General features: G+C 39.3%; 17 protein-coding genes and 3 long non-coding RNA genes across 32 annotated transcripts; 12 read left to right on the top strand and 8 right to left on the bottom strand.

Annotated features, from left to right (window-relative positions):
• The first annotated feature begins 31,936 nt into the window (after positions 1–31,936).
• LOC124312690 (ATP synthase subunit e, mitochondrial-like) lies at positions 31,937–32,826 on the top strand. The gene is made up of 2 exons (XM_046777182.1): positions 31,937–32,048; positions 32,515–32,826. Exons 1-2 carry the CDS (start codon positions 32,007–32,009, stop codon positions 32,725–32,727), a joined length of 255 nt encoding a protein of 84 aa, XP_046633138.1. The 5' UTR covers positions 31,937–32,006; the 3' UTR covers positions 32,728–32,826.
• Positions 32,827–32,910: 84 nt separating this feature from the next.
• On the bottom strand, positions 32,911–33,986 carry LOC124312689. The gene is made up of 2 exons (XM_046777181.1): positions 33,535–33,986; positions 32,911–33,122 (listed from the first exon to the last, which is right to left on the bottom strand). Exons 1-2 carry the CDS (start codon positions 33,884–33,886, stop codon positions 33,046–33,048), a joined length of 429 nt encoding a protein of 142 aa, XP_046633137.1. The 5' UTR covers positions 33,887–33,986; the 3' UTR covers positions 32,911–33,045.
• Positions 33,987–34,240: 254 nt separating this feature from the next.
• LOC124312687 (DNA-directed RNA polymerase I subunit RPA49-like) lies at positions 34,241–36,140 on the top strand. The gene is made up of 8 exons (XM_046777178.1): positions 34,241–34,426; positions 34,543–34,748; positions 34,810–34,956; positions 35,021–35,182; positions 35,253–35,602; positions 35,662–35,708; positions 35,792–35,867; positions 35,931–36,140. Exons 1-8 carry the CDS (start codon positions 34,360–34,362, stop codon positions 36,067–36,069), a joined length of 1,194 nt encoding a protein of 397 aa, XP_046633134.1. The 5' UTR covers positions 34,241–34,359; the 3' UTR covers positions 36,070–36,140.
• Positions 36,112–38,018, bottom strand: LOC124312688. Its single transcript, XM_046777180.1, has 7 exons — positions 37,737–38,018; positions 37,273–37,553; positions 37,101–37,213; positions 36,862–37,002; positions 36,630–36,791; positions 36,346–36,572; positions 36,112–36,281 (listed from the first exon to the last, which is right to left on the bottom strand). Exons 2-7 carry the CDS (start codon positions 37,544–37,546, stop codon positions 36,209–36,211), a joined length of 990 nt encoding a protein of 329 aa, XP_046633136.1. The 5' UTR covers positions 37,547–37,553; positions 37,737–38,018; the 3' UTR covers positions 36,112–36,208.
• A 4,462-nt stretch (positions 38,019–42,480) lies between these two features.
• Positions 42,481–45,246, bottom strand: LOC124352548 (protein krasavietz-like). Its single transcript, XM_046802081.1, has 11 exons — positions 45,104–45,246; positions 44,812–44,883; positions 44,575–44,751; positions 44,409–44,509; positions 44,165–44,347; positions 43,819–43,940; positions 43,659–43,761; positions 43,433–43,573; positions 43,144–43,363; positions 42,952–43,074; positions 42,481–42,876 (listed from the first exon to the last, which is right to left on the bottom strand). The coding sequence occupies exons 2-11, from the start codon at positions 44,870–44,872 to the stop codon at positions 42,851–42,853; spliced, it is 1,257 nt and encodes a 418-aa protein (XP_046658037.1). The 5' UTR covers positions 44,873–44,883; positions 45,104–45,246; the 3' UTR covers positions 42,481–42,850.
• An 898-nt stretch (positions 45,247–46,144) lies between these two features.
• LOC124312604 (speckle-type POZ protein-like) lies at positions 46,145–57,087 on the bottom strand. The gene is made up of 9 exons (XM_046777079.1): positions 56,341–57,087; positions 54,283–54,676; positions 50,621–50,742; positions 50,025–50,176; positions 49,794–49,921; positions 49,569–49,724; positions 49,400–49,489; positions 49,059–49,312; positions 46,145–48,937 (listed from the first exon to the last, which is right to left on the bottom strand). The coding sequence occupies exons 1-9, from the start codon at positions 56,352–56,354 to the stop codon at positions 48,793–48,795; spliced, it is 1,455 nt and encodes a 484-aa protein (XP_046633035.1). The 5' UTR covers positions 56,355–57,087; the 3' UTR covers positions 46,145–48,792.
• Positions 56,026–74,335, bottom strand: LOC124312607 (tubulin-specific chaperone D-like). Of its 5 annotated transcripts, none has more exons than XM_046777083.1 (15): positions 73,896–74,331; positions 73,668–73,838; positions 73,467–73,605; positions 73,210–73,404; positions 72,929–73,142; positions 72,798–72,861; positions 72,570–72,654; positions 72,131–72,493; positions 71,965–72,070; positions 71,707–71,896; positions 71,120–71,645; positions 70,923–71,050; positions 70,705–70,846; positions 70,454–70,640; positions 70,303–70,387 (listed from the first exon to the last, which is right to left on the bottom strand). In XM_046777083.1, exons 10-14 carry the CDS (start codon positions 71,713–71,715, stop codon positions 70,534–70,536), a joined length of 912 nt encoding a protein of 303 aa, XP_046633039.1. In that variant the 5' UTR covers positions 71,716–71,896; positions 71,965–72,070; positions 72,131–72,493; positions 72,570–72,654; positions 72,798–72,861; positions 72,929–73,142; positions 73,210–73,404; positions 73,467–73,605; positions 73,668–73,838; positions 73,896–74,331; the 3' UTR covers positions 70,303–70,387; positions 70,454–70,533. The 5 variants fall into 5 exon arrangements, with proteins under 5 accessions (XP_046633038.1, XP_046633039.1, XP_046633041.1 ...); XM_046777085.1 differs by having other exon boundaries at positions 72,570–72,615; XM_046777082.1 differs by lacking the exons at positions 71,965–72,070; positions 72,131–72,493 and adding an exon at positions 56,026–56,036 and having other exon boundaries at positions 70,329–70,387; positions 71,707–71,750; positions 72,583–72,654; positions 73,896–74,335.
• LOC124312611 (YTH domain-containing family protein 2-like) lies at positions 69,160–70,172 on the top strand. Its single transcript, XM_046777091.1, has 4 exons — positions 69,160–69,535; positions 69,620–69,692; positions 69,756–69,956; positions 70,018–70,172. Exons 1-4 carry the CDS (start codon positions 69,411–69,413, stop codon positions 70,069–70,071), a joined length of 453 nt encoding a protein of 150 aa, XP_046633047.1. The 5' UTR covers positions 69,160–69,410; the 3' UTR covers positions 70,072–70,172.
• Positions 72,777–74,296, bottom strand: LOC124311897 (tubulin-specific chaperone D-like). The gene is made up of 7 exons (XM_046776266.1): positions 74,260–74,296; positions 73,891–74,206; positions 73,668–73,838; positions 73,467–73,605; positions 73,236–73,404; positions 72,929–73,142; positions 72,777–72,861 (listed from the first exon to the last, which is right to left on the bottom strand). The coding sequence occupies exons 1-7, from the start codon at positions 74,294–74,296 to the stop codon at positions 72,777–72,779; spliced, it is 1,131 nt and encodes a 376-aa protein (XP_046632222.1).
• Positions 74,336–74,662: 327 nt separating the features above from the next.
• On the top strand, positions 74,663–76,105 carry LOC124312612. 2 transcript variants are annotated; one of them, XR_006910589.1, is made up of 4 exons: positions 74,663–74,865; positions 74,936–75,390; positions 75,461–75,608; positions 75,677–76,105. It is a non-coding gene; the product is annotated as an uncharacterized LOC124312612 (long non-coding RNA). The 2 variants fall into 2 exon arrangements; XR_006910590.1 differs by having other exon boundaries at positions 75,461–75,546; positions 75,677–76,095.
• Positions 76,106–76,181: 76 nt separating this feature from the next.
• On the bottom strand, positions 76,182–78,192 carry LOC124312606 (dnaJ homolog subfamily A member 1-like). Of its 2 annotated transcripts, none has more exons than XM_046777080.1 (8): positions 78,036–78,192; positions 77,810–77,959; positions 77,602–77,740; positions 77,390–77,542; positions 77,143–77,327; positions 76,923–77,077; positions 76,558–76,842; positions 76,182–76,496 (listed from the first exon to the last, which is right to left on the bottom strand). In XM_046777080.1, the coding sequence occupies exons 2-8, from the start codon at positions 77,939–77,941 to the stop codon at positions 76,340–76,342; spliced, it is 1,206 nt and encodes a 401-aa protein (XP_046633036.1). In that variant the 5' UTR covers positions 77,942–77,959; positions 78,036–78,192; the 3' UTR covers positions 76,182–76,339. The 2 variants fall into 2 exon arrangements, with proteins under 2 accessions (XP_046633036.1, XP_046633037.1); XM_046777081.1 differs by having other exon boundaries at positions 77,810–77,949; positions 78,036–78,178.
• A 369-nt stretch (positions 78,193–78,561) lies between these two features.
• On the top strand, positions 78,562–80,356 carry LOC124311896 (regulator of microtubule dynamics protein 2-like). The gene is made up of 9 exons (XM_046776265.1): positions 78,562–78,986; positions 79,053–79,161; positions 79,225–79,327; positions 79,393–79,453; positions 79,522–79,675; positions 79,754–79,783; positions 79,844–79,977; positions 80,157–80,226; positions 80,297–80,356. Exons 1-9 carry the CDS (start codon positions 78,562–78,564, stop codon positions 80,354–80,356), a joined length of 1,146 nt encoding a protein of 381 aa, XP_046632221.1.
• A 1,175-nt stretch (positions 80,357–81,531) lies between these two features.
• On the top strand, positions 81,532–92,200 carry LOC124312602 (polyamine-transporting ATPase 13A3-like). Of its 6 annotated transcripts, XM_046777077.1 has the most exons (26): positions 81,532–81,589; positions 81,664–81,892; positions 82,423–82,511; positions 85,886–86,007; positions 86,391–86,558; positions 86,628–86,698; positions 86,762–86,898; positions 86,983–87,157; positions 87,223–87,391; positions 87,468–87,503; positions 87,569–87,767; positions 87,857–87,990; positions 88,060–88,230; positions 88,298–88,469; positions 88,534–88,647; positions 88,709–88,881; positions 88,952–89,122; positions 89,214–89,361; positions 89,475–89,624; positions 89,718–89,810; positions 89,883–89,918; positions 90,049–90,173; positions 90,262–90,333; positions 90,414–90,588; positions 90,689–91,464; positions 91,641–92,200. In XM_046777077.1, the coding sequence occupies exons 3-26, from the start codon at positions 82,433–82,435 to the stop codon at positions 91,818–91,820; spliced, it is 3,846 nt and encodes a 1,281-aa protein (XP_046633033.1). In that variant the 5' UTR covers positions 81,532–81,589; positions 81,664–81,892; positions 82,423–82,432; the 3' UTR covers positions 91,821–92,200. The 6 variants fall into 6 exon arrangements, with proteins under 6 accessions (XP_046633033.1, XP_046633032.1, XP_046633031.1 ...); XM_046777075.1 differs by lacking the exons at positions 81,532–81,589; positions 81,664–81,892; positions 82,423–82,511 and adding exons at positions 84,325–84,668; positions 84,823–84,932; XM_046777074.1 differs by lacking the exons at positions 81,532–81,589; positions 81,664–81,892; positions 82,423–82,511 and adding exons at positions 84,325–84,668; positions 84,775–84,932.
• On the bottom strand, positions 83,123–84,291 carry LOC124312614. Its single transcript, XR_006910593.1, has 2 exons — positions 84,179–84,291; positions 83,123–83,354 (listed from the first exon to the last, which is right to left on the bottom strand). It is a non-coding gene; the product is annotated as an uncharacterized LOC124312614 (long non-coding RNA).
• A 197-nt stretch (positions 92,201–92,397) lies between the features above and the next one.
• Positions 92,398–94,016, top strand: LOC124312613. 2 transcript variants are annotated; one of them, XR_006910592.1, is made up of 4 exons: positions 92,398–92,730; positions 92,810–92,938; positions 93,003–93,076; positions 93,150–94,016. It is a non-coding gene; the product is annotated as an uncharacterized LOC124312613 (long non-coding RNA). The 2 variants fall into 2 exon arrangements; XR_006910591.1 differs by having other exon boundaries at positions 93,003–94,016.
• Positions 94,017–95,198: 1,182 nt separating this feature from the next.
• Positions 95,199–97,288, top strand: LOC124312609 (collagen alpha-1(I) chain-like). Its single transcript, XM_046777089.1, has 5 exons — positions 95,199–95,325; positions 95,445–95,516; positions 95,592–95,716; positions 95,776–96,575; positions 96,643–97,288. The coding sequence occupies exons 2-5, from the start codon at positions 95,505–95,507 to the stop codon at positions 97,002–97,004; spliced, it is 1,299 nt and encodes a 432-aa protein (XP_046633045.1). The 5' UTR covers positions 95,199–95,325; positions 95,445–95,504; the 3' UTR covers positions 97,005–97,288.
• Positions 97,289–101,219: 3,931 nt separating this feature from the next.
• LOC124312610 (collagen alpha-1(I) chain-like) lies at positions 101,220–103,309 on the top strand. Its single transcript, XM_046777090.1, has 5 exons — positions 101,220–101,346; positions 101,466–101,537; positions 101,613–101,737; positions 101,797–102,596; positions 102,664–103,309. Exons 2-5 carry the CDS (start codon positions 101,526–101,528, stop codon positions 103,023–103,025), a joined length of 1,299 nt encoding a protein of 432 aa, XP_046633046.1. The 5' UTR covers positions 101,220–101,346; positions 101,466–101,525; the 3' UTR covers positions 103,026–103,309.
• Positions 103,310–107,240: 3,931 nt separating this feature from the next.
• LOC124312608 (collagen alpha-1(I) chain-like) lies at positions 107,241–125,520 on the top strand. The gene is made up of 6 exons (XM_046777088.1): positions 107,241–107,367; positions 107,487–107,558; positions 107,634–107,758; positions 107,818–108,359; positions 124,541–124,798; positions 124,866–125,520. The coding sequence occupies exons 2-6, from the start codon at positions 107,547–107,549 to the stop codon at positions 125,234–125,236; spliced, it is 1,308 nt and encodes a 435-aa protein (XP_046633044.1). The 5' UTR covers positions 107,241–107,367; positions 107,487–107,546; the 3' UTR covers positions 125,237–125,520.
• LOC124312603 (collagen alpha-1(I) chain-like) lies at positions 115,319–117,411 on the top strand. Its single transcript, XM_046777078.1, has 4 exons — positions 115,319–115,414; positions 115,540–115,615; positions 115,696–116,689; positions 116,757–117,411. Exons 1-4 carry the CDS (start codon positions 115,332–115,334, stop codon positions 117,125–117,127), a joined length of 1,524 nt encoding a protein of 507 aa, XP_046633034.1. The 5' UTR covers positions 115,319–115,331; the 3' UTR covers positions 117,128–117,411.
• Positions 125,521–133,000: 7,480 nt separating the features above from the next.
• On the top strand, positions 133,001–134,817 carry LOC124311895 (collagen alpha-1(I) chain-like). Its single transcript, XM_046776264.1, has 5 exons — positions 133,001–133,138; positions 133,258–133,329; positions 133,405–133,529; positions 133,589–134,388; positions 134,456–134,817. The coding sequence occupies exons 2-5, from the start codon at positions 133,318–133,320 to the stop codon at positions 134,815–134,817; spliced, it is 1,299 nt and encodes a 432-aa protein (XP_046632220.1). The 5' UTR covers positions 133,001–133,138; positions 133,258–133,317.
• The last annotated feature ends 2,747 nt before the right edge of the window (positions 134,818–137,564 follow it).

Here is a 137,564-nt window from a genome sequence, read left to right as displayed (position 1 = left end):
GCTGTGTGTCTGGCCAGACGTTTCGACTACTTCTTTCTGCTCTGGTATTCTGCTTAACCCGTCGGCATTTTGGTTAGCTATACCAGGCCTAAAAACCGTTTGAAAGTCAAATTCATTGGCGAATAACGCCCATCTGATTACTTTTCTCGACATATTTTCTGTTATCTTTGGGAAACCTTTCAGAGCTTCATGATCTGTTTCTACCGTAAATTTCGTACCATACAGATAATGATAAAATGTTTTTAACGCATGATATATCGCATATGCTTCTTTGTCTGTCGTGTGCCACTTTTCTTGTGTTTCGTCTAATTGCTGCGACGCGTATGCTACGGCATATTCCACTTTTTCTCCGTTCACTATTTTTCGTTGTGCTAGAACTGATCCTACGGCAAATCCCGATGCGTCCGTTTGGACAATGAACTCGAGGTCGAAATCTGGGAAACGTAAAATCGGATTTTCTAACAAACAATTCTTCAAAAATTGAAACGCATTTTTTTTCTTCGGGGCCCCATCTAAATTCTTCTTTCTGTCTCGTCAATATCGTAAGTGCTCTCGCTTTATTCGCGTAATCCCATATAAACTTTCTGTAATATCCTGATAATCCCAAAAAACTTTTCACATGATTTTTATTCTGCGGTGTCGGGTAATTTCTAATCGCTTCCGTTAACTTCGGGTCTGGCCGCAAGCCATCTTCTGATATAATATGTCCCAAATACTTCACTGCCTTTTGTAAAAATAAACATTTCGATAACTTTATTTTCAATCCACCCTCCCTTAACAGATTTAGTACGCATTGAATATGTCTCATGTGATCTTCAATTGTTCTAGAATAAATAATTACGTCGTCCAAGTAAACTAGCGCACATTTATGAATAACTGGTTGTAATAAATTATTCATTAAACGCTGAAACGTTGCTGGTGCATTCGTCAATCCGAATGGCATACGATTAAATTCATAATGACCCTGACTTGTTGTAAATGCTGTTTTCTGCTTGTCGGCTTCCTCAATTTCTATCTGCCAATATCCGCTGATCAGGTCGAGTGTTGAGAAATAACGAGCGCCTAACAAATAATCTTTTGTTTCGTCGACGATTGGTATAGGGTATTTGTCTTTTGTCGTTTCCGTATTCAAATTGCGAAAGTCAATACAAAAGCGTTTAGTGCCATCCTTCTTGTCGGTGAGATGGATGGGTGAGCTATACGGACTTGAGCTAGGCCTAATTATGTTATGCTTCAACATTTCGTCCACTTCTTTTTCTATTAGTGATAAATGAGCCCTGGCTTGCCGTCTAGGTCGCATGTAAATAACTTTTCCTGTCGTGTCTATTTTATGTTTAATGCCTTTGGCTTGGCCCAGTTCACACAATTTATCGGCGATTACATCTTTATTTAATTCTAGCAACTGGTCTATCTTATTTCTATACATTTCACAGTTTACATCTTCAATTACTATTTTAGATTGCGATATTTCAACGTTATCTGACATATTCTTCCTGATTTTCGCACTTGTTGCCACTGAGGCATTTAGCTTCTGAATTAAATTTGAATATTCATTCCCTAAGGTACTTGTGTCCGCGACAAACGAAAAACTGTTGCCCTTAATTTTGTAAGTTACCCGACGGGTTTTTCCATTTAAGGCAATCGCATTTTCAGTTACAAAATCTATTCCTAATATACATGTTTCAGTTAACTTGGGCACTATAAAAAATTTCTGTCTGATACATTCCGCATTATTATCTAAGCTAATATTTAAGTCGTATACTCCCGAGATATCCATACTTTCGCCACAAATACCGCGAAGGTTATCATTACTACTTATTTCATTCAATTTTGCTGCATTACTCAATCTGTTAAAGAAATATTCTGACATTGCACTAACGGAAGCTCCCGTATCTATTAAAGCATACGTAGTAGTATTGTCTATTCTAACTGGTACATGAAAAAGTTGGTACTTTGTATTTACATTATTCGAATTATTCGTCGATTTTACTGTCTCCTGCCGTTCGGCGGGGCGTTTCGATAGTCTTGGCTGTAACGACTGCCGTTCTGTTCCCTGTTCTGATTGAACTGCCTGCCGTATGAATTGTTGTTGCGGTCGTATCGTTCGCTGCTCTGACCCCGATAGTGATTTTGTTGGTCGCCATTCGGCCTCCAATTTCGGCCAGATCTTTCGGAATTTTGCCTTCCGTCTTGCGAGAAACGCTGTCCATCGCGTTGTCGATTTTGCTGTTGTTGACCACGACCGGACCAACATTCTCTACTAATATGCCCTTTCTTTCCGCAGTTATAACAAGTTATTCTAGTATCCTGATTATTATTATTTCGGGTTGGCGTCTGAGCCTTTGCTCCTTCCTCTGGCCTATTAGATCTGTTATAAGTAAATGGACTTACGCTACGACTTCGTTGATTATCCGGAAAACGAACGGTTTTCGGGAAATTTGATTGCGCGTTGTTGTATGTGTTGAAGGCTGCAATAACTGCGGGGTCTCCCAAATCGACTGGTGTTGAAGCCGTCGGTGGTGAGACCGGTTTCGTCGACAGTTTGTTTATCAACCCTTCCAGCTCTTTTATTTTCGCCGCGTTTTTCTCGTTTTCTTGCGATATTACTGAAACTGCAGAAGTTATGTCTTTACTCTGTGCTATCTTTTTCACTTCAGTTACTTTTTCGCATTCGATCGCTGTCTGCACAGTATTAGCGTATGTCGCATCGGCTTGTACTCTATTCCAAACTAGTGTGGCAATTTCTTTACGTAGGCCTGCCAACAGAATTTCTTTCTTCATGTCGTCTCGGACTAATACTACGTTAGCGTCGTTGCTATTTGCTGGCCCTGCACCATAAGCTACCCGATACATGTCGTCTATACGTGTTTGAAAATCCCTGACTCTTTCGCCTGGTTCCTGTTTTAAATCTTTTAATTCTCCCTTTTTAATAGCTTTAGTCGTATTATCATGCAATCCGTTAATCAATAACGCTTTCCACGCATCATAATTCGCACGCTGTGCAGCTGTCAATGAATCGTTAAAATTAGCTGCTGATTTAATTAATTTTTCCTGGAAAAATAATATCTGTTGTTGTTCATTCCATCCTGCCAATCTAGCAGTTCTTTCGGCTATTTTAAACCATTCTTCTATAACTAGGGGGCAATTACTTTCTCCTGAAAAAACCGGAATATTTTCTATCTTTCTTTGAGCTGCTAAGTTACGCATGCCTAATACTAGTGCGTCTGTATTATCGTTAGCCGCGTCTCTCAGTTGATCGATGGCTGCCTGAGTTAAAGCCATCTCTTCGCTTGGGAATATTAAATCGAGATCAAAAGTACTAAGGGTATCGTCGTCGCTATCCCACCCTCTAAAGCCTGTTGCTTCGTTTAATTCCCCGGAATAAGTGTTCCAATCAAACTCTGGTGATAGATCTTCTCTCCACAATCGGTCTAGTAATTTAGCTCTATTTCTTAAGTCCGGGGAGCCGGTTGTCCGTTCTTCTCGCAAACGTTTAATTATATCATCTACCGGTAGTCGAATAAATTCATCGACGTTATCAAAAATGCTAGTATCTGTTTCTGTCTCTACTGTTGGCCTCCACTTAATTTCCTCAATAACTCTCGGGATCGGTGGTATCCCACCTGTTGCCTCTGCAAGTAAATCGGGCTCTACTGGTGTATGAGGGAATGACTTTGTCTTCTGAAGTTTTGTTAAATAGACTGTAACCCCTGCTGGTATGGTAACTCGGCCAATTCGAACCTTACGAGATAATCTACAGATAGGAAAATTTGGGGTCGAAAGTTCGTCGAATTTAGTTTCTAATATTCTTATTTCCCTAGTTAATTTATCTCCTTTCGTTTGCAAGCACCGTCTTGCGTGACCTGTTGTTGCCCTAGCGTCTTGTATTAATGTAATTACCTTATTCCTTGCAAAATTTAACTGTAATAATTTTACTGCTACTTTCTGTTTACAATAATCTAATTGAGCTTTGTTCAAGTATTTAAAATTAGGGCCAATAACTGGTCGTTCACCGTTGTCGTCTAGTGTACTAACATAATACTTGGAGTGATCTAAATTCGGATTCATCCGATCTTACCTTGTTGAGATTCCAGGTGCCGAAAAAGGCAAGGTCGCCAATTGTAACGCCCGGTTGGCAGTTACAGAGAATAAAAGCAGACAAGCGCAAGGATGAAGAGCCGATGTATTCAGGTCTAGTCGATCGGGCGGGAGTACAGAGAGAGAGACACATAGTGGTACATACAGATTATATAGGAGCTGATCGAGGCCGAAAGTGATCCCGCTGAATCATCTTCTTGGTTGAGCTGGACCAGCGCCTTGGTTGAGCTGGACCAGCGGGCTGGTTGAGCTGGGCCGGTATTCTGAGCTGACCGCCGAGTCAGCGTGCAGCGTCGGCGTTTCCGGTGGATGGCATTCCAGTGTGAGTCACGGGCGGTGACATTGGTTGCCGGTGTTGACGTCACGGCTGTGACGTAGGCGGGGGTGGTGGTCATCGCTCTAGGGGCGGGGCTAGTAGCCACCGCGGGGCAAGTCGGCTCCGCGGGGCATTACATGGGTCTACTTTTCTGCAATGCGGGAGCAACTCTGATCTAGTTAAGAGTGTCGTTTGCTTTATTTTTTTCAGTTAATTCGTTAAGCAAACGAAACTCACACACAAAAAAAACTGAAATGGACCTGAGGCCACACCATTACTTAAAAGAAGACAAATGAGACGATTATTATTTATTAAAGATGAGACGCAACTTTCGTTTCACTATTATATTGTTAAGTCTATAAAGATTAACATATCATATTAAAAAGATAAAGAATCTTTGAGTGGCTAGTGAAATTCACCAACCTCACTTCGTACTTCACAGTCTGCCAGATCCAGAATGAATTCGTCCGGCTCAGACTCCGGAACTCCTGGAGGAGTTAGAGGAGAAAGGGATTGTTCCATTGGCCATGGACGGTACGGCGAGAAGAACCGGGGTTTCTTTTACGAAACGGGCAGCACAAAATCATCCAACCATGGACGTTTATGACGGCGCCATTTCGCCGATTCAGTCATAGCGACCCGTATAGCTTCCCGTTGTAGCTTTGGCAAAAGGCCCATTTCCTTCTGATCTGGAGTAGACTCGGAAAAATGCGGAATGTCGCTTACAGGTGAGTGAGAATTAGGAAGTATTACGGGGGGATCGATTCCAGAATGAAAAGATCTAATTAAACAAAGATGAAGGAGGTGGAATAAAGAATTTAAAAAATTAAATACGTGATGCCGATAAAAGAGTAACGGTTGAAATTCCTTTTGCCTTTCTTCGCTGTGCGCTAACCCTAAGCTCCGTTCCCCGTGCCCTATCTTGGTAGGCCCAGAAGTCACAACGTGCTTCCTCATTTTGGGAGCAGCTGCAAATATCCTTTATCGAAAGCTTGTACTTTGGGGAGTTATATTTAGGTGCATGATGAAACTGGTTAAGACGGCGATGTATGTATATATATGTCCATGATTGAAAAAAATTCACAATTTTTGGCAATCGATAGATCATTAGGTATCAAATAAAAAATTTAAAAATGCAACGCTGACGATCCACCATCAGAAGTAATTGTCTTTCTCAAGTCAAACAGACACATAAAAGTTGGTTGCACGATCCTTTTCCCCTTTTCAAGGTCTATAGCCATAATTATTTTTATTCTTTATTCTTTTTCCTACTGTGTATTTTATTTATTTATTTATTCTTAGACAATCACGCCGGCCCTTGATGCCTTTTCTTCCTCTCCCTCTACTTCCTCCCCATTTGTGATCCATTAAGGCAAAAGGACGTTGCTACTCGCCCTTGTCTAACAATATGACAAAGAAGGGTTTAGGGTGTAGAAAGCATCAATAAATCCAAGGAGGGGGAAATTCAGTTTGATATTAAAAGAGGGGAGGAAAACGGACTGAGGTTGAGAGATGGACGGTGAAAATGAGCCATTTCTGGCTTGACATGTGAGCGATAGAGAGCTGGTGGACGGGCAAGACGATTGGCGAAAGAAAATTACGAGGATAGAGATGGGGAGAAAGTTGTTGGGAATTGGGTGCGCCTATAGTGTGAAAGTCAAAGGGGAACAGTTGGAAAACCCAAAAAAAAACACATGGCGAAACAGGATGCTTGGCCAGCAGCAGCGGCACCAATAAGAACAGTAACCCGCTCAAAAAGTAATTAGAAAGAACCTGAAGAAATAAAAGATATCTTTCGACCAGAAAAAGAAAACTTGAAACCGATTGCGGACAAGGCGGGAATATGCGGACAGTAAAAAAATAACTTCTTCTTTTCTGGTCTGTTCCGCTCTTATCATGCCAGGCCCAAAAAGATATGATATGAGTTGATATTACATATATACGGATTTAAGGCAGGTATTCATGAGCGTCCATTTTATTTCCAATATTATCGGTTTAGTATTCTGCCTGTCGCTATAGGTAAGGCTTCTTTTTGTATACCTGAGGCCTCAATGCGTTCTGTTGCCATCTTTTTCATGTTGTCTGGTTTTCAGTGATTCATTCGGCAAGGAGATTCTGTTTGCGGCGATTAAGGATCATCATGGCTTCAATTTGTTCTTCTATTTGTCAACAGTAAATTAAGGCTAGGCTTTGTATTTTAGTTGCTTCAATTTCCGCTGTTTTTTTTTGTTTTCAATTATACCATTTTCTATGCAAAAGATTTTGGCCTTTAGTATGCCTAGATGTTGTACTGTCGGAAAAGAGTTTTCTATTGATAATCTGTAGTTGTATGGCCACTTTTCATATTTTTGGGGTGATGAGAGTTCCCAGTTGAAAATACAGTGTTTTTTTAGCTGGTTTTGTAATTGCGCACGACGAGTGCTTATCGCGTGGACAACTGTGTGGGTTTTGAATTAGAGAACCTGAGCGTCATGGGACGTTCTTTTGGTGGCCTTAAGAAGTGTCCGTGTACAAACCAAACCCACAAATTTTAAAATCGATATCACTTCTGTAATTCACACTTTCAATTTTTCAAAAAAATTTTACTTCATAGTTTTCAAACATTTTTACTTAATATTTTTCAAAAATTCTAAGGGTGGGGGAGAGAACCAATTTATCTTAGGAAGTAAAATATTACCACTACAAAAGCCCATAAGTTATGCACAATTGCATTATTGAATTTATACTCAAAACCAGTAGTATCGTGCTAAAAGGTTTGGTAAACAGTCTTTTCATCGAGATTCTTCTGTCCACGATCCGTGCGAAATTTTATGACTGTTTTAGTTGTCCCCGACGATGTCTATACTAGGGTTATTTTTAAATGGGACTTATGATGTTACCTAGAAAATCATGGAGGCATATGGGTCTGCCATATGGGCAGCAACCTAAGAGGTAAATGTTAAAAGTGTATACCTTGAAAAATCACACAAATAATTTGTCTGATCAGGAATCAAATCAAAATTATTATAAGGTAATCAAAGTCGTGCTTGAGGTCCGTTCTCGCCTTCGCTTCTGTTTCTGCCGACTGTCCAAGAGCTATTTACCAATTGATGGTTTCTTGAATTCTGAAAAGTATTTGAACGCACTGGGCCCTCTTGTTTTTTCGGGAAGCACAGTTATTGCGCCCAATAAAAGCATCCATAAATAAACAACGGTCTTCGTTGCTTTGGCCTTCTGGGTACCGATATTATGACGTAAATTTAGTATCGATTCATCAGGGAACTTAATAACATGGCTTCCAGTATAGTAACGAATTCACAGGCTGTTATGGTAGTCGTAATCGTCTTTCCACCTCCAAAAGACATTAAATTCGACGTTTCTTTGGTGATAAAATTACCGTGGAAGAATACTTAACGTTAACCTTAAAAAAGTAGTGCATTATGAAAAATCTTCACACTTTAACGTACAACCGCTTAGCACCATACTAATACGAAACAAGTTAATTGTATAAAACAGTTGCTTGAGAGGAAATTGTTTGCAGCGAATCTCTACGTTCATAGAAAAATGTTAGAAAATGGAAATAGTTAAAAACCTTTCGGCAGGAGAAATGACACTTGTCATCGTGGGGAGGGCTGGAGGTGGAAGTATTGCAAACAAGTAAGGCAAAGGTTAAAAATTATTTGAAACCTTGAATAGAATTAAACCGCATGAAAATCCCTCCATCAGATCAAAAAAGAGAAGATTGGACCTTTATTTTCAAAGAGAGCACAGAAACCTGAGATTGAAGATAAGAAGAGTGAAATAGAGAAAAGGGTCATGCGTGACGAGGTTAGACTTGCCCATGGAAACTTGCCTAAGGAAATTGTATACCAGCGAAAGGGAGAACCAATTAGCTTCGACCCGAAAAGATTTCCAACAATAATATATGAACAGGACGAGCCACCTCAATCTTTATGAACACAAAAAAAATCAAAACCATTCAATTGAGAATTGAGAACGTGGACAGATTTCAGGTTGGCTTTTAACGCACTAGTCAACGAAATCCTTATGTCTGACTCACTAGAAATGATTAGAGATCATATGGGTCCAGAAATCAGAAAACAGGTTGCAAACCTGTTCTTTGCTTCAGCTGAATTATTCGACTAAGCTAGAGGAACTACAGAAAAAAATAGTACGTCGCAGGTTATCGTCCACGACTATATTCAAGAGCTGTCCACGGATTCTTCATTTTATTTCATCCAGAAACGTGATTTAAAAAGGATTGACCACTTTCGCGTCTTTGGTCCTTGACGCTGTATCTTGTAGTGCTGGCGAAGACACGTGATGTACTTAAACATCGAGCCAGTTGGAAAGCGCTGTTTTTTATGATCTACTCAGAGAATAGGAAAGGCATGCTCAAAATATAAGGCCAAGAATCCTGGTTTAGCTGACTTTGGTTAGTGGATTGACGAAGTCGTAGGCGCAGAAAAGCTTATTTATTCGCAACCTTCCTCTTCTAACCCCTTCTGAAGCTCCCTAAGAAATGACAAAACAAGCAGAAGAACAATGAACGAAGAACAAATGCTGCTTAAAATGCATGAGACAGCTTTTTGGAATCAACCATCATGCAGGAGGTCGATCAGATGCAACGCTATTGGATGTGGAAAGCTACCCCACGGCTCCAAAAGTGTGTTCCCCAACAAACATCAAGGTAAATCATCTGATAATAATTCTTCGGAAAAGTTATTTTTCAGCCGTCTTGGTCACGATGATCTCAATATCTTAAGATCCAAAGAAAAAATGTTGAAAACTGTAAGTGCCTGATGCGCCACTGGGAGCACTTTCCTTGTCTAATTTTCCAGATAGCACGTCAGAAGCTATTTTACATGCTCTGGGGAGTCCTATTGCTATGAACAAAAAATACGGCGTTTAACGAAAAAAAAATCGAGGATATCTAAAAAAAAACTATACGGGATGGCATGGGTAATTTCCTCGAAAAGTTTGTTAGAGTAATCGTCCTTTCAAACTTTATCAGTAATCTTCTACACCCCTATCTTAAAGTGGACGTCGTAGCTCCGAGAAAAATGTTCCTTCTATTTCAGGTTCGATTCCAGTATGTTTCGTTGGAGCAGTTTAGTATCCTCTTTTCAACCTCTTTCCTATTGTCAAATTCAGGTTGAAGATTCGTTGTCAATTCAAACAATTTAGAAGTATGTAACTGAATCTATTAAATATGAAATTGAAGCAATCTCACCACCAAAAGAACTTAGAAAAAGCAACTTTATAGGCACTCACAGTTGTTTTTAATGGATTTATTATGAGAGCTTTTTCAATATCCTATTCCACATTTGATCCCAGCTTTTACTTTCCTGGACAAATTTAGAGTTTTGGTCTGGTTCTGCTGACAGTGAATTCGCAAGTTTCAGGAATGGGAAAATGTATGCCAATTAAGAAAAACAGCTGAAACCGAATCCATAGTCGGTGAAAAAAATGTCATTACAAATGAATCACAAATTATGTTTTCTTTGAATGACTTTCTGAATATTTTGTAAGGATTTGCGCTTTCCGTTGTGGGATGCACACTTTAAACGAGTGTGATCATGAAAAATAAAGATTATATTTACTATGACTACTTGGCGGTGTTGGAAATATCTGAACCGAGGTATCTCATGAAAATATGATACGTCAAAAAAGAATAATTTTTCATGATCCTCATTTTTAGCAGTAATTCAAATATAGCTGCCTACGCACGTAAGCAACTGAAAGCAACAGCTTCAGCAACAGTTTTTACGATTAAATCTGCAACCTCGCGCGATTTTTGCCGTCAGGGAGAAGGTGGGCATAAATCCCTTTTGGTAGAGTACGGACATCAGAATAATCGACAGTAAACTTGGTGATTTTTTTGAATTTTTGAACGAGGTACAATATTGAACACCAATATTGTAGACGATGTTGCCAATCCGTTTCTTGCGTTTCTGGTAGTGTCAATTGCGATGAAAATTTATTTGTATATCAATAAATTTTATATACTTTTTAAACTTTTTTATCCATTTTATAGCCATCATTTAACAATTTTTCACTTTCCATATTACGTCCACACAAAGGTTGCAGTTGCGTAGTATTGTATGAAAAAAGCTGATCATCCGAAAGAGCTAAAATCATCGAAAACCTGTAATCATTCGAAAAAGTTGAAGATGGACCAGCAAGTTGGTTTATCTTTGCGTTATACCATTAGTTCGCGATGGTTAACTCATATAAGACGCAAAAAAAATACCTGATATTTGTATTACATTATCGGCGTTGTTCGTCACAACGCAAAATTGCTTTTTGTGAATGCCTGAACTTTTAACAATTGAAAATGTCTCAATATCTCAAAAATCTCTAGTTTAACAGTTTTTTTAGATTTTTCAACAGGAATCTGAAGTAATTTGGCCAATCATTGAAAACTTTATGTACAATTGAAAGAATAAGAGCTAGATATCATCTTCCGTGAAAAATAAATTTACGGATTCAAAATGGCTCAAGGAAAAAAGGGAAAATGGAAATTAAAACAAACAAAACTTCTAAGCGGCTCAATAAAATTTCCATGAAATCGGTGATTTGTCGTGCAACCGATTTGTTGAGTTGGCACGGTTTCACCATAATCCTCTTGTTCCACCTACCTTCTTACGGTACCTGCTGCTGCTTCTGCAACGGTCAGAACTTCTGCTTCATTGAATAGTGGTGGTATTATGGTTTTATTTCCCGTCAGTGTTTTATTAATCGATTATTCTCTGCCTTTATTATCGGAAGCACTTCCTGAAATCAGCGTCTGGGCTCGGGATGCAGGTATTGACTGTAATGATACTTTCAATGGATTTTTTACTGTGAAACTTTCTGAACCACTCAGTGACTTTCACTATTAATCTTGTCGGAAAGAAAACCCTGCAATTCTATAATATCTCTTAGGAGGTATTCCCCACGGTGAAGCCGTTTGGATGCTCCTTTTCCTTTTATAAGAATCGCTTCCAACGCAACAGGGCTCAATTGCAGTAATGTTACTAATAGTAAGCTTACCTTGATCAGCAATACGATTTGGCCACTACAATTCTTGTCAATGTTTATTCAGCATGTAAAAACAAACAGCAACATTGAGAATTGCACTGAATTATATTAAAATCTTTTCAATATAATTAAATAACGGAATGCAAACAGATGATTTCATCGTTTTTTCCAAATGAAGATTTTGAACCACAATATGTTGCTGAAGAGCCCAACGTATGGGAAAGTCTTTTCAAATTGGTAAAAGCCATTGGAATTTACAGTAATAAAAACTAAACTAAAATAATTTTAATCACTTTTTGAATTACGAATCCAATTTTTAGGTTTGAGCGTAATCTTCCATCACAAATGAGCAGGAAACAATAGAAAAAATACAGGAAAAAAGACTAAAGTTTTTATATCTTAAAATCAAACAATAATTTTCTTTTCAGTACGCTTGGACGCTTCTGCAACCGGGTATTACAGCCTGACTGCCATATTATTGCTGTATGGCATTTACGCTTTGGACACACTGAAATTATCTCATTGTTAAAAATTGTCAAAAAAGATCTGGTATTTCCCATGAAGAACAACGGTGACCACATCCTGACAACACTCTTCTCCTGATGTATCATTCGATTGTGTCTAGGACCGATCTCAATAAAATCTTTCAAGTTGCATACTACTACGTGCCAATTAATGAAGACTATTAATTGTGTTCCACTAGTGGAATAACACATTAAAATAAAAATAAATACTCGCGAAAAGCAACGCTAAGTTGTGGTTGTCCGACCAAATTCTTCCAAGCCAATTCAAGAAAAATTTTATACCATAATTTCAATTTTCCTTCTCTTCTTTTTTTTAATTGATTCGCCTTTTTATCTGGTGTTCAAACACAAACAAATTTCCTTTAAAACAACGGATAACTTAATACAATGGACAACTACATACTGTTGGACTTGGGACGTATACGCCAAATAAGTGTTGCTTTTATAGGCTTATTTGTTTGTTCTGTGTTTTAGTTGCTATTTTAAATATTGTTTTCTTTTCATTTAACAGAACTGATGTAATATTTTAATACGTGTAGGAGATTTGGTAGAAACTTGAAAAGTCACTGGACAAGGAAACAGTAAAAAAACGTTCGCCACTTCTTAACAAATATGACCCGCTTTCTAAGCTATGTAAAATAATCCAGTTCCTATAGGGAGATACAAACAAGTCTGAAGTGTTTTATTCTAGTTGTAGTACCTGGTTTCGAGTATAAATTGAATAAAGCAGTTACATAACTCATGGGCTTTTGCAATAGTAATATTTTTACTTGCTTTAATAAAATTGATCAGATATATTATTTTTCTCTCCTCCCACCATCAGAATTTTACTAATAATATTTCAGGCATTAATTACAGAAGTAATAGCGATTTTAAATATTTGTGTTAATTTTATGTACATGCACCACTTCAGGAGAAGAAAAAAGGTCCATCGACCCTCTGAATACAAAACTGACACTGCTGTCTACACAGTAAGTGCTCGTGAGGATCGTTTTGCACAATTACAAAACCAGCTAAATGAGTTACAGGGTGAACCTCTCAGCACCCAATGATTATTATTATGAAAAGCGAATCATGCATCCATAGATTATCAATAGAAAAGTCTTCTCAGACCGTGCAACAACCAGGCATACTAAACGCCCAAATCTTAGATATAGAAAATGCCATTATTGGAAACAACAATAACACACAGTGCGACCATCCCTCACTGAACAGCCACTAAAATTCAATGCCCTGACCCAAATTTACTCTTACTTAATAGAATTACAACTTCAGGCTATGACGATCTTTACCCGCCACAAACAGAATCTTCTTGCCGAATACAGAATCTTCTTGCCTTGGGAACAAGAAAATGTAATAAAACAAAAAACAGAACGCATTGGGCCTCACCAAGAAGAAGCCAAACCAACAGTGGTAGGCAGAAAACATACAAATTAAGTGGGCACCAAAATGGACGCGTATTAATGCTATCCTTAAATCCCTATTCAGAACTTTATAAAATTATTATTATTATTAATTGTGGTCTTATGAAATGATTAGACAGTGGAAACTCCAAAAGGTTTAATTAAAGTCCAGTTTTAAAAATATTAGAAAGTAACATTTCTAGCTAATACTCGGACTAGTTTGAACAAAGGCTTTTCATTGCATAAAATAAAAGAAAAAAAGGTTGAGGACTATTTCATTGAAGGTGGCAGGAAGTGACCGTCGAAAATTATAACTTAAGTTGCCAACGGCCAAATGAATCATTAACCCGGGTATGGCAGGAGGTTATTTATCCACAGATATGTCTTCTGTTGTTTCTAAATTCCTATTATTTTTATTGGATTGAATACTGGCAGTCTTCCCACCTAATGGAACTTCCTCTATCCTCTGATGAAATTCATGAAATTGACCAGATCCTAGTAATGACATTACTGGCTATTATAACCGCTTTGCCTTAAGAGCATGCACAGATGAAAAAGCCAATATGTGTACATTTTGGCCTGCAACCCCCTTGAACTCAACGTTGGAATGTAAAGAAGCTTACTATCGATAGAGATTCCAATCCAAACGTTTGATACCCTAAGAAGACTGATAACTGATTTACTGAATCAGCTATAAGATCAGCTAGCAGACTAGAAAAAATATCTTGCAGAATCTGGAAGCTACTGTATGAAGAAGATCTAAAACGTTGGGGCTGGTCTTGATTCAGCGTAGTCTGGCTCTGTTCTCAAGCAGCTTCTAACATAGCAAGTACTTACATCCTTTCTGTGGGAGACATGCAGATAAACTATCAAACTTTAAGCTTGTTTCAGACCTTTCTTAACTTTCCAAACTCATGAAGTGGGGTGCTGTTGAATAACTGTATGATTGCTTGGGAATTTTCATTGGCATTTCAGGCTGCCAACAGACCAGATTACTCAACTGAAACTCCTTTTCCCCTATCCTTTATAAGGTAGTCAACGTCTCTCCTAATGAAAGGGATGAAACTGTTATCCTCGCTCTTCTGGACCAGAGTGCTTCCTTTGATACTGCCGATCATTCTGTTCTGAAAGAGCAATTTTGCGTTCGCTCCCGATTCAATGTTGATGACTAACATTATTTCAGTTTTAATTACAACTTCAAGCCATACCGGAAACAGAGTAATTGAAACAGAAAATCGTATCGTAAAACACAATCCAATTTTAACGGCAAGCAAATATCAACTGCAGCAATAGTTCGTGAACTGACTCGTCCTACAAATCAGTTACTTGTGTCTTTAGACCAGACGTTGGAAGCAGACATAAGATGGTGTCTCAAAACCATAGGCAAAAGTCCCTAGCTCTGGAGAGCTATGAAACACGCGTTTTAAAGCTAATTTGACAAGGATTATCATTGAAATGTCTAGGAAATACGATGTGACAACTCTGATATGTGTGCTTTGATTGTTTGTGTTTAGTGATGCGTGTATATTTCTGATAAAGGGCCACCAAAGGCAAACCAGGAATTTTTCATTCCAGATAGCACCGTCATCTTGAGAGGTTCTCTTTTAATTCCATGAATGTGTCATATCTGATAGATTTAACCAAATATCATACCTCTCTGTCCCTTACCACCCCCTCCCCCTTCCCAAGTCTGACTTGCCACAATTTTCGCTGAAGACGAAGTCGTTGCCGTCTATTCACTCTATCTTGGGACACCGGGCTACCACGGGACTCACCTCGGATGACCAGCTCTCGGTTGCGATCGATCTCCTCTCATATTGCCATTAATAAGGCGCCCTCCCTATCCAGGCCCAACGATGGGCATTTCCCATGAAGATAATTTCCAATAATTATTTATTACTTTAAAAGTTAACTTTAAGTAATTTCCAGAATCAAGAACCAGGGCTAATGAGTGACAATGTAGTTCATCCTATACTCCAAGCCGGTACTATATTAGGGAAAGGTTTTTCCGGAGGCAAACTTGTATCTTTTGTGAAACAGGCTCTGTATTATGAGGCTGTTTTGGACGGGGGCTCATGGAAGGATACGCAGAATCCTCGAAATCTGGTTTCTTCTACATTCCTCCCATCGTCATCGGAGATGGCCTGGGCAGCCCTGCATTCGTCGATCGTGTATATTATCTAGATAGTATATTATCTAGATATTATCCAGTTTAGATTTGCATAGTTAGAAAGGGAATTAGATAGATAGAAATTAGAATATAAATAAGAATATAAAGGGTTTGAATCTTTAACTGCAAGTAACGAGGTGGGGATTTCCCTTCTTTTTCTGTCTTCTCAAGTGTCTTCGGAGATTGTTATGTAGTCTTTTTGCTTTACTTGTCTTTCTTTGAATCGTTGTCTTCTTGCCCTTACCCTTGGTCATATGGGCATCATATCCAAAATTGCTTCAAATTATTTCCGACCCCATCCAGGAACAGGCAATGGTGTTTCCTAATTAGGTAGGTAAATGGTAACTAATTAAGGTAAGGTAAGTTATTGAGCTCCTGGTCATTAAAAAACAAATTGTAAAGTAGATGAAATTCTTTGAGACCTCATTATTAATGCGGTATTCAACTCCAGTACGCAACGTGGGATAAATAGTCTTCAAAGATCGTTGAATTTCTCTATTTAAGTTGCATTCTTCAATAAAACGGGAAATTAAAGGCCAGTAGGCCAGGAAAGATCGAATTTTTCTCGCGTGGTAAGAATCGCCAACAACGGTCATTGCAGGGTTAAGCTCAACGTCGGGAATAACCATTTTTTAACTAATAAAATTTCACATATTACACATTAAAACTATTTCTAAGAATAAAATAAAATTGTACCCTACACAATCGGATGTGACACTTCCATCAAGGGATGTGAAAGGTTTAATTGAATAAAAATGTAACCGGAAATAGTGTTGTGTGCTACTCGCGTTTCTCGCTTGTTCTGAAGACCATTTGCACGAGCCAAAGGAAGGGGTTCAAAAGTTTCCATTTATTATAAATTTTTATTTGGAATATTTTAATATATTTAAAATGAGAATATTTATTAGAATATTGAAATATTTTAGTTTAGAACTCCATAAGTTATTTCCTGTGTTACTCACTTAAGTGGAAGAAAAGAAAAGTGGAGGAAGAGAAAGTTTGTATTCCTTGGCAGGTCACAGGTAGTCGACTCGAGACAGAGCCATAAATTTAAGCTCTTCTCGAGAGTTTTTGGTTGAATCGTTCATCGAGAATTTCTCGCCATGGCTAGCTGATTCGTCATCAGCGACTAGGCGTATCGAGCTTTGTAATTTCACCGCAGCATACGAGACATATTTGGTTTGACAAGGTGACGATGGTGAACTGCATTGTTGAGTAACTTGTTGTGATTGAATGAGGAAGGTTGTTTTGTCATCCCACCAAAAAAAAAACGCCTCCAGATTGTGTCCCTTAACTCTCACCCGGACTGGATCAGTTTTAAGGCTTTTATATTTATATTTTAAGACATTTAAGGCTTTCTGATATTTTGGTATGCAGCAGCAGAATATTTCTAAACCTGCTGTATCTCAGGCTGCAGTTTAGGTAACCCCAGTACAAAACTCTGATTTTGTTTGGTTTGTTTAACCGCCCTCTCGTCAATCTTAAATTTCAACTGTAGCAATTGGCATAGTATAGCTCTGAATTCCCATCCTTGACCCATTCATTTATCAATGGAAAATTTACACCTGGGTGGGATAAATTCCAAGGTCTCATTCATTGATGGCCGTTAGGTTTTGCGATCACATTTCCTTTTGGAAATTGATGGTTACGATGAAAAGGTATCCCCGAATGTTTCATTTGCAATTTTCACCAGCCAACTAGTCCCGTTTGTTTGTTTCATTGCAATAATAAAGAAAATGGCAAAATTTGTGTCATAAAGTTGTAAAAGTGTCTACACTTTCTCTTGATTTAGACTCAGCTATACGACAAGTTGTAATGACTAGACGCTCACCCTGACTACCACAACAACATCATCACTCCTCTCCGTGAACGCGACAACAACCAACGCAACGACGACGCCGCCCATCGACGCCAATACTGGCCGCTGGTACTTTAGCTCCCGACCGCGTTATTAACCATTATTTTTTGTTGCAATTCACCGTTTGTCACGGTACTTTATCCCTACTCTTTTACTGACTATGCCCAATACAAATATGGCTTACTCCATTGTACTCTTTGTTTATCGTACCTTGTGAGCAAAAAACAAACATATTTTTGCTTGTCGAAAAAGTAATGTGATTACGTGTGTGATGATCCCACTTCTGGCACTATCTGGATGTGCCCAAAAAAGAGGCTCTTGCCTCCTTAGTCTCTGTTTTCCCCTCTTTTAGTGCTGGTGATGTCTTCTCTCTCCGACCCGATTACAGATTTCACTCAGCTCAGTATCTGCTTACCAGTGCAGCCAGTTGCAACCAGCCCATCGTCAACTCCCGACAAGTGATTTTCTTTTCTGCTTGGTCCTTAAATCAGTCTTTCGTGTTCTTAAGGGACGCTTCTGTTCTGCCCCGCCAAGTGAAGAGAGTGGTTAAGTTTTTAGCCACAGAGAGCGCTACCACTCCGGATTCGTCGGAGGCGCCCGTTTATCAAGACCAAGAAAGCCGTTAACATCGCTACGTGTGCATTCATTAACTCGTTGCATTCCTGTTATCTTGTGTATCTTATGACTCTCTCAGCTTCAAATAAAAAATCCGTTCAATTCGCATCAAGACGTATCAAGTCTTCTGGCCTGCATTTTTTTTCAGCGTCCCAACGGTAAAGGACATCACGGCCACCCCCGACAACATGGATGCCACTCAGCTTCTAGTCATTGAAGAATAAACTCTTAGTGGGTCGGAACCTGAGCAGCCGACATTCGCGGTGTCTAAGAGTGTGGAGAAAAGGAAGCTCGTTCGACAGAAAGGAACAGACAAGGCTTAGTCCAGGAGAGGAGTTTTAGGCTGAGGAGCGGGATTACTTATCTTCTTTTGTGTGAGAGTTTGAGAACGTTGAGCTGTGTCACAATGAAGTTCTGGCAGCGTGTGCGACGAAAGAAGAATTCGACAACGATTTTCATCGCAAGATGCTCGTGGCCAAGCCAAGCAAGTCGGGTTCAAGAAGTTCCAAACGGTCGGTGGAAAGTAAAATTCATTAGAAGGTGCGGAAAGTGGCTGAGACAGAGCTCCGGTTTGTGGATGAAGCAGCCCTAGGAAGAAGTGCGGTTGAGAGAAATCGAAGAGGAAAGAATCAGGCGCTTAAACGAAGAAAAGCTGAAAGAAGAGTTAAAGGTTGAGGTGGAACGCGTCCAGCTTCGGTTAATGAATGAACTCGAAGGTCATCAGCTAGGAAGCCAGATTCTTGTACAGAAGTTGGATGGAGATAGGCGAAGTACAATATCAATAACACCCGTGGAATCGGCAGTATTTTCTGCTGCACAAATTGCCACTCCAGCGTTTACGACTCGACAGTTTTTCCTAGGCAGTTTTTCCTAGGCAGCCGTAAGTGGACGCCAGACCCGCTTCGGGAAAAGGTCCGTTGGCAGGTTATAAAGATTTTATCACGAACCTTACACCCGGTAGTGCGGAATCATCCAACGGGCCGGTGCGTTCTGGGATTTTAAGCTCGAAGGCCACCAGAAGTAGTTTAGACGCCAGTTTGAATGTAAACAATGCAGCACCTCATTCAGCGGCGGCACAAGCAGGATTTGAATCTTCACAGCAGCAACAGCAAGTTACCGCTCCTGCCTTCATCTCGAAAAGCCTAAAGTGCCACCTCCGCCTCAGTCGTATGTGTCAACGGCAATCACGTCTGAGAAAAATTCCAGCGCATTTCCGTCCGTCCCAAGCTAAAGTTATTCAACCGGTTGGAGATATCCGGTAACCTTGTTGCTTTCAGCTAACAGTTCGCAGCCACTGACGTGATAAGTAACGGCAAATACGTTTTAAAGTGCGCCACTTCATGGCCGACCGCACAGTTTAAATCCGATTCCGCCTTAATTTGGTTCAAAATGGGCCGACAGCCACCCACCGCATCATGCGAGCTCCACGTTGGCCTCGTCATATGTGGATTCTCACTTAGGCGGAGTTGGCGGGCCAGCGCCTCAACCGAGCGGAAAAGCAAGAGGTGGTGTAGGATCGAGTAACAACTTAAATAGCCTAGACGGATGGATTTTTAACATCGAAAGACATGGAAATACGGTCATCCCGAGTTTTAGGTCAAAATCACAGCTGCTGAAGATCGAGCTAAAAAAATTCAACAAAATTCTCCTAAAATGGCCGATATTTATCTAGACGTTTGTGGCACAAGTCGATGGTTGCTGCCAGGATGACTGGGAGAGACAGGCGTTCCTACATAGATGTCTGTCTACGGATTTTCAGATGCAGCTGGGCGAGTGTTTGTTGCGCCCAAGGCTGTATGAGAGCTGCCTGAAAGATATCCAGAGAAAATTCGGAAAACCCCGTGTCATTGACACGCCATGTAGCAGCTAGAGCGCTTTAGGATTTGATACCGTTCCAAAAAAGAGATTTCAAAGCGTTGCAGGGAGCTGTGGTAAATAGCGCAATAAGCTTAACATTTGCAGTTATGAATTATAAATGAAGAACCAAAATAAACTATGAAATAAACAAATTACACCCTGAAATCGGTATTGATGATTTGTTATTGCAATTTAAAAATTAACTGAATACAAGGGTTCGCCATTTTGGTTCATCAGCTGAGTTAAATTGACAACAGCGTGGAAAAATCGAGGATGTAAATGTAAATAATGGCGAAATCTGAAATTCAGGCAGCAAAACTGTTTGATTCGTTTGTTAACAGTTTCATGTCTCGCCAATATTTGTTTTTTTTGCAAATCTGCATTTCCATTAGGAACGTCAAAAAAATTTTGGTCATTGTAACCACGATCGGCTATAATTTTTTCTCCTGGTTGAAGGGCTGCAATAATTGCATTTCGAGCAAGCCGAAGATCCGGCCATTCGCCGCACGGAAGTCCTCCGTGAGCCCAAACAATATCCCCGGTGCGTATGCAAATGCCAACCTCATATCGCAAACCGGGGCCATTGAATTTGTGGGACCACCATTTTGGATCAAAGTCTGATGGTTCCATGATTTTAAAATCGGTTCCATCAAGAGAAATAAAAGTAGATGCGTCTCTTGGAGCGCTTCGGAAACGATCTTCCCAGCAAAGCTGTTAATTGAAAAGAATTGAAGAAAATGTATAAACTGATAAAAAATTTGAATATGACATGTTTCACCTACAACGGGCATGTCTGCAAGAAGGTTGATGAATATGTGAGACCACTTTCGAAAGGTTTTCTCACTAACGCCGGTTAAAGCCGCATTAACATCCTCAACACTATATCGTTTTAACAGCAGCAAAGCCCATAACAGATGCTCTGGTCTTGAGGTTCTTGGACGAGCTATAGACATGATGTCCCAAGCAACAACACACACTAAGGGCGACGTTCCAAAAAACGCTCGAAATCGACGATAACCTAGACTTAGGCTTCCGTCAACGTCATGTCCAGTTATCTTGTGCCCAGCTTCCCAGAATGTTTCAACTGATGCCATGGATGAAAAATACACCAAAATAATCGAAAAAATACAAAAACAACAATTTCCGTCGTCTGAACTCCCAACCTTGTTGCCAATTTTATAATTATTGGGATTATTTGATGATTAAGTGAAATAAAATTCGGTTATAGCTAATTAAAGCATTATACAATGGAGAAGTATTTGTTATTCCCATTGCAATGTTATGAACCATTTAAACAGTTAAGACTGCTGTGGGGATCGACCCACATATCTATTGATATCCACCCCGGTACTCTACCATTGAGCTACGGAGTTATACACTTATTGTTTATTTATCTATTATATTAAATGCGCCCTATTGTTCCGTTGCAACTGTCACCACAAGTTGCGCTTTCTGTGAAACCTTAGCTATCCTTTTTCACAAACGCAACCTGCGCAAACTTTCTTAATCGAACATCTTTCGCCTCGATTTTTGCGAATGTATGATCGCCATACAAACTTTCACCAATATGCGCAATAAAACCAGTGAAAGTAGTTAAATAAAAAAACTTACGCACCTACAAGAACGTAAGTTTTGTTCTATCAGAAGCCTAGTTTTTAAACTGTTTTGAATAAATCGTGATTGATATATGTCGTGGTAGCTCAGTGGTAGAGCTCTTGCACAGTGACCAAAAGATCGTATGTTCGCTTCCAAGAAATATCAAAAGTAAATGTTGAAATTATTTTTGACCTTAGCTTTCGCCGTAAGTTACGTATAAGCGCATCTGCGCATCTGCGCAACTTGCGCAGATGCGCGAAACCCCAAAAATTTTAAAAACGCAACCCGCGCAAACTATCTTACCCGAAGAGCTTTCGCCTTTATTTTTGCGAATAAAAACCATATAAATCTTCGCTAATTTGAGCAATAAAACTGACGAACGTAGTTGAATATAAAAAACTTGCGCTATCGCAAGATCGAAACTTGCGCCTTTTTAGCGAAACTTACGTTCTTGCGATAGCGCAAGTTTTTTATCGAGAAAATCGAGATGTTGATCGATATTCTATCGATCGATTATTAAAGTAACAGCTAAAACTTACTCAACAGCTGTTCGTCTGCATTGTTTGGGGCCTTAATTAGGCTCCTCCCACCAAAGATGGCTGAACAGCCAAATTTGGAAAGGAGAAGCCTAATACAACTTTGCACTTAAATATCTCGCGAAATAAATTTTTTCGAGGTAAAAAACCTCTCGAAAAAATGACCATCGTGAAAAATTACTCTAGGCTAGGTAAAAACCAAAAATTTTTATTTTACGTGCGTGTACCCTCATCTTGATGTCAGCTTTGTCTATCCTCGGATGTCCGCTTTACTTGAATCAAGAATCAGATGAACTTTTCGACATCATGGATGGAGTCTAAAGACATCAGATTCAGCTACAATGGTGTTTCTATCAATCTAGTCTCTACCTATCACTGGCAGAACATGTCTGATGCAAGGATGAAAATCTTTAGTTATACTGCAACCATCAATGACATGAATTCATATTTATCCAGCCTAGATCCACCTCCAGGATAAATAATCCTGAAACAATTTCCTCTGCTAAGGTCATCAACAAGTCTGCAGACCCTAAGCTAATCAAATCAGTGTTGAAATCGACAAGGAATGAAAAAACCATCGATGGATGGGACATGTCTTTAAGTCAAACATGGATCAGAAAACTTGCTCTATCGTCCTTCGATTTCATGGACGAGATCACATCCATTTAAGTCCCTGTGGAAGAGATAATTGAAGAACTGGATAGTGCTCCAGAAATGTTCGAAGAGAATTCAGTCTGGTTTTCAGATGAGCCATCCACTCAAGTTGAGGATTCGGAGTTTGAGTACGATTGGAAACCGTTTCTACGAATAATTTGTTTTTTACATGAGAAAATATTAATTTTTACAAATAAATTAATGTCAGTACGCTGAGGACGCATATTCAAAGACACGTAATCACAGTGTGTTCATGAAGAATATTCCTGGACATAAAGGAATGACATCAACCTTTTATGAAAAGCATGGCATTCTGTGCCACAGAAAAGAATAAATTTTACATAATAACTACTTTGTTCTTACTTGCTTACTTTGTGGCTAATAAAATATTTTTCTTGTGTATCTCGTAAGCGTAGCAACAAAAGAGGTCTAAGATCAGGCAGGATCAATCTGGGGGTGTTTTTTTACGCTATACCAACATATCCAACAAAAAACTAATGAAACCACAGCAAACCTCCCTGATATTGAAATTCAACTTCAACTAAACATCACATCTGAGACGGAAGAAGCTTCCGAGCCCCAAACTCCTATCGGATCAAGAGTTTGCCTAGAGTCATAAGTGACCATGCTGAAAGGAATTGTAAATATAGATAGTTTTCGTGTTTTTATTTGTTTTAACGTTTTTGTAGGCACTCCAAAGAAGAAATGCAATCTGCGTGAATGCGAATGTCCCTGTGGGTGTCACCGTGAGTGCAAGAAATGCATCTGTGATTGCCACAGCCCTTGATTAAGGTAAGAATGTTTTTTATTTTTATTTTTTTTATTAAATTCGTTTCCTAAATTCTCTCCTGGGTCGTGTCAAGTGAAGAATCCGTCTCCCACAAGCTAACACGGAAATTTAGTTCGGACGGAATGACGGATTGCCCCCTGCTAGCACGCTTGCATCTCAACAACGTATTCCTGCTATCCATATATGACGATTGGATATACATTTTGGTCATCCATGCTACGTTGAATGTCCGTCCTAATGTCACATCTTTCTACGTAGATTTTTAACGTATATAGGATATCCTGGACGTAATTTAGACGTCCGAAACACATAAAATGTAAGCTAGATTTACAACGAATATAAAAGATTTGACTCTCCCTGGTATCGAATCACCTTGATATTTCCGCATCGCAATCCATCGCTCTATACACTGACCACACACTCATCAATAATAAATAATTTTATGATCCATACTTTATAACTAACAAATTATCAAATACCACAAATTAACACCTTATTAAATTCACGTTAAATAAGGAATAGGATTAAATAAGAAATATAACAAAATATAGAAATAAAATTTTGGTACATTTAAATTTTACTGTGTTATTGTTACTTAGCTTAAAACATAAATTTATGGAAATTTCTAATTTTCACATGGTGAATTACGGCTACTTTTTATGAGTTCTATCAACTTATAGAAAAATTTTAGCTTTAATTCTGGGGTTTCTCCATTAGCCGTCCATTTGTTATACTAAAATGAACTTTAACAAAACTAGACGAATATTTGCATCCAATGGACGTCTAAACTAGGTCCGTCCATTTATCGTTCACTGTGGTCATCTAATGGACGTAATTTGTAACCAGGGAAAGTAGATTCAGTTTATGTGAAATATTACGTCTATTAGACAGTTAAAATTCATACAAAGCATACAAGATCGCAATATCGAAGAAAGACGTGAAAAGTACATAGTATCGTCGTATTTTTTTTACGAAAAATAGATGCGAAGAAGAATGGATAAACATACGTCGAATAGATGGATATTAGATCAGCCGTGCTAGCAGAGCCGGTAGAGGCTTTTTCATGAATCCGACAAATCAGAGAGACATCATGAAAAATCCGAATCCGGATTCTTCACTTGACACGACCCAGGATAATCAGCGTCAGGGCGGTCCGATAGAAGATGCAATTTTTCTTTTTTCCCCTCAATGGTCCTCTGCCCCTTAAAATTCAATTTTTCATTGTCAGTTAAAGTGTCGATTTGGTTTATCACACCAAGATTCTATAAAAGGCATTGCATTCCATGGCATGAAAAACAAGTTAGAATAATAATAATGTGTGCTGCAACATAATGTGTGTAATTGTCTGTTTGTTGGTCTTACAACTCAGAAAAATTAAAATAGAATAATGCAACAATGCTTCATGAGTTTGCATGTAATTTGTGCAAGTGTACTTTTTTAACTTTGCATATTAATAAATCAGAATGTCGCGTTTTTTCATTAAATTCGTTTCGCTTTTGTGTTTTTTTCTTGGTGGTCCTGGTCCCATTCAAGTTATAACACATAAATTTTTTTAAAGCCTTTTTTGTACCTCATAACTTTCGTCTCTGGCTCTCTTATTTAATTCACAATTGTGGTATGTATGTATGCCACAATTGGAGTAAAGTTAGCTTATGCTTCTAGAGCAGTATTTACGCAATGTATTTGCTAGGCCAACGAGTAGAGTCCCACTGACCTCCCCAAGAAATTGTGGGTGGCAACATATCTGGATAGGGCAAACGGGGATAACTTGCAGTCTTCTAGTTCTTTAAAGGTAGCGTAGAAGCACGCTGATAAACGTAAAGTGTACTTTTTTAACTTTGCATATTAATAAATCAGAATGTCGCGTTTTTCATTAAATTCGTTTCGCTTTTGTGTTTTTATCTTGGTGGTCCTGGTCCCATTCAAGTTATAACACATAATTTTTTTTAAAGCCTTTTTTTGTACCTCATAACTTTCGTCTCTGGCTCTCTTATTTAATTCACAATTGTGGTATGTATGTATGCCACGATTGGAGTAAAGTTAGCTTATGCTTCTAGAGCAATATTTACGCAATGTATTTGCTAGGCCAACGAGTAGAGTCCCACTGACCTCCCCAAGAAATTGTGGGTGGCAACATATCTGGATAGGGCAAACGGGGATGGCGTCGACTTACTTAACAGGGGATAGTTTGCAGTCTTCTAGTTCTTTAAAGGTAGCGTAGAAGCACGCTAATAAACGACGTAACTTTAATAACGACGTGAGTTTAGTAATACATTGAGTGTATTGTTTATTGTTTTGGTGAAAAGGGCGTGATACACCTGCTACATCTTTTGAAGAAGAAGACGTCCATGAGGTCAAAGCAATATTGGACAAGTGGTCGGTTTTTTTTTTTTTTGTTAATTCGTCGTTTCCGGGAACACGTTCTTCCATTCGGATGAGTAGAGAAGAAAAAAAACTATTGCCTAACGGACTCACTGCTTTTTTTGTCTCTATAACGAGTTTTTCTAAAAAACTGCTGGCAAAGTCATCCCAGAAATAATTTTGCTTCCTACACTATATTATGCACAAACATGGGTAGATTTAATGTTAACCAGTCAACCACTCCTGAATGTAAAAATGTACATACAGTGGGTACCAAAAACATCCGTACGGCTGAGAGGATCAGTAGGGAAAACGCGTTTTCATAACGTTCCCATTAATAGAATTCTCGGTGGAATTCAATGAATTTTGTTTCTAAGATTATTAATAGAGTGGGGTTTTATGTGATTTTTTTTTTAATTTTTCAACAACGCGATATGTGGTTTTTATCGCGTTGTGAAAGTATCCGTACGGCCGAAAGGCCTAGTAGGGAATGGGCTTACTTTGGAGGCCTGTTATTCGGAAACTACGTAATAATTTTATGGGGTGGGAAAGTTCTTAAAAAAAAACCTGGATTGGCTCTATTTGTGGTCATAAGATCACATTTTTAAAGTTTCATTTACAGTAATGAAATTGAATATGAAAACACGAATCATAAGTTTTCCGTTTTTTTTCCCTCGATTCCCCTCCACCTAGGACTGTGGCCCGGAGCTTATTGGGCGGGTTTTTTTTTAATGGGTTGCCTAGATGGGTTTTTCTTCAAACACGGGTTGGAGCGGGTTGGGCCAACAGAGTAAATGCGTTCGGCCCGGGCCAACCCATGGGTCAAAAAATGTTAACAGGATGGGTCACGGCCCGGGTTTTTAACGGGTCAATCATACTTTTTCATCATCTTTTCAGTCTGTTTATCAATAAATGGCAAAATTTCCTAACGTATAAAAATTGAATTTTTATTCTGTTTTAAATGAACCAAAAAAAAAATTAATACATGAGAATTGATGTAAACAAACATACATCAATGAAACGAAAAGAAACTTGGAAGTAAGTGGTTGGAAGTAAAAATCCGAATTAACTGTAGTTATCGAACAAATACAAAAAATTGTTTTTAAAAATCTTCTTCGTTTTCCAAAAGTTGAAAAGTAAGGTATCAAAGTTTTCTTCCAAGAAATCGTAGAATTCTTTTACCCCCCCCCCCCCCCCTAATCCTGCTTTGTACCATGAACGTAGACAGATTAGGGCTTCAACGGTCTCAGGCTTCAAGCTCATTCTCGAAATGCCAAAAATATCCTTGCCAACAGTAAGGGCCCTCTCGCTAGCTGCGCTTGTCGCTGGAATGCTGAGGAGATCTCTAGCCATTAAACAGCAAATTAAAAGATAGACTAATTGATACCTTTCAATGGAGCTGAACTTGACTGATTGGTTATTTCTGTGCTTGTTGCAGGAAGTGCATCTGCATCATCCATCTCATTCTCATCATCACTTTCAATGCTAATGTTGATTGGTAAACTTCTCTTTTTCCCAGCAGAATTGCTCGATTTAGACAAACTTTGAGGTTTACGCGATAACTGCTCGCCATTATTAGAAGTAGATTTACGTTTAGACATACTGCCTTCACCACTTCATCTGTTCTGCCTTTTGAAGCTCTAGCGCGTGTCAGCGTCTACTTAAAACGTGATGACTGAACATCGAATGTCTGCAACTCTGCATCTGCAATGCATGGATTTAAGCTATCCTATCCCTCCAGATCTTTCTGGCACTTTCTAGCTGTGAGATTCTTTATTTGACCAATAGATGGCGCCACATCTCGGGTTGACCCGCGGACCCGGCGGTTCGACCCATCACCCGCCCCGTTAAAAAAATGCCTCGATGGGTTGAGTCGGGTTGGGTTTTTTTTCCCTTTAGCCCGAACTTTGGCCCGGGCTTTCATGGCCCGGGCCACAGCCCTACCTCCACCAGTGTTGCCATATCCCAAAATCTATACCCTTTCTCCAGATTGATAGAGTGTGGTGAAGCGACGCTGTAGGAATTCTCCATAAGGCTTCGTCCGAGCCATGGTGTATTAGTATGGTGGGGGAACTTATGGTTGGAATCGGCTATCTCGGCTGAAGCCAGTGGTCACCTATGATCAGCGCTGCCTGGTGGACAATTGGGTGAACTATGAGCTATAAATGGTTTGAAATTTTTCTAAGTCCGATTGCACTTTGCTTATGTACTTATAAAGCTATAAAATCGTAAAAAATGAGTCAATAACAGTAATTAAGTATTATTTTTCCAGATTAAATTATTTCAAAATTAAGAGACAACAAATATCCATATATAATAAAAGAACAAGCTTTTGGGGGAGGGGCTTATTCATGTGTCAACAATGTGTCAACACAGGCTCCTCCCCGAAAATGGAACATGCCCAAACATGCCCAACACCAGATGTCGTCGCCGTGATGACGCAACAACCAGCATCACCACCAGATGTCTATAGCATCGCCGTGATGAAAAAACCTTCAAGTAAGGTAGTCACTGGGCAGATTTCTCACGATAAAATTTATTACGGGCAGATGATTAAGCTACAGGAAAGCGAATAGCAAAACAGCTGACTTAACGCTAGACCAAAGTTCCCCGGATTTGAACGGGGCTCAGTCTCTGTGTCTGTGTCAACACAGGCTCCTCCCCCAAAATGGAACATGCCCAAACATGCCCATCACCACCAGATGTCGTCGCCGTGATGACGCAACAACCAGCATCACCACCAGATGTCTATAGCATCTCCGTTATGACGCAATCTTCAAGTAAGGTACTGGGCAGATTTCCCAAGATAAAATCTTTTACGGGCAGATGATTAAGCTACAGGAAAGCGAATAGCAAAACAGTCCGACTTTACGCTAGACCAAAGTTCCCCGGATTTGAACGGGGCTCAGGTTACTCGTGAAGAAAAATAAATGATGTCATTTGGATGGACGTGACGCTAACCACTGCGACAACCGGTTGATGTTCACCTCGAAAATGTTAAATATAAATAGGGGAGACTGGAGTAAAACGGGACACCGGGTCAAAAGGGACAGTGGGGGGAAAAATAGTAGATGTTAATAAAACTTTTAAATTTTTTAGTATGTTATGTAAATCTGTATAATCTACTTTGGCAAGAAGGTTGATTTTTGTCAATAACTGTATGAGTTATTGACAAAACTAAAAAAACAGGTTTTTTTTAGAAATTTTTGTCTCCGCCATTTTATGTTTATAGAAACAAATAAACGATAACGGCATGTAAATGTAGTATGGAAATGAAGCTGAATCATTTCTTGATCGTTAGAAACAAAAATTAGAATTTTAGATCAATTAGTTTAGACAGTATCAACTTTTTAAAAAAAGTGTCTAAACCGGGAAATCGGGACAGCTGTTTTTGGCTAATTTGGGACAGTTACGGACCAATCAGCGTACAGCATTTTTAAGAGGCTCGATTTCCTCACCTAGCAACGCAGGATGTCCTACTGCTTCATAAGGAATTTTGTTTGTATAAGAAAAAAGGTTCATTAATAAAATAATCAAATTAAAACATTTATAAACTCAAAGAGTCTATGCAGTGGAACACTTTTTCAATTTTTTTCAATTTTATTAATAAATTTTAAGGCGAAAACGGAGGACGTCCCTCACCACCCACCCCAGTGTCCTCACTTACCCCAAAAAATAGGCTCCTCCCATAAATCTGAGTAAACTTTAAAGGTCTTTTATGGGGAAATGGTTTATTATAAAATTATACAAAAAATATGGGGGGTACATTACAATAGGGAATACATAAAAAAAAAATTTCAAAGAAATTAAATGATTAGTTGGGGAGATATAGGGGGCAAACAAAAACCGTCCCGTTTTACTCCAGTCTCCCCTACTACTAGAGACTGAGCCCCGGTCAAATCCGGGGAACTTTTGTCTAGCGTAAAGTCGGACTGTTTTGCTATTCGCTTTTCTGTAGCACGATCTGCCCGAAATAGATTTTATCGTAGGAAATCTGCCCAGTACCGTACTTGAAGATTTCGTCATAACGGCGAGACATCTGGTGGTGATGCTGGTTGTTGAAGATTGCGTCATCACGGCGACGACATTTGGTGGTGGGCATGTTTGGGCATGTTCCATTTTGGGGGAGGAGCCTGTGTTGACACATTGTTGACACATGAATAAGCCCCTCCCACAAAAGCTTGTTGTTTTATTATATATGGATTTTACAGACGAATTATTTTACAAAAGATTAGTATTTTGGTTCATAGAGGGCACCAACAATAGGTGACCAGCCCTGCAATTGGCTGTTAAGAATTTTTACTTTTGCACTAAGCTCCGCCTCTTGTCCGGAAACTGGCTTCATTCGAGATAGCCGATTCCAACAAAAGTTCCCCCACCATACTAATACACCATGTCCGAGCTGTTTCACTTATATGCGCTAGTGACGCCTTGCGGATTTTTCCAGAAACATGTTTGAACACGTTTTTTTTTCTAAGTCCTTGCCAAAGAAAACAAATTCAGATTTTGTTTTAAAAAATGTGAAAAAACTCACATTTTTTACAGAATCTAGGCATATCATCTATTGCGCTTTAAAAATATAGAAAAAAAGGAAAAATTCTATATAAAGGATTATGACATGTAGAGATTTAATCCAAAGACAACTACTTTATGAATCAGCCTCTCTAACTACTAGGCTATCAATTGCTTACTTCGATACTAAAAATTGCTTATCATAACCCTTTTTTCGGAGCAAAACAGCAGTTCAGTGAGGCTACACGTGGTGGCAGCACTGCATATTAATGAAAACTATTATGTGGGCGTCCCCAAATAACAAAATCACGTGATCTCGATACTTCGTCACGTGATCTCGAACTTTGAGAAAATGCTGGAAAACATCTGACGAAGCCTTATGGAGAATTCCTACAGCGTCGCTTCACCATACTCTCTATCACTCTGCTTTCTCTTTCTCCCTCTGTGTTCTGTGTCCAAGGTAAAAGCAAGAGATTTTGGGATATGGCAACACTCACGCTCACGCCGCCCTTTTCAAACGTAATAACCACCTAATAATATCGCTGCGCGCTATCCCCGCTTTTCTCTTTCGAACGCGGAGGAAGTAAAAAGGAATGTTAAATTGTTTACTGATTTTACTGAAAGAATCCAACGTAAACCAGGTATTTTACAAAATGTTTCAGTAACACCTTTCACAAAACCTTCGATTCGACAAGCATTTCATAGTCACCTCTGGCCGTGTTTGAATTTTAAACCATATCTGTTTCATGGTATCAACTAGAAAAAGTGATGAACTCGTGGGAGAAGTTACAGAATATTTTGGAATCCTATCCAGGTGATGCAAACCATAAAGCCAATTAGGCGAAAGAAAATAATTTATTCGACGATTCATTAGGCGTTTCAATAAGTACAAGTCAACCGGATTCTTCTTCAAAAGCGTCCGCTACGGAAATACCAAACCAAATTACTGAATTAGCATTGGCCAGTAGACCTAAGACATGTGCAAAACAGAATCCTTGTCCTTTACAAAGACCCTGACGAATTGCAAATAACAAGTATTATACTAATGAAATTCAAGGTAAAAAATACTTTCATAAAATAATTTTCCTTTATCCAATGAGGCAAAAAAAATATTGGAAATGAAATATTGGAATTTCTTAAACTAGTTTCTGGGATCTTACAAAGAAGTAGATGCGTATGACATAATTGTATCCGCCGATAAGGAAAATTTCGGTCAAAGCTTTTCCCAACACCTTCCGTAGCAGGACGCTGGACGCAAGTCCCCAAGGCGATAGCTTAAATGCGTCACTGGTAAATTGTCATAATAGGTCCCATACCAATGACGACTGGTACTTGCGTACCGCACCCGGTTTGAAATTGGAAGTGATATATCAATACAAAATAATAACATTGAACAAATTGAAGTCACAATTATTTTATTAAATACCCGAAAATAATTCCTTGGCCGAAAATAAATTTAAAAACGGAGCCATTGTCTACGTTGTCAGAATGTATTTACGTTTTTGAATATTCAACTGAAGAAACTCCTTGTATTATGCATTAAAATTCATTTTTTGTTGTTGAATTTTTTACAAGTTGAATGTCTAAATGTTTTTCAAGATTTAAATAAACTTCTGGCAACTTGGAAAGTTACAAATGCAACAAACAAATGTGACAACGTTCAGCTCAGTTGGCCGGTAGAAAAGGAAGCTTTACTTGGCAAAATACGATAAATATGGCCGCTCTTGCTCCAGTCCAAGTCTCTCCCCTGATCAAGGTAATTGTCTTTAACAGTTTCAATGTGTAGGAATAAAAATTGTTCGTTAAGATTTGTGTGAATTTTAAGATTGAGCCGTCTCTGTAGATTGTATAATGTAAAATACAGAATTCATGTTAACTTAAGAGAGCCTAATGCTGCATGTCAATTCTTTCACAATATTGAAAATGTCCGGCAAACATGTTTGGCGTAATACCTGAGCCTGAGTTAAGATGAATTCTTGTTGGCTCTGCATGTTAGTAATAACTATATGAGTTCATGTCCCTACATAATTCTCTTTAACGTCAAAATTCTAGTTAAAAGAGTTTCGCTTGGGGACGACAAAACTTGGAGGCTTTGTGTGTTATGAGGCAAAATATTTTCTAGTTTGCCTTATTGCCAAGTTCCAAATAATTATTTGCTTAGTCAAACTATTTTAGTAGATGTTTCAGATTGTATTTTAACTCCTGTTTTATATCTTTTTCAGTTTGGTCGCTGGTCAGCCCTGTTGCTGGGTATCATGTGGGGATCTCATCGTTACAATACTCTGAAGGCTTCTGAAACTGCTTGGAGAGTAGAAGAAGCTGAACGAAAGATTGTCAAGGATGCCCACAAGGCTACAGAGAAGACAAGATTGAACCGTGAAGAACTCTTGTATTTAGCTGATCAGGCTGGTGTCAAAGTACCTCCAAATTTCTAAAGCCCCAAAATTGTCCAATAATGTACACATGTTAGTCTGCTGATGAAATTCCTTGGCAGTGTAAAAGTTTCAAGAATCAATATAGGAGCCACATCTTAACTGGTTGTGTTATTTTTTTTTTTTTTTTCATAAACAAGTTCTCAAACAATATCTAAATAAAAATCTAGAAAGGCCCAGCAAACAGAAGTTTTATTATTGGTTTTGTATTTTAAGCATCGGTATGGTTAAAAAATTTTCCTTAGCAGAGTTAGTGCGTAATTTGCCTACATCTTGGCTGGTCGCGCTCAGCTAGATGATGCTTATCATCTAGCTGCGCCGTCACTTTTTCCCGGGAGTCCTTAAACTGCGAAAGCGAAACGCCCAAAATGCGAAACAGTTGTGCGAAACGGTAGGGCTTGAATGTCCAAAATAATAATAATCCAATTAATGTATTTAATATTTTAATGCGACTTGTTGCTGCGTCTCTGTTGCCTTGGCCAACGCTTATAATTTGTCTTAAGCACATATTAATTTTCCCACTAGAAAGAAGGATATTAACGCAAATATCTTAAATAAATGTGAGTATGTTCTGTTAGTTAAAGGTTAGTGTTTTACCAGTTTTGGTTTCTATTGGAAAGGAAAGATCGGTAAACAGAGTTTCTGCAGGAGGTTCAACAGCCACAACTGTCGTTTCCATAACCGATTCGATAGGTACCGAAGTTAGTTCAGCAGCCGGAATACTCTAATTTGTTTCGGGGCAACAGTTACATACAACAGTTTAATCATTTCCAGAGCGTCCGAGAGCTCCTGAGGAAAGATAAGCATTACTTATTGTAGAAATTGAGGTCAATGTTTCTCCATGTGCTGCTGTTGGTTCTGACGACAGAACAATTTCACCGGCTGTAGTCGCTTCATTAATCGAATTTTTCAGTGTGTCTACAGTCAATTGGTCGGTCAGGATTGACGTTTCCACAGCCAGAGTTGTTGCTTCCGTACTGGGATTCACTGCCCAGACTGTAAAAGTGGGATCACCTGTGGAAACCGATAGCGTGCTGGGCACTTCTGTTGTTGTAGCGATTTCTTCGGAAGTTGTTGTCAATTCAGCAATAGTGTTCATGGGTGCAGATGGAATATCTGCGGCCGGAGTTATTTCATCCGTAGACACATAAGCTGCATGCATAAGCAGTTGGATTCGCTATCTCCGTGATGGTAGAGACAGAATCAATCTAGGGGGGAAAAAGAGATATGCTTTACACTTGCGTGTCTAGTCTGTCTATTATGGTTGAATAAACACTACCAGACACTACCTCAGTACCTCTCGTTATTGGCGGCTCAATCCAATCGACAGTTGCCTTTTAAAAAAATATTCACGAGTATTTCATTTGATTACTGTTTACGTTTCAATTCCAATTTTTTAAAAAATTTACTTAGGAAGCTAGTCAATGATTCAGTTGTTTGGTAAAATGTATTTTTAAACTTGGTCAAAGTTTGTGTTGATCTGACATTTAGGCTTTAGCTCAACATTCAACATGGTAGTAGGAGCAGACGATTTTTCGACTCACATGAGTCACATGTCACATCGCGTTTCTGTGCCTTGTTTCGTTCATCCATATTCCCATATTGCAAAATTGACTGTCAATTCATTGGATCGAAATGTCTTCTGTTGTTATTGATGAAATTAGAGTAGCTGACCGAGGAAAGAAGTTGGAGCCTTTGCAAAGTTAGTAAAAGTCGGATAAGATATTTGTATTTTAATCTCAATGAACTTTCAACTTCCCTCATCTATCCGTTAAATTTAAAAAGAAAAACGATAATTAATTTCCTTTTTTTATATAGTTCAGTTCTCACACTGCCAGTCTCCTTTGAAACCTGAGGGTCTTAAGAATATAAAATCAGGGATTTATTCAGACAGTGAATTCAAAAATGAATATGTTGCCATTTGTCAAGTTGACAATCAGCGATACATGGGTGGCACCAAAGGACAAAACCAGAAAGAAAGTCAAATGTTGTACATTGCATTAAGAAATAGAGTGACAAGCAAGGTATTGATGATGTAATCACAACTTCAATTTAAGAAATTAATATGTTTTACTTATAACACAGGTTAAGCTAGTGGAGATTTCAAAAGTTTCATTATCTCCAGTTGTACAATATCCCCCCACTACTAACCCTGTTTTGATTGATGATGGGAGTTCCAATATGGAAAAACAATTTGTCCATAGGTTTGGTATGCTTAAAGGTCAAAGAATGGTATGATATTTCTCTTTTTGAATATTTAAAAATTTTATTCAAGTGTTATTTATGTTATTTTTAGTATGATCAAGCTGAACGTCTTACAGTGAAAGCTGAAAATGTGAAAGCAAATCTAGAAAATGCTGCTATTGGTACAGCTATACAAGATAGTGAATTGGTTGTTCCCAAAAGTTCAGATTCTTATGAAACAATGTTACCACCAAGAAATACAGATACAAAATTGGTAAGCTTGGATCATTAATTTTCCCAACATTTCCTCTATTTAAAATGTGGATTCTATTAATTCTATACAGCCTAGTCAAGTGTATCAGATTGAAAACATTGTTTCTGAAAATGACATGACAGCTTTGGAAGGAATCACACTAAAGCTGATGGCTGATGAGTCTGATCCTGATACACAGGAAAAATTCAAGGAGTTTTCTGTTTATTTCACTAAAGAGTTCAGCCGCTTAATGAAGTCAAGTCACCTCAACAAAGAAGAAAAATTGCGATGTTTGAAAGCACTTCTATACACTGAGTGTCTCATAAAATGTTCTGCAATTAAGAAGAAATCAATTACCCGTGATCTTTTAGATCAAAGTCTACCAACATCAATCCCGGACAGTGTGAGAAAAAGTATTAAGGACAAATTTGTAGAAGGCTGGTATGTTATTATTACTATTTGCTGTTTGCTTTTCAATTTATGGTGTGTGTTGTTCTTAGGACCTTATCCAAGATGAGTAGAGATAAAATCATTTGCCATGCAATAGGTATGTGGTTGATCATGCAATTTTAGTTTTTAGTAAATTTACAATAACCGTTCATTTTTGTATTGTTATGTAATTATTTTTAGCACTCGCGCTTGCTGTAGGTAGTTGCAGCGTTGATGCTGAAAGCTTCAGTTCCAGTTTGAAACTCGATGTGCAGTCGTAAGTTATCCTGATCTGTTTATTTATTTAGCTACCAAACTAATTTAAAAAACTTTTGTGTAGCCTTGAAAACTTGATTCGGGTGGTTGGCGCTCGAACAGATAAGGATAAATCTAACGGAGCCTCCAAGATTGTTCTCAAAATTCCTCTGACTTTACCTCCTCAGAAGAGGGGTCAGATGAAAAGAAAAGAAAGAAGATAACCACAAAAGGACTGAGTTAAAAATATCACTGAAAATACACTCTTCCCGTTAAAAAAAATTGTATTTACTAGTCATTTCTCTGCTAAAAATCAGCGATAGAGGCAGTGTTAGTTTCTTAGTTACGTATTACGAATTCAGGTTATCCATCAGCTGTATCAAGATAGGCAATGCACATGTCGAGATCGTCGCTATCACCTCGTAAACGCTCGAGTCTGTAAAAATAAAAGTAACGACGAACTAAATAATAAATTAATAGATTTTTATATTTAATCTTACCGTTTTTTTATTTCATGCCTCCATTCTAATTCTCCATCAGCGCTCTTCAGAGCTTTCAAGCAATTGGTACTAAGAGATTTGAAACATTGTTTTCTTACAGAATTATGTTGTGCGTTATCCCATATAGGAGTAGCTTTTACAAGATTCCAAGCATTCAACGTAAACTCAACAACACTTTTCCATTGTCTACTTTCTACTAGCTGCTTACAGTAATCCAAGAGACGTTTCTAAAATCATATTTAAATTAATTATCTGTTTTTGTTTTCTTAAACGCACGCTATCACCTTAAAAGCCGAAAGATGAACTGATGTTTTGTTGTAAGCGGCGGAATCCGTTTTGGACGACAATCGACAATTCGGTAAAGATTTAAAAATATTTTTCTTTAAATATGATAGTTCATCCAACATGGGTTGCAGGTCTGGTTCTGGGAGTAAAGACTCTAGTTTCTGCAATTAAGATTAAATTAGTTGTTCTTTGTGATTGACAGGAAATTTATAAGAAACAAAAATTACTTACTTGTTTGACTTCTTCGTTTATTGTTGCCAGATTCTGAATAACGCTAATGAGCTGAGAACGAGACAATCCATTAAGAACAAGATCTAATGGCACAGGATCGTCTTCTAACTTTATTGGTTTTCTGTTTGATGATGATGAAAGCTAAAAATAAACATATTTTTTTTCAATATTATATTACAAAATCAGTGAATTAAATCAACTGCTTAGCAATCAGGAAAATGAACTGACTAAAATACTACCTTTCTCATTTTTTCAGGTGGAGACATAGATATGGTCTCTCCAGTTTCATTCAATTGGAGCCTTTTCCTGGGACTACATCTTAATCCAAGCATAACACGTGTAGGTGTTGCATCTGTAATTTTTACACAATACAGCTTTGTTCAAATACAAATTGTAATTTTAGTTTGTTACCTTTAGTTGGTGTTACTTCATAGTGGGAAAGTTTTCTAACTTCGTTAAGTGACAATGGGCTCCAAGTGACAGGGTTTTTTTGGCCTCTAAGTTTTATAACCATTTCTTCAGGAGATGAGGTAGGAGTATCCATTGAACTTGGCATCTGGTTATTGGGGGTGGTAAGCAAAGAAACTGCAATCAATTGGCGAGACAAGTCTGCTAGCGCTCCTCTTGTTCGTCTAATGGTAGTTGGAGTTGTTGCTTCAGCATTTAATTGAGTTATGTGGTCCATGTTGTACCTGAAACAACCATAACAAAACATAGTGTCAAATGCAATGTGCAATACACCATGTATCCATAAAACATTTTCCAAGGTTTACTTTTCAATAACTGTTTTAAACTATTGTGACAGCAATATTGGTCAAGTATTGTCACATTGAAATAATGATGATAGAGGTACGATAGATTTGTATAAAGGTTACCTTGGGATGTTATTAAACAACACAAAATTTGACAATAAAGTATTCTATAGCATTTGCGTAAGACGTGATCCTTCGTCAACGCGTCCTGCTTGCTTTCCCGCTTCTTTCTCAGTTGCCGGTTTGTTGTATTAAAAATTTTTAAAGTTTGAAAAATACGTTCAGTAATCAGTAATCATCAGTAAAATAAGTAATTTGTTAATATTATTTAGAATTTAAGTTTTCGTGTTTCAGTTATTATATGCAGAGTTGTATTTGTGTTCATTTGTTCACTGATTTTGTTTTCCACTTTTCACCGAATGAAAAAGAATCCGACCGGGACACAAGAGGGCGGTAGAGACCAAATAGGAAATAGACACGTCATTTTTCCATATTTTTTGAAAATGGTTAATTTTTTTAAACGTCAGAATTCTCAGGCTTTTGACAAGGAACTAGACTAAGACATGTGTTTTACTTTTGTAAGCATTTACTTGTTAGTTTAGGTTGTGCAGAACAATTCTATAGAAATGTCCAAAACAAGAATAAAAAAGAATAGAAGAAAAAAATAATCAATTTTCAAACACACTTAAATCATGTTGTTATTTATGTTGCTGATGCTTATATTCTAAAAAATATCATATATCTGAAATCAAGAACCATCAATCGAGTAAAACTTAATTAAGAAACGAAATTGCAAAGAATTAAATTGATCTCCCGTTTGACTTCCGACAATTCCGGTTTTCCAATCATTTATTCGTGCTTCTGCTACAGCGATTCATGTTTGCTGATTTACTTCACATTACCTGTACAATTGAAGTTATGATTTAATTTTGCAACTACAAACTTGATTTAACTAAAGAAAATTTTGAAAAGAAAAAAAAATTAGAATTTAAATGTTTTTACCATCAACCTTTTAAATTCTATTTGTTCTCACGTATTGTATGATTGCCTAAAGTCCAATACCAAATGGTGATCCTATATCGTTTACAAAGAGTAAATTTGCTTCGAAACAGCGGGAAAGTTTAGACGCAGCAATGATGGGAGTAACGTGCAATGCGTATTGTATATGTTTTGTGTTTTGAGGGAGGATGCAGAGTGAAATTACATCGGGAGGCGGGGATGAGAGGGTGGTTAAAATGAACGTTCATGGGGTGTGAACTTCGAATATTGTGCCTATTTTTAAATAAGAAATGTTGATAGGACTTACCCTAAAACACGAAGGTATATTCAGTAAAAGTTTTCCACTATGTAATGCTAGGTAACGACGTTAACTAAATATCACCTGTAGTATTATGCATAGGGTATTTAGTGAAATTTTTATTAAGTTATATTTTTAGCACGAATAATTGGAAAACCATAAATAAAATAAGTTAATTATTTTCAATGCTTTCAATGCTCTTTTCTTCAAGTTGAGATGATACCACTATGTAAAGCGAAAATGTTAAACTACTTGGTATGAGGTCGCTTCGAAGTCTAAGATTCAGAATTCCTCCAAAAGAAATAGGAATCGTCTAGACCTTATACGGAATAGGTGTGCATTTGTGTACTTTCGACCGCATTTATATGTATTACCGGATGAGTAGATTTCTCCGCTGAAAGCCTGTGCAGAATCATAAGAATTCCAGTGCCTAAGAAATGCGAACAAAAGAGACAAAAGGAAAACGCGGAAGGTCGTCCTTTCAAATACTATTTGCCAATAGAGCGAAGGAGACTGGAGACTAGGGGTCTGAAGGTACTACATTCTGTTTTTGAACCTCGAAAATTTGGAAGGCCTCTATCAATAAAATTGCAACTGAAAAAAAAAAATGTTTTTGTTTTTCTCCAGTACAGCATGGGGGGGGGGGGGGGGGGGGGGGGGGGGGGACAATGCACAAGGAAATAAAGCCACTTGGATTTCTCAGTCCAGGTCCTCTCTGTCAGCTTAGCTGATGCGAATCAAAGGAAATTCCCTTGAATGTATTGTTCAGCCAGGGAAAAAAGGATTAAGAAAATATGTTTGCGCTTCCAAAATGTAAATAATAACGTGCTTTCGCACATGCGCTACTTCAATGCTTCGTTTTAAGTACATTGAGACCCTTTAAATAAACTGACGGATGATATTCAAAGCGGAATTTTGATCTTTTCAGAAACAAACAAAAATTCGAATACAATTTAAGCGAATTACAAGTCTAGTAAAACTTAAATTCTGAAATAATCTTCATTTAAATAGTAGTCACGCATTTAATTCCAAGATTATATGTATTCCTACGGACGGTTCCGTCTTACAAAAGGGTTAGCAGCTGCCATAAAGTTTTTGTTCCTCTCTTCGTGAACGTTATGTAAAAGTAAAAAAATATGGAAAGCGATAAGATTAGCGTTGTCTCATCTCGGCCTTTTCCTACAGAGTGCTCACCATAGGGATATCACAGATTTATAATGCGCTCTGGGGTTTGTACGAAGCAACGAAAAGTTTGTCAACCAACCGAAATATGTGTAACAATCATCCCTTACTTACGTGGTTGAGACGTGACGGCTGTAGAAGGGCAGCAAGTAACGAATCATTTGAGATTTCTCGTCGTCGCTTCTTAGCTGCTGCTGCCGCTGCTGCTGGCCGAGTGACCAGGTGCTCGCGTGCTCCGACAATGAAAGTCTACGTAGACCATCTGCGGCAGCCGCTTTTTTGTCCAAGGCAGGACACCTGGCCTAGGAAACGTTGGAAAGGTTGAAAGCGTTACCTTGTCTTCCTCCTTCTTCAACTTCTTTCTCAGGGACACTATAACACTAAATTCAATTCTATTTCAAAATAACAACTAACTATGATTTTATTTGCTCTCCGTCGAAACCAATTTAAATTTGCATTTAAATTTTTGAAACGTATTCAACCGTTAAATGAGAACGACGATTCTAGACAAATTTCAAGCGATTTTTAAATTTGATAAAAGTGATTCTGCTTGGTATAGATGGATACTCAGATAGGTAATCCAGAATCCTGTCCATCATTTAAATTCAACAAATACCCTTCCGGCTTCCGGATAAAAGCCCACTAATTATTATTAGAAAGATAATGTTACTGGATTTCCGTGGAGATAGTTTTCCCCATTGTTCATGAAGAAGTAAATCATAGCCTTAGGTGCAAAGGAGGAACAGCTGCAAGCGGTGCGGGGACAAACCGATATAAACACGTCAGTTGCTGCAGCTGACGGATAGTACTCTCTCAAATCGGCGTCAAGCCAGATGAAAAGTGGCTCGTCCATCTCCAAAAGTATTTACTCGCAGCAGTTTCCAGAAAAGGTCGTAGTTGAAGGTTTGCCGATGACGAGGAGGAACACTACAAGTTGCTCCGCTCAGACTCTATTTCAAATCGGACGTTTTCTACCACGTGGTGCGCTCTCTAGTGAAATTTATTTCTGTTTTCAACGATGACAGAAAAATGCATTGTTTTATTTTTCTGTACTGCCGTACTGGAACTCTACGCTGATTTCCACGGAAGGTATTTCAATTTATCTCCTTCTTTTTTAAATGTCTTGTCTTTTTACTTTGATTTGGCTAAGTTACACAATGTTATTAAATTTGGTCGTTTATTATCTGAGTTATTTAAATTTGGTCCAATTGAATTGAGATTCGACCCGACAAAAGAAATTGTAGCATAGAATCTGAAATGGGTTTGGGTTGCATTCAAGAAATAAAAGGGGGGCAATGGAAGCATCTTGCATTGACAATAACAAAAGAATAACAAGACAGGGGGGAGACCGGTAAAAGAGACTAACACACACACACAAAAACGGGAGGGAAGGGAATAGAGGGTATAGATCGAAAGACGATGAATGTATAGTGAGGCTGGGACAAAATTAGATGAAGCCAAGCATGGTCTATGAGTATGGGACCGACTGGAATATAAGAAGTTTGTAACGGAAATCTATTCATGCGGAACATGGATTGGAAGCGCACTAGTTCCCCTCCTCCCTTTATTATAATATTTTTTTTCCTCCGAGGGTTTTGTTATTTCTTTGCCGAAGTTTGGGATCGCCGTTGAAAAGAGGCTGCATTGTGCACCACTCATTCAAATCCCCCAACATCCTCCTGAACCTCCTTGTCCTGAAAAGCACTCGGAAGAATACTGGGCCACTGCATCTTTTCTTTTCCATGGGGACGGATAAGTGTTCACAGTCGTCAATGGATTTCCGTAGCCATACACAGCCGATCTATTATTTCCTTTTCAACTTAGTTCTTCCACAAACAAATTTAAACTTTTGGAGAGTTTCACGTGAGAATTACTGGGTCTCTTCCATCACTAATCCACCTTCTGAAAAAAGGGATCAACCATTCGTTTTCCATCAGGATAGGGTGTCTAGTATCCGGTGTCGCTTGTTGTACAACTTAAATCTACAATTGATTGAAATTCAAAGACTGCATGTTATTTGGTACGAAGGGCAGGCTTTGACTGGTGGCAATTTTTCATCTATGCCTCGAAATACGGCAGAAATATTGCACTCGTCCCGGCCTGTCTTTTGTATTCACATTCGACGATATGTAACACATGTTCTACTGTCACCTGATTCGAAATTAAATGTGCTTACCTAAAATTCCGCTAACCAATTCACCTTGATAGTCAACCTTATGAAGGCTTTGACTTGGGCAACTTCGTTTCAATTTGTTTGTCGAATTGCACTCGTCCCGGCCTGCTTAACTGGACTAAAAAAACTTCATATGATTGATCCATAGAACAATGTCGCCTCTTTATGCTTAAAATGTGTTGCTCTAAAGAAAGAAAAATAAACATTAAAAACAATTTTATCGTGAAACTTGTTGTATTGTCTCAAAGAGTATCCCACACACCCAAACTGATAAGTAAAGCATTTAAAGATGGGATCGTGCGTACAGAAGACGTCAGCGAATTCCCAACAAATGTGATAAGGTTAAGGGAATGCAAATTATAATAATAAAAAATTTAAAAAAAATTACTAGATGTTTTTCCTTTGTGAAGCTAATAATTTCATAGATTCCTTTACTTGATCAAACAATGTAAAGAACGGAACGTCCAAAGAAAAGGAAAAAAAAACTCCAAGAGATTGATTAAAAGAAGGAAATGTGAAGTGAGTGTGCCAAGAGCAATTCATCCTAGAAAACAGCAATGCAGCTAACGCTTCAATATTGTTTACTCAGTCATCTCCAGCAGATTCAGATTCTAAAAAAATTGACAAAAATAAAAACATTTTCACAAAAATTTCAATAGCGAATTTTCAATTTTAAACTAAATTACCTTCTTCGGCGTTTTGAAGCCACTCAATGAATTTACTCATTTGCTCCAAGAAGACAGATTTGCCCTTCACTGAATGTGCCTCTTTGTACCACTTAATAATGGTGTCTTCAGACAATACATCGGCTGGAGGTAAAATATTGAAAGTTAATTTTTACCGCAACGGAAGGATGAAAAAGAAAATATATATTTTACTTTTGTAAAAAAGGAGAACAATTTTTTGGAAGACTTTCATGAAATTCATGTTTTCGTAGCAAAATTCCTGGACGCGTACTAGTAGAGCAAGCTCAGAGCGGCTTGTTTGCGTAAATGAGGAAAAGAGTGGAGCATACTGACGTAAATGCTTTAACGCTTGTTCAGCAACCAACTCTTCTTTTTTGTTCCATTCAACTGCTCCCATAACGGTATTCCACAACTAGATGGGTAAAAGTGAAAGATTAAACCTAATAGACTCACAGCACATTACGAAAGAAGTTTGTATTACCGAAGTGATAACTTCATGCTCCTGCAAATGAAATTTGACGACCGCATCCTTGACTGAAGCAATTATGTCCTTCACCGGCTTATTTTCACTAATATCTTCTTCCAATTGGTTTTGCAAATCCTTCTTGTTTCCTTGATTGGCCTGAAATATAGCAGTAGGATTTAGATATTGAATTTATAATTGACAATGATTTGAAAAAAAAAAAAAGAAAGAAAGATCAATTCACCTGAGCTTTTTGAAAGCGAAGAACTTCCATGAGACCATTTTCTTCAAAAACAAGTTTGAAATTCTCTTCCGTTCGTTTGTTTGGTGGGAAAAATTCCGGTAAGCTGGAGAAAGTATAATGTATTTTCTGTAAATAAATTATACTAATTTATAAGGCTCACCTAGAATCGATGCCAGCTTTCCTCAACGCGGTAGTAAGACTGCTAGCTCCTTTCTCTTGCTTCCAAGTAACAAAAACGATTAGTAAAAAGTCAAGGGCCAATCCATCCTTGACCAGATGTTCCTACATTCATGGTTGAAAAAAAAAAAAATTAGTACAGTCACACAAGTCATGATGTAAAAAACATGTTTGAAGTTTCAAGGACAGACACAATATTAATCTACAGATAAAGCTTTTTAGACAACTAACAATGTAAATATTGGACTAACTGCACCATTGGCGTGTAACGAGAAGTACAAATATTGTAAAAGAATCACATTCGATGGTTAAATTGTGTTAAAACTTACATTTATAAGGGAATTAAGAACAGCTGGAGGGACTGAGCCATTCGAGATCCAAAGAGCTGTCATTCTGGCGAGTTTAACACGCTCTGAATCATTAAATCCTTTTATGTACACTAAGACTTTCTTCATTTCCTCTTCCAAAAGTTTTTCTAAATACTTATAGCGGCGCATTAACTTGGTAAAAACCTTTGGAGTAAAATAAAATCCATTAATAACTCATTTATTTTATATCAAGTAATTAACCAACCTGTTCCCATCCTTTAACATGTTCCATAGAGTCAGGTCCACCGAAAAGACAACTTTCAGTTCGACATGATTTTCCATCTTGTACCAGTGTTCCACCAGGAGCTGTTATTCAAAAGAAAAAATAACTTTCATTCAAGTAATTTGGGACACACTATGTGTAATCTTACCCAATAAACCTCCTGCTATAAGAATATCGAAAAGGGCCTCCCCATAGCGACGGTAATCTAACTTGGATCCAGCAAGGTCCAAGTACTTGTAGATGGACTCCAAATCATCACCAGCTTCAGCAAATCCTGCAAGAACACTATCTCGAAATCCAACAGGATCATACTTCTCCTTTTCATCTAAATAAGAACACAGTAATGATTACACAAGTGTTGAAGTGAAGCTCAAGTTCATGTTACCCCTTTTTCGAGTCTTGATTCGCTGGCCTGAGAGTGTGGGTTTTTCTGTCTTCTGACTCATACAACAAGCAACTAGGGGAAAAAAGACATTAAAGTTTAGTAAAATACACTTGAAACTAAGAATTTTTTCTTAGAACACGACAGTTGATCAATCGGCAGTGTAAAGCAACAACGACACAAAGTACATTCCGTATCGTCATGTTGAATTGACACAATTTAGAAAGAAATCATTTTGAAAGATAACAGTGCAATAGAGAACATTAATAAAACAATAGTAATTGAAATAACATACTTGGAACGCCGACTGGAGGTAAATTAATGACGTACGAAGCGTCACGAAACAACGTGCGGCAATTTGGTCGGTAAGCTAATTGTGAAGAATGGCGATGGTGATTCCTCAAAATTGAGGATTGGAAGATTGGAACGCTGTTGCCACATCGATGATCGGCGCCTCGTAACTCGTAATAGTTGATGAAGTAATATAATATTTTATTCGTGATTCATTACTCCTCTTATATAATCTCAAAGGGTAACCAAACACATAAATCGAATTGGTTTTATTGGAATTTTTAAAAGTAATTCAACATTTTTGACAGAAAAAAACGATCCATCATTCTGTAATCTGTATCCATTGGAAGGCAAAATGAGTGAAAATTAAATTCGATTTAAACAGCAGAACCACCAAGTAATAAAATTGCCAATTTGAATGTTTTATTACATATTTTGTGATTGGAAATAGGCGACACACGACACACAGATAACTGTTGGATCATGGACGATGTTATAGTTCAATAACATCGTCTTTTATTGCTGCAGTACTTAAGTTTCTAAAGTTTCCCGGTGTAGGCTATGTACACAAGCACAACAATCTAAGATTTTGTCGAATTCTACATTAATATATACTTTCTCCAATTATATTCTCCAATATATTTTTCTTCTATATATATTTTCCAAGTATTTTTTTTTTTTTCAAATAAGGCCGGACCAGATTTAGCATTCCTTTTGTTCTCTTGTTGTCTAATCGTCTTATCAACCCTTTTTTGCAAATTGCAATCGTCCACGTGGAGATAAAATATTTTTACATCAGAATGCGGGGGGATATCATTGTTGCTGGTTACGCTATGCGTGCTGTAACAATATAATATTTAAAAATGCGATAGCGCACAACTATAATATCTAATCGCATCGTTTATCTTTTCATTTTTAAGCGCCCACTTTCGAAAGTTTGAATGCGCATAAGAAATGAAGCATTTCTGTCTGAAACTAGAAATACTAGTTGAATTCATTTTGTTGTATTGCAAATTTGTGAGAAATAATTTTATGATTTATACAGTGAGTGTGTGAAATATGTATTGAGTTCGATCAACATGTGGAAGCAAATGGGAGAAACCTACAACAGATAACGGCAAATTTACAGTGGAACACAGGGCGCGAAGTAGGATGGGCAATCGTCATCGTAGTACGAAGCTTTTTGCGCTGAACAATACAACAAAAACAGCAAAGCGTTCAACCATACCTATTGGTTTTGTCCATAAATGCATTTGACAGGAACAATCACAACAAATTTCATTTTCAGACAGAAAGCCAATTTTTTCTTCTTCTTCTTTTCCTTTGTCCGACATCATTTCAAAGATTTTTTGTCTTTCTTATTTTTACTTAAACGCTCTCGCTAGTCATTGTTTCATATAGGTCAACTCAAGATTGTTTTGTTTTTTGTTTTGTTTGTTGCCAATCGGTGCGGAAGTAAGCACGATAAATTTCCCAAAACCTGTTCTGGAGTTCGATCTACTTTTCATAGAAAATAGAACTGCTGCAGACGAAGTTTGCGTGGTGAATGGATTGCTTGATTGAACAATTATCGGAACAAAATGATCAACTATAGTATATTATTGAGGTATCGTTTGCTCCGCTGATGACAAATAAGCGAAGAGGGCATTTGTACATTTCAAGAACAAAATCATTTTTCAGGATCAATACGCCCTTGGGCACGCTTTTCAACATGGCAAAAATTGGTGGGAATTCTCGAAAAAAAAAGAAAGAAAGAACAGGAAAGAACTGCAAGATGCTAGTACGAAAGCTTATTTTTTACGCAAAACGTATTTTTTATTTTGTTTGTAAAGAAATCATTTTGTAATTAGCTCAGAATAAGAACGTTCCGCAAAGATCAGTTTCTGTCAGCTTGGTTGGCAACACACAGAATGAACAGTATCGGCTACTGAATGTCGTCCAAACTGTTCATTTCACACATGGTAGACAGAGATGACACCGACATGTAAACCCAAGTCACACCATCCGCTCAGGAAAAAGAATACTGACACCCAACCAAGCCAAATAAAACCCAAACATTTCTATGAATTAATTTTATTTATTATTTTTTTTTTTGTTTTAATTATTATTTTTTTTTTGTGTTTCCCAATTTGCATTCCTCAATTACTGGACAACGACGATGTGTATCACAGCTAAGAATCTGCTCACGTTCTTATTCGAGGGGATCTAGCCTGGAAACTGAAGTCGCCAGAATGACTCTGAGCTCACACGTTCCTCTTGTACAGAATTCTGATTTATCAATGACGGAGTCCTGAAAAAATGGAAATGGGCGCATTTACGGGGAGGGGGTGGTGGCTATTACTGGCTAATTCGTCTCCAATCTCAAGTCAGGATCAGTCAGTACTCGCTAATGGAGTATATCTTAATATTTCTGAAGGAAGAGGAAGAAAAAATTGAATTTAAAAAAACAGAACGAGTGCCCAACACCTGAAACATTGCCTATATTCCTCGAGATGACATAACACTAGGTCAATTCGCTTTCTGAGAGAGAATGAAATTGGATGCTTTTGTGTGTGGCACTTACTAGACTTGATATTTCAGAACATCACCGGAGAAAAAAAAAATTGATAATTAAAAAAGTGGGGGGGGGGGGGGGGGGGGGGGGGGATAACACACTGCCTCCAGAGACGTAAATTGTTATTACAAAAAAAAAAAAAAAAAAAAAGGTACCATTCTTCAATTTCGAAGAGATCATGGGCAGGTATGCGTCATATTTTAACGAATACAAATATATACATGTAAATATATATATATATACAGATATATATATATATAGTTCATCATGCCGGTGTTTGGGGCATTGAAAAATAAGAAAAAAAAATGAATTAAATAAAAGTATATATATATATATCTAGATATATATATCTCCACATATATAAATGCATACATTGGTAGACGACATGAAGACTGGCCTTAAAAAAAAAACCAACCTGTCGTTTGGCTGTTTTTACTTGCACGCGAATATGAAACGCTTAGGAACATGGCGCCATGTGTTCACGAAAAAGCATTGCCCAGCTTTTTTTCCGATTCTTGTTTATATTAACGTCTACACGAATCCCACATCTAAATGCAATTTGACGTTTTGAGGGGGGGGGGGGGGAGGGTTTCGCCACTTGATTGTGGTTGTAATATTCAGCTCAAAGACTTGGGTGGTGTGGTTAGGAAGGATGAGCTCCTGAAATTTATAGTTAAAAAAAGGCGGGAAATTGAAATAAAGAAAAAAAGGGAAATGTAAGAAAACCAAAAATTGACAATGATGTGGATTCCAAAAGTTGCCAATGTGGCTGATGACCATGTGGAAGGCACGATTTCAAAATGGAGCGGGGCGGGTGATGGGTTTGGCGCTCAAATACAGTCCACGAGATCTACGAAACCCAAACGCCCCTTACCTTTCCACCAACGCATCGACAACATAAAAGAGACTTTGTGTTTTTTCCTCTATCTATCCAGCTTGTCTCTCTTGTATCAGCGAATCGAAATCTCTCGTAAGCTCATCACAAACTGATGTGTGCAACAGCAAAAAAGGTTACGTATAGGTGGGGGACGCAGATGAAGACGGACGATTCGGAGTCTGGGCCATGGTAGTGATGGTTGAGTGAAGGACGGGCGCGGTGACACTGTTCAAAGACTTGTTGACTCTCTCTCTCTCTCTTCTCAATTTTGCTTAATGCGCTTCCGCGGTGGACCGATCGGCGGGATCTGCTGGGTAGCCAAGACTCGAAAAGCTTCGGCCAGCAGATGAGGATGAGACCGTATCATTGACTTCCAGCCGGCTGTCTCCATCACATCTGTTGCATGTCTAAAACAAAGGGGCCACGAATTAAGGATCGCCCGTTTCCTCAGACTGCGTCTCGACTCGTCCAACTTCAAAAAGAAGAAAGACGGACCCGAAATCAACGTGAGATATAAAAAAAACATACGTGTTGATGAAGTCGATGGCTTGGGCCTTGAGTTGATCGGCAGAGTGGAGATCGGCTAGTATCAGAACTTCGGCAGAGTTCTCTGTCGACAGGTTGGTGCAGAGGGCTTCTTCGCACATGACTTTCAACCGTTCCAGGGCGTACTTGTCGGCGGCGGCCAGCAAGTCGTCGGCCATCCGTTCCAGGTTGGCCGCCTTGCCTGTGTAGATGAAACGAAGCATTTCGCGGAAGACTTCGTGGTCCACATCGGAGATCTGATTTCAAATTCAAATTTAAACATTTCACATTTCCAATTCTTTCTGTTTTTTTAAATGGAATTATTACTCAAATGAAAAACTCACCTCGACGCGATTGTGCTTTCGTTCTTCCATTTCGTGCTCAAACATGGCGGCAAATACTGGACTCCGCGCTGCCAAAATGGCTTTATGGGCCTGTAATTAATCAATGAGAGAACAACCGAGGCATTAAATATCAAATTTGGCCACTAGAGAGCAATTGCTGCGAGGTTACTTGAAAGTCACGTCCATTGACGCAGAGTGTGACGTCACTGAAGCGCTGGTTTTCGAATAATAGACCCAGGTCGTCAGCTAGACGACATTCGGGCACTTTAAACTGGACAGCATTGGACTGGCCCGAAATGTTGACACTGTCGGCCACCACGCTCACCTTCAATCGAGAAAAAGAACAAAGAATGAGTATAAGAACGCCCCAAAAAATATGATGACAACGTCGTACCTCGCAAAAGAGCGTCAACTTGTCATCGGGTAAGAGGCCGTTTGCTTCGTCGAGAAGAAAGTCCCGCCGGATAAACTTTTTGAAGCCCCAATCCTTTCCCTGAACAAATCTGTAGGCTCTTTGGCTCTCTGAGAAAGGGGAAAATAAACAAACCAAAAAAGAAACAATTAGGTTACGTCCACATTCCAGCGATATGGAAACGGGGGCAGAATAATGGATGTGAAATCTCACCCATAGCTTTCGTCTCCTCTCGTTTGGCATTCAGAATGGAGAATTTGAATTTCGCTCGAACTTCCGATTTATTGCAAGAGACCAGCAGTAAATAGAGCGACAGGTAATCTTTGCTCTCTTCATCCAGCCCTTTGGGGTTCACTCGCAAACACCTGAAATAAACAAAGACAATATTATTAATAAGGTGAATTAAAAGACACACCAAAAATAAACGACAATTATTCATGAAAACAACAAAAATAAAAACGGTCACGCGATATAGTTGGAGACAGATTAGACGTGCAATACTTTTGAAATTTTGATAACAAAATCTCCTTTTTTTATCATTTAGAATGGATCGGACGGAAACCATAACGACGCTTTTCCAATCCGAAAGTCGGTCGGTGCCCACGACCTACTTAGTCGCCCAGCGTTAACTTTTCGTTTTTTTTTTTTTTTTTTTTAAATATATTATCCGTTTATTTTTATTGCCAACCTCAAGCGGCTCTGGCTCTCACCCGTCTTTTTTTTTTAAACTTGTAAATTTCGATTGACTTGTTTCCGTTCATCGATTGGCACTAATGAATTTCCCAAGAAATCGAAAAAATGTCACTCACCACTTGAGCTTATCATTGGCTCCGGCAGAGAAAGTCGATGATTTGAGAACTTCTCCCATTTCTTCGCGGCAGAAACTGAAATTATTGATTGTCCACATGTAGCTGAAACGGATGACTTTCACCTGGAAAAATGATAATAAAAATAAATGACACATTTTTTCTTTTTTGTTTGTTTGCCTGGGCAATCATAAAGAAAGTCGTCTGAAGAAAAAAAAGAGAAAAGAAAAAATTGGCGATCCTTGTAAGCCCCGAAATATCCAAGAAGGACAACACTGTGGGAACCCAGGAGAGGCTGACGGTTGTAGGGGAGTTAACTTATAGGTAGGAGAAATGAGAGTAGGGCGATATGGGAGAAGGGAGAGAGCTCGGAGGGTCAGCTGGGCTGCGCTGTCAAGGCAACGTCGACTTTATGTGTGTGTGTGTGTTGTGGCTGACCCCAATTCATGTGGCAGCGTTCTCTACTGTTCGTTTTTTTCGTCTTTCTCTCTCTCTCTCTCGCCGGATAAACGTGTTCGAGGCCTCTCATTAGTCATTTCGTTTGAACCCCTTGAGTCGACACGTTTCGGGGCGGCGAGCTTTCCCCTCCGATTGAGCCAATTCCGTCCAGTCCCTTTTTTTTATTTTATTTTTTCTTCCCCCCGACGCGAGGACATGTACATATCTAAAAGTAGGATAGGCTTCTCTCTCTCTCTCTCTTTTTCTTCTTTTCGAAAGAGGACTCCGCTCCACTGTACTAGTTTAGTCACGATATAGAAAACATCTTCCAGCGACACATTTGAGGTCAATCGCTCATTCAGCGCACACTAGACCTTTTTCCCTGGGATCTCTCAACTATAGGAGAGAACGAGAGAGAGAGAGAGAACTAGACCCCGAAATGATTATCGCCCAGTCAAATATATCACGGGAATGATGCAAGGCAGTCAGGTCGGCCAAGAAAGGTGTCGCTATTCCAATGTGGGAGAGAGAAAGAGAGAGAGAGAGAGAGAAAAGTGATATTTTCAAAGACAAGACGAGGCCACACAATCAGCAGGCACAAGGGAAAGGTATCTTGGCCTCGTCTACCAAAGGAACGTCTCTCTAACAAAACAAAACAAAACAGAAACAGAAAAAAAATGAGAAACTTTCTTGTTCCCATTTAGGGTTTACCCGAAACTGCACTGCACAACTTTCGTGATTTACCTCGCCGGATGTGTGATAAATTGGGAACAGGCAGTCATCATCCAAACTCTCAATTCAAACAGGAGCCGTACGTAGGTATACAACGTCAACAATTTCTCTCCATCCCCTCTGATGGAAATTCTTCGTTAAAACGGCGACGGTCGTTGTCCCCCCTATCCCCCCCCCCCCCCTTTGGTTGGTGTCAATGAACTTGCCAGAGATTTGTTGATGTTTTTCTTCTCCGGTGTAATAAGAGAGATGAACTGGCGGGAACTCTTTTCGATATGACGGACGCGATGGAATGTCTTTCCTCACGAAATAATAATAAAAAAAAAAAAAGGATTTCATGTCATTTGACCTGAATTTCTCTCGCTACTTTAGCTACTTATCCTTTCGAGTGGAATCGAATCAAGACAAAGGTGCACCCGAGGGGGGAGGTAGGGAGGAGGTAGGGGGGGAATGTGCCAACGGGGGGATTCATCATAGTGACGAAATGACAACAAGCGTCATGACATGGCATGGCATGGCACACTCATCAACTGAAACCTTTCTAATTTCATTGCAATTAAGACAATCATTGGTATACGTGTTTGTTGTTGTTGTATGCGTACCCCCGCATGGAATACCGTCCTCGTGTGCCCCCATTCCACAATGTTTTAGGGTGGAGGGGGGAACGCCATAACAATCGCCTGAAAAATCGTCATCACCATGGCAACGCATTCTAGGAACAAAACTAGGTCGACGGAAGTGGAGAATAGGAATAGGAGGGAGAAGAAGAGAAGAGAAGAAGAAAAACTGAGAACAGGACGGGAGGGGGTTGCCTTGAAAATAAAAATGCACCGGGCAGTCCAGCTGTCAATAGCCCAAAGTTAATTTTACTCTCGATTCTTTATATGTTCCAAAGAAGAAAAAGAAGAAGAAAAAAAGGACGACGACAACGACGACGACTAGATGTTCAGGAATCCTTCGCTATTTGCATAGCGTCGTCAACTTGGCTGCTCACAAAATTTCTGGCAAAGATGTCAGATGGCGCAAAAATGGAGAAAAAAGTAAAAAGGAAAGTGGGACGCCGGCCGGGTGTTGTATATCGAGAGCCTCACACACACACACACACACACGCACAAAAAAATAAAAATAAAAACAGCAAAAATCCTTGTAAAGGGACAAGTGACGACGTCGTTGGTGAACTCAAGGTCTCGGGATTTTGATCTAATCGTCACTGTTTCCTCACTCGTTTCCGAATTGAGAGATATCGTCGCCTGCAATTCCCCTTTATCCCCTGTTTTATTTCTTTTAATGAAATGGTCTCACCATCTGGGCATTTTCTCCCGACACCTTTGCACCTAGTGCTCCTAGCAGGAGAAAACTAGGAGGGTGAAAGTGGGTGGGAGTAGTAGTAGTAGTAGTAGTGTATGCATTAGAGAGTTTGGCTAGATGAGAACATGACCTACTCAGCTTGTGCTGCTTTTTCCCCGAGTCGAAATCTAATATAAAAAAAAGAGGTCATCAGGCAAACGATACCCTCCAGTGCTCCTCCCCTCTCCCTACATACACACACGCACAAACTGTTTGTTCTCATCGTTACGGAATTGAGAGAGAAAATAAAATAAAATTTCTTTCGAGAGAGAGATATTTTGTTCGTCAGCAGCAACTGTTTCCAAGTTTCTTTTGTGTGTGTGTGTCTGTGTGCCTGGGTCTTGTATACAGATGGGACTGAAAAACGGACATCCCCTCCCAAAAAGTTCTCTCTCCACCGGGGCACCTGGGGTCGACAAATGTGTGTGTGTGTGTGGATACTAATGGTAAAAATGGTAAACAAGTGAATTGTAGAGTAGTAGTAGTGGTGGAGAATGCCAGAAAGAAAAAAATGTGCGTGGGGGAGAGGGGGGAGAGTATAGAATGAGGGGTGGGAGGCAGGAAGAGCTTTGGCCTTGTTCTACATCCAGCGCTGAGCTGAGCTGCGCTGTGTGTATGATGTGAGCGGCGGAGAAACGCGAGGGGGAAGCGACTGGCCGACCTCGATTGAAGAGGCCGCGCCGAGGTGATCCAATCCCTCGTCTCTCCCACCACCAGAAGACAAAAAAAAATAAAAAAGTCCCATCCCTTCTGTCTCATTGATCGCCTTTCTTTTCATTTTTTCTTTTTTCCCCAAAAGCTCTTTTTTTGATGCGACGGTGAGATTTGTCTGTTGTGTATCCATTCGACTCATTACCATGACCGCTGCTGCCTTGGCTGATATTTTCTTCCTCCTTCACTTCCAAGGCAGGGGCCACCCACCCACATGACCTCAAAAACAACCGGGGGAAGGAAGACTTTCGGGGGTTGCTGCCACAAAGGAGGTGGCCTGTCTCTCCCCCCCTCCACCCCACCCCAAAAAAGAGACCCCCTCAAAAAAGAAAAGAGATAGCCAACTACTATTGCGTGATTATTAATGGTATAAGTGAAAGAGAGAGAAAGAGAGAGAGATAAGTCATCCGGTATTCCGGATGGATAGGACCATTTACTTGAGTGTAACACCAATTCTCGGCGACGGGCGTGGACGCTTCCGGAGGCGGAGGACTGGGTACCCTGGAAATGGCCATGTTGCTCGTGGCACCGCTGCTGGTGGTGCCACTGCCTCCGACCAGACCGATTCCGCCGCCTCCTCCTCCTCCGCTGGTGCTGCTCGTGCTGCTGGAAGTCGTGTTGTTGTTGTTGTTGTTATTATTGTTGTTGTTGCTGCTACTGCTCGACGAGCTGCTGGACGACGTCGTCGTGTTGCCGGATGTGCTGCTGCTGGCACTATTGCCGATGCCACTGCTGCTGCTGCTACTGCTGCTGCTGCCGGACCCACTGGACCCATTGGGACTGGCACTCGTTCCCCGTTGAGTCTGGGTGCATTCGCTCAGCACCGCGGCCCTGCAATGTCACAAACAGTTGTTGATTAAAAACGCCAAAAGTAATTAAAATAATTAAAAATATTGAAAAAATAAAAATAAAAAAACAGATTTTCCAATGCGACAACAAAATGAGACAAGAGTTTCAAGTTGCCCTGGTGTGTGTGTGTGTGTGGGCGCTCTTCGCATACAAATAGATTATCAGCAGCTCAGACGGAATACACACGTCTAATTGACTATCAGCAAAGGCCATCCAATGGCCTTGAATTGACCTCCGGCGCTTTTTTTTTCTTCTTTATTTAATTCAATTCCGTGGCTGCCAACCCGAGAGAGCTCACTGTGTGTGTGTGTGCGTAGATGCGACTCGAAATTACCTTGAAAACATCCTCCCCACCAAAGTCGAAATATCGCCAGTGAAATTTTTTTAAAAAAGGCGCTGCTGCTTCGTCTCTGCCACCTCTTAAAAGATGGCGACGTCGACCTCGACCTCATTCTTCTTTCAACGCCTCTACATACTTTGGGGTCAACCATTTAACTGTGGTCGTCAATCAAATGTCGTTTTTTTTTCTGTTTTTCATATTTTTTTTGTGGGACACATTAGTAATGATTGCATTGGGTGTGTAGGGAAAACACAAAAGACCCGAGGCATTTTTCAGCTGAAAAACCTCCCTACAGATGGCGGCCAATTGAAGGCCACCGACCTGTCGACGGCCAACTCTTCCCAACCGGAGAGCGAGAGAGAGAACAGCTTTCAAGGTCGTTATAGTCGTCCACGACGCCGCCGTCGTTTGTCGCCACCACACACACACAATTATTGTGACTCTGTTGCCCAGTGCAACGACACACACACAGACAAAGGGGGGGGGGGGATCCATTAGAAATAAAAAAAGATGGCCCATAGGAGAGAAACCGAATTGTACGAGCCAATAATCGACGGGAGCAAAAAACCCTGAAAAACCGGATGGATAAAATCATTTCTTCTTTAAAACTCTGCGACTGCGACTGTGTGTGTGAAATCATGAGACAAATGGCTGCTGCCGAATGAGCTTGACGCCGAGTGTGGCGCCGAAAGCGAAGCATAAACTTGGCAGGGCGTCGGTGTGAAGGTCTTTTCCAAGGGTTCCGTTCAAATTCGAACTCTAAATAAACAACCGTAAAGACTCGGTACGACACAACACACGATGGAAATAGCCTTTGTTAACATTTCATCATCAGCAGCAGCAATGTAAACGCAGCTGCAGAGAGAGCAACGATTGAGTTTGATCTCGTTTTACAAGAAAACGCTCGCCGTGCTGGTGGTGGTCAAACGACGACGACGAGAAAAATGAGGAAATGGCGATATGTCGTAGGTATCTCTATCTCTCTGGGATTGAATTTCTATTCTTTCGCCATGGAAACGACCCTGGAGAAGACGAGCCCTCCATCTCGCCACTTTTTCAAGGTGCCGTACAATCGTGTTTCGAGATAAAAAGAAAAAGATAGAGTTGACGTCAAAGTTATTTTTTCAAGGCCAACGGAAGGTTCAGCTTTTCAAGTCAGCAACCTTGTACTACACACACACACACACACACTAGACCTAAAATCTATTGCCAATTATTGTTTCGACCCAAACGTGCTAGGAATTAATGAGTCAAACATTACGAAAACGAAAAAAAAATTGATGAAGAGGTTTTGACATTTGCTTACCTAGCCGAGGCCATGTTATTGGCCAGTTTTGAAATCCTTTCGGATCTTAATAACTGCAGCAGTCCCGAGTCAGCCGCCTTGGAAGGAATTTTCAATGCCGGTGGTGAACAGCTCGGAATTCAGAACTTCTTTTCAATTGAGACACGCCCGACACGACAGGTGATGCAGAAAACAAAACCCAAAAACGAAAAAAGTTGCAGCAAAAGAAGAGACAAAACTTGAAACAAAAATGCGAGAACAACACACAAAGACGTCGAGGGAAGAAAATGGCCAAGCCAAAAGGAGAGCGGCGTCTGCTAATGCTGGGAGGTCGATCGATATTCACGACGAAACAGTGATTTAGAACGACCTTCGTTTGTATTCAATCTACCAAAAACTGTCTCTGTGTGTCCCCTTTTTCTCTCTCTACACTCATCGGCACATTTCCACAGAAAATAAACTTCTTTTTTTGCCCAAAACCGAATCAAAACGTCAACGACAAATTTGTTTTTGAAAGAAAAACGTTGCTTTGACGTCAGTGGCACTCAAACCGAGTTGTCGACGTCGATGGGAGTTGTTTCCAAAGCAATTAAATCATTGCAGCAATGTAACAATAAAACGATGCTGCTGCTGCCGTACTGTGCGCGTAACAGACGAGTCATTCACAAACTCGACGGGTCCGAACTACTAGACGACAGAGAGAAGACTGAAACGACACAAGTAGCAACGTCGAGAGATAGCGTGCGCCCCAGCACACGATATATTACTTACTACAGACTACTAGAGAGCAGAGGGCCGGGGAAAGGAAGGGAAGGAGGCCGACCGATAGTGCTGCCATCTACGAACCGTCGAATCGACGTATACACAACACAACCCTACACTACTACTACACAACCCCTCCTGGGCAGGCTCACTTTCTCTTCCCAGACGTGAGCTCTTTTTTCTTTCTTGTATTTCTTTTCTTTCTTTTACCACCACCACCACCACACACACACCACCGTGTGCGTGGGGAAATCGGAACAAATTTCACTGTTAGAAATCATTTCTCGATTTTTGTCTTTATTAGACATTTTAGGGAAGTCTGGATTTGTTTTGTTTTTGTTTTTTCGGGCTAACCAATCACCGGCACCCAAAGAGCCAACCCACGAGAAATTCGTGTCAACCTCGAAACGCGCTCTCTATCAACAATGACTTGGCGGAAACATTTCAATATCTAACTCGAAAAATCTGTCCTGCTGCAGCAGCAGCTCTCAATTGGCCCACCCTGTTGTTACTTAACTGACTCCGTCATGAAACAAAAAAAGTAAAAAACATTTAGACTGAAATATTTCTTTTTTCTTGAGAGTTTGGTTCGTGATAGTTGAGAAATGGGAGCCGATGAATTGCGTTAGGAGCCCTAGAATAAAAAGGAACGAGGTCATTAGCTCGTGTGTGCGCTGTGCGGCCGGTAAACGAAACCATTGGAAAGAGGACGGATTAGGTGATGGCGGGAGAGTCGAGAGAGACGGGGGGAAAAGGGGGAGGTGCCTGAAAACAGCCGTTTTCTACTCTCGTATAGTAGCCTAGTCGGCAGTCCGCTGCTGCTGCTAGTAAAGGGTGTGCTCTACTCTCTCTGACTCCTTTCTTTACGCACGCTAATGCCACCGAAATAAGGGTCACACAAAACTGGGTTGCGTCAGAGAGGATCGAATCCAAGACCATTTTCGCTGGCCCAAGTTATTTCAAGAGTCTCATCAGATAGCAGCAGCAGCAGCAGCCGCCGCCTCAAGAAGGGTTCGAAAGGCTACCCACTTCATTATTAGATCCAGTTTCTCTCCTCCATTATTTAGAGCAGCAGCACTATTATTCGGCACACTCATAAATGCTAGTTTGACTCGATCGGGCATCCGATTTATTACGCCGTGAGAAACGTTTCAATTTGAAGCAAACTTTTCCTTGAGCTTTCATCCGTGTATACCGATAGCCACTTTTCGAAAAAAGAACGTAGTAGTAGATCTCTTTCGAAAACTGGAATCAACCAAACGGACACGGATGAATTGGTTTCTTTTGAGTGAAATGTTATTTAGCAATAAGAACAAAAGTAAGGCGGCTTAGATGTCAAAAGAACCCGGCAACGTCAAAAATGAAATTATATGTTGCTGTTATTATTAAATAAATCCTCGAGCAATATGCCATATAAGAATCGTGGTATCAACCAAGGGAAGAACAGGATGCCTTATAGAAACAATTGCGCCCATTTGTAGAGAAGTCTATAACAGTTTCAGAAAGACAAATGCTCAAGTCTGTCGTTGTCCTCTTTCTAATGGTAAACGGAACCTACCTCATTCGCTTTTATATTGAAATCGGCGCAAGAGTAAAAGGAAGTGCATTGTTTCCAAGAATTAGGAGCCATGATCCGAACGTCAAGTACAGTAGTAGTACAAACAAGGAACTAAATACTATAGTCGGTCGCCTGTCGAACCGAATTTCAAGCGTGGTCTATCGAGAGAGTGTCAAGGAGAAATAATAACGCCATCAACAAGTCGCAGACAAAAACGAATGCAATTAGTCATACACCTTAGATAATAACTTTATACATATATCAGCTGATATTATGGCCCCCCCCCCCCCCCAAATGGCCTACATTCGCTCGTAAAAGGCATCCATACTTTTATGGAGTTGTGTACGTAATCAGAACTAATTTTTCCAGGAAAGATCATCGAGTCCGGGTCCAATACGGAGCCAAATTATCTATTGGCAATTTTATGTCTTCATTCTCACAACGGGTGATGTAAACATTCCTTAGAGTATAATGCGACAGAGTCCAGTCGTTGTTATTCAACTATATAATAAATAGAAATAACCTCTTGAAATCTGAAAGGTTAAATAGTTGTAGACCCAATTGAATTGAAAACTTTCCCCGCTTCCCCTCAATTCGTGGCATGTATTCTATGTATAGCGTGCAACCGACCAACGAAGAAGTAGAAAGTTGAGGCGCGACATAGATTCCGTCACGTTGGTTTTCTATAGTAAAGAGAATCTAATCCAAGATGTGATGACCCTGATTCAATATCCACCCGTACAACAGTTTGTCTTCCACTGTTTACTGAAATAATAATCAACGTCACCACTTCGTTTTGGTTAATATACCTAGCTGCATCAGCTGTCCATATAAATTTAAACGTTTTTTCCCCAGTGAATTCATTTTTAGTGGGTCAAACAGTTCCCCCGTAAAAATCCTCGGCTTGCACCCACATCAATTCGATCATTCAAATAGGCTACGTCATCAATTGAAAAACGTCGGATTTTTTAAAACGAATTCATGTCTAGAATGAAATACATCAGGTTTGTTGCTCATCTAACTGATATACCCTAGGGTGAAACTTGATTCCATGTCAACAGGACACTGTAATAATCCACACACATTAGACGTGAATGTTATTTTCGATGACATTTAATGATCAGCAGCCACAAAAAGTTGTAGACTGGCAATAAAAACCGCCCATCACACACGCATGTATACCTGTTCTACCCTAGATACAATGCAGCAATGGAAACAAGCGAGAGGGAACAAAACGATAATAGAACACGGCCCCAAAATATAATGAATGTGACGAGGGAAAGTGGGATAGTCGAATGTAAATTGAAAACCTCCTTTTGATGTCTGAACTTATATACTGACTATACTTTCTCGTCATCAGCAGCGGGCGTCTGCTCACCGGCTCAAGTAGATACTGTACATTTGCATTGGCCTATTGACGGATGAACGGTTACATCATTTGTCGATCCCGTGATGTTTTACGGGCTGAATTAAACCGGTAGAAATGTTCAAATCACGTCAATGATGGAAACAAAAAAAAAATGATAAGGTTAAAAGGGCAAACAGTTTGGTACCGTGGCCACAGCGAAAAGAAAAAGCCGAGTGAAAGAGGACGAAGGCCATGATGGATTCCGCAAGAAAAAGTAGGGCTTCATTTTCCACGAGAAAAGCCTGTCGATGTACTACTAGCTATAGTATCCGGTGAACATTTTCTTAAATAAATAGAACATCTTTCTCCCAAAAATTTCTCTCTCCTATTTATCTCCATTTCATTGTGATAGTTACGGCTGGTGAGCTATAGCGCTGTATAACTACTGCCTCGTCGCTTTTCAACGAATCAAGTTTCCGAGATACCATACACACAGCACGGCAGCAGTAGAACAAAGGATGGCTAGGCTTTTTTTTTTTTTTTTTTTTTAAATAAAGACCGACGACGAGTGAAATGAATGTCACGTATATATACAGTCAGCAGGGGACATTAAAGATAAAAAGAATCGCTTAAAAAAATCCGAGAGTTTAGTTGGTGAAGGTTGGACGAACGTTTTTTTTTTTTTTTGTGTGTGAATTTTTGTTTTTTGTTCTGAAAGGCGATGCGGTATCTGGGCTTCTAGCGCAGACTCAAGCGATTGATTTTTGCTTACACATCCAGATCTAGGACATGCAGCCAAGGTTTAAATGGGAGGAAGGGCAAGCGACGAGACGTTTACACGGAAGACGAACAGTATTCGACCGACAACAGCATTCTTGTGTCAAAAAATGTGCGCCTACATTTCTACGGAATTTATATACTCTACTGGCTGCGAGTTGATTTGAGAAGGGTAAATATCTACTCAGCTCGCATAGATCACATGCTACAGAGTACTATATCCAACGGTGTAGTACCGATATCATGGCTGTACGATCAAATGCTCCGAGTTGCTCCGTCCCCATATAAAAAGGCCCAGCCTTTGCTTCGAACTTTTCTATACCCGTAGACCGAAATGTAGAGAGACCAGGGTCGATGGGAGAAAGTGGGTCAAACATACAAACTAACTTTTCTCTTTTTCCGCTGTGCCCACACTCTGCTTGATTCCTCTGTACGCAGACTGTAGTACTGCTGCGTGTGCTGCCTTTGGCTTCACATCCATAGGGAAGAAGAAGAACTAAGATGCAGTAGACAACTACACTACGCATCAATTATAAACGAAGTAGTGACCGAGTTGGTCTCGCAATATATACGTCTAACAAACTACAAGCAGTGGAATTTAGAAAACTGCCCTACATACAGGTATAAGGTTCAATCTGAGTTCTATTTGGATCACGGGACGATTGGAATATAGAAGTAAAATGGCGGTGAACTTGATTGTGGGCTGTAAAGATCCGATAATGAACCTGTAAATTTATTTTTTTAAAATTCAAAATGTACGCGTGGCATAATCGACGTGTGAGATTCACTGACTTGTAAGGTGTCAGCTCAAATCTTGTCCATTAATTTCTAATTGGTAACAATTATTAATCGCGAAGCAAGTGACCAGAGACTTTTTTTGAAGAGAACATCATGTGCCGAGATGTGTCGGTGCTTAATATGCGCATTTATATCTATTATTTTGACCTTTAGTATTGATTTTTGTAAAATCATAAAACGTTCCTGGTAATAGGTGTACGGTAATACGAAATTTGGTCAGATGCGTATGCTTGTTAGTGCTATAAAATAGCCAATAAGAAACTCGTTCAAAATCGAATATCGATTTCCTATAGACACAGAGTAGGCTACACCCACTTCCGACTTGGTATAAAATAATCCTCGGATATTCCTGATATTAAATCACACAAAAGAATTCCTGTTTTCAATGGACCCACGTGGAATATCTTTAAAATGCCAAGGATCAAAAATGCAACCTGAACTTATAAACTAAATTACAATTGTCTATGTGGGCAAAGTCGTTTTTGTCAACTCTTTCGGTTTTAGTTTACGATGTTTTTTTTGCAAAACGTATGTGCTGTGTGACTGATTAAAAAAAAGCATTTTATCATCACCGTCGCAAAACAACCTGTAGTATAGGCAATAGATCAGAAATAGTGGATTTAAAATTCGCGCACTCAATATAAATTTTTTGCTAAGCACTTAACCCCATCTAACGGTAAAAAAGCTCACTACGTAGCAGGTCCAAATTTCCGCTCTAGTGTTCTGAAAACTGAAAATGTTGCCGTTCTAGTGTCAGATTTTACGAGTTATTCCGGTTTTCTGTTCTTCATTGACTACAGCCGTTCTCAGTTAAACAAGACCTGCTGTCCAGGTTCGCCCTCGGGTATTAACGGTCCTGAAATCAATTACTTGGTTTCTGAATTTTTAGAACAATTAAAATGAAGTAATTATTTGGAAATTTAGTTCAACTGATTCCTGGTAGAGGGTTTCCGAACTTCATTTTTCCCGTGTTTGCTTCGTGGAGACTGATTAGACTCGTTCTTCATTTCTTCACTTGACGACTTGACGTCACCCCTGGAGTTCGCCATTTTTCATTTCGGAAGTTTCGTTGTGTCGGTTGAGTGAAGTGTTGTGTGAAGTGAAGAAAGAACAACAATCAGGTAACAGGAACAATTTCATTTATTATTGATTGCTTTTATAGGCTACTCGTTGAATTTAAAAAAAAAATACGTTTTAATTTCAAAATTAGAATGTTGTGTCGTCGTTTCATAGAGTATTTCTCAGACTAAAAGCCTAGTTTTAAAAAGGAACAGTTTAGTCGAACAGTTATTTTTGGTTTTTCAAATTTAGTCTTCTACCTTTTTTGCCATATTTTTGTTGTTTGCGTTTGGCGCGTCTGGCTCTCTGACCATTTCCACGGCGTTTTTGTTTATTGGTCTTCTTTGGACAACATTTTTGCTGCTTAGTTTTCATCAGCTTGACAGCGGCTTTTTTTTCTTCTTCAAGTTCTTTATCTGCTCGTGCCTGTTCTTTATCTGCTGCAGAAGCATCCTTGAGATTTATGATGGAAGCTGCCTTCATCAAAAGGCGCCCCTTTTTCTCATTCCATTCTTCTTTCTTCAGCGGCTTTTCCTAGAAAGATCTTTTGTTAGTTTAGGTTTAGCTTAGGTTAGTAAACTATTTTTACCCCAACAAAAAACTCAGAATTGTGTATTATTTCACAATTTAGCCCCCATGTTTCAGACTTTTTATAAGCCGATGAATAGTCTCTTAAGACATATAGAATCTCTTGCGAATGAGTCGCTTGAGCAAGAAGCGTTTTTGCAGTTTTAGCGGCTTCAATTTTTTTGTTCAGGTGGGACATAACTTTTTCCCCAGCGTTCAGATTTTTCACTAGATTTATTTCTGAATCCGTTAGGACTCCATAAGGGTCCATTTTAACGAAATAAAAGGATAAGTTAGAATAAAAAAAGGACAAGTATAAACTAGGTCGTTCTCCAACGTAAGTTCGTGAGTGAGTGATGTGCCCGGCTCCCCGGCTCGCATGTCATATTTCAAATTATGATTTAAATAATTTGAAATTAATTTTAAACTATTTTAAAACTCTGAAATACTAAAAAAAAATATTGTTTCATTTTAGATTCCTTTTTTCCATTTGGTTATGTGATGTCAACAAGTGATGTGCCCTTTTGGGTGGATATGGAGCCCCTTCACATCAGTCTCAGCACCTTCACCAACAAGATGGCATGTTTGGGCTGTTTCAGTAATTTTGGTGGCCAGCCGGCTTTCGGTGGCGGCTATGGTGTCGGTGCAGAATTCATATTAGACATGGGATCGTTAAACGGCCCATTACGACGACTACTATCAAACAGGAAGAACTGCCGATCATCACACAGCCTACACTTCATCGGCCCCTTCGACTGGCCGACAGGAGGAATCCTCGTCATCTCCGGGTGTGAAGCAAGTAGAACAAGTTATGCAAGGACTGTCGCTTGAGACAGCTAAACCTGTTCAAAACAGGAACTGCAGCAACAGCAGTCTCAGCAACCGAAGAAGCTAACTTGGACTTTAATCGCCAGCCAGCCAAGCCACAATTGACTACGAAGAAAAAGTCGATGGTTCCGCCGCCTATTTTAACACCACCAACTCCAAGTTTGGATATTGGCACATGGGACACCAAGACCGGCAGTGAAGACAATCCACCTAGTTCAGCATCAGCTTCTCTTCAGCATCAGGCCCCTGCATATTGTGCCCCTATCCCCTAGCTACTGCTCAACCAACACCAGTCTCGACTGTTCAGCAACCGGTTTCAGTTCCGTCAAAATCGGTAGGACAACAACATCATCATCATAATCAACAGCAATAGCAATATCAGCAGCATAGTCAACATTATCATCATCAACAGCAGCAGGGCAACCAACATCAGCAACAACTGTTGAATTTATGTTGTCAATCCTAAATTGTGTAAATCTGGCAACTCCCTCCCTACCCTCTCTTCTCTCTCATCGAATGTTCTGTGTGTGTGTAACTCAGTCTGCTACTTGAGTGCGTTCTAATCTCGATCTAATCTTGTGTCGCAATCTCAAATACAAAGAAACGTAATCACAGTGAACAAAACGCGAGTCTCATATTAGTTAATATTAAACAGGTTATGGGCCCAGGTTCGCAATTGCTACCTACTTACTGTAATAACTGCAAAATAGGCTAAAAGTACTCACGTTGTTTCTAGAACAGAGCCAAGATGGCCACTGGAACTTTCTCTGCAAAAGATGTGTCGCACATTACGAAATTCAAGGGAGACCAATTTAGCTTCTATAAGTTTCAACTTAAACTTGTACTGAAGAATCATGCCCTACTCAAGATTGTTGAAGGTGATGAACAAAAACCCGCGGCCATTGTTCTCCTTGCTGATAATTCAAACAACGCTGCAGTCATCGCCAGAAATACTCAGATTGATGAATGGGACAAGAAAGACACTGCTGCACAAAACTACATTGTTGCTACTCTGGAAGAGAAGGTAATGAGAACCATTATGAATTGTAAGACTTCAAATTCGATGTGGATTCGTCTGTTAAATCAATATGAGCTGGCTTCTGTTGAAAACAAACATCTACTAATGGGCAAGTTTATGGCATATCAATATGACCCTACCCACGACATAATGTCTCATGTTTCAGCAGTTGAATCTCTTGCATCACAACTAAGTGATGTGAATTCACCAATCTCAAACGATCAAATCATAGCCAAGATCACATCTACTCTGCCACTAAATGGCAATCGCAACTATAGGTCCTTCATGTCTGCATGGAACAGTACTGATGATGCCATCAAGACACTTTCTCTACTAACGTCCAGACTTCAAGTTGAAGAAAACATGCTTAAGCTAACTGAAATGAGTGTCGACTCTTCAGATGGAGCATTCTTTGCAGGCAAAAAGAAGAATAAAGTCGTTTTCTCCGAGTCAAAATCAAGAGATTTTTCTTCACATGGTCGTCCTAAACCTATCTGTGGTCACTGCCGAAATCTCAACCGTAGAGCATCTCATCGTGAAGAAGATTGTTGGATAAAAGAGGCCTATCTCAAAGGAAGACAAGATGCTGGAAGTGAAGAAGCAATGCTGGCTCAACCTAGAAAAGAGAAAACACCTGCACCTGTTTTTGAGGATGATTATGCCTTCAAGTCAGCAGATCTACAACTCAACAACGAATGCTGGTATGCAGATTCGGGTGCCAGTGAGCATATGAGTGATCAGAAGTCCATCTTTCAGTCAATCACCCCCATCAATCGTGGTGACCGAGCAATCAAAGGCGTGGGAAAGAACAACGAAGCATTATATGCAACTGGAGTTGGAACTGTCATCATCAAGACCAAAGTAAATGGCGAATGGCATGATGGTTTGTTACGTAACGTCTTGTTTGTCCCAGATCTAGGAGCCAACCTGTTCTCAATTGGAGCCACAACGGAGCGTGGAGCCACAGCTACGTTCGACAAAAACGGCATGGAGCTCAGGAAAAATGGAAAAATAGTCGCTACTGGCTCGAGGATTCAGAAAAAGCTCTATTTGATGCATTTCACCAACTGTTCGTCGCCAAGCGTCACTGCAGCACTAGTAGCCAATCGTGTTCCTAACTCCTTGCAACTTTGGCACGAACGCTTGGGCCATGCGAACCACTCCGTTGTGCATCATATGCATTCGTCTAACTTAGTTGATGGCATCAAAATGGAAAAATCATGTAGTCCACCACCTTTCTGTGAGGGTTGCGTGTTTGGGAAACACCACCGACTCCCCTTCCCTACCAGTGGACGTACTCGAGCGACAGCAATTGGCGGACTCATACACAGTGATCTGTGTGGACCTATGCCTACACCATCTCCAAATGGATCGCTCTATTTCTTGACTTTCCGGGACGACTATTCTGGTTATGGCTTCATTCGTTTTCTGAAACGAAAATCGGAAGCCAACGAGCACATTCAAGATCTAATAGCACGTTTTGAAACTGAAACAGGACGATCGATTGTCATTTTTCGTTCTGACAACGGTGGTGAGTTTATGAGCAAGGATTTGATCCAATGGCTGGCTAAACGTGGAATCATTCATCAAACCAGCACACCAAAAACTCCTGAACAGAATGGTGTAGCTGAACGTTACAACCGTACCATCTTGGAATCTATGAAGAGTATGCTGCACTCGTCGACACTGCCCGTAAAACTCTGGGCTGAAGCTTCAGCAACCGCTGTGTACTTGCTGAATCGAGTTCCCTGCAAAGCCGTCCCGACGATGACACCTTACCAAGCGTGGCACGGTAGGAAACCGAATGTCTCACATCTTCATGTTTTTGGCTGTGATGCATATGCCCACATCCCAAAGGATGAGCGCACAAAGCTAGATCCAAAGGGTGTTAAATGTAATTTCGTTGGGTACTCAGAGACACAAAAGGCTTTCCGACTGTGGGATTCATCATCTGGAAAAATTAAAATCTCAAGAGATGTCATCTTCAATGAAAGTATTCAAGCACCTTCACTACTTCCGGTAGCTGTCCCTCGCACTGACCTAGAAACTGTCTCAGTAATTGGAGTGGGTGGGGATGCCTGCGAGGCATCCAACGGACGTGCCACCGTGTCCAACGATCAGCGTGGTCAACCTGCAAGTGACTCTGACATCATTGCGGAACCCTTCCATGGATTTGAACAGCCAGAAAAGCCGATTCTTGGAGATCACCATCTCGAACCCAGTGTGGACTCACCTCAAAGACCGTCTCGCATTCGGAAGAAGCCAAATCGGCTTATTGAAGATCCAAACTTTCTGAGCCACACTGATATGAACGTTGCCCCTGACGAAATTTTTGAACCGCAGACGTACCAGGAGGCGATCTCATGCCCAGAATCTGCAAAATGGATTTCGGCGATGGAGGAGGAGATGGAATCGCTACGATCAAACGAGACATGGCAGCTTCAACCACTACCTGAAGGTCGCCGCCAAATAAGGAACAAGTGGGTTTACACAGTAAAGTATGATTCTGCTAATCGGCCAACTAGATTCAAAGCCCGCCTCGTAGCAAAGGGTTTTTCACAAAAGGAAGGAATTGATTTTAATGAAACATTTGCCCCAGTTGTGCGTCATGAGTCGGTCAGAGTTATACTATCAACTGCAGCAGCCCATGACCTCGAGATAATTCAATTGGACGTCAAAACTGCTTTCTTGCATGGAGACCTCCATGAAGAAATTTTCATGGATCAGCCATCAGGCTTCATCTCTAGTGACTCTCCCAATCATGCATGCCGTCTCCTAAAAAGTCTCTATGGCCTTAAACAAGCCTCTCGGTCGTGGAATATCAAGTTTGATGGCTATCTGTGTGCTCTTGGATTTGTTCGCAGTTTGGCTGATCCGTGTGTTTATCGTCGAAGTGAGGAGGATGGCATTGTCATCTTAGCAATCTGGGTGGATGACGGGCTTCTCTGCGGACCAGACAAAACCAAATTATTGGAACTTATCAGTCAACTATCAACACACCTAGACATCACAGCACGAGACGCAGACTTCTTTATTGGCCTAAAAATTGACAGGGATCGCACCCGCCGTGTCATTCATCTTTCTCAAGAGCAATACACCAATCGGATTCTTCGCCGATTCGAGATGTTGGAGTGCAACCCGAAAATGCAGCCTGCGGATCCATATGTGAGATTAACTATCAATGGAATTGAAGGTGGACCCAATTCACCAACCATGGATGACTCCATATACCGGGAAGCTGTCGGCAGTTTAATGTTTCTCATGGTGTGTACGCGCCCGGACATCGCTTTCTCAGTCGGACAGGTAGCACAATTCAGCCACAACCCGAAACAGGCTCATTGGACTGCAGTTCAGAGAGTCCTAGCATATTTAAAGGGAACATCTAAGTGTGGAATAACTTACGGGGAAACAAGCCACCCCCATGTTCTCACTGCTTTTTCAGATTCCGACTATGCTGGGGACTCCGACACTCGACGATCAACTACTGGATATTTGTTAACCTACAATGGAGGTCCGGTAGCTTGGGGAAGCAGGCGTCAGTCTTGTGTGTCACTCTCGACTACAGAAGCTGAGTACATAGCTATGTGCGAAGCCGCAAAAGACATCGTTTGGACTCGCCGACTGTTGAGTGGAATTGGACGCGACCAGAAGCAGCCAACGGAATTGTTTTGCGACAATCAAGGAGCACTCAAATTGGTGTCCAATCCTGAATTTCATCGCCGCACGAAACATATTGACGTACGTTATCATTATGTTCGTGAGCAACAAATGGATGGAAGTATCGTGGTTAGTCACGTCGGAACCAAAGAACAACTTGCGGATCTCTTAACGAAGGCTCTTGCTGGTCCAGCTTTCCAGGACTTACGAAGGAAGATATCAGTTCACCCAATTTTGGTTTGAGTGGGGATGTTGAATTTATGTTGTCAATCCTAAATTGTGTAAATCTGGCAACTCCCTCCCTACCCTCTCTTCTCTCTCATCGAATGTTCTGTGTGTGTGTAACTCAGTCTGCTACTTGAGTGCGTTCTAATCTCGATCTAATCTTGTGTCGCAATCTCAAATACAAAGAAACGTAATCACAGTGAACAAAACGCGAGTCTCATATTAGTTAATATTAAACAACAACACCAACAAGTTAAATCATTAAATACAACCGCAACCACGCCCAACACGACCTACTCCATCTCCTGCTCCAGCCCAATCCGTTGGGCATCAACAGCCGGTTGCGGTAACTCCGCCTAAAACGGCTGCTGCCCAATTGGTTTTTGCGCCAACCGCTGCTCCACCAGCACCACCGACCCAAGGCAATCCCGTGTTGGAAGAGTTACAATAAAAAAACATTTACAATCCAAAAGAGTTTGATTTATCGGCCAAGAATGCACGTTTCTTTGTATATCATCAAATCATATTCAGAAGATGACATTCATCGATCAATCAAATATGAAATCTGGTGTTCAACAGAACATGGCAACAAGCGACTTGACGCTGCCTTCCGTGAAAGGTTTTGCCCATTTTCTTGATACTCATAATTTTCGTTTTTATTTTGGTGTTCAAGTACCATTCATATTCATATTTTTTTTTTCAGGGATGGAAAGGGTCCAGTGTATTTGTACTTTTCCTTCAAAGGATCCGGACATTTCTGCGGCATGGCTGAAATGGTGAATTTGGCTGCAGCTCAACTTATAGAATAATTATAAATGACCTTTTGTTTTGTTTCTTAGTCGTTGGCAGTGGACATGTCGTCGACCTTATCGGTTTGGTCCCAAGAAAAATGGCGCGGTCAGTTCACCGTCAAATGGATTTATGTTAAAATCGTGCCTAGTGCTGCGTTGTGCTTCACATTCGGCTGGAAAACAACGAGAACAAGCCCGTTACAAATTCACGCGATACCCAAGAGGTTCCCGTTGAAAAGGGGTCGTCAGGTAATGACCAAACTCCATTTAGAATCTCCAGTTCTAAAGAATATTACTATTTTTCAATTAGGTGTTGAAGATCCTTCATTCGTACCGCCACGCAACGTCCATTTTCGTTTTTTGACGATTTTAGCCACTACGAGAAACGTCAAGCATAGGAAGATTAGCGAGAAACAACAGCGGCGTGTCCCCATCTGGCGGTCACAACAGTGACAACGATTACGAAAACGAAATGGCCCCGCCCCAACGAGAACGGGAACCACTGCTACCAATGCGCCGAGGCTCCTTGGAGAGGTTCCCGAAGGGCTTTTTTTTTGTAAAATGTGGTTTTGTAGTAAAGGTGTAAAGAAAGAAAAAAACGGCGCATTCAATCAAATTCACATTTACAATATTTAGAAGCGTGCAATGGTGAGCTTTGATGAAGCGCTGGAACTTTTAACCTGCGAGACAACAAGTTAGGTCATAAGCAATACTCGAGGTGTTGTTTAATAAATGCAAATGCATACCAAACTCTCCGTGAGACTGCCGATGCTGGAAACAAGTCCGGTGATGACGGCTTTGCGGCAAGTGTCGAGTCGCATCACCTTCATCCACAAATCGAAACATTCCTTCTCGGTCGAAATGTCCAGCGGAGGCGGTGGAATGATGGAACGCAATTCTTCCTACTGCTCAATGTGAGGAATGGTGGGATCACTAAAACAAACATCAATTCGTTATAGGTATTAAAGTTAAGAATTAAGTTGTTTTCTGTAAGTACCAGTAGACGAGAGAAGAAAAACGTTGGGGGCCAACAACCGGTTACGACGGATTTGTTCCGTCGATTGTTTAGCCACCGCATGCAATACGGAGCGGATCAGGTCAGCTTCAAGTAGGTCTGGTTGCGAGGTGTTGGTCAATACCTAAATAACCTGTAGAAATATTCAAATGTTTTCTTTCGATTTTTTTTATTTGAAATAAAAGAATTCTAAACGGAACCTGAATAGAATACATTGCCGATTCACGGACGATAGCTCCAATATCTCCACGGCTATCCACCGTGTAATCTTCAAAGCCATCGATAAATGTGCGGAATATTCCGGCCAGTGTCACTTGATCAACCCCACCTGTGTAATAATAAATAAAATTGAGACTAATCTCAAAATAAATGAAAATGAGGCCGTCTGTCATTTTACCTGGGCTGGATGGGGCGATCCCAACGGTTGTGCAGACGAGCGAAAGAGCTGTCAGAGCATTTTTTCGAGATTCGGCCCATTGGAGAGTCTTGTCGGTGATGAGAGCGCAGGTGCACAACTGTTGGATGACTTTCGGCAAAGAAACGGTGAGGAGGAAGCGAGGCATTGAGCCCAGGGTTAGTGCGTTTCCTACTCTCGCCTGTTGGTTGTTGCTCGTCACCCCGGGTAGGAAATGGTTCAACAAGGCAGTGAGTTTCTCCACTGGCTGATGCCGGAAGTATTCGCCAATCAATGCGGTGACGGCGCTGATGGCCGATTGCTGGACATTTGAATCGGCTGAAGCGAGACACTCTCGTAACGCCTTCAACCAACGGTCGACTACAGCGTCCAGCAACGGGAAACCCCCCGAACTAAGATCTTGGATGAAATAGCAAACGGCGCATTTGATTGCCGCCGAAACTCCGCCAGAAACGGTCCTCCAGAATGTCGATACAAGTTTGGGTAATGGATTCCATCGCGGCATCACCTAAAGGATCGTGAAAACATTGTAGAAATAATTCAGTAAGAAATAACCAGCGGTAACTGACCAAGTTCATCTGGCAGACGACGTTGATGGTCTTTTGCCACTTGACAAAGAGCGCTGATGACTTTGCCACTGGCCAAAATGCTTGAACCGTGTCGTAAATAGAGTTCAGGATTTGTGCAGCGAGGAAGGATCTGAGTAGAAAGAATCAGTTTCATACTCTCCGGATCGAGGAACGTCATTTGATGCAAGGCCTGAACAAAAATTCTGATTAACAACTGAAGTTAAATGAGCAAAGTTCAATTGCACCACCATGCCATACCTGAGATGTTAGCTGTCGAATAACCGTGTCCCAATGGATGGCTTTACGACCCACTAAATGCTGGATGAGTTGCGGCCGGTACTCTTCGTATTGCGCCACGAAAAGACTGGAGAGAAAAGATAATTGTTATCAGAATGAAATGAATTTGAAACAGAATGAAACTCACCTGAGTTGGAGATAGGCATTTTTACGTAAGCGAACTAATCGCAGGTGGTCAGAATGTCGATGCCGTGAGGAAAAGTGCCCTGTCGACCGACGTGTTCCTGGAAGGCAGAAGCGGCAGCCCGTCAGCATTTGACCTCACGATCGAACACGGTGGTGATGACTAGGGCTTTAGCCAAATGATGGACGAATGGCTGGAGCAGAGACGGGTCGTAGGATCGGGCAAGAGCCCAGCAGAGATAACAAGCGGCATCACGTACAGCCGAGCCAACGGAAAAGTTACCGCGTAACTCATCGTACAGCATGGCCTGCTCCATAAAAGGCAAGACAGAAGACAATCGCTGGGGCAACAGCAATCCATGACGGGCTAAAAATGAAGAAGAGGGAGACAATTTGTTTTTTAACAATCAGATATAAGCTTGAACATTCAAGACAATTTTAACCTAATTCGGCCAAAGCCAAACATCCTCCGTGCCAGGCCATATCCGACTCCCAGAGTGAAAACAGTTCCATGATCGATTCAATTACCTGATTAATAATTAATTCGTTGTAATAATAATAATATTGTTCAGTGTTTTCTATAGAGATACATGAATTACTGAATGTAAGCCACACAACAACAATGAATAAGGCTGATTATTATTACGTCTTCATATTAATAATAAGCTAACCTGGTCGGCAAAGTTCTTTGATAAGCGACTGGTCAGCCGCCCAATGCCTTTTGCTGCAGAGTACCTGTAAAAAATAAGATTTTCATGACAAAGGAATGCTTTAAAAAATGAAAGCGATTTAAATTCAGTACTGGACTTCACGGTTCTGGTCTCGGAGGGCTTGCAGGATCTCGTTAAGTACTTCTTTGATTTCTTCCGGCACGTCGTAATCGTGGTCATCTTCATCATTCACCGAAATAGCTGCTTTAGTCTCCACGGGTTGGCTCTGTTGCAGATTGGCAGCTAATGATCTGCTGCCCCGCTGGTATCTCCAAGAGGCAACTCGAGGTTTCAAGAATATCAAACCTGCCATTCAGAAATACATGAAACGTTTTAATTACTTCCAGCTAAATGAATCGAAAAAGGGGCTCACCTATTCGCTGCGTCAGCTTCACCAACGGTTTCTTAACTGAATAAGCAATTCTGACGGTTGGAATTTAATCGTCAGGATGGTACGCAGCACAGCATGTGCATGCTCCATCATTTGTTCTCTTTGCCCATGTTTGAATACGCCGGCCAACGTTGAAAGAACTCCTTTTTTGAACTGAGCACTATCTTTGGTAAGAGCCTGTTGGAAATGAAAACAGTAAGCTTGACAGTTATTTTCAAGTTGAAAACAAAAGGGCAAACCTCATGAGCCCAATTGATGAATCCCGATAGATAGGAATCTTTGACATCAGGCCTTGTAAGATAGATTGCCGATACATAAAAGGCCATGTCCTGAGCTTTAGTTGTCCCAGCCAGGTATTTCTTACAGACATTCAGAATTCTGAAAGAAATTGTAATCATCTTAATTCAAAAGACATCAATATTGTTTAATTTTGTTCTTACCTTTCCATGATTGGCTCTGAAGTACTGGTGTCAAATCGCTGAAGGTGGAATGGGATTTTAACTACAATGCTGAGCCAGAGAAGCAAGCCGTAATGAGTCTCCCATTTTAGTTGCACATCAGGGTCTTTCTTGGTTTTCCAAGTAATGTAGCAAAAGCTCCAGATCGGCAGTCTAGAAAGAATTTTGATTTAGATGATTAGATCACAGGGAAACTCTATAATACATTACCTCATGAGGAAGATGTCTTGCTACAACTTTGTAGCCCCTGACTTTCAATATAAAGTAGAGGCATTGGAAGGCCACATGTTTCACCTCATAATCCAGCACTTCCTCTCGAATGATGTTGATGATTTTAGTGAGTAGTCCATCGAGGTGTGAATCGATCAAATGTGGTTGCTCTTGGTATTGATCTAGAATGAACGAAAACCTTTGCCAGTTTCTCTCCACTAAACGAATATCCGTTTGGTTTGTCTGATGTTGGGCTGACGTCCTCAGTTCGTCAATGAGTTTTTCAACCTCCGAGTGCTCAGTAAATGATTCTTTTGAGCACCCAAGTCAAATGACATAGATATCTTTTTCGCTCATGGCCTACTGTTTTCGGTGCACTCATCTGCAACTTCTAGAGTCATTTTGATTTCTCAAAAAAGCTGTCAAAGAAGAAGAAGGTATGAGATTAAGTCGTCTGCTTTGTTTTTATTTTACCAAGTTGAAATTGTGGCTGCCGTTTATTTCTTTTTCATTTTTTAAATAATTTAATAATTACGAAAAATGTAATGCTATGGCATGAAAACGTTAACAGAACATTTTTATCCGTAATTATTAATCCTTAAAATTCTTTCCCGAATTAGTTCTATGTAACTTAAGAAAACTCAAAATCCATCTATTGCGCTTGGCAGGCGAATTTCATTCATCTCCAAAGCCATCTATTGAGCTTAGCAGGCGAAATTCGTTTCCATTCCACCATTCCAATCTATTGAGCTTAGCAGGCGAATTTCATTCGTTTCCAATTCCACCATTCCATTTCCACCATTCCATGTTTTCCTCCAACCCCACCAACCCCAAAATGCCTCGCCCTAAATCCCGTCGGGAAAATAATAGGCCTCAGTCTAATCGTCGTGATCGCGAAGTATTCGATCGTGCCCCCGCAGATCCGAGAGATTTTCGTGGTAGAAATGACCCATCTGGATACGATTACAGGGTAATATTCATTACGTCATTAATTTGGTTTTTGTTTGATAACTAGTTATAATTAACGCAAAAAAAACTAGGATCGGGATGGATATAATATGCGCGATACGGCGATAGGTACTATCGTGGTAGTAACAGAGACGTACCGGGAGGATATCGTCCATCGGATGGTGATCGTGATAGCCAACCTTATCGTGGTGTTGATCGTGGAGGGGATCGTGGGGAGAAATTTGTGAAAGGGGAGACATTTCTACGTGACGGCCTTGGCGGACTTGACTGAGGCCCTTCCGCAAACTTATCTCAATTTTTCCACTCTAACGCAACCGGCTCTGAAAAATGACGAATTCATACTCCTTTGGAAAACTAGGCTTCGCTGGTGGAAATTTTATCTTCAACAGCCCGTTCTTCTCAACACGACGGGCATTCAGACGAAACGTTTGTGGAACAGAAGATTGAATTTGTCTCCCCCGCTCTGGGATCGGAACCTTTCGAAGTCTTAAAACTTTACAAACCCGCTGTGTTTGCAGATCTGCAGGTTTCGACCCTCATTTGTTATGCTTACTATTGTGTGTATGTGCTTAATACCGATTGATTATCTCTTTCAGTTGAATGAGGAGACGAAAAAGTCATTGATGGTCAAGTTTCAGCGGAAATCTTCTTGGCCGTGTTTAGTTACGTCCCAGACTCCCAGGTGAAATTGGAGTTTACCGTTTGTTTCTTTCTTACAGACGCTTATTTCACCCGAAATAAGGCGTAATTATTCAATTATTGGAAACTTTCAAATGTTCATTACTAGCTAATGTTTTTTTCTCCGTTATTAGATTTGTGTTATCGCTTCACAAGGCTTAGCTCCGTATGCTGTTGGTATTTTGGTTGAAGGCTCCCCTACACCAATAGTCGAATTAGAGGATCTTCGCCGTTTAATGAGTCTCAAATTTAAACAGTCGAAAATTCCGGTCTTGCCATTAAGCGCTCCTTGGACGACGGCTCAATGCGACGCTAGAGGAATGCCTTATTTAATATTTTTGTCAGATTCGACTTTCGAGCAAGGGATATACGGTCACTGGTTTTCTATCTTTAATACATTCGAATTAAATAACCATTCCCTAATAATACGTACGAACTTCTGTGTGAATAAAAGATACGATACATTACGTGGCATATTCATTTAGAATTGTAAAGAGAATAAAAGAATCATCCTGACCAAATACCAAAGATAAAATAGAGAGTACCAATGTCCTTTAATCCCACTACACGTCACGAAATAGTAGGGATCCAATAGTAATTTCCATAGAAAATGGAGAACTTGGCTAGAAGCTTGACATATATGTTTGTTTGACCTGCGATCAGATTTTATTCGAATGATGGAGGAATATGGACAACTTTACTAGTTGAAAGTGATAAACGAACATCAATTTCCATACAGAATTAAACAAAACGAATACCAAAGTGTAAATGGTATGTCGAGTGCAGATTTACCCCCTCTATTGAGTTGCACATTGAACGCCACGGGGTCCTTGTGGATTGTCTTCATCTTCATAATAAGCTTCACGCTGTTCTCGCTGGCGACGTGCCTCGTTTTCTGGATTGAAATCCATCAGAACCGCTTCTTCAGCTTGGTCAGAGACAATAACTTCTGGCCTTTAATTGAATACAAATATGTAAGCTTGTGTTCAGCTTCGCCAAATTATTATTTAATTACCTAGCAGGAAGAAGACTTTCTAACTGAGGAATAACGTCTTGTGAGAGCTGACGAGGAAACTCAACACAAAACTGAATTATTAAACGTCCTTTTTCGAAAGGATTTCGGTAATGAGGCATTCCTTCGTTGAGGATACACTTTAGATCGCCTTGTTTAAACACCTGCCCTGGAAGTGCTGAAATAACGAGATCACGTTCGTCGAGAGTGCGGATCGATTTACGAAAACCACACAGTGCTTCTACGAGCGTCAGTTCCATTCGCATTACTAAATTATCGGAAGATCGCCTTAATAATATGAATGAAAAAAAAAAAATCATTCGATTAATTATGATGATAAATCAGTGAAACATAACAGTTATCCATACTTAAAAACCGGATGTTCTTTTTCGTCTAATACAATAATAATGTCGCCTGGTTCAAGCCCTGGCTCTTGGTCTCCTTCACCGTTAAAAGTTATTTTTTGCCCATCGACCATTCCTTTATCAACATGGACTTCTAGAACTTTTCTCTCCCTTACAACCTGCAGTTTAGAGTAAGCGTTAAATAAATAATACAGAAAAAAAAGTCAAGAATTTAATTACATACCTTTTTCCCTAAACAGATCTTACATCGGTCTTTGGCATTGATTCTTTCACCTTGCCCTTGACATTCCCCACAAACTGACTGTATTTGTTGGACCATCCCAGGGCCAATCTGTTGAATCCTCACTTGCATACCACTACCCCGACAGTTAGGGCATCGTTCCACTGCTCCTTTCTTACCTCCCAGACCTGCACAAAGCAAACAACTTTGGAACTACTGAAGATTTTAACTAAAAACAAAGCTTTACTACCTTCACAACCATCACAAACAACATTTTTTTGCAATGCCAGCTTGCGAACAGACCCATTGTACAGCTCCTCAAGAGTGACTGACATTTGATGAACGACATCTTTTCCTTTTCTTTCTCGTCTGCCACGGCCACCACCACCACCAAAAAACATGTCTAAATAATATAAAATTTAAAATACAAGCAAAATTACTTAAAATCTACAATTAATATACCAAAAATGTCCATTGGAGAAGAGAAGCCACCAGGGCCTCCACTGGATCCTTCCTTTAGAGCTTGTTCTCCTCCTTCATCATAAATTTTTCGTTTATCTGGGTTCGACAGAACTTCATATGCCTGTGATATCAGTTTGAACTAAAACAGAAAAATGTTTGCACAAAATTAGTAAAGAAGTTAAAATACTGCTGCCTTTCAGAATTATACTTTGTCACCCTCATTCGGATTTTTATCCGGATGGTACTTCAACGCTAGTTTTCGATATGCCTTTTTGAGTTCATCGTTGGTACAGTTTGGCTTGACTCCAAGCAAATCGTAAAATTTCATTTCTTTGACCATTTTAAATCCTAAAGGTTTCTAAATCGCAAAATAGACATTCATTAATCCAATTATTGATTAATCGATAACTGTAATATTGAAAACACCAACTGACCTAGTCTATATAACGTCAAAACAACACAATGTCACAATTCACACTGAAAATCTAGAGTTCCTTAGAACATGCTCATAATCAGACGTTCGACTGTTCGAGAACTTTCTTACACTAAAAAACATGAGCAGAAAGCCAGAAGCAGTCTGAATAGAAATAGAATATACGAGAACGTGTAGGCTTAGCTGTCAAGTTTCTCAGTGAAAAAACTGTACATTTTTAAAATCAAGTGAAACAAATTTTCAAATAAAATTAAAATTATTTAAAATTATTATGTTTAACAAAATTCATTCAACCAGCTTTTTTTTCTACATAACAATTTAAAATAAAACCAGAGCTTCTGATAAAACCCTGGAAAACCATTTTTATCTAAATGTAGTCTGCTTCAGTCAAATGGAAAATTTCGAAATCAAAACAAAAAAATATCTTATCTTTTCATTGGCTCTGAATTTTTGTTGCTGTCAAATAGCTACGTCAACAGTTTAAGGAGTAAACTTATTTAGTTTATTGATGGACACAATTTATTACCATGGGCAACAACATATCTAACGTTGATAGTAAACCTGTCGTTATAATACTAGGTGGATTAGTAACAAGTTCATCCATTTTAGCAGTCTGGTTTTTCTATGACCGAATTAATCGAGCAACGAGATTCGATAACTTAAAGGAAACAAATTGTAACATAGAGCAACTCAATTCTGCAATAGATATTCTCAGAAAGGAGATAGAAGAGCTCAAGGCAGCATCTTCAAAAGTTGATCTCAACATTGAAAAAGATGAAGATTGCAAGTCGAAAAAGTCATTCAAAGTTGTCCGTTTTAAAAACACTTTATCATATATGTCTTCTACTAGTGATGTTGAATATCAGTCTGCATGGTCTGATAATGAAGGCTCAACAGAAGAATTTTTTGATTTCCCTGAAAATGATCTTGGTGACCAGATAAATATTACCAAGTATAAAGTACATTTATTTATTTACATATGACTTTTAATTCAATTTTTTTCTTCTAAATCCTATAGTATTTCAAGTGAAGCTATAGATCTGTTTGATAAAGTTGACAGTTTATTAGAAGGATCTTCTGCTGATCATGAAGTTGCATTTAGATTACTAACTGATCATGAAAGTGAGGTTGTTGTCTTGTCAAATTTAATCAAATTTTGCCAGTTATCATGATTTGTTTTCCCATCTTAGTTTGATTGCAATGTGGAATTTTTATGGCGGATTGCAAAATCCTGCAGAATGGCTGCTCAAGCTTCTCCTGATCCAAATAGACAAAAGGAACTGAGCTTCAAGGGTATACTCTATTCTACATTAATTGTTTTCTAGTTTTTAGGATATAACCTATAATTTTTGAATTAGCTGTTGATTGGGCAAAAAAAGCTTTGAGTGCAGACGAAGCAAACGCGGAAGCCAATAAATGGTTGGTCTATTTAAAAAAAATATCCTTTCAAAAGTTGATGTGTTGACGAATATATGTTTTATTTCTAGGTTTGCTATCTCATTGGGTGCCACAAGTTGTTACGTTAGCGTTTCAGAAAAAATTCGCAATGGTGTCCTTTTCAAGGAATACATAGATAAAGCTATTCAAATTAATCCTTCAGACTACCTTCTTCATCACCTTCTCGGACGATTCAGTTTTGAGGCTAGTAGTCAAGAAAATTGATATTTTAAAATATTTTAATAATAAATTATATCATATCTCACTTAATGATTCTCACAGGTATCTTCTTTGTCATGGATTGAGCGAAAGGTATAAAGAGAAAAGGCAAATGTCTAGTATCAAATTATAATTAAGTTTCTTTATGTTCAGGTTGCAGCTGCACTTTTTAAAGATATTCCTAGTGGGTCCATTGAAGAAGCGCTGTCGCATTTTTTGCATTCAGATAAACTTCGAGCCAAGCCATCAAAAACAAACTCCCTCTACATTGCCAAATGCTTCATTCAGTATGAGATTTAATTTAATTTTTTCGTCGTAGTTCGCTGTCTATTAGTTATATTTAATGTCAAAAGCTTTTTAGTCACGGTTTTCTTTCATAGTACGAATAAGTGTAAAATTTTGTGTAGTTATAGGTTGACTTTGGATTAACTGATTTTTAAACTTATATTCTGTGTGCCGTTCTTAGGTTAGGGAAGTATGACCAAGCCATGCACTGGATCAATCTTGCATTACCAATTTCGGTTATGACTACAGAGGTATATTTTCCTTTGCTGTGATAATTGTATGTGATAATAATGTCTTTTAAATTTCTTATACTATTTTTAGGATCAGTCATCACACGATGAGTTACTTATTTTGCATTCTAAATATAACAGTTACTTGTAAACATCATGATTTTTTAGTTCGTTTTCACATTCCCAATTACAGACACCAATACTAAAATCTGACTAAGTAAGTGTAGTGAGCATTAGTAGTTTAAATAGTAGGGGAGACCGGGGCTATGTGGGACATGGGGCTACATGGGACATCGCAGTTTTGAGCATGTTCCCGTAATTTTTTTTAAATAATTTTTTTACCCAACATGGGGCATGGTAAATGCTCAAATATAGTAAAAAAATTATTTAAAAAAAATTACGGGAACATGCTCAAAACTGCGATGTCCCATGTAGCCCCATGTCCCACATAGCCCCGGTCTCCCCTACAATAATGAACAGTTGCAATGCCCCGGTCCTCTTTTTCAAACAAAAATTTTTCTTGGATAATCACTATCTTTTTAAATAGTAAAAAATAATAATGAAATATATTTTTGTTGTTGAGCAAATTTAGATTTTTCTGGTTACTTTGTTAATTTAATCGGTGGAAAACTACGAAACACGCTTTTCTCTGTTTCTAGGCTTCCGCCAACACCAGTATAAATCATGCTACATTGGTGTTTCTCGTAAAACACTCAAAACTAGCATTAACAGAATCCATGATCTTAACGGGGACTAAGCACAACTCCAAACCGTCCGAACAATGAATTATTTGTATGCCATATACCGATCGAGCTGTTTCATCATATTGAAGTCTGACGTTCGTCGATCACCACAAATTCATTAAAAGAGAGCGTGAAACTCGAGTCTTTCTTATTCTGAAAAAAATTCGTTCGTTAGGAAGTTGGTAGTGACTTGCGATTATGTCCATCGAATGAGTAATCCTATCTCTGTTATACAAATTATGAGTGACAAGTTCAAACTCAAACTATCACTTAATCACTGTAAGGCAGTATTTTTCTACCATCAACCGCCTTGTTATAAAAAAATGCAATATTTCATGTTCTGACTGATTTCTACTTAAGTATAGCAGTGAGACAATTCAATTATTTTAGAATATGATTATAAAATATTATATTTTTAATAAAATATAATGAAAAGTGTTAATAAGTATACCATAATTTGGTTATTTTCTGAACAGTTTCTTTTCTTTTTTGATTCTTTACATTTTCCCACTGACACTTTTCAAATATAGCGGGTTATTTATCTCCTTTTTCTTCTGTTCTTCTTTTTCTCTATGCTTTCGCTCGCTTTTACCCAATGGCGTTCTAGACTGGGACTGGAGTGTTCACATCGTCTGCCCATGGTTGTATTTTCTTTTTATTGACCAAAATTCATTTTAGAGTTGTTTGTCTCATTTGCCGATATTTACTGATACAGGAATTTTATTAATCTGATTCCATGCTCTCTCTACCGCTTCTACGAAAAGTTTGAAGATGCTCTAGATAAGAAACAAGCGTGGTAACAATAGATATCGATTTCTTAATATTTATGTATAGCGCCGTATAGCCATGCTACAGCAATGGAATCGACCCAAATAGACCACAGGGTCGACAGTCAGTCATTCATTTTTGAGCGAATCACAAGTGTACTGCTGGAAGAATCCAAGGTAAATCTTTTAAATTTGTTATAAATGGTTCTTTTTGTATTTCTAGAAAGTGTACTAAGAACTAAACTCTCTCTGAAATGTTTCTAACTGGAACTAGAGTGCTGGAACTGTGGAACAACTTTTGGAGAAATTATTTGAAAAAGAAAAACAGTTTCACATAGATTTTCTCAAATAGTTCTGTTAAATGCATGCATTCTGGTTAAACCTTTTGAAAAACCCACTCCCTGCAGCTGTGAAAAGTCTGTCTGAGCATTCAAGTAATTTAAAAATTATCTGTAGTTTTGGCACTACTGCAGGGTGTTCAGCATTAATATGAATTTTTTTTGCATTATTCATTAAAAATGTATTAAGCACTCACCACTTTATCCCTATATAAACATTGGCAAAATGAAATGGGTTATTAAATCAGAGCATGACACAGAAAAATTTGCAATAGGAAATCAAAATTTAAAAGTCTATTTCCCTTGTAATGTATATCATCAGTTACTGTAAAAACTTGTTTTAAAATACATATTTGTCTCATTGATCAGTGTTGAAGTCATGGTCCCATGGCCTGGTAGAAATGCTTCCAGCCAAGAATTGCACAATTTTGGTGTTGGAACTTCAGCTGGTCTTGAAGGTAAATAACACGTTTTAAGCACTATTTCCCGGGGCTAATAAGTAATGCATTGGTAATGCGATAAAATGTTTTTACGGCTGTTACTAGTACGTTGTTGCTGTTATTAGTTTAGTTGATGATCGATCTCATGTTCAAGGAGGCCATAACAAACTAACTCTTTCATTGAAATTAAAACTAAAATTGAGCTTAGTAGAAGGGTATGTTTACAATGAATGAATAATGACTAAATTCCCCGTAACCCCCTCGAGGCTATATCTTGTTGTTCCAGAAAGGCCCACAGAAAGGGACTGCATTCAGTGAAGCAATTTATACTGATATTCTTCGTATTGTTAAGGCCAATTATATTCTTTTTTCCTGTAGAATTAAAAAAATGCTGCGGGGTGTACTTTCATTAAATCAATATTATTTTTTAACTACATTTTACGCCCTTTTTTAATTATACGTAAGAAGACAGAAAACTCAAGATAGTAACAAAGTGAAAAAACTTTGGTGAATAAGTGGGCGAAAACAAATGTTCATTATAGCAGATCACACACGCAGCCAAAGATATCTATTATTTTCACCGTTGTATCGATAACATGTGGATATTTTAGCACATCGTAACTGTCTTACCTATGCCAGAAGAAAACTGTTTACAAGCAAATGTGGACGTCAAATTTTAATCAACTGCACCAGTCTCAATACCTTGCAAAACATTTCACAACCATGTAATCACTGGTCGGATGGGTGAATCGAACAAGGCCGTCAATTGGAAACCTAGATGTCTTGAGACTTGGGCTTCGATTCTCCCGAAGAGCGCAGGCGCTCTAACACGCGCAGTTTGCACGACTGCCCATGAGAACCCTGTTAAATGCAACAACGAATTACCCGACGAGATAATGGCATTTAAAATATGGAGCGAGGGGCTGAGGAGTCTTTAAATATTATCGCAGTCGACCAACAGAATCTATGGCAGCGCAGGCCATTACCAATATTGAGAAGATGCGAGCATGTGACACATCCAAAAAAGAAATGGTGTTTTTTTTTTTTTTTTTTTTATTTATCTTATTTTTTTTAATATATCGTTTGTTGGCTGTTTACGACTGTTCACCAGAAGTGCGAGGATACCCTTTCAAAAATCTTCCACTGTGGCGACTGGGCGCTTTAGGCCCTCTCTAATTTCCTCAGATATGATGTAAAAAAATTTACATTTTCCAGATAGGGACATTTTATTAGGATGCAATTCATTTTTTAAGTGAGAGTTAGACCTTGAAAGACATATCAATGAAAGTAATAACAAATTATGACAGGCAACACCTAATTTTGGTAGACCGTGCAAATACCTTTACTATTCACAATTTTTTTTTTAACTTTATTTTGTCCTCTAAAAGAACATTCCCAAATTGGCCATGGCCATGCCTTTTTTGGAATATTTGTTTTCTTCTTCTTCTTTTGCCTCAAAAACTTTTTAGTAGTGACTTTGAAAGTATCCGTTAGATGGCTGAAGTTTATGAATCGATACAAATAACAAAATACTAAATAACTGAGAATAAATTGTATCGAAAATCCTGGGAAAAGTCTGAATTAATTGAATCGACTTGTAGTAGTAGCATTGTAGTCACGAGTGACGACTGTGACTAGCCCTTAGATTTCCCTTAGATTGTTAGGAAAGCCAAGCGAAATTATACCTTTCACGTATCCAGCTCACGTAGGTCGAGTAGGTTGACTTCAATCACACGTAATACAGAAGGGGTGGAGCCAGGCGCCAAAAGGAAGGAGAAGGGATTGGTCCAAGGCTCTTCCGCTGTCAGAAAATCGATAAGTCTGGCTGGCGCGTGTCCCAACTATACACGCTAGCGCAGTTACTCACTTCCCTACTATGTCTTAGCAGTGAACGTTGTGCCAAAATTTGGTTAATCACTCGTTGTTGACGAAAAACATTGACTATTGAAACGCAATTACTTCCAATTAGCCAGAAGCAGCGCCCAGGCCAGCTAGTCAGTGGATTCCATCCTGAATTTGAGTTCTCGTATTTGAAATTAGTTCTCCTTCAACTTTGACGACTGGTGTTGAATGTCATCATCCCACGTTTTTTTCATCCAAGTGTGCGCAGCTGAACAACCGTCAAACGTAGAAAGTGACCAAATACATCCTCTCGACCATTAATTCACAGTGATAGTAAGGACCTCCATAAACGTTCTATGCAATTTTAACGTATCTTGGGGAAACCAAAAACCCGAAGATGTTACTAAGAAAAATACGTGCTCTTTTCATGTTTCAGTAGTTTCGAGCTAAGCAGGTGAGCGTTTGTATGAATATTAATTGTCAACAGAATGTACAAGACTACTGGCTGCCTTAGCGAGATAGTTACCATGTCCAATAACAAGCTCAAAGACATCGACGATACACACGTGGCGGAACAGCACCAGCTCTTGCGTAAAGGTCCATTTGAAACATTTTACTTATTTGTATATTTCATAACTAGAGCCTTTTTTATACTGTACTCAAGAAAATGAAAATAGCTCTTGAACATAATTTGAGAATTCTTATACCCGCATTTGGTGAACGAAAAGAACCTATTTTAATACCTATACTGTACTAACTCCAGCAATGGAGCTTTTTCTTATTGAAACGTTTTTATTTGTAGACCTTTTGATTAAAGCAGTTACCTAATTAATACGCAAATCTTATCTTCTCGTAAGTTTTGTTTCATGTTTACTCTAAATATTTTTAAAACGCCCAAAAACACCATAATTTCAATGAATGAAAATTAACTTTACTAACACAATCAAGTAGTTTCGCTAGAAGTTGGCTTTTAATATGTTACTTAGAAAGTTATGACTATGAGCATACATTATTTCTAAATTTAAAAGAATACATATATTTGAATGAAGATGAGGGTGGTATCAGTATATACGTGTAGTTTATCGTAGGTAGACGTAGACGTACATCCCGAAGAAACCGTTGCAGACAGTGAACTCATATTCTAGCTATTGTATCAATTTTCAGACTTGCAATAAGGAAACAGAAAAGACTTCAGCCCCACATCCGGCGGTGTTTTAAGACAAAGATGTGTATCTTAACAGCTGTAAGCTGATATTGACCATTTGTTGGTCACGCAGGATTTTGCGGTGGAACGCTTATTAATGATACCAATAATCAGAACCCCACCTTTTATGAAGAAATGTTAAACAAAAAAAATATAAGAATAATAAATAAATCTGTTTTAGCGATCGTATTAGAAAACTCGATTATTATTGTAAACTTTGAATGACAAAATCATTAACATAAAAAAATATTGTAAAATTTGTCAGTTCAACAACCTTGAAGTACATGTTCCCATTATGCGCCATTGCAATCCTTAATTTTTTTCCGTTTTCTGTTGATGTCTGAAGGTCTGAGCAAAAGAATCAATCAGTTACCCAATGAAGAGAATGGACAAACTACGTCACCGGATATTCCCTACTCCAGGAATGCTGCCGTTTCCTATATCAACGCTGGTGAGGAGGATCAAATGGTATGGTTTAACTGGTTCTTTTAAGCGAGCTACTCATCATTTCTTTAACTTCGTTCTCCATATGATGAAATGTCTGTCTTTTGGACACGACTAAGAGTAATTCAAACTATGTTCTCATTCATCTGAGGGATTTCCGTCTGCCCTGTGATACTGTATTGTTTACATTTGTTACATTATCTTAAGTCGAGATCTGTCTTTTGATCTAATTTACTACTGAACTGGTTGAATTTGAGTAGATCCCAGCAGATATAATTTAGTTTTTGACGTTATTTTATTGCAGAATTCTATTTCCAATTCTAGTACACGTTTGCGTATTATGCTTTAAGATTTGAACAATGGCTATTTCGAAATCAATTAAAAATTTAAATTATTTCATTTCCCAGGAACTTTATGGTTACCGCCGTTCACTATTTCGAACAATCCTCACCTGGCTTTTCATTGTGAAAACTGTTGGGATTTTACGCATGGTTTTCCATTGGTTTCCCGAATGGTTTTTGAATTGCACCCATACTAGGTGTTCTCTCGAGGTCGCAGAGAAAATACTGATTGTGGTATGACAAAAACAAAAAGTCAAATGTTTCCCTTTTTTTTTTAATTACCATTTAATTTCCCCGTAATAGGAGATATATCAAAAGAAATATCGGCGAGTTCACATACGAAGTATCACCTGTATGAGTGCGCTCCAGATTATGTATTGACAAGTCACACATGGTATGCATGTTGTTTCTATAATGCATTGGATTTCTTTATGCAGAAATGCGGCAACAGAACATACCGTCAAAGGGAAAAAAAAATCCGTAGAGCATCGCAATTCACATGTACTGCAGGATTTAAATAAAATCGACGATTCTCCCATTTTATCTCTTCCAAATGCAGATGGCACATTTCATGGTAAACGAGCTTTTTTCAATTTTTTCGATTTCCATTCAAACGAATTCGTGCATTTAAATAACTTTTCTGTCTCTAATGAAATAGAGGCCACGAGTGTCCGTATGTTCACCTGCAAGAAATTGCGCTATATTTGGAATACGGAGACAAAAGAGTTCCTTAAAGTGAAAAGCTTGGGTCCTGGTATGCCGACATCTTCTTTACATCACACAGATGCTCAACAAGGATTGGCTGGTTTATCTATTCTTGAGCAACAAAGAAGGTTCAATCTAATACGTTCTATGAGAGAGTTCCTTTCGTCTTTTTAATCACGGTCATTGTTTTTAGGCGGGCAATTTTTGGCTCAAATTTTATTAACGTTCCAGTTAAAAGTGTTTTGGAGCTTCTCCTTCTGGAAGTGTTGAATCCATTTTACATCTTCCAAGTAGTATCCGTCTTCATTTGGATTATGATTGAATATTATATTTTCGCCGGAGCTATAATGGTTATGTCTGCGGTATGACAATATCAGAATTCTTTAAAAATAGATAATGAATTATAACCAATTAATTCGAAATGTTCTACTGCGACAGGCCGGAATAGCCATTTCAATCATCCAAACTAGAAAAGTAAGTTGAATCAAGCCATCAGTTTTATGAAATTGATTCTAATTTCCGTTTTTCTCGTTTTAAAGAATCAAAAAAAGTTGAGAAACACAGTGCATGGAAGTGACATAATAGATGTGTGTCGAGGAGGCGGAGTATACGAAACCATAAGAACCGAAGAACTGGTTCCGGGAGACATGATTATTTTACCAGCCAACGGCTGTACTATGCATTGTGACGCTGTTTTATTATTCGGAACCTGTATCGTTAATGAAAGCATGCTAACAGGTAAACATTTTTAGTTTAAACGGATAAGAAATTTGGAAAAACAAAAAACGTCCGTACAACCATTTAAAGACAACTGGTTGACTGTGCAGGAGAAAGCGTGCCCGTTGTCAAAACTCCTCTGCCATTCCAAACAGACGTCTTATATCATCCCAAGGAACACTCTAGGCACACTTTGTTTAGCGGCACGAAAGTTGTTCAAACACGATTTTATAATGAAGAAAAAGTAATCATTCTAATTTTTGAAATCTAAATCAGCTTCAAATTTGGAAATGATCTGACAATATTTGTCTAGGTTATGGCCGTTGTGACTTCAACTGGTTTCATGACGGCAAAAGGGTCGCTGGTGTCCGCCATTATGTATCCACCCCCAGTTGACTTCCGTTTTGAAAGAGACAGTTACCGATTTATTGGTTTCTTAGCTTCCTTGGCTTCTATTGGATTTACTTATAGCATTATTAAAAAGGTAAACAAATGTTTATCTGAGAGATTTATCATATTCCTTATCCTACTTGCATCCATCATTCCTCTAGATTATATCGGGCGAAGCGGGAGTGAAAGTTGTGTTTCATTCCTTTGACATTATTACAATTTGTGTTCCTCCCGCGTTACCTGCGGCCATGACTGCGGGAATCATTTTGGCACAAAAAAGACTTGAGCAACGAAATATCTATTGCATCTCCCCGAGGTCTATCAACGTTTCAGGTACCAATAAACCACACCTCGCCATCCACAGTGTCAGCATAATTTTCATTCCCCGTTTTTGAAGGTTCTTTAAATTGCATTTGCTTTGATAAAACTGGAACATTGACAGAAGATGGACTTGATCTATGGGGCGTTGTACCCGTTGTAGATGGCCGACGATATATACCTCCTATAAGAAGTATTTAATTACAAGATTTTGTGATTTGCATAATAATTTACACGTTTTTTTTTAATTACAGCGCCATTAAAGCTATCACAGGCGTTATCTACCCTTCGTCCGCATGACCGAAGTCCATCGGCAGTTAGTTATAATTTTAAGTTAGAGCCACCGTTGTTGCTTATGGGCATGGCCACCTGCCATTCGTTGACAATAATAGATGGCAACCTTAGTGGTGATCCCTTAGACCTTAAAGTGAGTACAATGGTCCATTATTAGGATACTGGTGTCCAGAAATGACATTTTTGTCTTCCAACTTCTACAGATGTTTGAATCGACTGGATGGGTTCTGGTTGAGCCTTCCAATGAAGACACGAATAAATACGACAACATTTGTCCAACTGTTGTTAGTTGGACTCCGCCGAGTGGAAACAAGGGAGACCCTGGACCTGGAGTGTCGGATTCCTCCGACCTGGATGGTGCGGAAAATTCGAAAGTAATATATTTTCTGTTGAAAAACTGATAATGTTTTGATAGTTATTTACAATAATAAAATAATGCCCTATTTTGAATTCGTTTGGTCCCAGGTTGAGGTAGGAATTGTTCGCCAGTTCCCATTCAGTTCGACTCTTCAACGAATGGCCATCATTTGCAAACGCATCGGCCAGGAGCAACTTCATTTCTTCTGTAAAGGTTCACCGGAAATGGTGCAGTCTTTATGCAAGCCGGAAACCGGTAAGTTACCCGATTTTCCTTCTCTCCTTACTTACTACGATTTCTCCCAACTTATTTTTTAAACTGAAATTTTCAGTGAAAATTTCAAAATTGCCGATATTGTTTGTTTTTAGTACCGACCAACCATAATGAAATTCTAGAAGAATACACAAGGCAAGGTTTCCGTGTCATAGCCTTAGCTCACCGTCTTGTTGAGATCCGATCCCTACACAAGCTTCAAAAAGTGCAAAGAGAAGATTTAGAAAATGAATTGACATTTCTTGGTATGCTAACATCTATTTGAACATAAATTGACCAATTAGGTGAAAGATCAAATTTTAAGACTGACCTATTTTGAACTGACCTTCCTTTTTTAGGTCTAGTCGTCTTAGAAAATCGTCTAAAACCGGATACCAAGGCGATAATTAATCAGTTATCAGATGCAGCCGTCCGAACCGTCATGGTCACTGGTAAATTAATGTAACAAATTAATTTGGATCGGAATTCTAACTAATGTTTTATGCCTACCGCTTGTGTTCTAGGAGATAATATACTGACAGCCATAAGCGTTGCTCGAGGTAAAGCCATAAAGTATATACATTTTACCCGTAGACGAAAGAGGCGATTACAATTAAAATATTATTCATATTATTCAAGAAATACTTGATTTAAAAAAATACGTTTGCTCTTTGTTATTGCTGCTTTTAGATTGTGGAATGGTAGGATCGCATGATCAGGTAGTAATAGTCAATTATGAAGAAAGTTCGGGCGCAGTTTCAACCGATGGGAAACCACACTTGACTTACAGTTTGGCTGAGAAATCTTCTGTCCAGGTTAAAGCGAACGCCTATTGATGTTCATTATTATAGGAAATTTTTCAACGAAAGAAATAATAAGTCTATATTTGGTTGATCCATGTAGACTCCCACTAGCGGTACGTCGACATCAGCAATGAACAACAGTGGTGATATAACGTTGGATATAACAAATCCGGTAATTAATATATACATATATGTATTTTGAATAAGAAGTAGGTAACTTCTGTAGTGTAATATAATATTTTTCCCTTACAGGATTTGATCGGACGTTACCATTTAGCAATCACAGGGAAATGCTGGTCAATCATTCAAGAACATTATCCAGAATTGGTACCTCGATGCGTAGTAAAAGGGACTATCTTCGCTCGTATGTCTCCTGACCAAAAACAGCAGTTGGTCCAAGCACTGCAGCAACTGAACTATGTCGTTGGTAATTAATCGTATTAATTCAAACAGTCTATATCCATTCACGTTTAAGTAATGCGAGAGTATTAATGATTAATGATTTTTTCATTATTACTATGATGTAGGAATGTGTGGAGATGGAGCAAATGATTGTGGTGCTTTAAAAGCAGCTCACGCTGGAATTGCTTTGTCAGATTCTGAAGCTTCAGTGGCTTCACCATTCACTTCGAGAGATGCAAGCATTAGTTGCGTACCAGAGTTGATTCGCCAAGGACGTTGTGCACTTGTCACATCATTTGGCATTTTCAAGTATATGGCTGCATACAGTCTCACACAGTTCATCTCCGTCATGATTTTATACGAAATCGGAACCAATTTGACGGATTTCCAATTCCTCTACATCGATCTTTTCCTTATTTGCTCACTGTCCGCCCTTTTCGGACGTACGCAACCTCATCCAGGACCACTGTTCAATCGCCCTCCTTTGACCTCCCTTCTCTCATTACCACCTGTGGGGTCACTTCTTATTCAAGTGCTTTTGGTTGGTTTCTTCCAAGCTATTAGCATGCTTTTGCTTACCAAGCAAAATTGGTTCGTACCGTATATGGATCTTCACAACACCACTGGGCTGGAAACTGGGGACTACGAATGCCACGAAAATTACGCAATTTTTTGTGTCTCTCTGTGCCAGTATATCGTCTTGGCGTTGGCTTATGCAAAAGGAAAACCTTTTAGAGAAATTTTTCTGAAGAATTACTGGTTCGTCGGAGCTTTAGCTGCCTCTGCGGCATGTTCCGTTTGTATCCTCATTGATCCTCCTTACTTTATCGAAAAATGGCTACAACTGAAGATGCCTCCTATGGAATTTCGCCTCATCATTTTGGGCTTGTCAGCCGCTCAGGTGAATAAAATTTTTGAAATGTTTAGACACATTTTTACGATTTATCGGATCGATTCGTTATTTGATCGTTCAAAAAGTATTTATAGCTACTTATATGATTTAATAGTTTTATTTATAACCATTTATTTTATGTGAATATTTCAGACTACTTAAAACATCTTGCGCAATCTTTACAGGTTTTCGTGTGTCTGTTAACGGAAGAAATCGTGATAGATCGTGGTCTCGTCAAGTTGATGGATTCTCCTTTTTGGCTGAAGCTACGACCTCGCAAGGAAAAATATTTAGCAATCGAAAAAGAAATAAAAACGAGCGATTGGCTATCTTCAATAGTGACATCAACTGTTGCTCAGAAATAATCGTAAAAGGTGTAAGGTTTTATCTTATTCAGATATGCATTGTCCTTTATTTCCATCCCTTGATCGCTCATCATCCCATTGTAGATTTTATTCTCCAATTAGAATTAAATGAATTGGGCTCATAAAATGGAGCGCGTTATTCGTCAATAATGATAGGGTCTTCCTATCATTTCGATATCACGTATGCCATATTTAAAATAGCCAGAATGGAAGTGGATAATGAGTTCAAGCGAAACAAATTTTATGATAAACATATAAATACTGCCTCTGCCTTCTTAGATCTATGTACGTACATGTATTCTGCTAATGTCCTAACAATTAGAATGCATACCCTTTACTACTTTTGGGAGTTGTATGAAGAATAAATTTGTCTGTGTTAATTGACTGTTAGCAGAGTTTTTTCCCCCAAAATGTTTAAAAGCAATTTTCAAATTTGATCTGTTTTGGTTGAGTTGCGAAACCTTAACCCTAAAAAGATAAACATAGAGAAAAACAATCAAACAAACAACAGAAAAAAACAAACAAATAAACATAACATGGTATAGACAGATCTTTCTGATTTTTAATTTTCTAAAATTGTTTGGGTTCTGTATTTTTAAATTCATCGTTTTGAAATATTGGATCACCCCCAAAAAAAGTCGCATGGAATGTCCCTACCCGCGGCATGGTCTTATGGTATGGGGGACAAAGGGGAGGATTCTCGAACAAAGGATTCCCCCCCCCCTTCACCACCCCCACATCTGAATTGATTTTAATTGAAATTACAGTATTGTTTGCCTGTCATTGGCATTTTCTACCCCAGAAAATCTTGGATTGACGTAAGAATGCAATCGATCGGCTTTTTCAACAACTAATATCAACCGTCTAATTGTTACCCTTGAAAAGATACATAATCGTCAAAAACCAATTGGTATTCGTCACTTCAATAATCAAGTTGCACATCACTTACGGCTGTTAACCAGTCAATTCCTTGTGTCTTTTTTCAACAGATAGGAATATGACCCTTTTAATTCTTTGTTGAGATTGCGATATCTGACCGCATTGGAAAACAATTGCATGGAAACTGCAACTGCCTTTTGGAGTAAGAAACATTGCATAATATTTAAAAAAAATAGTTGGTAACATAAAGCTTTTTATGCTTTTTACGTTAAATAGTCCTTAAAACGTGTCAATTTTGTCTAGGTTTGCCGAAGGACGAATGGAAGGATGCTGCCCGTCTATTGAAAACATATGCTTCAATTAAACATGAAAATTTTGTAACAAATCTATTCATACATTATGGAAATGCGGCCATTTCATTTACTCTTTCATCGTCTGGGCATGTGGCAGTTCAAAGACCCTGTTGTTGAGTTAGCCAATGCCGCCCATGCGGAAGAAAAGGTGATTTTACTACACCCCAGTTTACCCCACCCGAGGGACTCGTTGGACCAGTCGCTTTGGTAAATCTCGAGGGAGCTATTATAACACACCGGCTTTGACCAGGGACTCGGAACCTAGGGAAGCTGTTACTTCACACGGCGACTGTACACGGCGACTGTACACGGCAGAGTGAGTCAGACGAAGAATTCAACAATGTTGTAATGCCAAAAATATCTGATACCATGGAAACTATTGAAAGGCGCTCTAGGAAAAAGAAACAGATAAATATAAATTAGGAGTGAAATTGATTAACACAAATATTTAAAAAAAACGAGCAGCAATTTAGTACAACATACATCTTAATTTATAATATTTACGAACATAACGTTTAGAACTACTTAAATAATGGACATTTTTTTGTGTTCCTAGGCTGGTTTGGGGTTACTAATGCTAAAAAAATTCAAAGAAAAAATTTTAGTTCAAGAAAAGTTATTGACGATACTAAATGTAAAATATTTACAACCCTACATGACAATTTTTTTTGTGAAGTATGTAGGATTATGAAATACAAAAAAAAAAAAATAAATGTCATCAATTTACCTTTTATACCTTTGCCTCTTCGTATTTTTGAGTGTGGAAGTAAATAAAAGCTCACCATTTTGCGACACATTTGTTGTAAATTTGTTTTGGAAAGAAAAACTTAGAAAGACCCTCAAACTTTAACCGACGAAAAATTGCCTGCGTCCAATGGAACGTGCAGCCATGGAACGAGACCTTTTTAAACACTAATCGCATCCCATTCCATATTCCTTTCTCAAAATCTGAAACGATTTCTTTTACAGCAAATTTACCAATTTTCTTTTAAAAAAATTTGAAAACCAATTTGTAATCGTTGGTGGTGCGGCGGGACTTCTTCTTCCACTCTAGCAAAAAAATCCTAAAATATCGTGGGCCTTGGAATAGTTGGAGGAATTACAGTTATTGTAGGTTGCATTGTCGATGGAGAAGTAGTTGCTGTTCCTGTATCGCAACTACTCATTTAAATACTTATGGTTCAATAATATTTTATTCTTTTTATGGCCAACATACACAGACTTTGTATTGCCGATATATTTCGCTTTTAATGATGATAGATATTTCGGCTTGCTAACGTAATAGCTTATTGGATTGCAAAATTTTTGTTTCGGAACAAATATATCGCAAAAAATCAAACAATGGTTTATGGTTTTATTATAGTTAATCTAGGGTTTTTTGGTATTCCTAATGAAAAAATCCTTCGAAACTTAAAATGCGTTCATCGACCAATCCCTTAGGGGCGAATGCTTTCAGACATTTGTGAAAGAAGACTGAGCAACTTTCAGCTTGTCTGGTTTAAACAGTTTCTCCCTGAATAATATTATTTCTTGCAGCGCTTGCAGTATGTCTTTCAGAAGTCAGATGAAGAAATCCAACCACCCAATGAATCACACCACACCTTACGTATGTCGTCTGATGAATTTAATTTCACTAACCATACTCGGACGGACAAACTTTTCTTTACTTTCTTTTGTGCAATCTGGAACATTGATACAAGACAGAAAACTAGGGTGCGCAACGAAAAGATAATTATTACATTAAATGAGAATTGGACGACTTATCACAATATTTGGCTTTGTCTTTGCGTTTTGTGCAAAATGAGATGAAAAATGTTGAGAGTCGTAACATATTAATTGACGAGCATACACAATCTTATAAAGTTTCGGCCTTTGGCCATAATTTGCGTGGGAAAGACCCACCAGAATGTTGTTGTTTGACAGGTTTGCGGGACTAGACTTCAAAACTGTATACCAATATTGATGTACGTATATTACCGGTAAACCCTTTCACTTCGATTCTTTAAGGATAAAACGCATTTCAGTTTTGATTTTAACCTTTCACTTTTGGTGAGTGACTATTACAGTTGAATTCAATTTTTTGGGGTTTGCTCCAGTACAGCAACCTGTTTGTGTCCTTGCATTTTCAGGTTTAACAGGCGGTTTTTCATGACGAGTTTAATTTTCCTTTACTTTTAATTGGAGCAATTGAGAGTTTAAAAGGCGAGCGATCAGCAAATTTTCATCAGCGTTGGTTCAGCAGCGGAAAAGCAAACAGCATTTTAAACTTAAAGGTTAGCTTCTTTTTCAAAATCATTCAAATCGGATTTCAAGCGAGATCATCTCATCGCAAAAATTTTGAAAAGTGATTGAAAAGTTAAATTTTTTACAACTCGTCATTTTTTTCATTTAGAAAATTTGCTGTTTTGAAGAGCAAACTTTTGTTCTACTAACATTATTAAATCTGGAAACCATGAAAGCAGCAGTAAGTTACCTGATTTTTCCTTTCATAACGTATCCCAATTATTGTTGCCTAGTTCGTTATTGTATTTTTGTTTAGGCTATCATTTTAACTTGCCTCTTTGCGGCTGCTTTGGCTGCTCCGCAATACCAGCGGGCTCAAGTAGCTTACGGTGACAACTACGAGCTTGAAGAGATTCAAAGACAGTGGGAACGCTTCCTTGAGTAAGCAACAGTTGAAACTTTAAAAGATTGCAGACGAAATAAATATACGAACCTTTTAGGTACCTTCCATGGCTGAGAGGACAAGCTGGTGCCCAAGGACCCCAAGGACCCGCTGGAGCTCCCGGAGTTGTTGACAACTCTGATAAATATATTGCTGGACCACCTGGAGCCCCTGGCCCGCAAGGATATGCTGGACCTAAGGGAGAAAAGGGAAATACTGGCGCCCCTGGATCTACTGGCGCTCCGGGACCTCAAGGAAATCCCGGAGATGATGGAGCACCTGGAGCACAAGGATTGACTGGTGCAAGAGGCAATGATGGAGCTACTGGTGCCCCTGGTGCTCCTGGTTACTCTGGCGCAAAGGGAGAACCCGGAGCTCCTGGAGCTCCAGGCATGAATGGAGCACCTGGTGCTCGAGGCAAAGACGGTTACAATGGAGCCCCTGGACCTTCTGGACCTAAAGGAGAAACTGGTGCCCCTGGTGTAACTGTTCAATCTAATGTTCCCGGACCAGTTGGAACCCCTGGTTACCCTGGTAAAGACGGAGCTCCTGGCGCTCCTGGAGGACCCGGGCCCATTGGCCCAGTTGGAACAACTGGACCCCAAGGCCCCGCTGGTAAAGATGGTTCTCCTGGTTACCCTGGCAGCCCTGGTCCCAAGGGAGAGGCTGGAACTCGAGGTTATAACGGTGCTCCAGGCAAAGACGGACTTAACGGCGCTCCTGGATCTATCGGCCCTGTTGGACCTCAAGGCCCTGTTGGAAATCCAGGCTACGATGGAGCTCCTGGTAAAGACGGTTCCAATGGCTTGACTGGCGCTCCTGGAAAAGATGGATACAACGGCGCTCCTGGTGCTCCAGGTTCGTTGACCGTGGAAAATGTTATTAATAGAATTCTTCTAATGATTCTAACTTTTTGGCTAAGCAGGACCTCAAGGCGAACAAGGCAAAACTGGTAAGGATGGTAATCCTGGGGGACCTGGTGCCCCTGGTGGCCCCGGAGCTCCCGGCTCCCAAGGTCTTCAAGGAAAACAGGGCCCCTCTGGATACCCCGGCGGTCCTGGCCCCGTTGGACCAGTTGGACCGATCGGACCGATCGGACCTCAAGGTAAACCTGGTACCCCAGGATACCCCGGCGGTCCTGGTCCCGTCGGCCCCGTCGGTCCGGTCGGCCCTGCTGGCTACCAAGGCAAAACTGGGCAAACTGGACCCCCTGGACCAGTTGGACCAATTGGACCAATCGGTGCTCCAGGACATGTCACCTACGCCGCTCCTGGGCGCTATTATTAAGTCCACCCTATATGATGCACTGGCTGCCGAAATGGAGTGAAGTGCCACCAACCAGAACCATTAATAAGGCATTGTGAGTTGGTATTTTGCTAAATTCGGGCAGCTTACCGTTTTTTTTAGATCCAAACAAAACTCTTTGAAAAAATGTCCGTATATATATCTATTTTTACTGGAAATATTACAATTGTAATTTAAATAAAGAAAGTTAAAAATCGTTGGTACAATCTGGTCTTTAATTATTTGAGATTCCGCAATCAATAACAACAATAAGCATATTTCCACAGGATCTGTGTCGCATTACAAAGAGTCTACTATATTTAATAGAAAAAGCCCAAACCTTTCCAGAAATATAACGTTCTAATTCCAATGAATATTCTGTTTCCTCAAGGTTTTAAGAGGGGATTTCCCTCAATCACAAATTGGAACTAATTTGCATTGAATCTTAAAATATGCGCAAATGATATCTTATTTCTGTACACGTCATTGGTCTATTGGATTCATGTTTATGTTCCCCTTCTCATTAAAGAAAAAGTTGCCCGAGAAATGAGATAATGAAATTCAAAATTTTACTTTACCCTTGTTGTCCATAGACACAGAAGACCTGCAGCTGTCCAATCCTGCCATTTGAAAACACATAGCAATCACTTGATCTGGCCGAAAACTTTCGATCCCTCAGATAAAAAAAAAACTGGGGCAAGATTGCGAGAAAAATTGGTCTGCATTCCTGGTCCACCAGGCCCGGCTGGCCATTAAAATCTCGCCCTTTAAAACGTGTTGGGAAGGCAGCATGGGGGCCGACAGGTTTATTACCGTCATTGCCAAAAAGCTTATTCCGAAAACGTAGTTGATGCTGGTTTATGTTAAAGGAAATGTATCTTGGGGATTATTGATGCATTTAACTAACATTAACCGTATTCAATCAAACTTAAGTTTGTATTAACTCGTCAATGATGGGTTCAATCAACAAACGGCAGTAAAAAACCTCAACAAGTTAATTGTTTCTCGCAACTTTATTTATTTTTCGTATTTTCAAACGTATACGGCTAGAAATGCAGAACATTGGTAGCCGAAATAAGAATAGACCGATTAACCATCTTTCTTATCGGTTGCATTGCTGCACCAGTTTAAATTCTTATTTGCACAATTTCACAGTTGTCGGCGCTGCTTTCGCTATGTTTCTTTTTTCTTCTTTCATCTGCTATTTTTTCTTTCTCTGCCTTCCAGTTTGTGATTACTCTCGATTCGATTCAACATGGTTAGGTTTTGTGCCTTCATATTTCATTAAATGTTAGATCCCCATTTAATTTTCATACCTTTAGGAAAAGGAGAATCCAAAGGACACTTACAAAACCAAGTATATGCCACAATAAGGGGTTTTGAACAGGTTATCTGTGAAACCGCCTCGACACGGGAAAAATATTGCATCGGTAAGTTTTGTTTGTATGATGGTTTTTTCATGTGTGCTCCCTCCTTATTTGCTTTTTCACGTATGTGTGTTCGGTTTGCAAACACCGGATTTTTGGTGCCACTGTTCATGACATGGACGCGCTTTGATATTAAGCGTTGATGAAGCTTCTTATACTTACAATTTTTTTGTTTCAAACTGCAACCACAAAAACAGCCAATAAAAGATTCAGGTTTGAACTAACGAAACAACGATGACAAACGTAGCTAAAAAATACTACAAGACTCGTAGAGAGAGAGAGATACTCAAGTGGGCTTGCAAACAACACTAATGGAGTTATAAAATCGTTTCGTTGGTGAGCGAGTACGTTGGATTTGTTTCTTGCGAGTCAAGCTACTTCCCCTTCATTTCTCCCACAATCACCACCACTGTCTTTTTCGAATTTATCTTTAATTTTTCGACCGAATCGACCCTTTTTAATCTTCTTTAAACATATTGAAAAAATCAATTAAAGCTCCCTTTCAGTAAATTACTCCTGGCTGAGGAACGACAAGAAAAAGACGTGCATGTTACGAAAAGAAATCAAAACCGAAAATCGGTAAGAATTCATTAATTAGAATTTTTACTTTTAATGATTTAAAGTTTAAAGTTGAATGAAGTAAGTTTAAAGTATTTTTTCTGCATATTCAGTTCCTTGGAGACAGGTTTATGGATTAACCAATATATATGAAGAATCTCAAGCTAAATCTGGGAAACGATTTCATATGTGTTACAAAACGTACGTATTTTGACTGCTTTATTTAATATTTATAGGATTTCCTTTGTTTTAGAAATAGAGATGTAGTCAGAGTGAAATCTGGCGTGGAAAGATTGCTGAAAGATAAAAAAAAATATTGAGAAAAACTTCAAATTATGTAAATTCAACGAATCGAAATAAAATTAGAAGAAAAAGGGATCACAGAAAAAAGTCAATCCACGGAACAAATGAGGCAGTGATGAAAAATTCCTCGGTTGTTTTGCGCAACATTGAACTGTTAAGTTGGGGAAAAATTTAACGTGGAAGAATGACATGTTGCTTCATAACATAATCCAAAACCTCTTTGTTTTGTACAACAAAGCCGTTGGCTAAAAATGTGAAGCCTTTACTAGCAAATTAAAAAAATCATTACATGGGCGTCACTTTGAGGAATATTTACATCAAATGGATAACATGACGTTTTAGTCTAAATGTTTACGTAAGTTATGGCAAACACGAATCCCACACATGTTTACCTTACTTCGTGGTCTGCTCCACCTCCAGCTAAATCGACAGGGTCGGCCCCAGGTCCAGCTCAATTTTCATGGTCAGCTTCTGCTCAGCCGCATTCCAGCCGTTGCCATCCGGCTACGGACGATAAATTCACTAAGATCGCAACTATCGGCTGAACGTCAGCGTTTTTACATTCAAACGAATATCTATTGACAGAAAGAATACTATACGCTACATTTCACATCCCCCACCTTTGCAAAATGATGATCACTGCATATGTTTAAAGATGATTGATGTAAACTTGAAAATTTGAAGTGCGTTTAAATATACAAATATGTACACTAAACAAGAGAATACTGTCCATAAATTCAATTACGAATCAAGTTCTAAAATTTGTAAAGCGTTATTGGTAGCAAGCCAAAAGTCTAGTTTACAAATCGGTTATTCACTTTTGAAATTTGTTACTGGGTTTCAGCCAGTAATGTACTGTCTGCAGGCAAGAAATGTGATCGGAAATATTTTGTATCATGAATGAAATAAGTGCAAAATCGGATCGAGGAAATTATCTACTTATTTAAATACTTATGGTCCTATAATATTTTATTCTTTTTAGGGCCAACATACACAGATTTTGTATTGTCGATATATTTCACTTCTAAAGATGATAGGTATTTCGGCTTGCTATCGTAATAGCTTATTGGATTGCAAAATTTTTGTTTCGGAACAAAAATATCGCAAAAAATCAAACAATGGTTTATGGTTTTATTATAGTTAATCTCTGGTTTTTTCGGTATTTCTAATGAAAACATCTTTTGAAACTTAAAATGTGTTCATCGACCAATCCTGGGTGCTGCGGAGGGGTGCTTTCAGACATTTGTGAAAGAAGACTGAGCAACTTTCAGCTTGTCTGGTTTAAACAGTTTCTCCCTGAATAATATTATTTCTTGCAATCGCTTGCAGTATGTCTTTCAGAAGTCAGATGAAGAAATCCAACCACCCAATGAATCACACCACACCTTACGTATGTCGTCTGATGAATTTAATTTCACTAACCTTACTCGGACGGACAAACTTTTCTTTACTTTCTTTTGTGCAATCTGGAACATTGATACAAGACAGAAAACTAGGGTGCGCAACGAAAAGATAATTATTACATTAAATGAGAATTGGACGACTTATCACAATATTCGGCTTTGTCTTTGCGTTTTGTGCAAAATGAGATGAAAAATGTTGAGAGTTGTAACATATTAATTGACGAGCATACACAATCTTATAAAGTTTCGGCCTTTGGCCATAATTTGCGTGGGAAAGACCCACCAGAATGTTGTTGTTTGACAGGTTTGCGGGACTAGACTTCAAAACTGTATACCAATATTGATGTACGTATATTACCGGTAAACCCTTTCACTTCGATTCTTTAAGGATAAAACGCATTTCAGTTTTGATTTTAACCTTTCACTTTTGGTGAGTGACTATTACAGTTGAATTCAATTTTTTGGGGTTTGCTCCAGTACAGCAACCTGTTTGTGTCCTTGCATTTTCAGGTTTAACAGGCGGTTTTTCATGACGAGTTTAATTTTCCTTTACTTTTAATTGGAGCAATTGAGAGTTTAAAAGGCGAGCGATCAGCAAATTTTCATCAGCGTTGGTTCAGCAGCGGAAAAGCAAACAGCATTTTAAACTTAAAGGTTAGCTTCTTTTTCAAAATCATTCAAATCGGATTTCAAGCGAGATCATCTCATCGCAAAAATTTTGAAAAGTGATTGAAAAGTTAAATTTTTTACAACTCGTCATTTTTTTCATTTAGAAAATTTGCTGTTTTGAAGAGCAAACTTTTGTTCTACTAACATTATTAAATCTGGAAACCATGAAAGCAGCAGTAAGTTACCTGATTTTTCCTTTCATAACGTATCCCAATTATTGTTGCCTAGTTCGTTATTGTATTTTTGTTTAGGCTATCATTTTAACTTGCCTCTTTGCGGCTGCTTTGGCTGCTCCGCAATACCAGCGGGCTCAAGTAGCTTACGGTGACAACTACGAGCTTGAAGAGATTCAAAGACAGTGGGAACGCTTCCTTGAGTAAGCAACAGTTGAAACTTTAAAAGATTGCAGACGAAATAAATATACGAACCTTTTAGGTACCTTCCATGGCTGAGAGGACAAGCTGGTGCCCAAGGACCCCAAGGACCCGCTGGAGCTCCCGGAGTTGTTGACAACTCTGATAAATATATTGCTGGACCACCTGGAGCCCCTGGCCCGCAAGGATATGCTGGACCTAAGGGAGAAAAGGGAAATACTGGCGCCCCTGGATCTACTGGCGCTCCGGGACCTCAAGGAAATCCCGGAGATGATGGAGCACCTGGAGCACAAGGATTGACTGGTGCAAGAGGCAATGATGGAGCTACTGGTGCCCCTGGTGCTCCTGGTTACTCTGGCGCAAAGGGAGAACCCGGAGCTCCTGGAGCTCCAGGCATGAATGGAGCACCTGGTGCTCGAGGCAAAGACGGTTACAATGGAGCCCCTGGACCTTCTGGACCTAAAGGAGAAACTGGTGCCCCTGGTGTAACTGTTCAATCTAATGTTCCCGGACCAGTTGGAACCCCTGGTTACCCTGGTAAAGACGGAGCTCCTGGCGCTCCTGGAGGACCCGGGCCCATTGGCCCAGTTGGAACAACTGGACCCCAAGGCCCCGCTGGTAAAGATGGTTCTCCTGGTTACCCTGGCAGCCCTGGTCCCAAGGGAGAGGCTGGAACTCGAGGTTATAACGGTGCTCCAGGCAAAGACGGACTTAACGGCGCTCCTGGATCTATCGGCCCTGTTGGACCTCAAGGCCCTGTTGGAAATCCAGGCTACGATGGAGCTCCTGGTAAAGACGGTTCCAATGGCTTGACTGGCGCTCCTGGAAAAGATGGATACAACGGCGCTCCTGGTGCTCCAGGTTCGTTGACCGTGGAAAATGTTATTAATAGAATTCTTCTAATGATTCTAACTTTTTGGCTAAGCAGGACCTCAAGGCGAACAAGGCAAAACTGGTAAGGATGGTAATCCTGGGGGACCTGGTGCCCCTGGTGGCCCCGGAGCTCCCGGCTCCCAAGGTCTTCAAGGAAAACAGGGCCCCTCTGGATACCCCGGCGGTCCTGGCCCCGTTGGACCAGTTGGACCGATCGGACCGATCGGACCTCAAGGTAAACCTGGTACCCCAGGATACCCCGGCGGTCCTGGTCCCGTCGGCCCCGTCGGTCCGGTCGGCCCTGCTGGCTACCAAGGCAAAACTGGGCAAACTGGACCCCCTGGACCAGTTGGACCAATTGGACCAATCGGTGCTCCAGGACATGTCACCTACGCCGCTCCTGGGCGCTATTATTAAGTCCACCCTATATGATGCACTGGCTGCCGAAATGGAGTGAAGTGCCACCAACCAGAACCATTAATAAGGCATTGTGAGTTGGTATTTTGCTAAATTCGGGCAGCTTACCGTTTTTTTTAGATCCAAACAAAACTCTTTGAAAAAATGTCCGTATATATATCTATTTTTACTGGAAATATTACAATTGTAATTTAAATAAAGAAAGTTAAAAATCGTTGGTACAATCTGGTCTTTAATTATTTGAGATTCCGCAATCAATAACAACAATAAGCATATTTCCACAGGATCTGTGTCGCATTACAAAGAGTCTACTATATTTAATAGAAAAAGCCCAAACCTTTCCAGAAATATAACGTTCTAATTCCAATGAATATTCTGTTTCCTCAAGGTTTTAAGAGGGGATTTCCCTCAATCACAAATTGGAACTAATTTGCATTGAATCTTTAATTATGCGCAAATGATATCTTATTTCTGTACACGTCATTGGTCTATTGGATTCATGTTTATGTTCCCCTTCTCATTAAAGAAAAAGTTGCCCGAGAAATGAGATAATGAAATTCAAAATTTTACTTTACCCTTGTTGTCCATAGACACAGAAGACCTGCAGCTGTCCAATCCTGCCATTTGAAAACACATAGCAATCACTTGATCTGGCCGAAAACTTTCGATCCCTCAGATAAAAAAAAAACTGGGGCAAGATTGCGAGAAAAATTGGTCTGCATTCCTGGTCCACCAGGCCCGGCTGGCCATTAAAATCTCGCCCTTTAAAACGTGTTGGGAAGGCAGCATGGGGGCCGACAGGTTTATTACCGTCATTGCCAAAAAGCTTATTCCGAAAACGTAGTTGATGCTGGTTTATGTTAAAGGAAATGTATCTTGGGGATTATTGATGCATTTAACTAACATTAACCGTATTCAATCAAACTTAAGTTTGTATTAACTCGTCAATGATGGGTTCAATCAACAAACGGCAGTAAAAAACCTCAACAAGTTAATTGTTTCTCGCAACTTTATTTATTTTTCGTATTTTCAAACGTATACGGCTAGAAATGCAGAACATTGGTAGCCGAAATAAGAATAGACCGATTAACCATCTTTCTTATCGGTTGCATTGCTGCACCAGTTTAAATTCTTATTTGCACAATTTCACAGTTGTCGGCGCTGCTTTCGCTATGTTTCTTTTTTCTTCTTTCATCTGCTATTTTTTCTTTCTCTGCCTTCCAGTTTGTGATTACTCTCGATTCGATTCAACATGGTTAGGTTTTGTGCCTTCATATTTCATTAAATGTTAGATCCCCATTTAATTTTCATACCTTTAGGAAAAGGAGAATCCAAAGGACACTTACAAAACCAAGTATATGCCACAATAAGGGGTTTTGAACAGGTTATCTGTGAAACCGCCTCGACACGGGAAAAATATTGCATCGGTAAGTTTTGTTTGTATGATGGTTTTTTCATGTGTGCTCCCTCCTTATTTGCTTTTTCACGTATGTGTGTTCGGTTTGCAAACACCGGATTTTTGGTGCCACTGTTCATGACATGGACGCGCTTTGATATTAAGCGTTGATGAAGCTTCTTATACTTACAATTTTTTTGTTTCAAACTGCAACCACAAAAACAGCCAATAAAAGATTCAGGTTTGAACTAACGAAACAACGATGACAAACGTAGCTAAAAAATACTACAAGACTCGTAGAGAGAGAGAGATACTCAAGTGGGCTTGCAAACAACACTAATGGAGTTATAAAATCGTTTCGTTGGTGAGCGAGTACGTTGGATTTGTTTCTTGCGAGTCAAGCTACTTCCCCTTCATTTCTCCCACAATCACCACCACTGTCTTTTTCGAATTTATCTTTAATTTTTCGACCGAATCGACCCTTTTTAATCTTCTTTAAACATATTGAAAAAATCAATTAAAGCTCCCTTTCAGTAAATTACTCCTGGCTGAGGAACGACAAGAAAAAGACGTGCATGTTACGAAAAGAAATCAAAACCGAAAATCGGTAAGAATTCATTAATTAGAATTTTTACTTTTAATGATTTAAAGTTTAAAGTTGAATGAAGTAAGTTTAAAGTATTTTTTCTGCATATTCAGTTCCTTGGAGACAGGTTTATGGATTAACCAATATATATGAAGAATCTCAAGCTAAATCTGGGAAACGATTTCATATGTGTTACAAAACGTACGTATTTTGACTGCTTTATTTAATATTTATAGGATTTCCTTTGTTTTAGAAATAGAGATGTAGTCAGAGTGAAATCTGGCGTGGAAAGATTGCTGAAAGATAAAAAAAAATATTGAGAAAAACTTCAAATTATGTAAATTCAACGAATCGAAATAAAATTAGAAGAAAAAGGGATCACAGAAAAAAGTCAATCCACGGAACAAATGAGGCAGTGATGAAAAATTCCTCGGTTGTTTTGCGCAACATTGAACTGTTAAGTTGGGGAAAAATTTAACGTGGAAGAATGACATGTTGCTTCATAACATAATCCAAAACCTCTTTGTTTTGTACAACAAAGCCGTTGGCTAAAAATGTGAAGCCTTTACTAGCAAATTAAAAAAATCATTACATGGGCGTCACTTTGAGGAATATTTACATCAAATGGATAACATGACGTTTTAGTCTAAATGTTTACGTAAGTTATGGCAAACACGAATCCCACACATGTTTACCTTACTTCGTGGTCTGCTCCACCTCCAGCTAAATCGACAGGGTCGGCCCCAGGTCCAGCTCAATTTTCATGGTCAGCTTCTGCTCAGCCGCATTCCAGCCGTTGCCATCCGGCTACGGACGATAAATTCACTAAGATCGCAACTATCGGCTGAACGTCAGCGTTTTTACATTCAAACGAATATCTATTGACAGAAAGAATACTATACGCTACATTTCACATCCCCCACCTTTGCAAAATGATGATCACTGCATATGTTTAAAGATGATTGATGTAAACTTGAAAATTTGAAGTGCGTTTAAATATACAAATATGTACACTAAACAAGAGAATACTGTCCATAAATTCAATTACGAATCAAGTTCTAAAATTTGTAAAGCGTTATTGGTAGCAAGCCAAAAGTCTAGTTTACAAATCGGTTATTCACTTTTGAAATTTGTTACTGGGTTTCAGCCAGTAATGTACTGTCTGCAGGCAAGAAATGTGATCGGAAATATTTTGTATCATGAATGAAATAAGTGCAAAATCGGATCGAGGAAATTATCTACTTATTTAAATACTTATGGTCCTATAATATTTTATTCTTTTTAGGGCCAACATACACAGATTTTGTATTGTCGATATATTTCACTTCTAAAGATGATAGGTATTTCGGCTTGCTATCGTAATAGCTTATTGGATTGCAAAATTTTTGTTTCGGAACAAAAATATCGCAAAAAATCAAACAATGGTTTATGGTTTTATTATAGTTAATCTCTGGTTTTTTCGGTATTTCTAATGAAAACATCTTTTGAAACTTAAAATGTGTTCATCGACCAATCCTGGGTGCTGCGGAGGGGTGCTTTCAGACATTTGTGAAAGAAGACTGAGCAACTTTCAGCTTGTCTGGTTTAAACAGTTTCTCCCTGAATAATATTATTTCTTGCAATCGCTTGCAGTATGTCTTTCAGAAGTCAGATGAAGAAATCCAACCACCCAATGAATCACACCACACCTTACGTATGTCGTCTGATGAATTTAATTTCACTAACCTTACTCGGACGGACAAACTTTTCTTTACTTTCTTTTGTGCAATCTGGAACATTGATACAAGACAGAAAACTAGGGTGCGCAACGAAAAGATAATTATTACATTAAATGAGAATTGGACGACTTATCACAATATTCGGCTTTGTCTTTGCGTTTTGTGCAAAATGAGATGAAAAATGTTGAGAGTTGTAACATATTAATTGACGAGCATACACAATCTTATAAAGTTTCGGCCTTTGGCCATAATTTGCGTGGGAAAGACCCACCAGAATGTTGTTGTTTGACAGGTTTGCGGGACTAGACTTCAAAACTGTATACCAATATTGATGTACGTATATTACCGGTAAACCCTTTCACTTCGATTCTTTAAGGATAAAACGCATTTCAGTTTTGATTTTAACCTTTCACTTTTGGTGAGTGACTATTACAGTTGAATTCAATTTTTTGGGGTTTGCTCCAGTACAGCAACCTGTTTGTGTCCTTGCATTTTCAGGTTTAACAGGCGGTTTTTCATGACGAGTTTAATTTTCCTTTACTTTTAATTGGAGCAATTGAGAGTTTAAAAGGCGAGCGATCAGCAAATTTTCATCAGCGTTGGTTCAGCAGCGGAAAAGCAAACAGCATTTTAAACTTAAAGGTTAGCTTCTTTTTCAAAATCATTCAAATCGGATTTCAAGCGAGATCATCTCATCGCAAAAATTTTGAAAAGTGATTGAAAAGTTAAATTTTTTACAACTCGTCATTTTTTTCATTTAGAAAATTTGCTGTTTTGAAGAGCAAACTTTTGTTCTACTAACATTATTAAATCTGGAAACCATGAAAGCAGCAGTAAGTTACCTGATTTTTCCTTTCATAACGTATCCCAATTATTGTTGCCTAGTTCGTTATTGTATTTTTGTTTAGGCTATCATTTTAACTTGCCTCTTTGCGGCTGCTTTGGCTGCTCCGCAATACCAGCGGGCTCAAGTAGCTTACGGTGACAACTACGAGCTTGAAGAGATTCAAAGACAGTGGGAACGCTTCCTTGAGTAAGCAACAGTTGAAACTTTAAAAGATTGCAGACGAAATAAATATACGAACCTTTTAGGTACCTTCCATGGCTGAGAGGACAAGCTGGTGCCCAAGGACCCCAAGGACCCGCTGGAGCTCCCGGAGTTGTTGACAACTCTGATAAATATATTGCTGGACCACCTGGAGCCCCTGGCCCGCAAGGATATGCTGGACCTAAGGGAGAAAAGGGAAATACTGGCGCCCCTGGATCTACTGGCGCTCCGGGACCTCAAGGAAATCCCGGAGATGATGGAGCACCTGGAGCACAAGGATTGACTGGTGCAAGAGGCAATGATGGAGCTACTGGTGCCCCTGGTGCTCCTGGTTACTCTGGCGCAAAGGGAGAACCCGGAGCTCCTGGAGCTCCAGGCATGAATGGAGCACCTGGTGCTCGAGGCAAAGACGGTTACAATGGAGCCCCTGGACCTTCTGGACCTAAAGGAGAAACTGGTGCCCCTAGTGTAACTGTTCAATCTAATGTTCCCGGACCAGTTGGAACCCCTGGTTACCCTGGTAAAGACGGAGCTCCTGGCGCTCCTGGAGGACCCGGGCCCATTGGCCCAGTTGGAACAACTGGACCCCTGGTTACCCTGGCAGCCCTGGTCCCAAGGGAGAGGCTGGAACTCGAGGTTATAACGGTGCTCCAGGCAAAGACGGACTTAACGGCGCTCCTGGATCTATCGGCCCTGTTGGACCTCAAGGCCCTGTTGGAAATCCAGGCTACGATGGAGCTCCTGGTAAAGACGGTTCCAATGGCTTGACTGGCGCTCCTGGAAAAGATGGATACAACGGCGCTCCTGGTGCTCCAGGTTCGTTGACCGTGGAAAATGTTATTAATAGAATTCTTCTAATGATTCTAACTTTTTGGCTAAGCAGGACCTCAAGGCGAACAAGGCAAAACTGGTAAGGATGGTAATCCTGGGGGACCTGGTGCCCCTGGTGGCCCCGGAGCTCCCGGCTCCCAAGGTCTTCAAGGAAAACAGGGCCCCTCTGGATACCCCGGCGGTCCTGGCCCCGTTGGACCAGTTGGACCGATCGGACCGATCGGACCTCAAGGTAAACCTGGTACCCCAGGATACCCCGGCGGTCCTGGTCCCGTCGGCCCCGTCGGTCCGGTCGGCCCTGCTGGCTACCAAGGCAAAACTGGGCAAACTGGACCCCCTGGACCAGTTGGACCAATTGGACCAATCGGTGCTCCAGGACATGTCACCTACGCCGCTCCTGGGCGCTATTATTAAGTCCAGCCTATATGATGCACTGGCTGCCAAAATGGAGTGAAGTGCCACCAATCAGAACCATCAATAAGGCATTGTGAGTTGGTATTTTGCTAAATTCGGGCAGCTTACCGTTTTTTTAGATCCAAACAAAACTCTTTGAAAAAATGTCCGTATATATATCTATTATAACCGGAAATATTGCAATTGTAATTTAAATAAAGAAAGTTAAAAATCGTTGGTACAATCTGGTCTTTAATTATTTGAGATTCCGCAATCAATAACAACAATAAGCATATTTCCACAGGTTCTGTGTCGCATTACAAAGAGTCTACTATATTCAATAGAAAAAGCCCAAACCTTTCCAGAAATATTACGCTCTAATTCCAATGAATATTCTGTTTCATCAAGGTTTTAAGAGGGGATTTCCCTCAATCACAAATTGGAACTAATTTGAATGGAATCTTAAAATATGCGCAAACGATATCTTATTTCTGTACACGTCCTTGGTCTATTGGATTCATGTTTATGTTCCCCTTCTCATTGAAGAAAAAGTTGCCCGAGAAATGAGATAATTAAATTCAAAATTTTACTTTATCCTTGTTGTCCATAGACACAAAAGACCTGCAGCTGTCCAACCCTGCCATTTGAAAACACATAGCAATCACTTGCTCCGGCCGCAAACTTTCCATCCCCCAGATAAAAAAAAAACTGGGGTGAGATTGCGAGAAAAATTGGTATGCATTCCAATTTGCCAAAAAAGGTCTCAAGTTGAATTGTGACGAGCACATTTTTTTCAATTGATATGTGTACTAAAGCAAAACATATTTTATGGTTTCCCAAATTCTGTCGTTTAGCCTACATCTGCTTTTTCTTGAATTGGTTGACGTGCCCTACTATCACACGTACGTCCATAGGACGTTTCAAAGTCGTCCGCTTCGTTTGGGTTGGACATCCAAGCCGGACGTCATTTTTTATTGTTTTGGACGTCGAAATGTCCTCTCCAATGGACGTTCAAACTGGTACTCCGTTTGGCGTCCGGAAATGAACGTCAAATGGATGATGAAACAAAGAAAATATAAATGAGCGAAATAAGATTCGACTTGTTTAGCATCTAACCTTGGCCCTCTCACACCCCAATCTCCCGCTCCATCCACTAAACCATTAGACTTATACACTCAACTGATTATTTTATGGATTGACTTGACGAAGCAATACCATCAATATAAAATACTGCTGATGTAACTCCATAATGCGTATGAAATAATTATGCAATACCCGGAAAGAACAATATAAAACAATAATTTCCTAATTTTTTGTTTTAACCTTATTTTATTATTTCATTGTTTATTCTCTTAACTAAATAAAAAAAACTGTAAAAACTATAGAAACTAAACTATTAGCACATTTTGATAGGCTTACAATTGCTCGATTTCAATCGACTGATAGAAAAAATTCATGATTTTAACTAGGTATTTCTCGTGGATGTCCACTGGACGTCCAGTTTTGTCGATAAATGAACGTAAAAACTGGACGTAAATGGACGTTCAATTGGCGTTCCAACGAACGATTAATGAAACGTCCAAAATATGGTGCAAGCTGACCATCTGATGGATATTCCTACTAGGACCAAAAACAGAGGATCAAAATCGTCTGTTAGAAGGATGACTGCAGCTTCCGGAAAACGGACGGACCTAGTTTGGATAGTCAGACGTTCTATGGACGTCCTATTGAAGACTTGTGCTAGTAGAGTGGTGATCTAAATGATTTAAAGAATTTTCTAATGATCGCTTTTTCATTTATTGAGCTTATATTTACCGACTGCGACTGCTAAAAAATAACTAAAAAAATGAAATACCAAACGTTTTCTTCGCAGAGTCTTCAGGAACAAGGTATTTTGGGCATTTTAGAGAGTAGGTATAAACTGTTTTGAGGTCGGACAGTCAGCCTACCTATATAGTTTAATTAGAATAAGGAAGAATTTCAAATTTAAAAGAGAGAGTCAAGCTGCTGGTGGCTATATACGCAGTCCACTCAGCAAAATAAATTCCCCGATCTATTAGTGCGTCTTTTCATCACTTAATAGTATATGCCTTTGCTCATTTTCCCAAAACGTAAAAAATTTTTAGTTTTATGTATAGCTCTAAATGCCTCAGGTATTTCCGGTGGTATTTCCCTAGATCACATCAACCACCTGCTGGATTTCATTTTTTTCCTTTCACTATAAGGCCTATGCTATAACTGATATTTCCGTAATATAGCGGTATGAAGTTTTCCTTCTTGAATGAACACGCTTGATTAAGAAAACCTGATAAGGATGGTCTATTATGCTATCAAATATTTGTAAAACAAAGAATGAAACGAAAATTTGTTATTAAAGCAGTTTTCTTTTCTTAACATAGGACTCAAAGACTTTATAAGAGCACTATTTAGCTTTTCCCGTACGAAACTTTTAGCTTAAATTTTAACTGTTAGCTAATAACAGCTCGCGCGGTGCTAGGCTAAAAAATCAAACCAGCTATAATGCTTTAATCACCTCGAAATTTTTCATCTTAACATAATTCCCCTTAGTTTTAGCAGATATCAGCTTTTTTTTCAAGATTGGGCGTTTTCTTATCTTGCATGAAAAAATTAACCTGAAAACCAGCTTGAATTTTTCCCCCTTAATAATTTTCCTAACTGTAAGCCTGGTCAGGCACAGACACAAAATAATTAGGCCTACAGATTTTTTTTTATGTACAACCTAAAAACCTACGCATAGTAGGTACGTATAATAGGTATGAGAAAAATATGAAATTTAGAAAAAAATGTTTTACATTAAAAATGGTTTGTTTTTATATAAGTTTGTTATTAGTGAAATCTGAAGTCTATGTGAAGAATTAGGCTTATCGCCACAATTATAACAGCATCAAGTATTTTTTACTAATCATACATCAAAAGATCCCAGATCGGGACAACCAGCAACAGTAAGAAATGAGGTGCAGCAAAAAATTCTAAAGCAGTAAATGGATGGGTGACCCTGCTAACAATGAGCATACGCGCGGAAATTTCTTTTCCTTCATTATGTAAGGCAGCGAGAAAATTTCAAGCTGCCTTCAATCTAAGATTTATAGCTAGAAAAATAAAAGCTAAATCTACTCTAAAATTCCCAATATGGAATTTAAAAATGTTTACCTGAAAATTCCTAGCTATATACACCTAACTCTGTACCTATATTCTAGTATAGAACTAGCTTAAAGTTTCGTACGGGTTACATATCTGTTTATAGTTAATTAGAAATAGCAACGCGTCAAAGAATCAGTGGTTATATGGTGATTAAGGTATGTAATAGCAAGATAATAATATTGATTGGAGGAAGATATAAGACTAGATTTGAACGAATACTATACTATTTTCGGTAATATGTCAGTCTCAAAGAACAGACTGACAAAAAGCCTCTATCTTTGTTTATTATAACAAGAACATCAAAGTATAAAGAAAATATTACTCCTTCATTCAACTAACAAAATTCAGGATACAACGTAAATAGCAACATGCATCATTGAAGATTTAACTCCAAGTAAAAGAGAAATGGTGTCAACTCAGAAAAAAGATCTATGATGTTTGCTCTTTTTCGTGCTGTGTTATTTCTACACTTTCTTTCCTTTTTCTACAGTTAAGATTTATACTTTTATCCATGTGTACACCCAGTTTATCGTCTACCTCGTCCCACTCTCATCTTCACCCGTGGGTTACGTCACTTCTTTCACATTTCCTAGACGCCATGCGCAACAACGCGCATGTTTAAAGGCTCTGCAGTCTATGGTCAGTGTTGTGTTGGCAGTGATCGAAGAAAATCTTAAGAAAAGGTAACAATAGGGTACACGCACGTAAAATAAATTTTTTTTGTTTTTATCAAGTCTAGGGTAATTTACCTCGAAAAAATTTATTTCGCGAGATATTTAATTTTAAAGTTGTATTTGGCTCCTCCTTCCCAAATTTGGCTGTTCAGCCATCTTTGGTAGGAGGAGCCTAATTAAGGCCCCAAACAATGTAGACGAACAGCTTTTGAGTCAGTTTTAGCTGTTCTTTTAATAATCGATCGAGATGTTGATCGATATTCTACCAATACACCGCATTTTAACTTAGGCCCTTTATTTATAAATCGGCAACACCGCTTCGTAAAAACTTTAAAAACATTGAAAAAGTTCGTCTGCGTCTCCCGCTTGAAAGTTGAAAGTAGTTGGCAGTTGGCGCATGTCAAAATACGCGACGTTCGTATTTTCTAAGCCTTTTTGTTGGGCTGTTTACTTCAACATATTTTCAGTAATTGAATTCTTTTACAGTAGTGAACTTACGGTTTTTAAGCAAAAAGTATTACAAGTGTTTCTTGGCCTCTTTGGGTGACCAAATTTACATCTACGTGTAGCTCAAACTATCTAGCCTACTCATATATAACAGTTCAATAGCAAGAAGTCTGGCTTTTCAGGTGAATGTGATGTTGCTTTTTTGCTTTATTTGCAGAACATTATTCTCTTTTACGTAAACCATCATGTTACATTCCTAATTCCTTCTGTTTGCATGGACATTTTACTTATTTCAAATGTTGTTAAATAATGTTGTCAACTGTATTTAATCCTTATGTCCTTCTTTGTCCATAGGTTATAACAGCCAGATGATGAAGCCAGTTCAAGCTGTTTTTCTGTGCTGTTGTCCAATTAGCAGGAATTTGCCGTCTCTCACGTCGACGAGGAAGACAACATAACAAGACCCTACTCGGTCAACAAACTTGTGAAAATAGGAATTATTTTAGGTATCTTTTAGAATTGAAAAATGGGTATTTTTCTGTGCTGACAGAAATGGCATAAACGGGGTGATTGTTTTCTTGGTTAATGGAGATTGTTTTATATTTATGTGAAGGAAAAAGGCCACACCACGTAACAATTTGGTAGTATTTTATGTGGTTCGTTTCGTCCGGTATTATTATTTTTCAAATCAATTAACGTTTGATTGTTTAGAATTAATCCTATACAGGCCTACTTTGATTTTCCGAATCAGCGTAAAATTATGAAACTTCTTCATCTATTATATGATGTTCATTGTGATCTTATTCTTCTTCTAGGCTACTAATTATCGCCTGAATGAATTCAAAAGTATAAAATATTTATGGAATGTTCATTGTAACTTTGTAATTTAAATTTTTGAACGTTAGATTTTAGATGTCTTTCTTTAACTAAATGGCGTATCCAACAGCCCTTCATTTATTCTGGTTCGGGATTAGGACTTGGAGTTTGTTTATTTCAGGGCAAGTTGAAGTCGATGAGCCGTGTCCCGTGGGCGAGGCTGTATTGTCTGGTCAATTCACTGCTGAATGCAAATTCAATAGACTTGAAAGGTTATGCGACGGTAAAAATAAATTGATTTTACATTTTTAAATCGTTATTTACGTTGATTACACTGTGGTTTTTCACCTGATTAACTTTTGATTTAAATTTAAATTATTCAAGACCTAACGATTTTCACGGTAAGCACATCTACTTGATTGAAAATCCAGACTGTGTGCTTTTTGACCAAAAAACTTCAGTAAACGAATAAACAATCAGTTGCTTAGGATATACCCTCTGAGTACTAATACGCTCAAGCGATGTGTATTTAGCTCAGTATAAAACCCAATTTAAAGGAAGAACTACAGTCTTATACTACTTAGGCTGGCTTCACCACAGGTGAAATCTTTTTAGGAATTATTCTCTTCAGCATTATCAGAGCTTTACTGGTGACACCTCATATAATTATTTAGGGTAATGCTGGGTTTCTTTCATAAGTATACTCACACATAGACATAGTCGATTTTCGTCCTCCATAAATCTAAAGGAAAATTACGGCGCTTTGTTAGTTATACAAGTATTTGAACTCCAATCATAAAATGTTTAGGCTAATATCTTAATTTTTGTATTTACTTCGAATCGAACTTTTTGGTTCGATAGATTCTTACCAAAAAATAGGGGTTGGACGTCTGAACAATTTGCACAAACTCATTTCATTTTTCTGTATATGGAGAGAAAGGCAACAAGTTTTGGCATATGTAGATCAAAGTTTACTTTCTTCAGTCTCTTTACCTGTTCCTCGTTTTCAACTTCGAAACTTTGTCCTTTTCAGTAAACGATTAGAAAGAACACATGCGAGTTAAAAGGCGGGGTCGTTGACAAATGGATTACGCTAGCCAATCGAACTCTTCGATGTTTGGGAAGGGGATTTTCCCGAGCGATCTTTTAAATAATGAATACATTTTTAACTTGACATGAAACAATTCGAGGCCAAGGCAAGACCACTTTCCTTTCTTTTTAATTCGTACCTCTCGATGGTATTTAAAGACTCTGCTCAGTCAATGCAAGTCAGTGTTGAGTCTGAAATCACCGAAGCAACACATTTATCGCTAACAAAGGTAGGGAAAAATAACAACAACGGAGTATAGTAACCAGGATTTTTTTTCTAATTAAATTCTATTGTTGTTACATAATTTAAAAAAATTGTGGTGCTTCAATATTGATACATGTGTTTCACAATATAGGGCAACTAGAATTCAGTTGTTGTCAACCAGTTAAGAATCACGAAAAACAGCACCGGATAACAATGAGAGGATTGGTATATTATTCCAAAACACTAAACTAAAAAAATTAAAAAAAAATCCAATAATTGTTTTTGCATTGCTTCATCATCTATAGACATGTATAATGGTATTGGTGGCCACAGCATGTGCTGCACCCAAATACAGAAAACACCAGGAAGCCATCACAACAGAACAGTGGGTTTCTTTGAATCCATATGGCTCTCCAGACTCATACCACAATGAAGAGCACTCGATTATCAAAGATTTGGAGAATCAATGGGCGCGTTTCTACGAATATCTTCCCTGGCTGAGAGGGCCCACAGGAGCTACAGGACCCGCTGGAATTGCGGGACCACCAGGACCACCAGGAACCGCTGCAGTTTATGATCCTTACTATCAACCCAAACTCGTTCCTGGCCCTCCTGGAGAACGTGGCGCACCAGGACCAGCTGGAGTAAAGGGAGATACTGGCGCCCCTGGATCAACTGGCGCTCCCGGACCTCAAGGAAATCACGGAGATGATGGAGCACCTGGAGCACAAGGAATGACTGGTGCAAGAGGCAATGATGGAGCTACTGGTGCTCCTGGTGCTCCTGGTTACTCTGGCGAAAAGGGAGAACCCGGAGCTCCTGGAGCTCCAGGCGTGAATGGAGCACCTGGTGCTCGAGGCAAAGACGGTTACAATGGAGCCCCTGGACCTTCTGGACCTAAAGGAGAAACTGGTGCCCCTGGTGTAACTGTTCAATCTAATGTTCCCGGCCCAGTTGGTGCCCCTGGTTACCCTGGTAAAGACGGAGCTCCTGGCGCTCCTGGAGGACCCGGGCCCATTGGCCCAGTTGGAACAACTGGACCCCAAGGCCCCGCTGGTAAAGATGGTTCTCCTGGTTACCCTGGCAGCCCTGGTCCCAAGGGAGAGGCTGGAACTCGAGGTTACAACGGTGCTCCAGGCAAAGACGGACTTAACGGCGCTCCTGGATCTATCGGCCCTGTTGGACCTCAAGGCCCTGTTGGAAATCCAGGCTACGATGGAGCTCCTGGTAAAGACGGTTCCAATGGCTTGACTGGCGCTCCTGGAAAAGATGGATACAACGGTGCTCCTGGTGCTCCAGGTTCGTTGACCGTGGAAAATGTTATTAATAGAATTTTTCTAATGATTTTAACTTTTTGGCTAAGCAGGACCTCAAGGCGAACAAGGCAAAACTGGTAAGGATGGTAATCCTGGGGGATCTGGTGCCCCTGGTGGCCCCGGAGCTCCCGGCTCCCAAGGTCTTCAAGGAAAAGAGGGCCCCTCTGGATACCCTGGCAGCCCTGGCTCCGTTGGACCTGTTGGACCAGTTGGACCGATCGGACCGATCGGACCTCAAGGTAAACCTGGAACTCCTGGATACCCCGGCGGTCCTGGTCCCGTCGGCCCCGTCGGTCCGGTCGGCCCTGCTGGCTACCAAGGCAAAACTGGGCAAACTGGACCCCCTGGACCAGTTGGACCAATTGGACCGATCGGTGCTCCAGGACATGTCACCTACGCCGCTCCTGGGCGCTATCATTAAGTCCAGCCTGTATGATGCACTGGCTGCCGAAATGGAGTGAAGTGCCACCAACCAGAACCATTAATAAGGCATTGTGAGTTGGTATTTTGCTAAATTCGGGCAGCTTACCGTTTTTTTTAGATCCAAACAAAACTCTTTGAAAAAATGTCCGTATATATATCTATTTTTACTGGAAATATTACAATTGTAATTTAAATAAAGAAAGTTAAAAATCGTTGGTACAATCTGGTCTTTAATTATTTGAGATTCCGCAATCAATAACAACAATAAGCATATTTCCACAGGTTCTGTGTCGCATTACAAAGAGTCTACTATATTCAATAGAAAAAGCCCAAACCTTTCCAGAAATATTACGCTCTAATTCCAATGAATATTCTGTTTCATCAAGGTTTTAAGAGGGGATTTCCCTCAATCACAAATTGGAACTAATTTGAATGGAATCTTAAAATATGCGCAAACGATATCTTATTTCTGTACACGTCCTTGGTCTATTGGATTCATGTTTATGTTCCCCTTCTCATTGAAGAAAAAGTTGCCCGAGAAATGAGATAATTAAATTCAAAATTTTACTTTATCCTTGTTGTCCATAGACACAAAAGACCTGCAGCTGTCCAACCCTGCCATTTGAAAACACATAGCAATCACTTGCTCCGGCCGCAAACTTTCCATCCCCCAGATAAAAAAAAACTGGGGTGAGATTGCGAGAAAAATTGGTATGCATTCCAATTTGCCAAAAAAGGTCTCAAGTTGAATTGTGACGAGCACATTTTTTTCAATTGATATGTGTACTAAAGCAAAACATATTTTATGGTTTCCCAAATTCTGTCGTTTAGCCTACATCTGCTTTTTCTTGAATTGATTGACGTGCCCTACTATCACACGTACGTCCATAGGACGTTTCAAAGTCGTCCGCTTCGTTTGGGTTGGACATCCAAGCCGGACGTCATTTTTTATTGTTTTGGACGTCGAAATGTCCTCTCCAATGGACGTTCAAACTGGTACTCCGTTTGGCGTCCGGAAATGAACGTCAAATGGATGATGAAACAAAGAAAATATAAATGAGCGAAATAAGATTCGACTTGTTTAGCATCTAACCTTGGCCCTCTCACACCCCAATCTCCCGCTCCATCCACTAAACCATTAGACTTATACACTCAACTGATTATTTTATGGATTGACTTGACGAAGCAATACCATCAATATAAAATACTGCTGATGTAACTCCATAATGCGTATGAAATAATTATGCAATACCCGGAAAGAACAATATAAAACAATAATTTCCTAATTTTTTGTTTTAACCTTATTTTATTATTTCATTGTTTATTCTCTTAACTAAATAAAAAAAACTGTAAAAACTATAGAAACTAAACTATTAGCACATTTTGATAGGCTTACAATTGCTCGATTTCAATCGACTGATAGAAAAAATTCATGATTTTAACTAGGTATTTCTCGTGGATGTCCACTGGACGTCCAGTTTTGTCGATAAATGAACGTAAAAACTGGACGTAAATGGACGTTCAATTGGCGTTCCAACGAACGATTAATGAAACGTCCAAAATATGGTGCAAGCTGACCATCTGATGGATATTCCTACTAGGACCAAAAACAGAGGATCAAAATCGTCTGTTAGAAGGATGACTGCAGCTTCCGGAAAACGGACGGACCTAGTTTGGATAGTCAGACGTTCTATGGACGTCCTATTGAAGACTTGTGCTAGTAGAGTGGTGATCTAAATGATTTAAAGAATTTTCTAATGATCGCTTTTTCATTTATTGAGCTTATATTTACCGACTGCGACTGCTAAAAAATAACTAAAAAAATGAAATACCAAACGTTTTCTTCGCAGAGTCTTCAGGAACAAGGTATTTTGGGCATTTTAGAGAGTAGGTATAAACTGTTTTGAGGTCGGACAGTCAGCCTACCTATATAGTTTAATTAGAATAAGGAAGAATTTCAAATTTAAAAGAGAGAGTCAAGCTGCTGGTGGCTATATACGCAGTCCACTCAGCAAAATAAATTCCCCGATCTATTAGTGCGTCTTTTCATCACTTAATAGTATATGCCTTTGCTCATTTTCCCAAAACGTAAAAAATTTTTAGTTTTATGTATAGCTCTAAATGCCTCAGGTATTTCCGGTGGTATTTCCCTAGATCACATCAACCACCTGCTGGATTTCATTTTTTTCCTTTCACTATAAGGCCTATGCTATAACTGATATTTCCGTAATATAGCGGTATGAAGTTTTCCTTCTTGAATGAACACGCTTGATTAAGAAAACCTGATAAGGATGGTCTATTATGCTATCAAATATTTGTAAAACAAAGAATGAAACGAAAATTTGTTATTAAAGCAGTTTTCTTTTCTTAACATAGGACTCAAAGACTTTATAAGAGCACTATTTAGCTTTTCCCGTACGAAACTTTTAGCTTAAATTTTAACTGTTAGCTAATAACAGCTCGCGCGGTGCTAGGCTAAAAAATCAAACCAGCTATAATGCTTTAATCACCTCGAAATTTTTCATCTTAACATAATTCCCCTTAGTTTTAGCAGATATCAGCTTTTTTTTCAAGATTGGGCGTTTTCTTATCTTGCATGAAAAAATTAACCTGAAAACCAGCTTGAATTTTTCCCCCTTAATAATTTTCCTAACTGTAAGCCTGGTCAGGCACAGACACAAAATAATTAGGCCTACAGATTTTTTTTTATGTACAACCTAAAAACCTACGCATAGTAGGTACGTATAATAGGTATGAGAAAAATATGAAATTTAGAAAAAAATGTTTTACATTAAAAATGGTTTGTTTTTATATAAGTTTGTTATTAGTGAAATCTGAAGTCTATGTGAAGAATTAGGCTTATCGCCACAATTATAACAGCATCAAGTATTTTTTACTAATCATACATCAAAAGATCCCAGATCGGGACAACCAGCAACAGTAAGAAATGAGGTGCAGCAAAAAATTCTAAAGCAGTAAATGGATGGGTGACCCTGCTAACAATGAGCATACGCGCGGAAATTTCTTTTCCTTCATTATGTAAGGCAGCGAGAAAATTTCAAGCTGCCTTCAATCTAAGATTTATAGCTAGAAAAATAAAAGCTAAATCTACTCTAAAATTCCCAATATGGAATTTAAAAATGTTTACCTGAAAATTCCTAGCTATATACACCTAACTCTGTACCTATATTCTAGTATAGAACTAGCTTAAAGTTTCGTACGGGTTACATATCTGTTTATAGTTAATTAGAAATAGCAACGCGTCAAAGAATCAGTGGTTATATGGTGATTAAGGTATGTAATAGCAAGATAATAATATTGATTGGAGGAAGATATAAGACTAGATTTGAACGAATACTATACTATTTTCGGTAATATGTCAGTCTCAAAGAACAGACTGACAAAAAGCCTCTATCTTTGTTTATTATAACAAGAACATCAAAGTATAAAGAAAATATTACTCCTTCATTCAACTAACAAAATTCAGGATACAACGTAAATAGCAACATGCATCATTGAAGATGTAACTCCAAGTAAAAGAGAAATGGTGTCAACTCAGAAAAAAGATCTATGATGTTTGCTCTTTTTCGTGCTGTGTTATTTCTACACTTTCTTTCCTTTTTCTACAGTTAAGATTTATACTTTTATCCATGTGTACACCCAGTTTATCGTCTACCTCGTCCCACTCTCATCTTCACCCGTGGGTTACGTCACTTCTTTCACATTTCCTAGACGCCATGCGCAACAACGCGCATGTTTAAAGGCTCTGCAGTCTATGGTCAGTGTTGTGTTGGCAGTGATCGAAGAAAATCTTAAGAAAAGGTAACAATAGGGTACACGCACGTAAAATAAATTTTTTTTGTTTTTATCAAGTCTAGGGTAATTTACCTCGAAAAAATTTATTTCGCGAGATATTTAATTTTAAAGTTGTATTTGGCTCCTCCTTCCCAAATTTGGCTGTTCAGCCATCTTTGGTAGGAGGAGCCTAATTAAGGCCCCAAACAATGTAGACGAACAGCTTTTGAGTCAGTTTTAGCTGTTCTTTTAATAATCGATCGAGATGTTGATCGATATTCTACCAATACACCGCATTTTAACTTAGGCCCTTTATTTATAAATCGGCAACACCGCTTCGTAAAAACTTTAAAAACATTGAAAAAGTTCGTCTGCGTCTCCCGCTTGAAAGTTGAAAGTAGTTGGCAGTTGGCGCATGTCAAAATACGCGACGTTCGTATTTTCTAAGCCTTTTTGTTGGGCTGTTTACTTCAACATATTTTCAGTAATTGAATTCTTTTACAGTAGTGAACTTACGGTTTTTAAGCAAAAAGTATTACAAGTGTTTCTTGGCCTCTTTGGGTGACCAAATTTACATCTACGTGTAGCTCAAACTATCTAGCCTACTCATATATAACAGTTCAATAGCAAGAAGTCTGGCTTTTCAGGTGAATGTGATGTTGCTTTTTTGCTTTATTTGCAGAACATTATTCTCTTTTACGTAAACCATCATGTTACATTCCTAATTCCTTCTGTTTGCATGGACATTTTACTTATTTCAAATGTTGTTAAATAATGTTGTCAACTGTATTTAATCCTTATGTCCTTCTTTGTCCATAGGTTATAACAGCCAGATGATGAAGCCAGTTCAAGCTGTTTTTCTGTGCTGTTGTCCAATTAGCAGGAATTTGCCGTCTCTCACGTCGACGAGGAAGACAACATAACAAGACCCTACTCGGTCAACAAACTTGTGAAAATAGGAATTATTTTAGGTATCTTTTAGAATTGAAAAATGGGTATTTTTCTGTGCTGACAGAAATGGCATAAACGGGGTGATTGTTTTCTTGGTTAATGGAGATTGTTTTATATTTATGTGAAGGAAAAAGGCCACACCACGTAACAATTTGGTAGTATTTTATGTGGTTCGTTTCGTCCGGTATTATTATTTTTCAAATCAATTAACGTTTGATTGTTTAGAATTAATCCTATACAGGCCTACTTTGATTTTCCGAATCAGCGTAAAATTATGAAACTTCTTCATCTATTATATGATGTTCATTGTGATCTTATTCTTCTTCTAGGCTACTAATTATCGCCTGAATGAATTCAAAAGTATAAAATATTTATGGAATGTTCATTGTAACTTTGTAATTTAAATTTTTGAACGTTAGATTTTAGATGTCTTTCTTTAACTAAATGGCGTATCCAACAGCCCTTCATTTATTCTGGTTCGGGATTAGGACTTGGAGTTTGTTTATTTCAGGGCAAGTTGAAGTCGATGAGCCGTGTCCCGTGGGCGAGGCTGTATTGTCTGGTCAATTCACTGCTGAATGCAAATTCAATAGACTTGAAAGGTTATGCGACGGTAAAAATAAATTGATTTTACATTTTTAAATCGTTATTTACGTTGATTACACTGTGGTTTTTCACCTGATTAACTTTTGATTTAAATTTAAATTATTCAAGACCTAACGATTTTCACGGTAAGCACATCTACTTGATTGAAAATCCAGACTGTGTGCTTTTTGACCAAAAAACTTCAGTAAACGAATAAACAATCAGTTGCTTAGGATATACCCTCTGAGTACTAATACGCTCAAGCGATGTGTATTTAGCTCAGTATAAAACCCAATTTAAAGGAAGAACTACAGTCTTATACTACTTAGGCTGGCTTCACCACAGGTGAAATCTTTTTAGGAATTATTCTCTTCAGCATTATCAGAGCTTTACTGGTGACACCTCATATAATTATTTAGGGTAATGCTGGGTTTCTTTCATAAGTATACTCACACATAGACATAGTCGATTTTCGTCCTCCATAAATCTAAAGGAAAATTACGGCGCTTTGTTAGTTATACAAGTATTTGAACTCCAATCATAAAATGTTTAGGCTAATATCTTAATTTTTGTATTTACTTCGAATCGAACTTTTTGGTTCGATAGATTCTTACCAAAAAATAGGGGTTGGACGTCTGAACAATTTGCACAAACTCATTTCATTTTTCTGTATATGGAGAGAAAGGCAACAAGTTTTGGCATATGTAGATCAAAGTTTACTTTCTTCAGTCTCTTTACCTGTTCCTCGTTTTCAACTTCGAAACTTTGTCCTTTTCAGTAAACGATTAGAAAGAACACATGCGAGTTAAAAGGCGGGGTCGTTGACAAATGGATTACGCTAGCCAATCGAACTCTTCGATGTTTGGGAAGGGGATTTTCCCGAGCGATCTTTTAAATAATGAATAAATTTTTAACTTGACATGAAACAATTCGAGGCCAAGGCAAGACCACTTTCCTTTCTTTTTAATTCGTACCTCTCGATGGTATTTAAAGACTCTGCTCAGTCAATGCAAGTCAGTGTTGAGTCTGAAATCACCGAAGCAACACATTTATCGCTAACAAAGGTAGGGAAAAATAACAACAACGGAGTATAGTAACCAGGATTTTTTTTCTAATTAAATTCTATTGTTGTTACATAATTTAAAAAAATTGTGGTGCTTCAATATTGATACATGTGTTTCACAATATAGGGCAACTAGAATTCAGTTGTTGTCAACCAGTTAAGAATCACGAAAAACAGCACCGGATAACAATGAGAGGATTGGTATATTATTCCAAAACACTAAACTAAAAAAATTAAAAAAAAATCCAATAATTGTTTTTGCATTGCTTCATCATCTATAGACATGTATAATGGTATTGGTGGCCACAGCATGTGCTGCACCCAAATACAGAAAACACCAGGAAGCCATCACAACAGAACAGTGGGTTTCTTTGAATCCATATGGCTCTCCAGACTCATACCACAATGAAGAGCACTCGATTATCAAAGATTTGGAGAATCAATGGGCGCGTTTCTACGAATATCTTCCCTGGCTGAGAGGGCCCACAGGAGCTACAGGACCCGCTGGAATTGCGGGACCACCAGGACCACCAGGAACCGCTGCAGTTTATGATCCTTACTATCAACCCAAACTCGTTCCTGGCCCTCCTGGAGAACGTGGCGCACCAGGACCAGCTGGAGTAAAGGGAGATACTGGCGCCCCTGGATCAACTGGCGCTCCCGGACCTCAAGGAAATCACGGAGATGATGGAGCACCTGGAGCACAAGGAATGACTGGTGCAAGAGGCAATGATGGAGCTACTGGTGCTCCTGGTGCTCCTGGTTACTCTGGCGAAAAGGGAGAACCCGGAGCTCCTGGAGCTCCAGGCGTGAATGGAGCACCTGGTGCTCGAGGCAAAGACGGTTACAATGGAGCCCCTGGACCTTCTGGACCTAAAGGAGAAACTGGTGCCCCTGGTGTAACTGTTCAATCTAATGTTCCCGGCCCAGTTGGTGCCCCTGGTTACCCTGGTAAAGACGGAGCTCCTGGCGCTCCTGGAGGACCCGGGCCCATTGGCCCAGTTGGAACAACTGGACCCCAAGGCCCCGCTGGTAAAGATGGTTCTCCTGGTTACCCTGGCAGCCCTGGTCCCAAGGGAGAGACTGGAACTCGAGGTTACAACGGTGCTCCAGGCAAAGACGGACTTAACGGCGCTCCTGGATCTATCGGCCCTGTTGGACCTCAAGGCCCTGTTGGAAATCCAGGCTACGATGGAGCTCCTGGTAAAGACGGTTCCAATGGCTTGACTGGCGCTCCTGGAAAAGATGGATACAACGGTGCTCCTGGTGCTCCAGGTTCGTTGACCGTGGAAAATGTTATTAATAGAATTTTTCTAATGATTTTAACTTTTTGGCTAAGCAGGACCTCAAGGCGAACAAGGCAAAACTGGTAAGGATGGTAATCCTGAGGGATCTGGTGCCCCTGGTGGCCCCGGAGCTCCCGGCTCCCAAGGTCTTCAAGGAAAAGAGGGCCCCTCTGGATACCCTGGCAGCCCTGGCTCCGTTGGACCTGTTGGACCAGTTGGACCGATCGGACCGATCGGACCTCAAGGTAAACCTGGAACTCTTGGATACCCCGGCGGTCCTGGTCCCGTCGGCCCCGTCGGTCCGGTCGGCCCTGCTGGCTACCAAGGCAAAACTGGGCAAACTGGACCCCCTGGACCAGTTGGACCAATTGGACCGATCGGTGCTCCAGGACATGTCACCTACGCCGCTCCTGGGCGCTATCATTAAGTCCAGCCTGTATGATGCACTGGCTGCCGAAATGGAGTGAAGTGCCACCAACCAGAACCATTAATAAGGCATTGTGAGTTGGTATTTTGCTAAATTCGGGCAGCTTACCGTTTTTTTTAGATCCAAACAAAACTCTTTGAAAAAATGTCCGTATATATATCTATTTTTACTGGAAATATTACAATTGTAATTTAAATAAAGAAAGTTAAAAATCGTTGGTACAATCTGGTCTTTAATTATTTGAGATTCCGCAATCAATAACAACAATAAGCATATTTCCACAGGTTCTGTGTCGCATTACAAAGAGTCTACTATATTCAATAGAAAAAGCCCAAACCTTTCCAGAAATATAACGCTCTAATTCCAATGAATATTCTGTTTCATCGAGGTTTTAAGAGGGGATTTCCCTCAATCACAAATTGGAACTAATTTGCATTGAATCTTAAAATATGCGCAAATGATATCTTATTTCTGTACACGTCATTGGTCTATTGGATTCATGTTTTTGTTCCCCTTCTCATTGAAGAAAAAGTTGCCCGAGAAATGAGATAATGAAATTCAAAATTTTACTTTATCCTTGTTGTCCATAGACACAGAAGACCTGCAGCTGTCCAATCCTGCCATTTGAAAACACATAGCAATCACTTGCTCTGGCCGAAAACTTTCAATCCCCCAGATAAAAAAAACTGGGGCAAGATTGCGAGAAAAATTGGTCTGCATTCCAGGTCCACCAGGCCCGGCTGGCCATTAAAATCTCGCCCTTTAAAACGTGTTGGGAAGGCAGCATGGGGGCCAACAGGTTTATTACCATCATTGCCAAAAAGCTTATTATGAAAACGTAGTTAATGCTGGTTTATGTTAAAGGAAAGGGATCTGGGGGGTTATTGATGCACTTAACTAACATTAACCGTATTCAATCAAACTTAAGTTTGTATTAACTCGTCAAGGATGTGTTCAATCAACAAACGGCAGTAACAAAGTGAAACCGCCTCAACACGGGAAACATACTGCATCGGTAAGTTTTGTTTGTATGATGGTTTTTTCATGTGTGCTCCCTCCTTATTTGCTTTTTCGCGTGCGTGTGTTCTGTCATCGTCAATATGTGTTCTGTCAAACATCGGATTTTTGGTGCCACCGTTCATGACATGGACGCGCTTTGATATTAAGCGTTGATGAAGCTTCTTATGCTTACCATTTTTTTGTTTTAAACTTTAGATAAACTTGCGATCAATGCCGAAACCCCTGTACTTAGTTATGCCCGTGGTGATGGTGACCCACATGTATCACCAAAAAGAAAATTCCCTGTGCAGGCAAATACTGCATTTCACTGTTCGAAAGGGTGGTACCCAACAACGGCTTCGAATGTCTCTACAACAGTTTGTTGTGGAATGAAGTCTTTACTTCGCTAACAGGCCATACGAACCAGGAAAATAACAATAGAACGTCGCTCCAAGAATACATTGAAACTTTGCAATGGTAAATAGTTGCAGTGCCAAGTTTCTTAAAATTTTTGCAAACTTAGTTTTTCGCTAACTAGCTTTTACGTTTTCAAATTAGGCGTGTGGGGCCACTTTAAAGGATTTTGGAAATAATAGCGTCGGAATCTGTGGTGAGGACCACACCCTTAACAAACATCACTGGTCCGATTTAAAAACTATGTCTGGTAGTAAAAAGAGAAAGGCTAATAAGCGTAAGATTTGGTCTTGGAATAAAACAAGATTCAATAACAAATTTCGCCGACAGGTAGCCAACAGGCGAGCCAACAGGAAGCACAAATAATCGTTACTGAACATCATGAAGAATCCCTTAAAGAGACCAGAAACCTAAATAACATAGACTGCATATTGGAAATGGCATAGAAAGTGGACATGTTTCTAAAAGAGAATTGATTTCCTGAACATGTGACTCTAAAACAGCGAGCGAAATGTCAACCATCTGTCACACTCAAAAACACAGTCATACAAAACTTGCAAAGACCGCTTGCCGACCACAATACAGCACGCGCACCAAATGTTTCCTGTTCTTTTGGAGAAAGAGGAGCGGGAGAAAATGACATTGGTATTCTTGTGTGGTCAGAAATCGGACGGCAATGAATTAAACAAGGGCTATTCGAACAACCTAGCCAAGTCACTTAAACAGAGTGAAAGGTGAAAACAACCATCACGCTCTAATTATATATGTCTAACATAAAAATTCTCTTCTTTTGGCAGAAACCGAGGTAGTTTGGGGAAATTCAGCCTACCTTGGTTACCAGAAAGGACGGAAGTCGTTTGAAAATTTGTCGCACGCGCGACTGCAACTTCCAGCATTCTCGAAACGAGCGAACAGCAAATGCGAAATTGGATTGGCTACCATTGAAGCTATTGCCAGATATGATCGTACATTGCTACTGTCCTGGCAATACAGTTTCGATTGGCGTGTCTCAACCGTCTTCTCTAACAATTTCCCCAAAGCATCTGGTATAGCTTTCTCCATTTTCGTTATATCTCCATCAATTTTTTATTTTTTATTGTTTAAATTTTATTTTTTTTTAACTTTTTATTGATATGTCGGGGTGAGGAGACAGAAAACATTCATAGAGGAACTTTTCGCCCGGGGAATCCCAACAGACAGTCTTTTTTTCCAACATTACTACCTCACTCAAGTACGAAACAGTTGTGCTGGCCAACGACGTGCTGATCGCGATTGAAAATGGCGCGCCGACTTATGGTGTGCACCCTTATGTTGCGTATCTACACGAAGCGATAACCGGTAAGATTGTATTTTTGTTTTCGTCCGCATAGTACCTGCCATATTTTTGTATATTCCGCCGAAGCTGTACAATTACTAATCATTTACGGTTGTCGAAACGATGAGGACGAAAGGCAAGTTGAACTATGCCATGTTAGATTCTGGTTTGGTGGGCAAATGCCATCGGGACTATTTTCTGCGGAACGGGTGGATTTTCTTCAGAACTATGTTTGAACACGTTTTTTTCTAGGTTCTGGCCAAAGAATACAAATTCTGATTTTGTAAAACAATGATTCAAAATTCTTATAATTCAAAATTCTATCAAATTTGCTAAAAATAGAAAAAAACAAGGGAATTTTTTTGTAAAAAAGTATATAAACCTGCTGATTTGAACCGACGACTTCTCACATGGGATACGACCGGCTTAACACACTTGGCTATCCATTGCTCACAAAACAAAAAATAACTGCTAATCATAACCCCTTTTTGGGACAAACACGATTCAGCAACGCTGCGCGTGGTGGCAGCATAATTTATCGAAACAAAAAACTTTGAAAAACAAGCTTAAAAACCGAGGATCTAGCCTTATGGAAAATTTCTAGTACGTAAAAATACTACATACAACCCCTCCTCTTCTACTATGATGTAAAAGCATGGATATGGAGAGGAGTTGATCTTCCTCTCCATACCCCTGGTAAAAGACTCGATAGAATTTAGCCACAACGTGTTTTTATAAATTGGCAGCACTTTGCCATTGCGGCAACGCAGCATTTGAGTCAAGATGATGTTTGCTACAATTGGTCTGACAAAATCTGACGTCATGTGACCTACGCCAATTGGTCAGAAAAGGTGGGGTGGGCTATTGTAGCAGACATCATCTTTACTAAAAGGCTGCGTTGCCGCGATGCCAAAAAAGGTGTCGAACAGCCCTATAGGGTTGGGAATTTGGGATAGGGAAACGTGAACGTACAAAAAATGAACATATAGTATTTTTAACTTTCTTTGACGTTTCTTGGTGTGAATATTTTTGTAGAGAATAAACATTTTTCATAAAAAGTTTATTCTACTGCGTACAATAAGCTTTCTGGTTTGCTCATCGAAATACTATTTTGCTTCAGGTTTTTCTATTTAACTGTCACAAGGAAAAATCGCCAGAAGAATTGTTACTAAAAATTCTATTGTTTTTCTGTGTTTTGAAGATCAGTATACATTTATAAGTTCACGTGTTACCCGATCCGGGCCCACTTAAATCACCCTCTTTACCACCCTCCTCTATGGGGTCACCCCAGAAATAAGGAGATGACTTACTCTATGTAAAGTTCAGCAGTCGACATTTCCCCCTCCCTAAAAGACGAACTAGACTGGGATGCTCCTTTTGGCGAGCTCCGGAAGCATTTCTTTACTTGGCGGCATGGGCGGTATGGTTCAAAACGTGAAGGGGGGGGGGAGAACTACTGGGAAATTGCTCTCGTTTGAGTCAATGTGAATTCCGCAAAAAAATAACAAGTGTTTTCGGCAAAAGTGAATTCGGCAAAATTGCCGAATTCGCTTATTAGAATACTAGCTGAATTTATAGCAAAATAGTCATAGCTAATAAAACCCAAGTAAGAACACAACACAGATCCCACAGACAACGCTAAATATAGACGATTATATTAGCTAAGTAAGGTTTACGCACAAAAACTAAAATAATAGCTAATATAATTTTAAATTATATTGGCTAAACTGTTTAACAGTAGCACTCGTGAGCAGTGTTGTCACCTTAAATTTTCTTTCATCCCAAAACAAATCGAAAAAAATCCACATTTTTCCCGACATGATTTTTTTAGAATTGCATGTAATTTCCATATTTCTCATTTGAAAATTCAGACTTTCACTTTTAACATTGATATGTTAAAAAGGGTGCGTACTACAAGTGTGCACCGCGTGCAAATTCGAAGCTGGGATTATTCAATATTTGTAAAATCTAACCCATGAATGAGTAAAATAGTTTCAAATCAGAGGACGTAAGACCAGCATACATTTTGTGGGCACCCAGAAGGTTTTCTGTGAGAATGTTGATGGCAAAGTACAGTTCAAGTGAGGTCAATTACTCCAACAATCTTTTGCTGACATCTTCCATCACAAGCAATCTCGTTTTACTAGGATAACAAGTCTTGTGATTCTCTAGAATCAAAAAGAGTATTTCGAATGATTATTCGACGATTTTAAATTAAGTGTGTCTAGTTTGGATTATTTACCTTCATTCACAAGTGCCTGGAAGTCTTCAAATTCTTTGGTCCTCTTTGGGCCTACTGTTACAAAATTGTAGATATCACGATAAAATTGAATAACTGTTGAATAACTGACGTAAGAAATGTTTCTGTTCTGGCATACAAAGCAAAGCGTTAATTTAGTATGGCAAAGCATACAAAGCAAAGGAATGATAGTTGCAACTACAAAAACCGCCAATAAAATATTGAGGTTTGAACTAACGAAACAACGAGGACAAACGTAGCTAAAAAATATTACAAGACTCGTAGAGAGAGAGAGATACTCAAGTGGGCTTGCAAAAAACACTAATGGAGTTATAAAATTGTTTCGTTGGTGAGCGAGTACGTTGAATTTGTTTCTTGCGAGTCAAGCTACTTCCCCTTCATTTCTCCCACAATCACCACCACTGTCTTTTTCGAATTTATCTTTAATTTTTCGACCGAATCGACCCTTTTTTATCTTCTTTAAACATATTTAAAAAAATCAATTAAAGCTCCCTTTCAGTAAATTACTCCTGGCTGAGGAACGACAAGAAAAAGGCATGCATGTTACGAAAAAAAATCAAAACCGAAAATCGGTAAGAATTCATTAATTAGAATTTTTACTTTTAATAATTTAAAGTTTAAAGTTGAATGAAGTAAGTTTAAAGTATTTTTTCTGCATATTCAGTTCCTTGGAGACAGGTTTATGGATTAACCAATATATATGAAGAATCTCAAGCTCAATCTGGGAAACGATTTCATATGTGTTACAAAACGTACGTATTTTGACTGCTTTATTTAATATTTATAGGATTTCCTTTGTTTTAGAAATAGAGATGTAGTCAGAGTGAAATCTGGCGTGGAAAGATTGCTGAAAGATAAAAAAAAAATATTGAGAAAAACTTCAAATTATGTAAATTCAACGAATCGAAAAAAAATTAGAAGAAAAAGGGATCACAGAAAAAAGTCAAGCCACGGAACAACTGAGGCAGCGATGAAAAATTCCTCGGTTGTTTTGCGCAACATTGAACTGTTAAGTTGGGGAAAAATTTAACGTGGAAGAATGACATGTTGCTTCCAAACATATTCCAAAACCTCTTTGTTTTGGACAACAAAGCCGTTGGCTAAAAATGTGAAGCCTTTACTAGCAAATTAAAAAAAATCATTACATGGGCGTCACTTTGAGGAATATGGAATATTTACATCAAATGGATAACATGACGTTTTAGTCTAAATGTTTACGTAAGTTATGGCAAACACGAATCCCACACATGTTTACCTTACTTCGTGGTCTGCTCCAGCTCCAGCTAAATCGACATGGTCGGCCCCAGGTCTAGCTCAATTTTCATGATCAGCTTCTGCTCAGCCGCATTCCAGCCGTTGCCATCCGGCTACGGACGATAAATTCACTAAGATCGCAACTATCGGCTGAACGTCAGCGTTTTTACATTCAAACGAATATCTATTGACAGAAAGAATACTATACGCTACATTTCACATCCCCCACCTTCGCAAAATGATGATCACTGCATATGTTTAAAGATGATTGATGTAAACTTGAAAATTTGAAGTGCGTTTTAATATACAAATATGTACACTAAACAAGAGAATACTGTCCATAAATTCAATTATGAATCAATTTCTAAAATTTGTAAAGCGTTATTGGTAGCAAGCCAAAAGTCTAGTTTACAAATCGGTTATTCACTTTTGAAATTTGTTACTGGGTTTCAGCCAGTAATGTACTGTCTGCATGCAAGAAATGTGATCGGAAATATTTTGTATCATGAATGAAATAAGTGCAAAATCGGATCGAGGAAATTATCTACTTATTTAAATACTTATGGTCCTATAATATTTTATTCTTTTTAGGACCAACATACACAGACTTTGTATTGTCGATATATTTCGCTTCTAAAGATGATAGGTATTTCGGCTTGCTATCGTAATAGCTTATTGGATTGCAAAATTTTTGTTTCGGAACAAAAATATCGCAAAAAATCAAACAATGGTTTATGGTTTTATTGTAGTTAATCTGTGGTTTTTTGGTATTCCTAATGAAAACATCTTTTGAAACTTAAAATGTGTTCATCAACCAATCCGGGGTGCTGCGGAGAGGTGCTTTCAGACATTTAGAAGACTGAGCAACTTTCAGCTTGTCTGGTTTAAACAGTTTCTCCCTGAATAATATTATTTCTTGCAATCGCTTGCAGTATGTCTTTCAGAAGTCAGATGAAGAAATCCAACCACCCAATGAATCACACCACACCTTACGTATGTCGTCTGATGAATTTAATTTCACTAACCTTACTCGGAAGGACAAACTTTTCTTTACTTTGTCTTGTGCAATCTGGAACATTGATACAAGACAGAAAACTAGGGTGCGCAACGAAAAGATAATTATTACATTAAATGAGAATTGGACGACTTATCACAATATTCGGCTTTGTCTTTGCGTTTTGTGCAAAATGAGATGAAAAATGTTGAGAGTCGTAACATATTAATTGACGAGCATACACAATCTTATAAAGTTTCGGCCTTTGGCCATAATTTGCGTGGGAAAACCCCACCACAATGTTGTTGTTTGACAGGTTTGCGGGACTAGACTTCAAAACTGTATACCAATATTGATGTACGTATATTACCGGTAAACCCTTTCACTTCGATTCTTTAAGGATAAAACGCATTTCAGTTTTGATTTTAACCTTTCACTTTTGGTGAGTGACTATTAAAGTTGAATCCAATTTTATTGGGTGTGCTCCAGTACAGCAACCTGTTTGTGTCCTTTCATTTTCAGGTTTAACAGGCGGTTTTTCATGACGAGTTTAATTTTCCTTTACTTTTAATTGGAGCAATTGAGAGTTTAAAAGGCGAGCGATCAGCAAATTTTCATCAGCGTTGGTTCAGCAGCGGAAAAGCAAACAGCATTTTAAACTTAAAGGTTAGCTTCTTTTTCAAAATCATTCAAATCGGATTTCAAGCGAGATCATCTCATCGCAAAAATTTTGAAAAGTGATTGAAAAGTTAAATTTTTTACAACTCGTCATTTTTTTCATTTAGAAAATTTGCTGTTTTGAAGAGCAAACTTTTGTTCTACTAACATTATTAAATCTGGAAACCATGAAAGCAGCAGTAAGTTACCTGATTTTTCCTTTCATAACGTATCCCAATTATTGTTGCCTAGTTCGTTATTGTATTTTTGTTTAGGCTATCATTTTAACTTGCCTCTTTGCGGCTGCTTTGGCTGCTCCGCAATACCAGCGGGCTCAAGTAGCTTACGGTGACAACTACGAGCTTGAAGATATTCAAAGACAGTGGGAACGCTTCCTTGAGTAAGCAACAGTTGAAACTTTAAAAGATTGCAGACGAAATAAATATACGAACCTTTTAGGTACCTTCCATGGCTGAGAGGACAAGCTGGTGCCCAAGGACCCCAAGGACCCGCTGGAGCTCCCGGAGTTGTTGACAACTCTGATAAATATATTGCTGGACCACCTGGAGCCCCTGGCCCGCAAGGATATGCTGGACCTAAGGGAGAAAAGGGAAATACTGGCGCCCCTGGATCTACTGGCGCTCCGGGACCTCAAGGAAATCCCGGAGATGATGGAGCACCTGGAGCACAAGGATTGACTGGTGCAAGAGGCAATGATGGAGCTACTGGTGCCCCTGGTGCTCCTGGTTACTCTGGCGCAAAGGGAGAACCCGGAGCTCATGGAGCTCCAGGCATGAATGGAGCACCTGGTGCTCGAGGCAAAGACGGTTACAATGGAGCCCCTGGACCTTCTGGACCTAAAGGAGAAACGGGTGCCCCTGGTGTAACTGTTCAATCTAATGTTCCCGGACCAGTTGGAACCCCTGGTTATCCTGGTAAAGACGGAGCTCCTGGCGCTCCTGGAGGACCCGGGCCCATTGGCCCAGTTGAAACAACTGGACCCCAAGGCCCCGCTGGTAAAGATGGTTCTCCTGGTTACCCTGGCAGCCCTGGTCCCAAGGGAGAGGCTGGAACTCGAGGTTATAACGGTGCTCCAGGCAAAGACGGACTTAACGGCGCTCCTGGATCTATCGGCCCTGTTGGACCTCAAGGCCCTGTTGGAAATCCAGGTTACGATGGAGCTCCTGGTAAAGACGGTTCCAATGGCTTGACTGGCGCTCCTGGAAAAGATGGATACAACGGCGCTCCTGGTGCTCCAGGTTCGTTGACCGTGGAAAATGTTATTAATAGAATTCTTCTAATGATTCTAACTTTTTGGCTAAGCAGGACCTCAAGGCGAACAAGGCAAAACTGGTAAGGATGGTAATCCTGGGGGACCTGGTGCCCCTGGTGGCCCCGGAGCTCCCGGCTCCCAAGGTCTTCAAGGAAAACAGGGCCCCTCTGGATACCCCGGCGGTCCTGGCCCCGTTGGACCAGTTGGACCGATCGGACCGATCGGACCTCAAGGTAAACCTGGTACCCCAGGATACCCCGGCGGTCCTGGTCCCGTCGGCCCCGTCGGTCCGGTCGGCCCTGCTGGCTACCAAGGCAAAACTGGGCAAACTGGACCCCCTGGACCAGTTGGACCAATTGGACCAATCGGTGCTCCAGGACATGTCACCTACGCCGCTCCTGGGCGCTATTATTAAGTCCACCCTATATGATGCACTGGCTGCCGAAATGGAGTGAAGTGCCACCAACCAGAACCATTAATAAGGCATTGTGAGTTGGTATTTTGCTAAATTCGGGCAGCTTACCGTTTTTTTTAGATCCAAACAAAACTCTTTGAAAAAATGTCCGTATATATATCTATTTTTACTGGAAATATTACAATTGTAATTTAAATAAAGAAAGTTAAAAATCGTTGGTACAATCTGGTCTTTAATTATTTGAGATTCCGCAATCAATAACAACAATAAGCATATTTCCACAGGATCTGTGTCGCATTACAAAGAGTCTACTATATTTAATAGAAAAAGCCCAAACCTTTCCAGAAATATAACGTTCTAATTCCAATGAATATTCTGTTTCCTCAAGGTTTTAAGAGGGGATTTCCCTCAATCACAAATTGGAACTAATTTGCATTGAATCTTAAAATATGCGCAAATGATATCTTATTTCTGTACACGTCATTGGTCTATTGGATTCATGTTTATGTTCCCCTTCTCATTAAAGAAAAAGTTGCCCGAGAAATGAGATAATGAAATTCAAAATTTTACTTTACCCTTGTTGTCCATAGACACAGAAGACCTGCAGCTGTCCAATCCTGCCATTTGAAAACACATAGCAATCACTTGATCTGGCCGAAAACTTTCGATCCCTCAGATAAAAAAAAAACTGGGGCAAGATTGCGAGAAAAATTGGTCTGCATTCCTGGTCCACCAGGCCCGGCTGGCCATTAAAATCTCGCCCTTTAAAACGTGTTGGGAAGGCAGCATGGGGGCCGACAGGTTTATTACCGTCATTGCCAAAAAGCTTATTCCGAAAACGTAGTTGATGCTGGTTTATGTTAAAGGAAATGTATCTTGGGGATTATTGATGCATTTAACTAACATTAACCGTATTCAATCAAACTTAAGTTTGTATTAACTCGTCAATGATGGGTTCAATCAACAAACGGCAGTAAAAAACCTCAACAAGTTAATTGTTTCTCGCAACTTTATTTATTTTTCGTATTTTCAAACGTATACGGCTAGAAATGCAGAACATTGGTAGCCGAAATAAGAATAGACCGATTAACCATCTTTCTTATCGGTTGCATTGCTGCACCAGTTTAAATTCTTATTTGCACAATTTCACAGTTGTCGGCGCTGCTTTCGCTATGTTTCTTTTTTCTTCTTTCATCTGCTATTTTTTCTTTCTCTGCCTTCCAGTTTGTGATTACTCTCGATTCGATTCAACATGGTTAGGTTTTGTGCCTTCATATTTCATTAAATGTTAGATCCCCATTTAATTTTCATACCTTTAGGAAAAGGAGAATCCAAAGGACACTTACAAAACCAAGTATATGCCACAATAAGGGGTTTTGAACAGGTTATCTGTGAAACCGCCTCGACACGGGAAAAATATTGCATCGGTAAGTTTTGTTTGTATGATGGTTTTTTCATGTGTGCTCCCTCCTTATTTGCTTTTTCACGTATGTGTGTTCGGTTTGCAAACACCGGATTTTTGGTGCCACTGTTCATGACATGGACGCGCTTTGATATTAAGCGTTGATGAAGCTTCTTATACTTACAATTTTTTTGTTTCAAACTGCAACCACAAAAACAGCCAATAAAAGATTCAGGTTTGAACTAACGAAACAACGATGACAAACGTAGCTAAAAAATACTACAAGACTCGTAGAGAGAGAGAGATACTCAAGTGGGCTTGCAAACAACACTAATGGAGTTATAAAATCGTTTCGTTGGTGAGCGAGTACGTTGGATTTGTTTCTTGCGAGTCAAGCTACTTCCCCTTCATTTCTCCCACAATCACCACCACTGTCTTTTTCGAATTTATCTTTAATTTTTCGACCGAATCGACCCTTTTTAATCTTCTTTAAACATATTGAAAAAATCAATTAAAGCTCCCTTTCAGTAAATTACTCCTGGCTGAGGAACGACAAGAAAAAGACGTGCATGTTACGAAAAGAAATCAAAACCGAAAATCGGTAAGAATTCATTAATTAGAATTTTTACTTTTAATGATTTAAAGTTTAAAGTTGAATGAAGTAAGTTTAAAGTATTTTTTCTGCATATTCAGTTCCTTGGAGACAGGTTTATGGATTAACCAATATATATGAAGAATCTCAAGCTAAATCTGGGAAACGATTTCATATGTGTTACAAAACGTACGTATTTTGACTGCTTTATTTAATATTTATAGGATTTCCTTTGTTTTAGAAATAGAGATGTAGTCAGAGTGAAATCTGGCGTGGAAAGATTGCTGAAAGATAAAAAAAAATATTGAGAAAAACTTCAAATTATGTAAATTCCACGAATCAAAATAAAATTAGAAGAAAAAGGGATCACAGAAAAAAGTCAATCCACGGAACAAATGAGGCAGTGATGAAAAATTCCTCGGTTGTTTTGCGCAACATTGAACTGTTAAGTTGGGGAAAAATTTAACGTGGAAGAATGACATGTTGCTTCCAAACATAATCCAAAACCTCTTTGTTTTGTACAACAAAGCCGTTGGCTAAAAATGTGAAGCCTTTACTAGCAAATTAAAAAAATCATTACATGGGCGTCACTTTGAGGAATATTTACATCAAATGGATAACATGACGTTTTAGTCTAAATGTTTACGTAAGTTATGGCAAACACGAATCCCACACATGTTTACCTTACTTCGTGGTCTGCTCCACCTCCAGCTAAATCGACAGGGTCGGCCCCAGGTCCAGCTCAATTTTCAT

This window comes from Daphnia pulicaria, chromosome 8 (genome assembly GCF_021234035.1).
Source record: "Daphnia pulicaria isolate SC F1-1A chromosome 8, SC_F0-13Bv2, whole genome shotgun sequence".
Lineage (NCBI taxonomy): Eukaryota > Metazoa > Arthropoda > Branchiopoda > Diplostraca > Daphniidae > Daphnia > Daphnia pulicaria.
This window is presented reverse-complemented; position numbering and strand designations above follow the sequence as displayed.

Coding starts and splice junctions, on each gene's coding strand:
- LOC124312690 (XM_046777182.1), top strand. CDS start 32,007: ATGGCCGCTCTTGCTCCAGTCCAAGTCTCTCCCCTGATCAAG. Junction 32,049..32,514: donor AAGTCTCTCCCCTGATCAAG/GTAATTGTCTTT, acceptor TATCTTTTTCAG/TTTGGTCGCTGGTCAGCCCT.
- LOC124312689 (XM_046777181.1), bottom strand. CDS start 33,886: ATGCATGCAGCTTATGTGTCTACGGATGAAATAACTCCGGCCGCAGAT. Junction 33,123..33,534: donor GACCTCAATTTCTACAATAA/GTAATGCTTATC, acceptor TTGGACATTCAA/GCCCTACCGTTTCGCACAAC.
- LOC124312687 (XM_046777178.1), top strand. CDS start 34,360: ATGTCTTCTGTTGTTATTGATGAAATTAGAGTAGCTGACCGAGGAAAG. Junction 34,957..35,020: donor TGCTTAAAGGTCAAAGAATG/GTATGATATTTC, acceptor TGTTATTTTTAG/TATGATCAAGCTGAACGTCT. Junction 35,868..35,930: donor TTGAAACTCGATGTGCAGTC/GTAAGTTATCCT, acceptor ACTTTTGTGTAG/CCTTGAAAACTTGATTCGGG.
- LOC124312688 (XM_046777180.1), bottom strand. CDS start 37,546: ATGGACCACATAACTCAATTAAATGCTGAAGCAACAACTCCAACTACC. Junction 37,003..37,100: donor CACCTGAAAAAATGAGAAAG/GTAGTATTTTAG, acceptor GTTTATTTTTAG/CTTTCATCATCATCAAACAG. Junction 36,282..36,345: donor AGGCATGAAATAAAAAAACG/GTAAGATTAAAT, acceptor TTATTTTTACAG/ACTCGAGCGTTTACGAGGTG.
- LOC124352548 (XM_046802081.1), bottom strand. CDS start 44,872: ATGAGTCAGAAGACAGAAAAACCCACACTCTCAGGCCAGCGAATCAAG. Junction 44,348..44,408: donor ATGTTAAAGGATGGGAACAG/GTTGGTTAATTA, acceptor TTTACTCCAAAG/GTTTTTACCAAGTTAATGCG. Junction 43,762..43,818: donor AAAGCTGGCATCGATTCTAG/GTGAGCCTTATA, acceptor TACTTTCTCCAG/CTTACCGGAATTTTTCCCAC.
- LOC124312604 (XM_046777079.1), bottom strand. Junction 49,725..49,793: donor AGTTGACGCTCTTTTGCGAG/GTACGACGTTGT, acceptor TCTCGATTGAAG/GTGAGCGTGGTGGCCGACAG. Junction 49,313..49,399: donor GAAAGCACAATCGCGTCGAG/GTGAGTTTTTCA, acceptor ATTTGAAATCAG/ATCTCCGATGTGGACCACGA.
- LOC124312611 (XM_046777091.1), top strand. CDS start 69,411: ATGCACGTTTCTTTGTATATCATCAAATCATATTCAGAAGATGACATT. Junction 69,536..69,619: donor GACGCTGCCTTCCGTGAAAG/GTTTTGCCCATT, acceptor TTTTTTTTTCAG/GGATGGAAAGGGTCCAGTGT. Junction 69,957..70,017: donor CGTTGAAAAGGGGTCGTCAG/GTAATGACCAAA, acceptor TTTTTCAATTAG/GTGTTGAAGATCCTTCATTC.
- LOC124312607 (XM_046777082.1), bottom strand. Junction 71,646..71,706: donor TCGTCTGCCAGATGAACTTG/GTCAGTTACCGC, acceptor ACGATCCTTTAG/GTGATGCCGCGATGGAATCC. Junction 70,847..70,922: donor CGGCAATGTATTCTATTCAG/GTTCCGTTTAGA, acceptor CAGGTTATTTAG/GTATTGACCAACACCTCGCA.
- LOC124311897 (XM_046776266.1), bottom strand. CDS start 74,296: ATGACTCTAGAAGTTGCAGATGAGTGCACCGAAAACA. Junction 74,207..74,259: donor AGATGAGTGCACCGAAAACA/GTAGGCCATGAG, acceptor GGTGCTCAAAAG/AATCATTTACTGAGCACTCG. Junction 73,143..73,235: donor GCTTATTCAGTTAAGAAACC/GTTGGTGAAGCT, acceptor TCTGAATGGCAG/GTTTGATATTCTTGAAACCT.
- LOC124312606 (XM_046777080.1), bottom strand. CDS start 77,941: ATGGTCAAAGAAATGAAATTTTACGATTTGCTTGGAGTCAAGCCAAAC. Junction 76,843..76,922: donor AAAGAACATCCGGTTTTTAA/GTATGGATAACT, acceptor CATATTATTAAG/GCGATCTTCCGATAATTTAG. Junction 76,497..76,557: donor GAAAGTCTTCTTCCTGCTAG/GTAATTAAATAA, acceptor ATTCAATTAAAG/GCCAGAAGTTATTGTCTCTG.
- LOC124311896 (XM_046776265.1), top strand. CDS start 78,562: ATGGGCAACAACATATCTAACGTTGATAGTAAACCTGTCGTTATAATA. Junction 79,328..79,392: donor AAAGGAACTGAGCTTCAAGG/GTATACTCTATT, acceptor TTTTTGAATTAG/CTGTTGATTGGGCAAAAAAA. Junction 80,227..80,296: donor TTTCGGTTATGACTACAGAG/GTATATTTTCCT, acceptor TACTATTTTTAG/GATCAGTCATCACACGATGA.
- LOC124312602 (XM_046777075.1), top strand. CDS start 84,824: ATGTACAAGACTACTGGCTGCCTTAGCGAGATAGTTACCATGTCCAAT. Junction 88,470..88,533: donor GAGGTCTATCAACGTTTCAG/GTACCAATAAAC, acceptor CCGTTTTTGAAG/GTTCTTTAAATTGCATTTGC. Junction 89,362..89,474: donor TTTATGCAAGCCGGAAACCG/GTAAGTTACCCG, acceptor GTTTGTTTTTAG/TACCGACCAACCATAATGAA.
- LOC124312609 (XM_046777089.1), top strand. Junction 95,717..95,775: donor CAGTGGGAACGCTTCCTTGA/GTAAGCAACAGT, acceptor CGAACCTTTTAG/GTACCTTCCATGGCTGAGAG. Junction 96,576..96,642: donor CGGCGCTCCTGGTGCTCCAG/GTTCGTTGACCG, acceptor TTGGCTAAGCAG/GACCTCAAGGCGAACAAGGC.
- LOC124312610 (XM_046777090.1), top strand. Junction 101,738..101,796: donor CAGTGGGAACGCTTCCTTGA/GTAAGCAACAGT, acceptor CGAACCTTTTAG/GTACCTTCCATGGCTGAGAG. Junction 102,597..102,663: donor CGGCGCTCCTGGTGCTCCAG/GTTCGTTGACCG, acceptor TTGGCTAAGCAG/GACCTCAAGGCGAACAAGGC.
- LOC124312608 (XM_046777088.1), top strand. Junction 107,759..107,817: donor CAGTGGGAACGCTTCCTTGA/GTAAGCAACAGT, acceptor CGAACCTTTTAG/GTACCTTCCATGGCTGAGAG. Junction 124,799..124,865: donor CGGTGCTCCTGGTGCTCCAG/GTTCGTTGACCG, acceptor TTGGCTAAGCAG/GACCTCAAGGCGAACAAGGC.
- LOC124312603 (XM_046777078.1), top strand. CDS start 115,332: ATGGTATTTAAAGACTCTGCTCAGTCAATGCAAGTCAGTGTTGAGTCT. Junction 115,415..115,539: donor ACACATTTATCGCTAACAAA/GGTAGGGAAAAA, acceptor GTTTCACAATAT/AGGGCAACTAGAATTCAGTT. Junction 115,616..115,695: donor GGATAACAATGAGAGGATTG/GTATATTATTCC, acceptor CATCATCTATAG/ACATGTATAATGGTATTGGT.
- LOC124311895 (XM_046776264.1), top strand. Junction 133,530..133,588: donor CAGTGGGAACGCTTCCTTGA/GTAAGCAACAGT, acceptor CGAACCTTTTAG/GTACCTTCCATGGCTGAGAG. Junction 134,389..134,455: donor CGGCGCTCCTGGTGCTCCAG/GTTCGTTGACCG, acceptor TTGGCTAAGCAG/GACCTCAAGGCGAACAAGGC.